This window comes from Lemur catta, chromosome 1 (genome assembly GCF_020740605.2).
Source record: "Lemur catta isolate mLemCat1 chromosome 1, mLemCat1.pri, whole genome shotgun sequence".
Lineage (NCBI taxonomy): Eukaryota > Metazoa > Chordata > Mammalia > Primates > Lemuridae > Lemur > Lemur catta.
The window spans coordinates 167,083,738-167,227,156 of NC_059128.1; the positions used below are offsets into that span (position 1 = coordinate 167,083,738).

Below are 143,419 nucleotides of genomic sequence, written 5' to 3' on the forward strand. Positions count from 1 at the left end.
CTGGAAGGAGTAGTATTGATTGTGACCAAGTGATCAATTATGATATTAATTCTGTTTTGTATCACAGACTTAGCTATTTCTGTCCAACCCCATTTCTGGATACAAACTCAAGGGCAGTGATTAGGCTCCTGAGAGCCCATCACCAAGAGCCTTTGCCTTCAATGAAGGAACAAGAAGCGCCCAGTGCCTGCTTGGTACCAGGCTGATGGTGGAGAGTTGCATTACCTCTAGTCCCCATGGTCATGGGCCCCTGGGGGCTGTGTCATGGTCACCACCTCTGTAGAGAAGGTGCAAGTTCTGTCTGCTCTCTGACATATGTACGTAACAGCACAAATTCATGACCAAGTTGCATTAATAGTAAAATTATAATATATTAATAGCAATATTATAATAGAATAAAAGTTTGAGAAGGCAACCAATCTTCCAGAATCTGAAGGTTGGCATTCATTGTTTGTGAACTCAGTTGAAGGCAGTGCCTTCAGAATGTGGTTAAATTGCAGCGAGAAAGACCAGCATTAGTTGCAGGGAATCATTTTCCAAGCAGAACCATTGCAAATGCTGAAACTGGCCCCTGAGGTTGCACGGAGCCTCCTTTCCTGAGTGAGATCTTTGGAAATGAGGCTGTCTGTAACAGTGGTTTCCACAAAGACTTCAGTCTCACAGCAGTTTGGCCATTGAAATATACTTTTTGCTGATCACCATACGAGGCCTTTCCAGAGGTGGCTTCTAGTGTGCTCTGGAGGAGGTCTTCCAACAGGAGTGGCAGTCAGGGGTCACATATGGCGATGACCAATGCCCAGATGCTCCAAAGGACATGTTGAGCCAGGTATCTGTCTGGCAAAGGGCCAGGTATAGAGTCAGCCTGGTGGGGCCAGGGACAGCATGGATGGTCAGGTCAGGATTCTTCTTGACAATCTCTGGGTTTTTGCTGTGCCTGTCCCTGCCCCCACCCCAGTCCCACACTGTCCACCAAGCCTACTCTGGGAGAAGGCCCAGTGGAAATGGAGGGAGGTGAGGTAAGAGGTAAGAGAAGCTCAGTGGAGAACCATGCCCTAGCACTGGCACTGCCTTGCACAAAGTCGGTCTGCAATAAATATCATATTTGTGGATGAAAGGCCTCCTTTGATGACTTCTGTCTCTCAACCTCTGTCACATAGCAGCGATATCTCTCAACCCAGGTGCCCACTCCTCTGGGGGAGTGAGAAGAGGCTGAGGAAATGGTGATGAATACAAGTGGGTTTGAAATCAGGAAAGTCAACCTCACTGGCTCTGTTTTGTGGGCTGCAGATTTCATCTGCTACATGACAGTTGACATCCACTCTGCTTCCTCACTTGCTTTGCTGATATCTCAGACAGCGTCTCTTTACTCCTTGGGATACAGACTGAAGTCCAGGTAGTGATATCCATGTGAAGCCCAATCATCTGCTCCCAGGGAAATGTGAGGAGGGTCTTTCCATTACTCTGAGATGAGGGGGTCTTGTCCCGCATTGTGGGTGTGGGAGGCTGGGCATTGAGACCATTTTGCAGGGCCTCCTTCGGGTCTTCACTGTGCTGTGACTTTCTTGAAACATGGCCCCAGAAAGACAGAGATAGACATGTGCAGATCCAAGGAGAGACAGGTCCAGGGTTCACATGAACAGCGTTTGGATGACCCATCCTTAGGGTTAGTCTTTAGTCCTTGCATGTAGGTGACGGACAGAGACCACACTTCCCTCTAGGGGCCTCTATGGGCAGGATCTGAGGGGGGTGGGAGCCAGCCCCTCCCATGGTCCATGCTGATGCCAAGCCCAGATGCAAAGGGGGCTGTAGCCAGGCTCCTACTTCCGGAGTGGCTCTGGCTGTTGATAACTCAGCCACTCCCTTCCTCTCACCCACTTCTCTGAGGCATGTGGGCAGTCAGAGAGAGACCTGGGCCGCCTGGGAAGGAGGGCAGATACCCTGTTTCTCTGTCCACTTAGGATTCCCCCCCACAGCGCTGGTGAGGGGCAGAGGCTGCCTCAGTGGGCATGCTCATTGGAGGACCCACCACCGAGGAGAGCCTGGGCACGTGGGAAGGCCTGGTCCCCAGATGAGGCCCACCCAGGAGCCACAGGAGGGACCTTGGGAGGAGGAGGCAGGGAAGGCAAATAAATGGTGAGTGGGGTTTTCTTTCTTATTTAAAAAATAAAAAGGAAATGATACGCTAACATTGGTGAACACAGGCAGGTGTGGAGACAGGGTCCATTCTCTGGAGCAGGGCGTGGCCTGGGCCCAGGTCAGATGAGGCCTGCGGCCTTCTCCTGCACGTCGTATTCCTTGTTCTTCTTCACCCTCCAGCTGATGAAGACAAGCAGCAGCATGCCCAGGGCCTTGTAGCCCATCTGCAGGCCCAGGTACCTGTGGGGCAGAAGGACGCAGGGCCGGTGAGGGCCGGGGCTCTGGAGCCCAGGACCACCAGAAAGCACAGCCTCATTCTCACAGTGGCCCAGGGCACATGTGGGCACCATGCAGATAAGGATCTGTCACCACCCAGGTGGGATCACCTTCCTCATTCCTTTCACCCAAACACAGGCCGGGAGTAAGGCACAGGACTCCTAATCCAGTGCTTGTCATCCCTCCGCTGGCTCCCCCAGAGGGCCAAAGATGAAACAGCTGCCCCAGCCAGTCCCAGGGGGCCCCATCCTCTGAGCAGAGCCAGCAGGAGAGGGACATCTGCTTGCTGTCCTCTCAGTCCATCCCTCTCCTGGCCTTCTTTGCCACTCCCACACCGTCCCCAGCCCCCCAGCCTCTCAAGCCCACTTTCCCATGGCTTCTGGGCCATGTGATGATGGCAGCAGGGGAGGTGGCTGGAAGGGGTACAGAAATCAATGGTACTGCAGCTGGGCTTGGCCCACTGAGACAAGTTGGGCCCCCTGCCCACAGAGCCCTGCCGGACGGGGGCCCCTCTCACTGTGCAGTGGGAGGCTGGCCTGGGGTCGTCCCACAGCCACGGCCTCTCCCTCAGACTCCAGCCATCTCCGTCCCTTCTTTCTGCTGCTGCCTGTCCCAGTAGCCACTGGGCAGATGACTGCCCTTTGCCCAGGCCTGGGGCCTGGCCTCCTTGACTCGTGGTTGTGCTGGGCCCCCACCTGTCCCGGAGGGCGTCGTTGTCGTAGTAGGCGCAGGCCCCTCGCCTCCCAGAGCACTGCGAGCTCCACCGGATGCAGGAGTAGTCGATGGTGAGGCCGTAGAGGGCTGGAGCCGGCAGCCAGGCTGGCAGTGGGGAAGAGTGGAGAGAGCCCGGGTCACACGGAGCTGAAGGCTGAGGTGCAGGCAGGGTGGGGAGTGGAGGCCCTCCCCCAGCGCCCTGGCACGGTTCACATGTATGCGAATGGCTCTGCCCCACCCTTGGGTATCACAGTGACTTTGGAAAGCAGAATAGCTTTCAGTGAAGCCTGAATTTCTCTTTCACCAGAAGGCTTAGAAGAGAAAAGGGACCTGGGCCATTCTTTCAAGGCAACATGAGTCACAGGGTCACCCTAATGCCAGCGCAGACATATAACACAATTCTCACGCCTGAGACTGTCCGTGAGTGGAGATACACCGACCTCCACCCTGTGGCAGGAGGCTCTCGAGAGCATCGACTTCTCAAGTTCTCACACTGGCCCAGAGGTGAGGGTGCCGTCACTTTAGTGAGGAGGATGGGGAGCTTGGCTAGCTCACTGTTACACAGCCAAGAGGGGTCAGGGCTGGACTTGAACCCTGGCCTACCAAGATTCAAATCTCATGTGCTTCCACTACACCAAGCTGCCCTTTGGGTCAGGCGACACCCCTGAAGACCTCTCAACATCCTGGCTGCTCAGAGTTTCTGCCCCCAGCCCCCTGAACTTCCCAGAAGCTGAGTGGTAAGACCTGGTCCAGCAGGGGCTATGCTTTCCTGGTATTAAATATTCTGGACATCCCCTGCCCTGTATCATTAGCCACAGTTCTAGGCAGTTCTAGACAGTCACTGGACTGGGAAAGGCCTTGTCCAGGATTTATACCCAGGCTGGGCCATAACATTCTCAGAACCACAGTGTTGAGAACAGCCTCCCAGACTTTGTTTAGAGCCCTGTGAGATGCTGCTTCCAGAGGAAAGAGACGATATGCTGCATGCGTCCCTACCCATAAGCAGGAAACTTCCAGAAGCAGCCTCTCTACTCAGACCCTGCTCACTCCCAAGTCTCCAAGTGAACCGGAAACTGGCCAGATGGCCTGACTTCCCAGGATACCTTCCTAAGTAGAAACGAAGGCCAGAAAAGTTTTCAACCAAATCCTGATGGATAATTTTAAACCTGTTGGAGTTTATGAGTAGGAAGTCCTTCTTTCTACCCGAGGGTGGAGTCGCATTCTTGGTTGATAAATGGAATCCCTCCTGGCCTGGGTTTTCTAACTGTGGCCCCACATTGAGTTATCTGAGCTCAAATGGAAAAACAAAAGCAACAAGTGCTTTGAAGAGTGGGAGAGTTGTTTTCAAGGTCATATTCAAGGTTGCTGGAGGAAGCAGGGCGGGGCTCTTCAGAGCATATCCCACCTGCTGGTTGGGCCAGGAGGAATGCAAGGTTTCCTTCCCAGGGGAGGTTTTCGAGCAAGTTATGAATAAGTTATACATGAAAACGAGGAGCTATGATGACAACGGTCTTTCCTAGCCTCAGCCAGGAGGACAGGTAGAGCCCACTGCCCTGAGTCCTTGGTATTCATAATGCAGGCCAGAGGAGCAGGTCTGAAGGGGCTCGAAGGGGTTCAGCAGCCATAGAGGAGCAAGTGGCCTGAGGCCAAGAAATCCGGTTGAAAAAGCTGGTTCATTCCTCATGATACAGACACCTCACCCAACCTGGGGTTGGATTGGGCCCTGCAAGGGTTCCCATTCAGCCAGCCTCAGGGGGGACATCACCCACACACCCTAGAATGAAATGGCAGCCACTGCAGGCAGAGGTGTGGACCCGGCCTCCTGGGTAATGACGCACAGTGGGCTCTACGGGATTTCAGAGGTAACGTTGGAACGTGCACCTTCTGGGAACTGGAGTCCCTCTCTCTGGGATCTCCACATTCCCCTCTGCAGTTTGTACCTACTAGATCCTTAATAAATACATCCTCAGTTGCACTCAGTCCCTTTACTTCTGTTTGCCTGTCACTGCAAGGCTCTCCATATTAATGCCTGGTGTTAAATCTAGTACATGGGTGTGTCCAGAAGGGACAGCCCAGCATGAGCAGTCCTGGAAAGGGCCTGCAATGGCCCCACCCAGGGAGAGCCAGTGTCCCCGTGGGGCACTGTTGATCCGGTCACTTGTGCACAGCTCCATTCCCCTGGTGGGCTCTGGGCTGCTTGAGAGCAGGCAAGGTTGGCCGTAGAGGGCTCCGCACAGAAGAAACTTTTGTTGAACAGCAGTAGGAGGAGTGAATTTTGTAAAATGGGAAGGAAGCCAAGGCTGGGCTCAGCTTCTATTCTGGCTAGGGTAGGAATGCAAGGTTTTGTTCCTACCACAAGTTCTTGGAGAAAGATCTTAAAATACCTGCTTTTAACTCTGTATTAGCTATTTTCAGTTGTGTCCATTTTTCATTTTTCTTATATAAACTAGTTTGGAATTAATGCCATAGAGGGAGCCTTTGCTAACCTCAAGCAGTTGGGGAACCCATCCCCATGGGGTTTTGGCACCTGCCATTGATTTTGCACAGCTTCTCCTTACCATGCAGATGCGATCCTCCCCCTTCCCTGCCCTGCACCCCACAGCCTGGGGCCACTTCTTGGGAAGGAGGTCGCAGACACTTACCCAGCAAGCGCATCAGCAAGAACTGTACCCCGATGGCAAATGACTTTTCTTCCTGGTTCACCACACTGAAAAGGAAGACAGAGAATCAGCGGTGGGAGGATTCAGGGCTGCACTATCCCTCAGTCAGGGGCGGCAAGCCTCAGGGCGGGTCAGAACCTGCCCTACATGGCCTGATTCACCTGGGCTGAAGGCCCCGTTGTTTGTGTCGGTGGTTCTCACAGTATGTTCCCTGGATCATCAGTGTGCTCCGGAACTTGTTAGAAATGCAGATTCTCAGACCCCAGCCCAGACCTACTGAGTCAGAAACCCTGGGGATGGGCCCAGAGACCTATCTTAACAAGCCCTGCAGGAGAGTCTGATGCACACTCACACTTGAGAACCCCTGGTCTATGTGGTTTTCAGGGCTGCCCAGTGCCCCCTTCAAGAGCCAGAGGGCGGAAGAGGCTGGGAGCAGAGTGAAGGATGCTGGTGGGTGTGTTGACGGCAGCAGGTCTGAACAACTCCCGCAGGGTGTCTGAGCCCAGTCAAAGGCAGCCTTGGTGCAGAGTGTACCTAGGGCCCCTGGGCTGCAGGCTTCTGTGCACAGCTAAAAGAATTTCCTACTCCGGGCCAGCTCTGTGGGTGTGTGAACTGTGCAGCTGCACAGAACTCTATCCTCAGAAAGGCCCCACATTTGGCTTAGTGCTCTGCTGTGGCTGTCTTGAAATTCTTAATTTTTGAGCCAGGGGCTTTACATTTTCATTTGCACCAGATCCTGCAAATACATAGCCATTCCTGCCTCTGCTCTTCCTCCTTCAAGAGGGGAAAATGAGTTTGGCTGAGGACGCAGGCTCAGAGAGGGCATCTGGCCCGCAGAGGCACTCGACGAGTGACCTGACCCTGGGTGTCTCTGTGCTCTGAGCATACACACTCTCAGTGGTGCTTGGGAAAAGCCTTCAGGGCCGAGGGGACGGCGACGAAGGGAGCCCAGAGGTAATCCCCCGACCTCCACACGGTTTGTTTCAGCCCCATCACCGCAGTTCTGTTAGCAAATGGAAAGGGACCTTCTTCCAGCCCCGCTGAGGGATGGCCCAGTGGGGGAAACACTCACTGGAGTGTAGGCAGGGAAAGGGGCACCCACTGGGATCCCCCCCGGGGAAAGTGCCTTGAATCCCGATCTGACGGCTGCTGCCTCTATGCCTACAGACCCCTCCATCATAGACGCCTGCCTTGTCTTGGCCCTTACCCTGGGCACACTTCCCTAGATTCTCAACTAAATAGGACTTGGACACCCCAATTTGGCTCTTCATTGAGATCTTGGGCCCCTTCTGGTCTCTGCCCCGTGTGGCCCTGAATCAATACTGGCTTTCTTATTTTTTTATTTCAAAATATTACGGGGTACAAACGTTGAGGTGACATATATTGCCCTTGCACTGTCCAAGTCACGGCTTTCTGACCTCTCTCCTTCCACATTTCAGTGGAGCTTCACTCCCAGCCTGCATTCCCACGGCTGCTCGGGGGCCAGCACTGATAGAAATAATGCTTGGGTCACCCACAAAGTCATCTCTAAGCCTCTCCTTCACACTTCCATTCTGTCTTCTTCTCCATTGGGATTTATTTTTAAGTCATTTTGGAATCCTGGGGCCTCCTCTCCAGTTTCACCCCTGTCCCTGACCAGACCTGAAGAGATTGTCCAGAGAAGCCTGCCCTGTGGCTGGAATGATGCTCTGTTCTCCACGACTTCCCCATCCGTGGGGTGTGACAGAAGTCCTCTGGGAGGAGATTTGACAAAGATCACCCTCTCCCCTGCTGCTTAGGGACTTCCCTGAGAGACTTCCTTACCCTGTCCCCTCTTCTCTTTATGGCCTCACACAGATTTGTCTCAGGGCTAGAGGGTCCAGCGTGGGCCACCTAACCAGGGGTATAAGAAGGGAAGCCCACTGTGGTGCCTTAGGCGACAGCGTCAGTGCTCAGACTATACAGGATTCGGGGGGCAGTAGAGAAGAGGGCGACAGTGGCGTTGGGGAAAGCAATATGCCATGGGCTCTGAGCACCCCTGCACCTTCTTATGAGTATGCTAAGAATGCAAGGTCCTAACTGCTTTTTTCCTGCCCCATTTCTCAGGGTTGTGGTTGTAGTGAGCAACCTTGAGGCATGAGTTAAAGTTTCTCCTAGAGCAAGAACGGTCTTTCTCACTGCTCACTGTATAGGCAGTGGCTCTCTCACACTCAGTGTTCCTGCAAAGCATGCACCTGGGCCTCTCTGTGTCACCCCTATAGGATATGGGGGGCAAGGATAACTGACAGAGCATGAGGTTCATGCTGCTTTTTATGCTGTTATAAAATCCTTTGTCTTTGACCCAGGAGTCTCATATCTTCTACCAGCATCCTTGAAACAGTAGCTTGAAAGCTCGCTAGCTAACTTGATAGCTAAATTGTAAATAGGGTAAAATCCCAGACCCCAAACAAGTGGCTGCTCTGTTCCTTCCTCATCTCCTAGCCTTCTGGGGAAAGTAAGTCATGGGTACCTAGCTAGCTGTTAATAATTATTATTATAATTTGGTTAATAGTGATAATTAACCAATATGCAGAACACCTTATATTTATAAAGCAATTTATTATATAGTCCTGACACCAACCCTTTGTGGTTGATATCATTATCCACATTTCATAAATGAGGAAACTGAGGCTCAGTGAGGTTAAGCAACACCCAAGACACTAATTCAGTGTGCGGCAGTACAGCAGTACAGGGACTGACTCTGGCACCGGAAGGCCAAATCCTGTGTTTTTCCCTCTCTGCTTGTAAAGCGGGTGAGGACAGGAGGGAGGGGAGGGGGTGGGTTAAGTGAACTTGGTTGAAATGTTGTTTTCTCCTTTGCAGCCAGTGAGGTGAAGGAAGGGTCATTCCCTGTAAAAACCTCAGAGGCACTTCAGCTCCAGCTGTAATGGGACACCTCTCCCCTCCCCTTCCCCCCCGGCCTCTCCCTTCCTGACCTGAGGATTTGGTCCTCGATCCAAGCATACTGGAATTTTCTCATTTTCATCCTTTTCCATAGCCCCCACTCTGTCTCTGGAATGTTCCTTAATGCTTAAGCCAGCATTAAGTCAGGGCTTCATGGAGCAGAGACCAGAAGGGGCCCAAGATCTCAATCAAAATTTCTGCCTTGGTTTTGTACACCCAGTTGAATTCTCTTCCCTCCTCTCAGTTCCTTTAGGATTTAAAAATAAGCAAATCTACAGGCATTTCCACAGCACGGCTCAGCCGTTCGCCAGGTCTGCCATCCTAGGCTGGAGATCTAACCTCCCACGTGCAGAGCGGAGGTGCTCACGGGGGCGTGTGAAGCCGAGCAGCCAGGGCCGCAGCACAGAGCCTGCAGGGGCAGGGTCCCCGGCACTGTTCCTGCTAGCATTATGTTCCTGTGTTACCAAGAGGAGCTTGCGTGTAGTTGTTCAAAGGACTCTGAGGGCCAGAAAATGGAGGAGAGACGGGAAGGGAGCAACGGGCGCAGCGTCAAAGGGAGATGCGTGAAAGGCAGGCCCCGCCCTGGGCGCCACTCACCGCAGGACCATCATGTAGAGCGGGTTGTGGGACACGCAGGCTATCAGGGACACAAAGGAGATGAGGAAGATGGCCGGGAGCAGGAAGTTGGCACAGGGGACGGGGCACGATCCTGACTTGGCTGAGGCGGATCCCCCGGTCACACAGCTGCAGTTCAGATAGGTCTTGGAGAGGAAAGGGAGGGAAAAAGAGGAAAGTTTGCTGTTACGATCTCACCTCCACACTCGTCAGACGTCTGAGCCAGTCCTTTCCTGAGACTCCCACGGGTTTAACCCCCTGGCTCCTCCAGGTGCCCAGGAGGCTGGATGAGGCTGAGGAGGAGACCAGGTGAGGGCTTCAGGCTGCCCCAGGGGTCCCGCCTCTGTCACTGTTTGGGCAGCAGAGACTGTCTTCCAGCCCCCCAGCAGTCACTCGTGTCTGGGTGTCCCGGCTGTCACTGCCAGGCAGGCCCAGCCTGGCTTGGAGCCAGGGGCCGGGGAGGGCTCCCCTCTGGGCCAGGTCACCCTGTGCCCAGCAGTGGTGGTTTTGTAGGTTGTTGTTTTTGCCGTTCTGTTTGTTGCAGGGGAAGGTATAAATAGGAGGAAAGCAGTGGGGATACAATAAAATCCCCTGAGCTTTGCATCTGTCAAGTCTTTGCGGGAGCTCCCTGCCTGAGAGGAATTCTGTCTGTCTGTAAAGGGCCCTTGTCCCAAGTCTGCAAGTCTGTATGGCTCAATACTGTTGTACTTTGGTGGCCACTGCCCTTGTCTGGTGGTCTTTACTTTTCTTCCTGTAGTGTCTGATGGCCCACCCAATGATCCTGTAAGCATTGTAACAGTTCTGGGGCCAATACTGGAACTAATGAGCCAGTGTGTTTCCTTCTACCAGACAGTGGGAACTATGCACCTTGGTTACATTGACTCCTAGGAAGCTCAGAAGTCAGTTAAATATAAAATTTCTGTTACCATCCTCAGTCTGGGTTTTATAAATACAGATTTTTTTCCTTATAATTGACCATTTTTTTCTAGATATTATGCTAATGGATTTTTATCTTGACGTACTTATGCTGTTCTTGGAAACTTGCCAAGATTATTTCTGGAAGTAGGTGAGTCAGAAGTAAGTAAATAAAGATAAGAAAACCACAGAAGCCACCACAGACTCCTCCAATTGGAAGGCAACCTAGAGAGCATCCTGTCCAAGCTCCTCATCCTCCCTCTGCGTGAGGGGCACCCTCCTTTGCCCGCAGAGTGACTGTGGAGGCAGCCGTGCCCTGTCCTCTCAGAAGGGCTTGGGAAGTGGGGCTAGCCTTGCCCATGTCCTCCGCAGACTTATGGGAATAAGGCACATTCCTCTCCTTAGGGCATCCTTATGGTAACTGCATAGACTTCCCAATTGCTCAGAGGTTCCCGAGCCTGACCTACCTGGTCCTGGCCCCTGCCTGCTCCCTGGCCTGGCTGGGTGTGACACTCCTCACTCAGTGCCAACCCTGGCCTTTTCTCTCTTCTCCTACGGCACACCAGTACATGCATGCCTTTGGGACTTGCACTTGCTGTTCCCTTTACCTGGAATGCTTGCTCCCAGGTCTTCGTTGGGTTTTCTTCTCTTGGTTGTTCAGTTCTAATGTCACCTCTTTAGGGAGGGCCCAGGCAATCTCTGTCCCATTAAATATCTACAGGACATGGGTTACTTTCTTTGAAACTCTCTTGTGCATTTATTTGATAGAATGCAAACTCCAGGAGAGCAGGGACTTTTACTTCCATACCCTCAGCACCCGTGGATGTGCCTAATGTTCACTATTTGTTGAATAACTAAACAAGTGAGTCAAGTCAGTTTGCTGCTGGCTGATCCTAAAAGGTCTGGAGCCAGACCAGAGAGAGATGGATAGGCCCTCGCCAAGTGAACACACAATGTAGGCTGCCCAAGTGGAAGGCTGGTGGCCAGGAGTAACATGGCTGTGAACAGATTGGGGCAGGGCCCTGGGTGTAGTCCCAGTTCAGCCCCTAAATATTAATAGCTGCATGACTTGAGGCCAGTCATGTGGCCACACTGGGGAGCTGAGGGGTTGAACAAAATGCTCTCAACTACTGCTTCTGGCTCTAACCTTCCACGTTCATGTCACAGAGGCCCTCTGCCTCTGCCTTTATCTGGGCCAGCCCACATGGCTTTGCAACATGGCCAGGATGCAGGACCCAGAGATATCCCATCAGGACCCATCAGGATGAGGCACGAAGACCTCGGCTGATGGAGTGCTCTGCCTTGTTTCTGCTCTGAGCATTGGCAGGCCTTAAGAATGTGAATTTGTTGGACATTGGCCAATTTTTAATTGACTTTGGACTGTCTGCATCTGGTCAAGTCCCTAGGGAAGGGGAGGTAGAAAGAGGATGGGCGTGGCCCAGAGGAGGCCAGGATGCTGGCAATGAGAGTGTGTGAAGCCCTGCCCATCCCGGAGCCGGGGAGCAGTCCCAGACCCCACGGGGCTCCCCCTGCCCTTGGGACCCCAGCTGCACTTACCAGCTGTCTGGAGGCTACGGAGCTCATGTTGATGTCACTGCAGCCAGCATGGCAAGGGGAGAGGTACTCTACTCCATTGTCCCCGCAGACTGGGTGGAAGATAGAATCTGTGCACGAGCAGTCCCTGCGGCACGCAGGAGGCTGCGGATGTATAGAACTTGATGTGCTGCCAGCAAAAAAGGAAACGGGGAATCAAACAAAGCAAGACCAAAGAAAAAGCTCTACACTCCAGCCAGTGTGAGTTCCTGGCCAGTTAATGTGTCTGTGCATCTCTATTTGTCTTGGGCCAGCGCCACCGTGGGATCTGAATTATGCCTAGCGGAGCCAACGATAAATTTGCCACTGTTCAGTGGTTACGGCACCTGTCTGTTTCTTCTGCTACTTGGAGCCCAAACCCACCAATCAGTCAGTTGAGAAGGCCTAGTTGGCAAAGCCCCTGCCACAGCAGGAGTCAGGACAACCAACCAACCAACCAGGACTCTGACGAGAGAATGGTAGTTGCAATGGAAAAGTCACAGGCAATGTGTGCCCTCTCTCTTCTTCCAGCTGGGCTCAGGCTGAAGACAGTGCTGAGTCCCCTTGAGGCAATCCGGGCTCTAGCTTGCTGCCTGTCTCCTGGGTCAGCACAGACATTGCCCAGGTCACTCTGTCCCCTGAGCTTCCCCCAAAGGGGATTTCACTGCTTGGTCTTACTGTTTCCACTGTCCCCCATATCCGACATTCATGACCTTCTTTGGGGAGGGCTGGGAGACGGGCTGACAAACCACAGTCCAGATCTTCCACTAATATAATTATGCTAATGATAGTTAACATTTATGGGCCATCTTTGATGTGCCAGGCACTGTGCCCAGGGGCTTTTCATGCACAATCATCACAATGAGTCTACAATTAATTATTCGCCTTTTGTGGATGAGAAAACTGAAGCTTAGATAAGTAACTTCCCCCAACTAGTAAAGAGCACCAAGACTAGAACCCAGGTCTGTCTGATGACGAAGCCGTGTGCTAAACGCCCAGGGAAAGCCATCAAAAGACCCGAAAGGGTTCTCAGCTTCTCTCAATCCACGGTCAGCCTGCAGAAGGGCGGCACACCCCAGGGGTCAGTCCCTACCCTGAGTCACCCTCCCTTCCCTCCCTTCTCTCCTTCACCAGCCAAAGACAGGAGGAGGTTGTCTCGAAGAGAAAGAGAAAACACTGAGGCTGTCTCCAATGTTGCAACCTCATTAGGCAAAGTCTAAAAGTAAAGCTTGTTGAAAGGTGGTACCCAGGAAAGAAATGAAAATGCTCCTTGTCCCCTCATCCTGAACATAAAGCCAGACTTAAGCCCATGACCCATGTTGCTTTATGCAAACTGATAGCTAGACTTTAGCTGTCCTCCTCCTTACCTGCCCTAATTTTTCAAGTCTACCATCACTTTCATTATTCCTCTCCATATCTTTTCAAATCTCCTCTCATCTTTCTTCAGCAGCTCAGTGAGAGTGTAATTCCAGCCAGCACAGAGCTGATGCTAAACATAGCTTATCTCCTGGTGCCTGTGGCTCACAGCCCTACAGATTCATCCTGAAACCAAATGAATTAGTTTTTGATGCTTCTTAACAAACAGAACCCTAACCCTGAATGCTGGTGGTCCACTAGGACCCTGTAATCTCTTCTAATAATGGAGCATACTATTCAAGACCTGATTTTCTAAGTTGCCACTTGAAAGATCAGATCAGAGTCCAGAGTACTCACCATTATGCTATGGCAACTAGATATCAGAGCAAAAGTGAATCGCAGAGAAGAGAGTCAAGGAGGCACGAAGGGAAGCTATATGGCAGCCAGATCAAGGCTCTGGCCTTAGCAGAAAGTATCTCCATACCCTTTATTCTCCATTACCTGGGGGGGTAGACCTCGGCCACAGCTGGGGTAGAGCATCCCATGAAGAAGAGAGGGGTACAGAGGATCATGGAGATGGTGATGATGGTGGTAGCTACTCGGGGAATGGTTTGTAGAGAGAAAACAAAACGCTTCATGAGGATTCCTCCGAACAGCATCCCCAGGGCTGCAGCGGGGAGGTTCACAGCACCTGCAGATGGAGAGAAGGAGCTGGTGTGGCTGCACAGGCCTGGGAGTGCATGCCGGCTACAGACCCTGAGCAGGACCACCGAGAAGGAGCATGGCTTCAGGAAGGACCATCTGATACATTATTAATAAATTATAATTGTAATAGCTGACATCAATTGAGCACTTACTGTTTGCCAGGCATATCTAGAGAGTTATCTGAACATAGAGGATTGCCCTCTCTGTTGCAAAGAATAAAGAAGTGGGGCCCTTGTAGCCTGAGGGATGTGGGTTGGATGTGCATTTATTAAGCACCTTTCATTACTTGGGCCCTCACTGCATCCTCACTATGACCAGATGGGGTTACCTACACAAGACTGATGACCCCTGATGTACCAGAGACTGAAGGCCAGAGGGGCGAAGTCACACCCAAGGGCCACACAGAGAGTGCAGGGGAGTCACCCTCAAAATCCCACACACTAACCACCTTGCCAGTCCATATGGTTAAGCTCACCTGGGAGTTGGGCCCAATAACTCCCTTGGGTACTTGGAACCACATCGGTGGTTCTCACCCTCAGCTGTAAAGTATACTGATGCTCGGCCCCATGCCAGGGCTCCGGGCTGCATTGACCTGGGCGTCTCTATTTTGTAAAGCTCTCCAGAGGAGCCTGAAGTACAGCCTGGGTTGACAATCTCTGGGCCACATACTCTCTTACTGAAGCAAATGTATTCAAGCCCCTGGACAAGAAGGAAAAACCCAGGAGGCATTTTGTCTCACCCCAAACCCGATCCTCCCTCTCTCCTCTGCTACCCCTGCTGATGTCAGGGCCTTTGGGAGGCTGTCAGACGTCCGGCCCCTCAACGGGGAGGAAGGCAGCCCCCAGCCTCCACCCACTTCTGACTGGAAGGAGTCCCAGAAATCTGCCAGGAACATTCTAGATTGTCAACCAGGAAAAATGTCCTTAAAATTCTTTCTCTTGGGCAGCCCTCGTCCGGCTCCTGTCTGCGTCCGGTCTGGCCTGCACCCGACCCCGGATGGGCGGCTGGAGCGCCTAGCCCCCGCCCAGCTCCCGCAGCGGCCTCCGGACTCACCGATGAGGAAGTTGGCATAGGCCGCTGAGGTGCCATACTGCTTCTCCAGGAACTTGTTGAGGAATGTGGAGAGGCCGGCGATGACGGAGGAGAAGGTGCACTGGGCCAGCACCACCAGCACGAACAGAGGGTTCATCAGGAGCCTCAGGAAGATGCGGGGAAACCCTGCGAACAGCCCACCATTGGGGGCCAGGCCTCTGCGGCAGCACCCCGGGGTGCCCCTGCCCCGCCCCCTCTCTTCTTCAGGGCAGAATCAGAGGCACCGAGATGTTCAGTGGCCAATCTAGGGGCACACAGCCACTCAGACTCCCACGACACATGCCCACGGGCTAAATAAAATGAGGATGTGCCAAAAGAAATCAGGTGGCGGGCATTCAGAAACAGGACTGGCACTGGAAACAGCCTCCTCGCGTGACCACCACTTCACATGAAGGGAGGAGGGGAAAAACATGGGGGCCAGACCACGGGGCAGGGGTAGGGGACTGACCCTGCCTGAATTTGTGTCTCCTGGTACCTGCAAAGCGGTAGTCACCGGGGTCCCTGAGCTGCAGGCGCACCTTGGAGATGGGCCAGCTACATACCACCTGCTCCTACTGCCCCTTACCACACGGCACTACGTGGGCTGGGGTCCCTGCCCACCCCGCCCTGGGCCAGTCAGTTACGTTTAATGAAATCCACCAGGGAGCCTCTCGAGCTGTCGCCCTCCATCGACCTTGCTTCGTCCACTACGGCAGGAGACCTCTGAAGGCAGCAAAAGGGGCTGAGTGTCAATAGCCCAGGCTCGCAGCAGCCACCCTCCCCAGGCCCTCCACCCTCTGGTATCGGAGGCTCAGGGCCAGGCAGAGGTGAGCCGCCCCAGGCCCGGGTGTCTGGAGGGCATCCAGAGAACACTGTCTTGAAGCAAACACCGCCTGCATTTCAGTGAGCCTGGGGCTTTGGCTGACAACCAGAACACATCCGTGCCAATGCCTCCCACGACACCTGTGGGCATATTATTTCATATCTAACTTTCCCATGACTGATGCCAACAGTATCTTCCTGAATCCTACCCCTTGTCTATCTGTCTTGGCTATACTTCCCCCTACCCTCAGATTCCAGGGGCCACTGGCTTCTGGGACATACTACCTCAGTGAACTTGCCTATGTCTTCCGACCTCGCCAGCTGCAGCCTGAGGCCCCCATCTGAACTATTCCCAGAGGCAAGGCCCCTGAGCCCCGACACCGTTAGATGCTCCAGGGAACTCATGGCCAGGAACAGACGCTCCCATTCATTGAGCGCTTACTCCACGCCGGGCACCATGCCCGGTGTTCCACAGGCATTGTCTCATTCCTCACAATTTCCTTCCCAGATAGGTACTCTAATTATCTAGAGTATTTTAAAGAGGAAGCTTAGGAACAAAGGAGCTTGACTAAGATCACTCAGCTAGTTTATAAGTAGCAGAGCTGCATGCAAACCGAGGTCTGCTGACCCCAAACCCCCACAATGTGCTTGCCAGCTCTGAAATTCTCCCCCAAGATGAGCTGAGATCCTCCTGCCCCTGCCCCTCTTCCCACAGCTGGGCCTAGATTTCATACACCCCATTGCCAAACATTAAGCTCCATTTCTGGCTCAAAACCTAGACACAAACTCTATCTCTTTCTCATCCTCCGATCCAGCTCCCTGTGCAGTCCTCCAGGAGCCTTCTCCAGGAATGGCCATCCTTGTCCTTGTCCCAGCCCTCTGACAGCCATGGCTACATTCCCCATCTCTCGCTCAGGCCTCTGCACTGGCCTCTTTGGATCTCCAGCCTTCATTCCTTCGAGACCCCGCAACCCCATTCACTACCATGTTGCCACTCACGTAGCCCCCCTCGTCACTGCAGAGCCCAGAACTCCATGGGATTAGAACAGGCCTTAGGCCCTCAGCCTACCGTCAAGGCCCCTCCCAGGCTTATCTTCCTTGCTTTCTGTTCTCACCCTTCCCTGATTCCTTTCCCCTGCAGATCTTACCGGAAGATGCTTGGAACGTCACCCTGCTCAAGATACGCTCCAATCTCAGCCACCCTCACACTCTCCAGTGCTGGGAATCCCCTCCCTACCCCGTCCTTCAGGTTCAGACACGATGGGCCTATTAAGTGCAAAACTCAAGTGCGCCTGGTCATACACGTGGCTTTTATTGGCTCTTAACTCTTCAGCCCAATTTAGATGAAGTCAGTGTTTCCCAAACTGTGTTTCCTGGAGCCCGCCTGATGCTTGGGATGCCAGTGTGGCAAGGGGACACGAGGATATATCGCCTTTTGGACATTCAGCAGCACTCTCACCTCTCAACACCTCTGAGAAGTCCTGCACCCTGAAACTTGCTTTGATTTCACCCAGAATTTGCTTAACTTGCTGTACCATCTCAGCTCTGCTTATTTGCTACCTCCCTTTCTTAAACTCGTATAGGTAGGGTTTTGGGCTCTCAGAACCTTACCTCCACTCCTCTGGGCATTGTCCGAGGAAAGAAAAAAAAAGGGAAAGAAGTGAGAACCAAGAGGCCTGAAGAAATGAGCAGGCCAAGCCACCAGGCTCCAATCCAGCGAGGGTCACCCGGGCTCAGGTTAACTGCAGCTGAAGAGAAACCAAAGGATGCAAGTGTTTGTTGAGTGAATGCATGATCTCCCCTGACTGGAAAGAGACTCTCTGATCTTCCCACAATGGAGAAGAAACAAGCCATGAGCTAGAACCTTGGTGGAGACAACATTCCCTCTCCAGGCCATTCTGGTCTCCCCAGAGAACTGAGGCCACTGCACAGGGAGCCGAGCATCAGAACGTCCCCTGCTGAAGGGAGCCCGGCCTTCGCCTGACCTTATTAATTCCCAGCCCTTGCAGGAATGCTGGTGAAGAGAGTGGACTCTCCTGAGGCCTTCCGTGGAACAGACCCTAAGCCACATGCATTGGCTATCCCACTGAGCTGTCCCGGCAAGTCTGTGGGGTAGGAGTTACCTCTGTCCACCTATAGCCAATCAGAAAACTCAGGATCTGAGAGGTGAAGTCCCTTGTCCCAGGTTAAGGCTAGTAAGTGCCATTTCATTGGTCAGTTTCAAGTCTTTGTCTTCCTGGTACCCAAACCTGCACCCTTAGCTGTTGAACTCTACCGCTCCCCTCCCCACTTTATTGGTCCCTAAAAGGAGGCCCCACGATCCTTAGAAGTCTGAAGAATCAGCAGCATGGCCGCCTGGCCTCCAAGGGGAAGCTTTCCCCTGGAAACTCTCCTGTGCACGTCTGCCAGTCTGCCACTGCCTTTGTCTGTGTAAAGAAACCACCCGGGGAAGGAGGGACAAGGTGGCAGAGGGGTTCAGTCAAACAATGACAGGCATCCCCGGGCACTGTCTGGCTGGGCTGGGGGCTCAGTTGCTGGTCTCTTTGGGCAACCAAAAGCCAGGGACCAACTCAGTAGGTGCCAGCACAAGAGCGAAGATGGCTTGATCCTGAGGCATAAAACTCCCCCTGACTTTCCAACTCTCATTTGAAATACAGGCAGATGACATGGTGGTCTGACAGCCCTGGGGACAGGGGTCTGGGCTCTGGCAGCATGGTCAGATTTCACGCTTGCCAATTCTTTGTGAGAGGGGCAGGCCGACCGGTGTGCCGGGCAGTGGTGGGTATGTTCTTGCCGAGGGCCTGGCTCAGTCCTGCCTTCCAGCCACATCTTCAGTTGAGCAGGAACGTCACATACAACCCTCCACGCTCCCCATACTCCCCACCCTCCACACCCTCTTGGTTGTGCTTAGCTGGTTTTCTCCAGCTGGGAAGGCCTTCCCTCCTGTCACTGCCTGTGGAAATCCCTCCCATCTGGCATGGCTCCAAGCAGGTGTCACCTCCCTAGGAAGCCCTCCCAGATTGCCTCTGCAGGAGTGCTCTCTTTTGCCTTTGAACTTCCAAAACACTTTGCCTGTCTCTCTGATACGGTGCTGACCTTCCCTGTCCCGTGGGAGGCTGGGTGGTGTGGGACATGGTCACAAAGGCAATAAGCCCTTACCAGGGTCTGACTCCCTGCCTGAATGGTTAACCCAGTACTTTCACCTATGTTTGTATCTTCTCATTCTCAGATACACGGTGACTTGGTCCATCCAGTTTTTAAAGATTACAAGCTCACACCTATTAACCTCTTAATATATTGGGCTTATTCTAATCTGTACCAACTCTATTTTACTCCCATTGGCACCATTTTACAGACTAGGAAACTGAGAGACAAAAAGATGAAGTCACTTGCCTATCACTCAGCTAGTAAGAAGCGGGACTGGCAGGAGACACAGGCAGTCCCATACAAGTGCCCACACAGTTAAACACGACATTAAGCCCTTCTGGATGTGAAGCACAATCCATGTGTATATTTTTCAGAGTGTTTCTTTTTTTCTTCAAACAGTTCTTATTAAATCTCTCTTTTTAAAAACTACTAGTAACATCTTAGATTCAAAGAACCATACAAATATTTTTAATGCAACCACCAAGATGGGCAGGTGTGTGGTGACATTAGAGGCTCTGCTCTAGGTCTCAAGGTTTCCTCCCGCAAAACTCTTGAGGGCAGAAAGTGTGTTGGCTGCAGCAGCTCCTTCCCACAGTGGCCGGCGTGGGCCCTGCGGGGGGAGGCACATTGCTCCAGCTGCCTGCGCCTTGCAGGGATGAGCCAGTGCCTGAGGAGGCGGCAGTGGGCACGTGGAGCTGAAGCTCCATTCTCTGCCCCGATTGGATGGGGGCGGGGGACTGGCTGGTGGAACTGGGGAGGGGAATGCGTGTCCCTGCACACACTCACCTGTGTTCACCCTGCCGTAGTCCACGAAGATCTGCAGCATGACAGAGCCCAGCAGGTACCCGAAAGCCGGTCCAAACACAGAGATGGCAAATAAGATGGCTGGGAATAGAAGCGAGGGAAAGGAGGCTGAGGGAAATTGGAGGGGTTGGCAGCCCCAGGCTCCCAAACTGAAGGGGATTCCTGAGATGTCACGCTATCTGTCCCCTGGCCCTGACAAGCCCACACCTATGGCATCTCCCACAAACAAAGCCAGAACCACGCAAGATCCCAAGGCATGCAGTGCCAGCCTGCTGGTGTGCTGATGGGTGAAGCTCCCTGTGGATACGATGCTGGTGGCCCCAGCAGGAGCTGACAGCAGCAGTAGCTGCTTCGGTTTAGGATCTATGCAGTGCCTGACACATCGTCTCATCATCTCTCAGCCGCCGGGCTCACAGATGATATTAGCCCCGTTCTGCAGGTGAGGAACCTGGGGCTCTGGGGTTCCGCCATCTGCCCGTGATCTCACAGCTGGGAGGTAACAGAGCTGGCATTCAACTAGAGTCTGTCTGACCCCAAACTTCCACACTCATTTGCTGGGATGTGGGCAAAGACTGTCAGACCTCAGTTCAACCCCCCAGGGCCTCCGCAAGTGCCATGTCAGGACCTGACCCCTCCCCACAGCCCTCTTGAAGCCCAGGACTCACAGATGTACAGGGGTGAGTTGTTGGGCTCTGAGAAGTCGTCCACGTAGGAGATCCCAAATGGCTGAATGGGCACTGTCCCGATGCCAGCCAGCAGCTGGGCGACCACCATCAGGCCCCACATGCTGCTGGTCTCCTTCCGGGGGTTCTGGGTGGTGCTGTGGCACTTACTGGGGCGCGGGTCCCGCCAATGCTTCTGACAGAGTTCAGCCTGCAAGAGGCTGCTGTTCCCTGCAACGAGAGCGCACGTTGACCTCCACCACCCTGGCCTCCTCGTTCCAAACCGGCCTCCAAACCTGGCCTTGCTCCTGGCCACTTGGGGGAGGGCCAACCCGGGTCAAGGCTGTGCTGGCAGACAGGACACGGTTCCTGAGGACCACCTCCCTCTGTTTGGCCGGCAGGAGAGACTCTAGAAACAAAGGTGAGACAAAGGTAGAGTGTGGGCTCTAGGGACAGCCCTTCTCGGCTAGGACAGGAAGCTTCCTCTTATGGGCGTCCGTTCTTTCTCCTTTGTGGGCCCCCGCGGATGGAGAGCCGGGCATGGAGGGAACGGTACCTTCATCGCTGGAGGTTACCCAACCAGAAAAAGAGGATCCAGGATCAAAACCCAGGCGCGTCAGCCCCAGGGCTCTGGGCCCCCAGGTTCCCTTCAGCGAGACAGAGGTCACCCTATCCCACGGGGAAGGGGGCACTTCCAGCCTGGGTTGCATCTCTCCTGGGTCGTGACTCTCAGAGCCTTCACTCCTTAATGAGCACAGCGCCGAGTCACACTGGAGGACCTACTGCCAAGGACATTTCACGGCCTAACCATACCTGGGCAGCTGCCAACAATCATGGAACTTCTGAAGCTAGAGGGACTTTGAGACCCTCTAGTTCAACCTCTCATATGACAGACTGGGAGCTGAGGCTGCACCCAAAGGAGCCAGGCTGCACCTCAAGGGCCTTCTGAGAGAGTCCCAGACATCCCCAATGTGGCCTGTGGGCACTGTGGCTCCGTGGACCTTGCCAGGCTGGGCTGCCGCTTCCATGCCTCTGTTTTTAATTTGGCTCATACTGAACAACCAGCGCTGTCAGTCCTCCAAGGCCTTGGGGGTTCTCGAGGGCTCCTTTCCATGAGATACTTTTTTTTTCCTGCCTCATTCAGGTCAATGGAAACCATTGACATCACCAATCTCACTCTGTGGGGTTATCCACTTAACACTAATGGGATTCAGTTTAATTCTCATTTGTGGTGCTCTCAGAGAGGGTATGGCCCCGAGCGAGGTGGGCCTAAGTCCCACGGAGAGGAAAACCGATCGCCATAGTCTAGATCTGTTCCTCACCCTGGACGCTGCCCAGTGCTGTTGGGCTCAGAGCTACCCTGCATGGTGGGGCCTGTGGGGGTGGGGGGTGTTCCGCCCTCCTCACTGTCCTTTCCCCTCCCCAGACACACGCCTCGTCCAGTCTTGCCCCACTGTTGTGTGCCCGCTACACTGGTGTCTGTGCAGGACACATTTGACAACTGCTGCATAGCAGGCTCCCCCATCAGTCAGGGAGGCCTGTCCCAGGAAAAGCAAAGGGAGCCAAGGCGTCTCTCTGGGTCAAGGTCATCCAGACCCGGCCCCAGCTGTGTGCAGGGAATGGAGCACCCAGGCAAGCAGCCAGGGACTTTGGTCAGTGTCCCTTTGGACCTTCCTCCTGCTATTCCATGCTCATTATCCTGCTTTTCAATGCACAATTCAGATGGAGTGGCCCAAACACATAGTGCAATAATATGCAGTTTCTTAGAATTAGGGTGAGAATATAACCTTATTTACAGGGAAAGACAGCTGTAACATCGTGTGAGGTTCAAAACATAACTAGTAGCTTGGACAAGAACATCATCCCTAATTTACAAAACTTATGTGGACTAACTGAACACGCAGAGGAAACCTCTGGGAGACGGCGGCTCTCTCGGGGATTGATGGGATCGTGCTGATCTTTTTTTGTTTGCCTCATTGTATTTCCTAATTTTTCTATTATATTATGAACACAGGATACTTTTGAAATACAGCAACAAAGTTTTTAAATTTAAAAAGTGTTCGTAAATAAATATATCCAAAATTTAACAACATCTCTCCCATTTTGTGCTTCTCCATCCCATCCCCATTGCCCTTCTTTCTGGTCCAGCCTCCAGGCATGCAAGGCGTGGGCTGCGTTCCTCGGCCCACCCCGCCCACCCGCCATCCCCTCGCCACTGTGCCATGGTAGCCTTCTATGACTTACAGCTCCCCTGCAGGGACCCAAGTTCCAACACCAGAATTTTTAAACTTCCATTTACTGGCGGGGCCAGGCCCTGTGCCAGGCTGTGATGTATGTGGAACCTGCTCACAGAGGAGACTGGCCTTCCTAAGCAGCTGGTTAGGGGCAGAGCTGGAACTCAAATCTGCATGTGTCTGACTCAAAGTCCAGACTGAAGTCCAGACTGATGGCAACTTCCAAAAGACAGGATACACATTTTGCAGGGACGGAGGAACAAGGCTTGGGGGAAAATTCCTCCACACCTAGCCACATTCGAACATATGAGCTCTCTGACCCTTGGAGGTGGCCTGGACCTACACCTACTTCCTCCCAGGAAGCCTCCTGGAAAGGGGCTGGTTGCCTGGAGTTTTGCTAAAATCTGAGACAATAAGATGAAATAAACACAGTATAGGGAGTCAAGAAATTGGTTTTATCCCTAGGTAGCTGTGTGATCTTAAGCAAGTTTATAAATCTCTCTAAGCTTCAGTTTCCCTTGGGGCAGAGACTATGAGGTGACTGGGTAGGGAGATTCCCTATGGGTCATTAATGATCTGGAAGGCATGGTTCCAATAAGAGGCCCAGGCATGAGAAGTTGGATCCTGCCAGGCTGCCGGCAGGCCTGGTGGCTGTGCATGCCCTCTTAAAGGAAGTTGTTGTGGCTCAGTAATGCTGCCTGGGTCCCATTCTCAGGACAGTCTGGAAGCAAAGAACTGTGAAATGTTCCTGCTGAGAGAGAGACCACCAGGGCTGTCTGGCCCTCCCACTACCCCACTCAGGAATCCTTATATCAGCACTGACCCATGTTCAACACCCAGAAATGGGTGTGGTGCTGGCAGACTCATGCAGATCCCCGGGGGAGGTCTGGGTGGCCGTGAGCAGGCAAGGCCAACGGATGTTGGCTGGGCTGGGACCGGATTCTCGTCCTGAATCCATGGCTCCCTGTGTTGGTAACGTTGACTTTGAAAGATTTCAGAGGATTCTAGGGAGGGGCCAAGCCCAGCAGCAGGTGAGAGGCAGTAGTTGGGCCAGGCGGGCAGAGTGCTGGGCTCACTGATCACTGGCTGCCCTCAGCACCTGCTGCCCCAGGTGGATGAGCGTTTCCACAGCACAGGCCACGCTGGTCTTTAGAATGAGTGATCGGCAGGTCCCACGGCCCTGTTCTCTTCTCAAGACCAAACGGGGATGTTCAGGAATGAGGGTTGAGCTGGCTGCCTGGCCCGGGAAGTGCGCAGGCACTTAAACAAACCCACCTGACCCAGCGTGGCCGGCTGACCCAACGCAGCTGTGTCACCTGAACAAATCTGCACGTGTGTTTCTCCGACAGCTTCCCTGTGCCAACTTTGACCAAATGGATGCGTTTCTAAAGGGCCAACATATACTCTGTGTCCATAAATTGAAGGGCTGCTGCTAAGTTTTCAAATGAATATTTCTTTCCAAACATTCAGATACATTTCAGGTACATTTTGTACAAAGAAATGAAGCACAAATGAAGTCTGAGTTCCCTAAGACTGGGTGCAGTCACTGGCCAGGGTGCCTGGCTGAGCCACGCCTCTCGCTGTGACAGAGGCTCTCAGTGGTGTGCCGTCTCACAGGCCATGGAGTGGGAGGGCCAGGACACAGTTCACGCAAGCATGAAAGCAAATGACAATACTAGGAAAGAGGTGAAAAAAAAAATCGGCTCTGTTCAACCACTGAAGGACAGTGCCCAGGCCTGAGTGGTTGTCCATTCACAGATCACCGAAAAAGCAACAATATTGCTCACTGAAATCAAAACCACAAGGAGATACCACTTTGTATCCATCAAAATGGCTACTGTCAAAAAAATGGAAAACAACAAGTGTTGGCAAAGGTGTGGAGAAACTGGGTCCCCTGTGCACTGCTGGTGGGAATGCTAACTAGAGCGGCCACTGTGGAAACAGAATGGTGGTTCCTCAAAAAATTAAAAATAGAACTGACATATGATCCAGTAATTCACTTCTGAATATTTACCCAAAATAAGTGAGAACAAAGACTTGAACCGATATTTGTGCTCTCATATTCACAGCAAGATTACTCATGATAGTCAAAAGGTTGAAACAAACCAAATATCCATCAACAGATGAGCAAATAAGCAAAATGTGGCATATACAATAGAATATCATTCAGCCTTAAAAAGGAAGGGAATTCTGACACGTGCTACAACATGGATGAGCTTTGAGGACATTATGCTAAGTGGAATAAGCCAGACACAAATGACAAACACTGTGTGATTTCATTGATACAAGTTATCTAAAGTAGTCAAATTCACAGAAACAAAAAGTAGAATGGTGGTTGCCAGGGGCTGGGGGAAGGGAATGAAGTCAGTGTTTAATGGGTGCGGACTTTCAGTTTGGGAAGATGAAAACATTCTGGAGATGGATGACAGTGACGGTTGCACAGCAATGCGGATGTGCTTAATGCCACTGATCTACACACTTAAAAATGGTTAAATAGTAAATTTTATGTCATGTATGTTTTACAACAATTTAAAAAAATATTGCCTGGTACATGCTGAGCTAGGACAGGGTGCCAGGGAGCACATGGCAGAGGCACCAAACCCAGTGTTGTAGGGAGACGGTTCTGGAAATGATTTCTGGAGAAAGTGGCCTGAACTGAGAAGAACCGACAGGCGGAGACAGAAGATGAGGGTGGGGAGGGGGCGGCTGGGGAAGAGAGAAGCAGCAAGTGGAGGGGCTGGGTGGTGGGGGTGGCACACCCCACAGCACGAAATGAAGTTCAGTGAGCACAAATACAGCCCGGGTGAGGACTGGCTGCTCCTGGAGGGCTTGTGTGTCCTGGGAGGGGACCTGGAGTGTATCCTAGGGGAAACCCCAGAAGGATGACGGTCCTGAGGGGCAGTGCGGCGACACACTGGAGAGGTTAAGAGCAGTTTTCCAGGCCCACAGGTCAGGCGGGGAGCGGAGCCCATCCGAGCTGCCGAGGTGGTTGAACAGATGCGGCTGCTGGCGTGCGGCTGGCGGGGCAGGGCGTGCGGCTGGCGGGGCAGGGCGTGCGGGCAGCGCAGTGCTGGCCTGGCCGGCGAACGCACAGCCGGAGGGCACGTGTGTAGGATGCGCGGGCCAGGCTGCTGGAGGAGGGCAGGGGCATGGGAAACACCCCTGGGGAAACAAAGGGCCAGAGAATATGTGTTTCTTTCACGAGTGCTAGTTCTTGATTTTGCTGATTCTCATTTTACTAAATTCACATTTATTAGAATACTGATGCCGACTTGGCTGGCAAAATCCTTTTTTGTGGGACATTTAATGGTTATCAAAGACTGCAAAAGTGTTGACTGGCTTGTCAAGTGTTCACGGGGCCCCTTGCGTTGGTATACACCAATGCCACAGAAATCCTCGTGCAGTCTCACCTCGTAAAGTGTCCCTGAGGCAAAACTTTCTGGGGATTGTTTATTACCACCCATGTTAAGAATGTCCGGGTTGCATGTCAGAAACTGCCTTTATTAAAAATATGTATTTAAACAATAATCAATTGGCCCCAATTACGTCCACATCTACTGAGTTCCTATTCTGCCTTCCAAATTGATTCAAGGTCTCCCAACAAACTCTCTTTTCCTTATGCCAAACCCATTCCAGATCAAGCTCTAACACGTGTAAAAAGGGAACAACAGTTAAAGGCAACCCCAGAGGGCGCTGCCCTCAGAGAAGTTCCCGAAGGCGGCCAGGAAGCGCAGGGCAAGGCGGAGGGCAGGGGCGTGAACAGGACCTGCTACCCCCTGGCATTGCATGGGGACAGGTGTTTATGTCAGAGTCAGACGTGGTGCAGGCTTCCCCAAAACTCAAGCCTGGGGCCCCCTGGCAGTAGGTGGCCCTGGCAAGCTCACTCTGGTGAGCGTGGAGTCTTCTAGAATTTAGAACATCAGGCTCTTCTCTTGACATTAAGAGCACAGGGATAGGTGAACCCAAGGGGCAGGAGGAATGGGAAGAAAAGACCTTGCCTCCGGCCCATCCCATGGGCAGCCTGTGATCTAGGGACACACATTAGACAGCCCCTGGCAGACAGAACTGGGGGCTTGGCTTTCTTTACTCCCCTCCACCACCCTCCTCCTGGAGCAGGGGCCCCAGCTTTTGTCAGGCGCTGGGGTCCACGTGATGGAAGAAGCAGCAACTTCTCACCATTTCTCGGCACTCTAGCAAAGGCCCCGGACCCGGCTACGCGCCCTTGAACTTATGGAAGTTCACCCCCTTCCTCCGCAGAGGCTGCTGGCTCGGCCTCCCCACCGTGTAACCCTGTGGTAAGGTCAGAGAAACGCCTGCCTTTTCTCACCACAGCCTCTGGGGCCGCCTGCCCACCCGCGGCCGCCTGCCTCCATCTTGAGGGGTCCGGGGGAAGGAGGGGCGCCCATGCGTTAGCCGGATGTCAGTCTGTTTCTCATCTTCCCCGAGGCAGACTTCTGGAAGGCTCAAGTTCATCAGAGTACATTCTTTTTCCCACAGGACACCAGAGGCCTGGCTCTGCCAGTTTTCACAGGGCTGTGAAACGCTAACTAGAAACAGGCCGGGACCTCTCCCCTCCTTCTGCTGCCCCAGCCCCACCCCACTGGCACGTGAGTCAACCCTCTGACTCATCCCACGATTTAAATACGCAGCATTTCATTTCTAATTCCTGGGCCCCCCAGCTGGTTTGGAAACGTAAGCGGCTCTGTCAGGAAGGTCTGCCTCCCTAGAGTGGCCCACACAGAGGTGGTGCAGACCTGGGGCAGACCAAGGTCTGGCCGTTCGGTTGCTCAAGGCCACGCATTCCAGGCTCCTTCCCACCCCTCGGGGTGGCCAGGCTGAGGCTGGCTGGAGGGCTGGCGAGAGTGTAATAAGAGGTCTCTGCACAAAGATCTGGAGCTGGGGCAGAAAGAGGACCCTAGAAGGATCGAGCAACATGAGAAGGGGACTTCCTTTGGCTAGTCGTGCTGTAGAGCAAAGAGAGGAGAATTCTGCCAGGAAAGAGGATGGCAGCAAGTTTTCTCTCCTTCAAATCATGACTCTTGAGAGCCACCCACTCCTTCCCAGCTCAGAAGAGGACAGGGCTGTCATCTGGGAGCTTGTGGGTGAGTAGGGTCCAACGGGGAAGAGGTTAGTAAGCCTCAAACCTCAGAAGCGATCCACAAAAGAACAACAGGGAAAGGTGAGGGTGCTTCCAGAGAACTTTCTGGAACATCCAAGGTGCCAAGCCCTCAAGCTATCAGCACAAGTTCTGGAACCTGATTCAGAATGTTCCACTATGAAGGACTTATTTCCTCATCCTCCTAAATTCGGCTGCTCTACAGTTCTTCCCAAAACTCCGGCTACACCCACTGGCAGGCCTGGAACAGGCTGTCCCAAATTCACTTGTGACTTGAGATCTCAAAGTCATTTGTAAATTGAGTTGTTTGCAAATCAGAAATGATTGGGTTCTCAGTGGAATCCACAAAGCCCAGTTAATCCATAATGCTCCTATAATAATATGTGCTCTATTCCAATTAAACTAAGCCTCCATTTATAAAATGATTTCTATGGGCAAATGCATTCTGAGTTTCATCTTGGGAAACAAGAAAACATAATTATTTTGCCCCGGCAGAAAGAACCAGAGTTGGGGCTGACAACCTGGGGTACATCATGGAGCAATGGAAGAAATTCACACCTTGAAGCCAGACAGATTCAATCTTGGCTCCGTTCACTAGTCAGGGGCCTCTCTGAACCTCGCTGCCCTCATCTCCAAAATAGGGCATTCTTATGAGAATTAAAAATAATGAGGATATTGTGACCTGGGGTGTAGTGATGATACAATAAGATCAATGTTCATCCAAAGACACGAGTAACTGTGAGAAACTGACATGGATAGGGGAAATGGCAGAAGCCTGGAGATAGACAATGTTGCTCATTTGGGGACTTGGTCCAGAAACTAGAGACCAGTGAGACCATTGCTGATCACCAGCAACAGATGGATTATGATAGAGTTGTCAAGGGGCAAGTGGGTGTGCTCCTGGGGAAAACGCCTACCTGTATGGAGGAGGCTGAGTTGCGAGTGAGCGGGGCGTGAGAGGGCAGGCTCACCAAGTGTGCCCAGCAAGGCTGGCTGTAACACTGCTGGCCAGGGCCTTTCTTCCCCACTGCCCACACCCACTCCCCCCCTCACATGTCCCAGCACTCCAAGCAGCACCTGGCTTGGCTCATCATCAAAGCTGGTTCTTCAGTGGAAGGAAGAACGGAAGACATACCCGAGGGAGTAGGATGCAGCTCAGAGCCATTTAATTTTAATATTCAAAGAGACATGAGCTTAATTAGCACACCCCCATTGGATGTGAGGCAGAATGTTTTGTTCATATACTTACTCAGTAGGCTGATGAGGAGCTCTTTGAAGAAAAAAAAAAAGCTGTTAGCTGAGCCAACATGAGTTCATCAAAAGCCAGTCATGCCAAACCAACCTCACTGTTAATGGGGCTCCTAAACCAGCAGGAAGCCGTAACGTGGTGTTAATTGGTTAGAAAGGCCTTTTGACAAACCTGCCATCATATCCTGCTGCACAAGATGGGGACACAAGGCTGGAGAGTCCTCAAGGGGAGAACTGGCTCAAAGCATGTCCCGCTCGGGTGCTGATGGGCCGGCGTCACCCGAAAGCAGGCTGCCCTAAGTGCACCACTCAATACTGTTATCATGGACTCAGGTGAAAGCAGGGAAACTGCTCACAAATTTGTGAATGACACGAATGACACGAATGTGGAAGGAATGGCTGACTAGATAGTCCAAAGGCTGAAAATTCGAAATCAGATCTAAGGTTATAAGGAGAGGCTCCAACCAAGGAGAATGATTCCTATGGGGATAAAACATGAAACTTTACTATAATTTCAAAGAATTCAGCTAGCCGGCACTTGGAAGGATGAGACCTAGCTTTAAAAAATTTACGAGGACAAGAATCTGGTGTTTTGACCACAAGTTCACAATTCAGGCTGCATTGACGAGGACCCTCAGATCCAGAGAGGAGCCTCCCTCTGTCTTCTTCCCAGGGAGACCACCCTGAGGGCATCATGCTCGGCCAGGCAGCTGGGGCCCCCAAAGGGCCTGAAGCCTCATTTCAGGAGACAGAGTACAGGAAGTGAAGCGAAGACTCTGGGGTCCTATGGTGGCATTTCTGTAGCATGGCCCGATGGGCTGGTTCTGGGTAGTTCTAGAAGGCAGACCTGGGACCCACAGAGTAGAGTATAGGAAGGCAGTATTCAGGGAAATCTAAGAAAAGAGAGAGAAGAGTGGGAGAAAAGGAGGGGCCAGTGGGCCTGGCAGAGGTCTTGAGCACTGTCTAGTTCAGGGGTTGGCAAACCACAATCTGTGGGCTAAATTCAGCTCCCAGCCTGTTGCTATCAATAAATTTTATGGGAACACAGTCACATGCACTTGCTTATCTATTGGTAATGGGGACTTTTGTGCTACTACAGCAGAGTGGAATAGTTTCCACAGAGACCTTATGGTCTGAAAGCCTGAAACATTTACTACCTAGCCCTTCATGGAACATGTCTGTTGAACACTGGTCTAGTCCTATGGTTTTCAAACACTTCAGCCTTCAAATCTTACTGCAATCAGTGGTTCTAGAAAAGCACAAAGCATGAAACAGACACACGCAGAGCTCTTGTCATCAGGTGGGGGCGGGGGTGGGGTGCGGAGCTGTGCCGCTCAGACCTCTCCTCACTCCAGCCCTGGGCCAGAAAGGGGCCAGGAAGGGGCTCTCCAGAACATTCTAGAGCACCAGCCAGCCCCCTTAGGTGACTGCTGAGGTCCTGGTTTGTGGGTTAGTCCTCTGTCGAGCTGACTTTTCTCTGCTCTTTCCTCCCTTTAGATTTCTGAGCCTCACATCCTCTCTGACTACAGCCAATCCAAGCTCTGGATTCTGAAAAGTCCTTTTGTTCCCGAGACAAAGAAGCTGCCCTGTCAGTCTCCCTCCTCCTGGTGGGAGCACGCTGCCCAGATGTGCCAGTGGTTCCCCTTTCAAGCCTTTGTGCCACAGGAGGTGTCTGGGCACACAGTCAGCAGCCTTGGGGAGCCCACGGCCTCTCTCACAGGGAAGATCAGTGGTTTCTCCAAACCACATCCCCAGCGGGACGGGGGCTGGCACCCTGTTTCCGTGGGGCTATCCCTCACTCCTCAACAGTGTTTCCGGGGTGCCCAAAGCCACTGGAATAGCGACCAGCTTTCCTTTCCTCCCTGGATGCCAACTCCCAAGCAGAGCTCCCCTGCCATAGGTGGGCCCTGACACGTGGCCTGCAGCCTTCCTGGAGACGCACTGTCCCGGGAGGAGCAGGACGCAGCCTGCCTCCCAGATCTCCCGGCCCAAGCAGGCCGCCACGCCAGCCTCATTCCCAAGCAAGGGGGATCACTAGACACGCCTGAAGGGCCGACGTGGGACGGGGAGCCACACTCAGGTCCCACCAGGCCTGGGCTGGAGACCCAGGAGAACAAGGGGTCCAGGCCGGCCAAACGGGGGTGTGACCTGCCCACAGAACAGATCTCAAAAGGGCCTGACGGAGTCAACTTCTTTCATATCGTTGCTCAGGCCTTCGGAGAGGCTGCCACGCCATCGCCACGGAGTTCTGCCAGCGTCCAGCCCTCGCCCTTTCCCCGGCCTTCCCCTGGAGCTCAGCACAGAGGCTTAGTGTTTTCTACCATGTCTCCATGTTTGCTTCTGTTCTTTCCTACACTGCACATTGAAAAAATGTTCCACATCAAATCTCATTAAGTTTTGTTCTGCTCATCTGTTCAGGGCTATTTTTCTCCCAGTTAAATTAATAACACACATATTATTTGTTTGTTTTCTCTTCCTTGTCAGGTTAAATAGACCCATCGGCCAGGCTGTGCAACTCCCACCTGGACTGGCCACCCAGTCGCTCCCCCCCAACACACACACTCTTTTTCCCTGCCCCCTCATACACCCACCCACCCTCCAACCACCCCCCCACCCCCGCTCTCCACACCCTCCACCCACACACTCTCCCCCTCACATGCACCCACCCCCAGCCCCACCCACACACCCACACACACTTTCCTCTCACACACCTCCCACGCCAGGGCTTCACATCCCGCCACATCCCCACATGTCCACCTCCCTCCACATCCACACACATCCTCACACGCTCAACTTCCCACACATGGAAGCACCTCCCTCACACGCACCCACACGCAAGTACCCCCGCAAACACACTCCGCCATCCTTCACAGGCTGCACCTTCACTCCCCTGCAGGGCTCTTTTGCACACGCATTTCACACCCATTTCACACCACAGCTGGGTGCTCACCACGGAGCTGCCCGGAGTTCACGGCTCTGAGTGGTTCCCCGGGTTGAAAGACCCTGTGTGGCTGGTGGGGTTCAGGGATTCTGCTCTGGGAATTGGGGTGCTGCATGTTCCCCACTGAGTCCACGGAGGAAGGGACGCAGCCACTGAGGACCCTGAGGCTTCTCCACCTGTGCCTTCCCACCACCCTCTTTCCAGGGCGGGGGCCTTTGGATGAGTGAGCGTGGGTGGGGGCTGGCAACTTCATGAATAAAGGGCTGGAAAGTGGCTCTTCCCTTTCTTTTCTGGACTGCTCCAAAAATACACTCCCCATTCCTCCTCCCCTTAACCTCCAGGAAGCGTCCTGCCTGCGGCACCCATTGTCTGTATGTGGGCAGACTTCCCCTGGACTTGGCAGGATCTTTCCAGGTTACACCTAGTCCTGCCAGACGCTGGTTTCCGAAGCCCCTTCTCTTATCTCCCAGGAGAACTGGTCTCAGGGTGGCCTGTTTCCCATCTCAGAAAACCTCTGCGCCTACCAGAAGTGGTCTTGGAGGCTTTGGCTAGGTAGCTCGTCTTTTCTCTAGAGGCGCCAGGGCACATTTCTGGACCCCACTGACATTTAGAAAATCTAAACATCCATAAATGTCTGCATGGCCTTTTCAAAATTAGCAATTAGTCGTTAAAGGTCTCCATGACTCCCACAATGTTCAGCCCTTCCTTAATTTTTTTTCCTAAAACACATAGTTACTCTTCATTTCCCATGTTCATTTCTGGAGCAGCTTCACTCCACAAGGAAGAAATCAGCAACAAAAACGTGCTAATAGTACTGGGGCCATTCCTTACGAGTAACAGATCTCAAATACTATGACAAGGGCAAGCAAATAGAAATTTGCTAAATAGCTAACATGAGCCAAGCACTTTACTCATAATATTTTATTTTAATTTTATTCTCCGCACATGCTGAAAGTGAAAGTAGTAGTGCTCCCATTTTATAGGCAAGGAAACTGAGGTTCAGAAAGGTGAAGTGGCTTGCCTAAGGAGACTTGGCAAGTCTTGGCTGAACTGGGATTCGAATGCTAAAGTCCATTCCCTACCCATCACACCAGGTTGCACCAACATGAAGATCAGAGCACAACAACCTAAGCTTCCACCGAGAGAAATCCCATAGACTCACATGGGAGGATGCAGCAGGGACCATGGCACAGGAGGGGCCCTCCTTGGGGCCAGAGCAGAGGCCAGTGGTAAGGACCAGAGAGAATCTACCTTCAGATTCCCGCAGGCTGCCCAACCCATAGCCAAGAGCTGCTGAACTCTGGCTCTTTACAGGAAGTAAGAAGCTTTGTCATTTGGGATCTGGAGGATTTACTACTTTACTCAACATCATGAGTATTGTCCCCACCACCATGGGGAAAAAGAGCTACCACTTAATGATTACTGAATATGCCAGCGCTGCACTAAATTCTGAACATGCATCTTCTCAGCCCTGGTCTGTTATAGACCTTCAGGGATGAACCCAGACTCAGGGCAGAGAGGAAGTGGCCCAAGTCCAGGCCATTAGGAAGCCTCAGTGCCCAGGTTCAGACTGAGGACTGCCTGGTTCCTGAAGATGATTCAGATTCACATCACCATTGACGGTGGTGCAGTTGATGAACTGCATTTGTTCTTGCGACCTAGCATATTTCAAAATTAAAGTTTCCAAAGGAATACATTCGAATTAGGAGTCACATTTCAAGCTTTTCCCATGAAGTGAGACTTTATGAATATTTTTATTTGCACATATTAGCATAGCACAGTCCCGCCCTGCACTGGTACCCAGTGTGCAGCCCCAGCAAGATCCCGTGGACGAGGCTCCTGGGCCAAAGTCCTCCCCATCCCACCCCTGGCACCGGGAAGATGCCCCAAAGGTAGCTGAGCCCTGAGCACTTCCAAGCATTGCTCCGATTCGGGTCAGACCAAGGGAGACTGCTATCCCCTGTTGCTGCAATTAAAATTTGCACAAATAAATTGAGCAGCAACTATAAAGCAGTCTGCTCTGTTGGCCTACAACTCTCCCACTGCAGCCCTAAGAGGCAAGCTGTGGTCCTTCCACAGCCCCTTTGGTCCTCTCTCAGGGGATTTTGGCTAAGAGCACTGGGGGCAAGGCTGAAACAGCAGAGTATTTCCCTCTGGGCTGGGAGGATCGTGGTGGGCTGAATCCAATCTGACCATCCCTAACAAGGAGCAGAGTGAGGCCTGCCTGTAACCACCCTCCCGTGGCCACTGTGTGTGAAGCAAATGTCACTGGGATGTGGGCCCAGGCTGTGGGGAGCTGACTCGCCAGGCTCAGCAGGCCACAGTGTGTGCCTGGCAGGGCGCCCTCCCCTTGGCCTGCCCCCGTGCCCCAGGCTCTCTTGCTGATTCCAGGAGCCCAGTCTTCACTGGGCAGGGACCGTGCATCTGGAGAGATGACAGTGCAGCTGGCCTGGCCTCTGAGAGGGTGGCCAGCAACTCCTGACCCTCCTTCCAAGCTGGCCTCAAACTCCTTGTCTACACCAAGGGGGAGAAAGCACATGGTAGGGCCCCTGGGCTCAGGTCTGTCCTCACCCCTGCCCACCTGAAGCCGGGCTCAGCCTCACACAGTCCAAATGGATCTAAGGCCACGACACATTTACAAGAAGTGACTGGCCAGTGACTGGCTATTTATAAGGAGATGGGGAAAAGATTTCCATGAGCAGAGCCCAGCAGATGTTTTATCATTAGACATCCCCGTTCCTGCTCCATTCTTTTCCCATTCCAGCCACTTCTGTCTGTGTACCATAGGTCTTACAACCTATAAAGTAATCCCCTGCCTCTGTCATTCATGAATTGATTCATCTCTTGAACCTTTCTACACATCTGACTGAGAAAAAGAGCCCGGTATTTCAGCAAACCAGAATCAATTATTTCCTCAGCACCTTCCTGGGTGGCTCATTTATCCTTGGACACTTTCAACTCCGAGACAGTGGACCAAGGATGAACATCTACGGGCTGGGCTTCTCACAGCTGCTCATCACAAAACCACAGTCACTTCCTACAGCTCTTAAAACAAGTGCAAATTCATCCCAAGCCAATACATTAACATAAAATTAGTTCCAAAGCAGTGATGTTGCCAGGGTGCTGAGTAAATACAAATGCAAAACCACTCTGTAAGGCTATTTCCCAACCCAGACCACATAAAATTTCTACAGGGGAAAAAATCCCACTGCAAATGGCCCATGATCAAACATTATAGAACATACAAGGAAATAATCCACCAGGAATAAGAGCAAGCAGACTGAAAACATTGGGGGTACTAACATTCTCAAAATCTGAAAAAGATTATAAAATAAATGTATTTAAAATAGTGGAAGACATCAAAGAAAAAATAGAAACCATAAGGAAACACCAAGAAACCATGAAAATTGGACAGACAAATTTGAAAACTATCATAAGAATTTTTAGAAATTAGCAAAATATATAGTGCCAATAAAATTTTCAATATAAAGGATGGGTCTGACACCAATTAACAAGGCTGGAGAGAGACTAAGTGACTAGAAAGACATATTTTAAGGAAATTGTCCAGGATGCAGCACAGATGAACAAAGCACTAAAAACTATGAAAGAGAGTTTAAGAGACAAGGAGGCCAGAAATGGAAATGTTGAGCACATATATAAAAAGAGTTCTAGGGGAAAGAATAAAGAAAACAGGGATGTGCAATATCTGGAGTATGTTTGGCTGAGAATTTTTCAGAATTAAAGAAAAATCTTAATTTCCAAAAGATTTAGCACATTGAATTCCAAAAAATTAACCCATAGTCAGATACCTTATGGTAGGCATGTAAAACGATAAATAAAAGAGAAAATATTAAATACAACTTGAGGCAAAAAAGTAGGATACCGAAAAACAGATGACAATTAGACTGATGGAAAAGTCCCAACACTATCAAGAAATGCCAGAAGACAGAGGCATGGTAACTTCAAAGTGCTGAAAAGAAATAATTATTAATTTAAAATCCTGTTTATAGCTAAGCTATAATTCAAGAACAAGGGTAAAACCGAGGCATTTTCAGACAAAAACTTGGAGATTTTCTCACTCATGCTCCCATCTGAATGTAACACTAAAGGATATCCTTCAGGAAAAAGAAAATTGAATCAACAGGGTGGGTGACATGCAGGGAGCAATGGTGAACAAAGAAACCAATAAACTTGTGGTTACATACTTAAATAAGCACTGACTTAAGTATAAATAACAGTTTAATAATAATTTGTAGTAATGACCACTGTGGAGAGGTTAAAGACAGGTAGAACTAAAATACTGATCAACAATAAAATGGAAGATGGAAGAGGATGATAAGCATTAAAATACCTTACGATTCTTATTTTGTTCTAGGGAATAGAGACATTCATGAACTTCAGAGTTTGTTAAGTCATAGGTCAATGCTAAATGTAAGAGCAATGGTGAGGCATGCTCTTGCCATGCTCATGGACTGGCAGAGTCCACGAACATAGTGAACATGATCAAATGAGGTCATAGCACAAGTACATTATAACCTAAAGAATTATGGAAGAATGTACGAATGTCACCAAGTGCGATAATTAAGCAATGAGAAGATCCACAGATCTCATCATGATGGATGCTCTGACCCTCCTCCCGCCAAGCCCCATCGTGGGCACTGCTCACGAGTGTCCCCAGGCAGGTGGAGCTTGGGTCATTCCTGGCATGAAGCACAGGGGATTGCGGCAGCAGGTGAGCCACGATTGCATACTCTTTCCTCCACAAGCCAGAGCTCAGACAGCTGCTTCATAGTTCTCTGTACTTCAGTACATTCTGAGCTTCAGATGTGCTTTGGGGAGAAACAAAGCAATAAAAGCCAAGGAAACTTTGTTGTGGAAGAGGGCGGCACAGCCCAGGGGAGTGTCCACTGCCCCAGGAGCCTCCCCGCTAACTTTGTGAGGTGCCGGCCCATTCCTTATCCCCCTGAGGCGGGGTTTGGAGGCCACTCACCGCTGCTGGCCAAGGTGTACTGGTAGGGCTCCGAGAGGAAGTGTGGGAGGGTGAGGATGAAGGCTCCTGCAGCCAGCAGCAGACCCCCGATGCCGATCAGCCGTGGACGGTGCACCCGGCTGCCAAAGTAGCTGACAAAGATGATGAGGATGGCATTGCTGATCTGCGGAGAGAGCAGAGGGGCCGAGTGAGACCATAGACCCTGGCCTCACCCACCCACAGCGGAGGTCTGACCACACCTCATCCAGGAAGACTGGAGAGGGAAGACACTGCCCAGTGTCAGCTCACAGAGTCAGCCTTGCCCAGAGAGCCTCGCAGCGGGCCAAGCACAGGCAGTTTCAGTTCTCCTTCTGTTGTCAGAAACACTTCCAGACCAAGGGAAGTATGCGGAGACCACATAAAGCTCATAGCCTAAAATCCATCCATCTTAAGATCTAACCTTTTGGGGCAAAATCCAAGGAAGCCTCCAGTCCTGGCTGGCTCCTAGGAACAAAATATGTTCCCTAATTAAACCCCCAAGTTTAATTAGGCACTAATTAAAGGACCCAAAGACTCTAGATTCAGAGTCAGAATAACAACCAAGCAATATGCTTATCTCATTTATTCATGCAACAACCTTCATTGTACAGGTGACAAAACTGGGGCTCAGAATATTAAGTAATATGCCCAAGACCAATGAGGTTGGGGGGTGGCTTGAACCAGGTTTGCCTGACTCTACAGTACCAAGGCGTAACTAGAGTGGTCTACTGCCTCTTGAGAAGCGGGTTTCTGCCCCAGTAGCTCTGGTACTGCCCTCCCCCTCCCCCTCCCTGGCCCTGTTTCCACTCGTGTAGAATGAGGGATGAGGACTATAGCACCCCTACATCCCTTCCCAGCTGGAAACATCACTAACCCCACTTTCTTGGTGCTCCCTGGCAGGTGTGCCCTCTGAGCTCCACCCAGAGCCAGGGAAGGGAACTGAAGGCTCCAGCTTGGGGGCAGGGTCTTCAATGGTAAAGGCGGTGTTGGCATGTTCTGACCATGTCTCCATCCAGGAGCAGCGTCCTCTCCTCAGAACACAGTTCACCTGGACTGGAGGAGCCCTGTAAGTCCACAGCATCACCCTGCCTGTCCACACCCCAGTCTCCTTCTGGCTGGACAAGCGGGTGCTCCTGGCTCAGGAAACAGGGGCTAAAGCCTCAGTACATGGCTCTCACCAACGTCACCAGTGGCCTCCTCATTGCCAAATCCACAGCCAAGGCTCAGTTCTCTTCTTGCCTCTCAGCACCACTGATCCAGCTGACCACTTCTTTCTTCCTGAAACACTCCTTCCACTGAGTTCCCAGGACACCACCCTGCCCCGCTTCCTTCCCCTGGCTGCTCCTTCTCCGTCTCCTTGGCTGGTTCCTCCTCATCTCCCTGAACTCTCAGTGTTGGGCCCAGGGCTCTGTCCCTGCACCTCGCCTCCTATCAGGGTGAGCTGGCCCAGTCCCTCCTGTGGCTTTGCATGCTCTGTGTGTGTTCCTAATTCCCAGGCTCAGCACATCCGAACTCTCACTCCTCTTCCTCCCCACAAAACCCAGGCCACCCTCCCTGTCCTCCTCATTTCAATAAATGGCACCTCCATCCTCTCAGTGGCTCAAGCAGAACCCCGGAGCATCATCCTTGACTTCCCCACCTCACATCCACTCCATCAGCAAATCCCACTGGCTGGACTTCAGTAGCCACCCAGAAGCCAGCGACTCCTCACCTCCTGTCCTGCCTGGATTCCTGCCGTGGCCTCCTAACTGGGCCTCTGCCTCTACCCTTGCCCTGCTGCTCCCTCGCTCAAACCCTCCCTTGGTAAAAGGCAGAGTCTGTCCCAGAGCCTTGGGGGCCTGCCTCGCCTGCCCTCCCTGGTCCACTCTGCTCCTCCCTCCCCGTCCCTCCAGCCAGCTGCCCCAGCTGTTCTGCAAACATACCCCAGCCATTCCCTCCTCTGGCCTTTGTACCTGCTGCTCCTGTCCTACTGTCCTCAGGGCTCCCTTCTTATCTAACTGATTTCAGGGCTCAGATGAAAACGGTTCATTAAAGCCTTTCTCTTATCTCCTCTGGCCCCAGCTCACCGGCCTGCATACCCTTTCCCCTCCACCACTTTATCTTTCTTCATAGCACTCATAATCTGACCTACCTTATGTTTATTTCTGTAAGTAAATATTATATTTATCCTTAGAATGATATGTGAGCAGAGATGTTTGTCTGTTCATTCCTGTCTCCCCAGCACCTGGAACAGTGCCTGACACACACTTGGTGCACATTAGTATCTGCTGGAAAAATGAGTGAATGAAAGTGTAAACAGCTGGCTTTTCTAGGACGAGGACACAGTTGCCAGGAGACCCCTCCAGCATGGCCAGGAGTAAGACGGCTCATGATGCCCGGAGAAAGGGGGAGTGAAGGGGTGTGAGGACAGCCCTGGCTGGGCAGGGAGTTGCTCCAGCCCCTGCCAGACATAGTTCTAGAACATTCTGAAACCTGTATCTGGAAAGAGAGCTTTATTCTCATGCTTCATAGATTCATTTATTTCCTTCTGTTTCCCCATCGTTTCTCATCAGATGACTGTAAATGTCAGATGCTATCAGCTATGCTGACCGAGGCTGCCTTTAAAAGGTCTGGGTGAGGGATGGTGGAGGGCCCAGAGGGGCTCGGGGAGGAGGGACAGGGGTGCCCAGGCCCCGCCCATCTGGAGAGACCCTTCTTCTCTCCTGGGGCCCGGGCTGTTTCTCCGTGGGAAGCTGGACCTCCATAGGTGTTACGGCTGATGCCGGCTTAAGACCTTGTTCTCAAACTTTTCTTTAGCCATAGAGTCCCTCTATTTTTTCCTAGTATAAAACAAACCCCCAAAATGCAGCTGTTCTGGCTGAGGAGAAGAGGGCCTCAGGCCTCAGCCCCTAAGCGGCCTCTAAAACAGCTCTGTGGCCGTGCTGTGAGATCCTTTGGAAGCGGTTACAAAGCATATCGGTAACACGTCCCTGCCCTTCAACGTCCCAGCCGGGGGGGCCGGGGAACTTGAGTGGGAGGCACTGAGGACAGGAAGCCTCGAGGCCCTCCTGACTCTGCGTGCTGGCCCTGGCCTTTTGCAGTGGACAGCAGAAGCTGTGGTCCCACAGGGCCAAGATGCCTTCTCTCGATAACCGAGTTCCCCTCCTGCCGCTGGCCTTTTACCCCAGCCTGTGTCTCCACCTCTCCTCGCCTGCTGGCCCCTGGGGGACTCTGTGATGTGGTGACGCTCACGTCCCCTGGAGGCCCGCTACACACACAGGTTGTGAGGTCAGAGGAGTGAACGATCTGATGGTATTTGCCTCAAATCACGCCCACAGGCATGATCTAAAGTCAGATTCTTGAGAAGTTCATCTGAGATTGGAAAAGAGAAGATTCAGCATGTGAGTTATCTTTACTTTTGATTGAACTCTAGCTCTGGGGAAATATTACTCCCTTTCATTGCCTAATCAACGTCCAGTCTTAAATAAACCCTGCTACCTGTCCCAGCTAGCTACCCCGTCCATTATTCCTGGGCCCACATTTTTGTTTCAAACATAGGGACATTATGAATGAAAACTTAACCATGGAGATCATGGATTTGGCTACCACCGGGCTGAGGTGGAAGAGAGCATTCACCCCGCACGCCAGGTCTGGTTTGATCAGCAGAGGAGCCTAGAACATTGTGCTGAGGATTCAGAGGCTGCGTGTGGACTCAGCAGGAAAGGACTGTAGGTGATTAGTGACACCTGGCAGGACCATGGAACAGGACTGTGGGGACACAAATGTCAGAGGTTGGTTTTCCCTGATGTCCATTATGAGTGAGGACAACACATGCCAGGGGTGTTATCAAAGTCACAGGCCAATATTTAGGAGGGTGCATTCTGTGTGACTGCAGGACAGGGACTCCAGGTCCCACAGCCTACATGGTGAGGTAGACGCCAGCACCAGGTATCATCAGGAAGCTCAGGACAGACACACAACCAGACAGGCAGGTACGCAGACATTAAACACACAGACACACACGCATGCACAGAAAACAGTGAAGCACACACACGGGCCTGGGAGTGCGGGGGCCCTTCAGCCCAGCAGGGACAACTCAGGCCGCAGGACTGTGTGTGTAAATGTGCATGCGTGTCGCATGTGTGTGGGAACAGCCCGTGGTGGGGAGCGCATGCAGAGAGGGGCACCAAAGGAGATTTCGGCGATGAGTGTGTAGGACGCGAGGCTGGGTGGACAAGGGACTGGAGGTGCGGCAGGGAGGTCAGCTGTGGATTCACAGACAAGGCCTCAGCAGGCGGCCATGAGACAGACCCAGGCTCAGACGCTGGCTGTGCTGAGCACATGACATGTGGCTGACCTGGGACAAAGTACTCAGGCTTTCTGATGCAGGTTTCCTCTTCTGGAAAAGCGACTACAAAAAGAGCCTCTCACCTAAGACTGCCGAGGGGCTGGCACAGGGCAGGGCACCGGGGGCGCTGCTGTGAGGCCCATCGAGGGTGGGGGAGGAGAGAAGGGCAAAGGCATGTTCCCTCCGGAGCAGACTGGGCAGGGGGGACTGAAGGGTGAAGGCTGGGGTAAGAGATACCCGCCTTCTTTCACAGCCAAGTCTTAGCCAGAAGCGGCACGGGGGGTGGGTGGGTGGTGGGCTGGGGAGGGCAGTCTCTGAGTTACTGCACGACCTGAATTTCACTAAGTGCAGGGAAGAGCCCATCATGCTCCAGAGGAGCGACCGGGCTCAGGGGAAGGGAAGCTACTGCCTCCATCCAAGAGGAGCGGGCGGGAGAGAGAGGAGAGAAGCCAGGCCGGGTGCCCACCTCCATCCTGGGCGTGACGGAGGGGACTTGCTGCCACCCTCACTCTCTCCCAGCTTCCCGAGGCTCCTAGCAGGCCCTGACCTCTGACCTCCTGCCTCAGGCTTCTCGGTCCACCCTATCTTCTTTGAACTCTGATAGGTGGTCACCAAGGGATAGGGAAATGCTAGGAGGTCACAGGTTAGAGAGTCAAGGCCATTGAGAACTCTGGCTCCTGTGACCCTCATAAGACAGGGCATGGCTGGCCCGGGGCTGCTTCCCCACCCACGTGCCTGGGGTTCATCCTCCCCAGACTAGGGATGGGACAGAGGCCACACAAGCTCTCGGGTGCCACAGAACTCATTCAGGGCACAGAGCTTGGAGGCAGATGGCACTGCACACCTGGGGCAAGCCACTTGTACTGCCGAGCTGGGATCCCCATCTGTGACGTGGGCATGAGCAGAGAACCCTCACAGGCTGCCATGAGGATCCCTGAGGTCAGGCGTGGGTGGCTGTCAGCTCAGCACCTGGTGCAAGTCAGGCCTCAGGAAATGTGGCTGCTCTCACTGTGCCCGTGGGATCTTTGCTGGCTCCCTGGCCCCCTGCACCCCAGTGCACACCCAGCCCCTTGTGCCTCTGCGTCTCCTGGATCCCATGGTCAGAGTGATGCACAATCGGGGTCTGATAGACCGGTACCTCCTGCTCACCTCGTTCAAGCTGGAAATGAGACCCGAGGAAGAACTGGAGAGTCCGAAGCGCTTCTCGATGGTGGTGAGGCTGCTCTTGAAGTAGGAGCTGTACAGGAGCTGGCAGAGCTGCAGGAGGCCTTGGCAGAGCACGAACGCCTGCGGGGACAGCGACAGCCCATGAGGCCTCTGGACAACGAGCTCTGGAGCCCCTAGCCTTCCTGCTGCCGGGCCTGTTTCCTCACCTGTCACCTGGAGCACTTACTTCATAGTCCTGAGGGTGAGATGTCATCACTGCTACACTGTTCCACCCCTTCGGGAAGGAAAGTGTTAGCGGTTCCTCTGTCGCTGCATTGTTTTCACCGGTACCATAAATGGCCCTGTAAAACCACCGGTCATTTTCTGGCAGGGCTGGAAAGTCACCCTGAGGGAAAGGCCTCACTTAGGCCAAGCACCTTGGATCTTCCCTAGTGGCACACAGTGTACAAGCCCCAGGTCACATCTCCCCACTCTCAACGTGTCCTCTGTTCCCGACACACCCTCCAAGGCCCACCTCTAATGCCTCCCATAAGGCACCATGATGTGGCCCCCAAAACACCCGGTTTGAATGGATGTCCCCATTCACATCCTAACCAAGCTTGTTGTCACAGGGGTGTCTGTGACTGTGCTGGATGGGTGATCATGAACTCGAGGAAGGGACCCAGGCCATTTGTCTCTGTCTCTGCATGCCTTGTCCTGTGGGTACTGAGTAAATGTGAGTTCCAGGTTGATGGGGACATACACATCAGCGAGGGCGGGAGAAGGGTTTGATGGTGTCCTTAGTTAGCTCCAGGCTGAGCTCTGGGCCTTCCCAGGTCCTCAGTTGTTGGGCCAGGCCCAAAGAGGCTCCTGGCCAGGAGCCCCACCCCCTCAAACATCCCCTGGAGGGTGCCCTCGTGGGTCATGCTTTTCCTCCAGGGAAGGGTGGGGTGCCGTTACATTCATAGTCTGCCAAAGTTCTTCCCTTAATTGAAGGGCTGGCATCTCAGGAGAGCAACGGGGGCTCCACCTCCATTTCCATTTCCTTCCAAAGCTAAGCCTACCTGCTCCGCAGGGGCCCTTGCTCCAGACCGTGGGGTCTCCCACCTGCAGGGCAGAGCCTTTGCAAGGCCAGCCTGGGGCTTCCAACAGAGCCCAGAACTCCCTGCCTGTCCACATGTCCCTGCTCACAGCCTCCAGATCTGAGGAGGTCACGGCACCCATGAAACCAGACACCTCTTCAAACTGCCAGCTGCGCCTGAGCCCGTGTGGCCACCTCACTCCTCACTGGTGGCAGAAGGAAGCCTGACTGCCCGGAGGCAGAGGCAGCGTTCACCCCTGCCTGCCCAGAGAGCCTCCACTGGGCTTTGTTTCATAAATTGGAATTCTTCTTAATATTTTGTGATAAAGGTATTTTTGAACATGATCTTGTCCCATTCTTTCACAAATGGGGAAACTGAGGTCCAGACTGGGCAGGGGGGACTGAAGGGTGAAGGCTGGGGTAAGAGATACCCGCCTTCTTTCACAGCCGAGTCTTAGCCAGAAGCGGCACGGGGGGTGGGTGGGTGGTGGGCTGGGGAGGGCGGTCTCTGAGTTACTGCACGACCTGAATTTCACTAAGTGCAGGGAAGAGCCCATCATGCTCCAGAGGAGCGACCGGATGGGCACTGCAGCACAGTGCCCTGCATGTATAGGCATTTTGGGGCTTAGGTGCCAGTCACTTGCCATCCTAGAGTGGACCAGGCCTGGGCCGCTCACTCGGTGGGGCAACCTCAGCCAGTCATGCCCCTCGACCCTGGCTTTCCTTGGCTGTGAGACACCTGGGCTACATCGGTGGGTCTTCACTCAGCCTTGATTCAAAACCACATGGATGGAGGTGTCTGAAATACAGAGGTGAGGCCAAGCCCAGATATACTCAGTCAGTCAGTGGGGTGAGGCCCCAAATGTGTTATTTGGGAAAGTCCCACCAGCAGAATCTGGTGGGTGACATGGGTTACAATTACTGGACTAGAGGACATATCCTGGGTCTGGCCCTCTGTGAAGGATTTGAAAAAGAAAAGAAAAGCAATCACATAAATCCCTTAATCTGAAGGAGCTGCCACCATGAGGTGGAAGGACCGGCAAGAGCCATAGCACAGGCTGTGGGGAGCAGCACAGATGGTGATGGGATTTGTCAAAGTTCACTCTCCTTCCACGAACACAGGCCATCAAAGCACCCTGGAGCCCAGATGATTCACTGGTCCAGGCCCAACTCAGGGAAGGGGCAATGTGATTTCAGATGCATTACCAGATTCTACTCCTCTGGCCATTCCCTAGAGACTAATACCCCAAACTCTCTAGACACTTTCTCTGGACACGTACCGGTTCTGCACGTGGGCACAGGCAATCCCATTGGCAGGATGGAGGCACCCAAATCTCAGCTCCTCATCCAGAATTTTCCCCAGAGCTTTGCACTCAGGTCCATCCCACTATCTGCTGGGTGTGTCTACATGGACACTTTCAGAACCCTCAGACTCACTTCCCAGATAGGACTCACCATGTTCCCCCATGAGCCTCTCTTCTTTTTCCTTCATTCCCTATTGCCTCCACTCTGTTTCTGAAGCCAGAAACCGAGAATCCTCCCCTCCTCCTCAACCCCTGGCATTCGCCCCACCACTGGGCCTTGTGGTCTCTTCTTGGCGTCTCCCACCTTTGATCCCTGCCCTCCTCCCCAGAGGTGTGCCCTGGCTCAGGCCCGTACTGTCTCTCCCTGGATTACTGCACCAGCCTCTCCCAGGCCTGCCATCTCCCTCTTCAAGTCTTCTGCCACACCACCCCAGGGAGAGCCTTCTCAGGCACAAGTGTGAGCAGCTCATGCCCGAACTGACATCTCCTATAAGGTAAAAACCAATACCCTAGTGTGATACCAAGGATGCTACAGGTCCTGGAGCCTGCCTGCCTCTGTTCCGTACCCTGCTGGGGCTAATCATGTTTTACAAAGATGGCCATACAAATCTCTCTCGTCCATGTACATCTCTTACATGTGACAATGACACTCCATCGAGAGGTGAGGTGGGGTCTGCGTTCTCTTCCCCCGAATATGGGCCCATATTAGTTTCTTGTTAGTAATGAGGAGAATGAAGCAGAAGTGATGTGATGTGACTGCTGAGGCCAGCTCCTAAAAGCAGATGGAGAATCTTCCTGGCTGTTCCTTTCTTGAGACCCTTAGAACCCCGACATCATACTGTAAGGAAGCCCAGTCTTCTTTTTCATGAGTAGGCCCAGTGTTGGTGTTCAGCCGACCAGCCCAGCTAATGTTTCAGCCCTCAGCCAGCGTCAGCTGCCAGACATGTCACTGAGCAAGTCTTCAGATGATTCTAGTCTCAGGCTGCGATGCCAGGCAGAGCAGAAACACGTTATCTCCAACGAGCCCTACACAGATGACAGATTTGTCAGCAAACTAAATGTGGTCATTGTTTTAAGCACTGAGTTTTGCGTTGCTTTGGTTTGTAGCATTAGATAGCTGCAACACCTGCTGCCACACACCTTGTCATTCAAACACCATCAAGGTCATACCCTGAGAGTCCCCCAGTGCACACGTCTCTGCCTTTGTTCGTAATCTTCCCCTTCTTTGTCCGGATAACTCCTCCTGCCCTTCAGGAGCCCCCTTGCCCAGCACAAGGCTTAGGTGTGTGTCTAGTTCAAGGTCACTTCCAAAACTCCCAGCACCCTGTGCTGGCTTCTGCACAGAGGCCTCTCAAAGGCTGACACACAGCTGGGGGCAAAAGTAGCATCCAGCCGAGGAGTGAAGGCTGGACCAAGGCCAGGCTGGGGCAGTGAGCGTGTGGGAGGGACAGGACCAGGGGCTCCTGCACAGGCTGAGTTGACAGGGCTGTCACTGATGCAGAGTGGAAGAAGAGAGGGACTGTGTTCGCAGCCCGAGGGCTGGGAAGGGGGCAAAGCCATGGGTGGAGATAGAGGCTCAGGGGAGGGAGGACAGTGAGCTCAGTTTTGGAGCAATTAAGTTTCTGAGCATTAAGCTCAGGAAAGACCAGTCTATCTCCATCCAAATTAGTAATGAATTAACAGGAGTGACTAATCACTGTCTCATGAGAGGAAGATGGGGAGGGTGGGAGAGAAAATCTGTCTCAGATCTTTTCCTGAAAGACATGCCTTTAAATATGAAGTCCCCCATTTTCTCCCCCCAGCTACTAGGTAGGAGACTCCAGCCCCTCCTGGCTGGCTCCTTCCACATCCCCACCCCCTCAGAGAGCCACCCTCACTGCCAGCCATTGGCCCCAGCAACACTGTCAGGTCTGGGTGCCTCATGGGGGCCCTGGCAGAAGTGCTGGTATGTATCTGGGCCACTGGTTTCCAGCGGGTATGACAGATGGAGAAGAATCAGATCTGTGGATGCAGAGGAGGAAAGGGCAGGGAGAAAATGCCAGGAAAGGAGAAAGAAATCCATGGGTGGTTCTGGCAAGGCCACTCAGGGTCATAGCCATCTGGCCCCATGTACTGTACTTATGTGGATGGGACCATGGGACCATGGGACCATGACCCAGGCTGCTTGAACTTACCAAGTACCACTACATGGCCAGCATCAGACAAGCAAGAAACACTCGACATGGTGCACATGGAACAGAAACCCACCCTTGAGGAGGACACAGGTTTCAGAGTATATTTGGATGGATTAGTAGGATTAGGAAAGAGTTTGGTAGTTGGATTGCAACCCACCCTCCCTCATCATTTAAGCATTGTAGTGTTATGGTGTTTGACGACTTGGGTTTTGGAGTCAAACAGCCTAGATTCAGATCCTGTCTCTATAAGGAATGGTGTGACCTTTGGCTACCAATTTGATCTCTCTGAGTGGTAGTTTCCCCCAGTAGTAAATGGGAGCTATGAGGCCACCTGAGATGTGAGGATTGCACCAGAGACGTATTTGTAGATATTGGCACCCTCCTGGCCCACAGTGAGAGCCCCTCATAACACAGGGCCATTCAATAGGTTGAAGCTTCCTCCACTTCCTCCTCTTGCCCCTCAAGTAATTTAACTTCTCTATGGCTTTCAATTCTCCGTGGCATGAGAACTCTAGGACAGTTTTCCACAATGTGTTACACAGAACACCACTTGCTTAAGATGCTCCAAGCCAGAAGGATTCCCTGGAGAAAGAAGTTTGGAAAATATTATGTACTACAATCCTCCTTCATGAATATCTGCAGTCATATTAGCATAGTAAAAGTTCTGAGAAGTCTTTCAGTAAAGACCCCCTTAACTTTGCTTAACCCAACTTTCCCCACATTTCTTTTTCTTGAGACAGAGTCTTGCTCTGTCACCCAGGCTAGAGTGCAATGGCATCAGCCTAGATCACAGCAACCTCAAACTCCTGGGCTCAAGCAATTCTTCTGCCTCAGCCTTCCGAGTAGCTGGGATTAAAGTGTGTGCCATGTTGCCCAGATAATTTTTCTATTTTTAGTATAGATGGGATCTTGCTCTTGCTCAGGCTAGTCTTGAACTCCTGGCTTCAAGCAATCCTCCCTCCTTGGCCTCCCAGAGTATTAGGATTACAGGTGTGAGCCACCGTGCCCAGCCTCCCCATACTTTTCTAACTATGGAACCTTAGCACCACTGCCACCATTTTTTTTCATATAACAAATACTAGCATTTTGTACAATGTACTGTAGGGAATGATAATGTGTCTCTTTTAGAAAGCAGCTTATGGTAGAATTTGAATCTTGTGATCTCTTCACAGAAAGGAAAGAAAAGAAAGATGTATTACCTGGGCTGTATTATATTCTTTAAAATAGTATGCCATCATTTTCCATCTCCTCACCTTTTTTTCTTTTTTCTTTTTTCTTTTTTCTTTTTTTTTGGCATTTATTGTTTCCTAAAATTACATCATCCATTTGATTTCTCATTCATTGACATTTCCTCTCACTGGAATATAGACTTCATAGTGGAAAGATGATGTGTGTTTTTTTAGGACAACAAATCTCCAGCACGTGGGTCATAATTGAGGCTCAATCACTGTCAGGTGAACAATGTGTCTTTAAAGTACTCTTTTAAAAAAAAAAAAACTTTAAGAGATAGGGTCTGACTCTGTTGCCCAGGCTAGAGTGCAGAGGCTTGATCAAAGCTTATTGCAATCTCCAACTCCTGGGCCCAAGCCATTCTCCTGTCTCAACCTCCCAAGTAGCTGGGACTTACAGGCATGCACCACCATGCCTGGCTAATTTTTTTATTTTTTGTAGAAATGTGGTATCACAATGTTGCTCAGGTTGGTCTCAAACTCCTAGGCTTAAGCAATTCTCCTGCCTTGGCCTCCCAAGGTGCTGAGATTACAGGTGTGAGCCTCCACGCCTGGCCTCTTTAAAGTACTCTAACTGATAAATCCATGCTCCAGAATATACATCCATCAGAGTAGCCACTCTTCAATGCTGCAGATTCGTTCCAATGATCTGTCCTCAATTATTTATAAATTTCCCCTTCAGCATTGCCTTTAATCAGTCTATGAGCCACACAATTTACAAGGCACAAAACAGCATTCATCACTTCAGCAGACATGGCTTGACTCTAAACCACTTTTAGATATTTCTAAACCCAAACTAAAAAGTTAAAGATTTGCAGCTATGTATGAAGGGACTTTCTAGTGTGGTAGAAATATTCTACATTTTTATTGTGGTGGTATTTATACAGGCATATATGTTTGTCAAAACTCATCAGACATTTAAAGTCTGCATTTTATTATGTGTAAACTAAACCTCAATAAAATTGCCGAAAGAAAAAATTCACTTGAAAGACAATTTGCAACCATGAAGGTATTCAAAATAATGTTCTGAGGCTTTGAAGGGAATTCCACAAACAACTTCCTTTTTTTTTTTTTAATTATGAGCATTGGCAATGTCATTGGAACACATTTGTTTATTCAAGGGGCCTACTTTGAAAGGTTCAAAACCCATATAAATATCTAGGTTAGTGTGTGTGTGCTAATCTAAACATCTAGGTTTACAAGGGGTGTGTGTGTGTATGTGCTACAGTTAATGTGTCACCTGAGGCACATCTTATAGAAGGAAGCTGGCAGAGGAACCCCATGGAGTGGGGGCAACATTCTTGCAGGCGGGGTGGGTGGGAGGCACTCAAACTTCTAAATGTGAAAGCCATGCTCACAGCGAAAGCCATGCTCCCATCTTTCTCCAATCCTAACAAACACAGAGAGGAAGGAAGCAGAGAAACCGGAGTGGCCATGAAGATCTTTCTTCTGACAAAGAGGAAACTTTTAACCACCTGTGCCAAGAGCTAAGCAAGGCTGACAAGCTGTTGAGATGCCAACTGAAGGCACAGAGGGAAGCCCCAGGCCCAAGCCACACTTGAGTGCCGTGAGCAAGACGGCCACAAAGGGGAAGCCATAAGGACAAGGAGGGAAACCCCAGCTCAGGGTGAAGTAGAAGGGGTCAAAGGATAGCCTAGACATGGTTTCTTTTGACCCACATGTTCATGACTGCCTTTTCCAAACTCAACATCAGAACTATGATCTAAGCATTGTTGGATCATAGTGGCATCTAACCACAGTTACAGGGACACTGGGCAGAAGTCCTGAAATGCGATCCCCAGACGGTTACTACCTGTCTGATGTCTAACTCTGCCGTCAACCAGCTCTGACTTTGTCCACAGAAATCCTGGGGAAGGCAATACTCTAGAAGATCCACCTGATCCTTTATGTCTGCTAGAATGTACGTTCTCTGAGGTGATTCAACACACTGAAGGAGCCCAGGAGTGGGGAGAAAAGCACTCGGGAGCAAGAGAAGGGGCTCGACTGAGACACACAGCTGGAGACCCCCCAGTTTGGAACAACTGCTTCTATCCCTGGATAGCAGCCGTCTGCTTTCCCAAACAGAGCTCTGACAGGGCAATCCAAATGGAACAATTCTTCCAAAGGAAGGAAGGAGGCAGAGAGGGTGGGAGGGAGGAAAAGGGAGAAGGAGAAAGGAACAGCACCGGGAAACCTTACTCTCACCCTCACAGGACGTGGGGAGAGCTGAGGGGTGTTCTGAGGGCCACGCTTCCATTCTCTGAAGGAGGGAGGTATTGCTTGTGCCTCCCATCCTCTGATGGTCAAATCTGGCCTCAGAGGACATTCTGTCCCTCCTGTCTTCTCTAGGCTGAGCTGACTGCACCCCAGACAGGTGGGAACACCTCTGAGACTGACACGTCTCTCGGGAAGACCCAGAACTGCACAACCACACTGACAACCCAACTGGACGTGAGCAACACTGGGCTCTGCTTCACAGTCAGCTGGAATTCCACCTATGTAAGTAGAATCTATTTACATTTCTTTTCACTTTTTAATTTTTTCCTTTACTTTCAATCAATGCAATACATGCATATGTTTTTTAAAAAAATCAAGTAGTCTGAAAGGGCTTAGAATGACAAAGTCCAGCCCTGAAGTCAGCTCCAGCCCACTACCGTCCTGCAGGTCAGGGACGACTACCTCCGTCTTTAGTTTTTAGGTTTTCTGTTGATTATACCCACACATCTCAAAATAATATGCTTGATCTGCAATTTCTTGACTCATCACTTCAGGGTGCATGCTATTATGGAAGGGGATTCAGCGCACTTACACTTGCACCTCCCCTTCTCTCTACTCTGCCCAACTTTTAATAGTTCTATTAGTATTTTTATTATTATTAGATCACTTCGCTTTGTGGCAAGTGAGCTGGCAGCCAGAGAAGCAGGGCTTCCTTCCTGGGCACAAATGCTCACACTAGTTATTAGTTCTCTCAATTCATGGAGACAAGGCTGCTTGTGTTTTCCCTGGGGTAAGGGGCTGTTCTGCATTCACCCCTCGGATTCAGCTCCACTTCTCCTTCTGCAGACCATGATTCTAAATCTGTGGCCTCTCCAGGGCTGTGCCAAGCCTGAGGGCGCTCTGCTACTTACTGTAGGCCGCGTGCACGCACTTGAGGGCCTGTCTTCCTACATTCTATTTCATCCATTGACGCTTCCCAGCCATTGTCCATCTGCTGAAATTACTGAAATGCTTCATCCACTCATAGTCTCTCTTCTTTTTTTTCCTGTTATTGGTTTTCATCATTTTTCACTCATTACTTTCATTACAATGGAGGTGTGAGAGAGGAGGGCAGGCAAACGTCTGCTCAGGCTGCCATCCTGAGTTATAAACCCCGACCATTTCGGGTTGCTGGGCCTCACAGACAAATCGTGCTGTCCCCAACTTTCAATGGGAAAAAGCAAGGCTCCAAGGAGTGTATACCTGTCAGTGGACTAAGTTGTCAAGCCTAAAAGTGTAACCAGGTCCTTCCTCTCCCCACTGCGTTCATGTGTCCTGACACCTCATGTATTTGACTAGAGTCTTCCAAAGTGGTCGTGTGTCTCCGACAGAAGCACGTGGCCAGAGAGTGGCGCCGGCTCTGGGTATCTGCCCATCTCCACCTACACGTCTCTTTCTCAGAGTGTCTATTCGCACAGCTCATGCTCAGTCCTGGCTGGCAGTGCACCAGTGGGTAAGATCCGGGAGGTAAGGCTTGGGGTTCAAGAGCCCTAATGCAATGGGGACAAAGATGTGAACTGAACTCAGAAGGGTGAGTCCTGGCTGCTTCCCGATGTCAGAGCCACAGGCATTTAAAGAGGGAGGAGGAGATCTGGGTTGGCTCCTCAGAGGCCCACCTGAGGGCCCTCAGAGCTGGAGGAGAGAGTGGGCTCCTTCCCTCTGTCCCCTCAGAAGAAGGAGGAAGCTAAGCCAAGAAGCAGATGCCTCCTGCCATGGAAGGCTTCCTCCAGCCCTTGGCCTGCCTACCCCTCCTATACCTTCTGCAGGGTGCGGCTTTGGATCCAAACCATGGCCCCGTGCCCCAAAGGGGAATGTCTCTTTCAAGAACTGATTCAGGAAATCAAATATGTCCCCATGCAGGAAGAATGCCTGCACAAGATAAAGCACAGAGATCCAAAATAGCCAGACTAGGGTCAGAGTTGGTGGTATTCACAGCAGCAATGATAAAAGGTACCTTTAGTATTATTAGTATTATTATGAACTAGAAGAAGCCTTTGAAGTCCAAGGTGGACTCTTTTCCCACCTTTCACACCGCCTGGGGGACCCCAGTCAAGGCATCTCTCTGAGCCAAGTCCTGACTGAATCAGACTTGACCAGGGTTTTTCAACCACTTTTCAGCTTAGTACGTGCAGCTTAGATAAAAATCTCACTTGAAGGCCACCATACAATTAAAATGCATACTGGAAGTCCCATGCTGCATGATTTTGTGGTGTTTGTTGTTATTTTGTATAGTATTATTATGAGCCAAAAAAAAAAAAAAAAGGCCTTTGATATGACAGGATCCTACGGGCCCTTGAATGTACAAAGATCAGAACCATCCAGAAAAAAACGTGCAGACTTCCATTGCAACGCCCTTGTTTGAAGGAAGATAGGGCACAAAAAAAGGAGGTGGACAAACTTTCTAGCTCCTAATAACACCAGCAGCGCTAACCTGCCTTGTGTTGTCCTTGTTCTGTGTTGTTCATTTCCTTCCCAGCGGCACCCTGTCAGAAGCTCCGCAGTGGGGTGGAGAGGGCCTGGGCTGGCTGCATGGAAGACCCTGCAAGAGCGAAGGGTGAGGGATTGCCCAAGGGCAGGGGGGATGGAACCTAAGCATGTGAGACCAGGGGAACTTGCCAGATCAGCGAGAGGCGAGAGGCGTGGTGCTCAAGGTTTCCCAGAAAATAAACACTTCGAAATTATCACTGACATTTCTACAAATAAGTATCCAAATTCTTCAGAAATTCCAAAATTATCTCTTGTGTTAAGGCAGAAATGTTTTCCTTCATGAAGAACAAGTGCTACCCTGTCTTTTGGGGAAGTTGGCAAGAGAATAATTTGTTAGGTTGAAATAAGGCACCATTGGAGAATCTGCTTTGAATCCCTTTATGGCAAGAAAATGATATTTGGACATGCACCATATTAACATGGAAACTTCGCTGTTTGATATTTTTCCTATTCTTTGTTCTAATAATAAGATGGATGTCAATATTTTTTCTCACATCCTGGAAGGGTTTGAAGATTAAGCCCTTCCCTTCCTGACTTCAAGGAAAGGGAAGCTAGTTTTTCCAAGCAAGAAAGTAGGGATTGGGGACATGGTATCAGAAGAGCCTAGGACCTTAGGAGCTGACCCCAGGGAAATCGGCCAGGAAGGGAGGGACCCCACGGTGCAAGAGGGCTAGGTGGTGGCCGCAGGGAAGCACGGAGTGGGAAGCATTTTTTTCCTTCACATCTTCTTGGTTATTTATTTACTTACTTGACCCCTCACTTGTCAGTCTTGGTTGCTTTGGACCTTCTGCATCTGGCTATCTGGCACATGATAAATGTTCAATACATACTTGCTGAGCAAAGTCAATCCTCATACAAGCCCTGAGAGGTACATGTGATTCCTTTTGTTTATAGATGAGGAAACTGAGGCTCAAGGGAGCTTACAAAATTGTCTCATGTCACACAGTTGGTAAAAAGTGGCAGCCAGCGGATGCTGAGTCACACCATCCTTTGCCCCACTACGCTGCCCAGTCCTGTGTGAGTCCAGGGGAGGGAAGGACCAGCGAAACTGTTCTCACCAGGACGGCCAGTTTCCTAACTGCTGAGTGCAGTGGGCTCTCCAGCACTCGCTTCCCCAAGGGCTTCGGGGTTCCCCCTTGCCATTTGTGATGTCACGTGCCATCTCCGTGTTCTCCCTCTGACTGGTCCTTCTCAGAAATCCTCATGGGAGGCCTCTTCCGTCTCCCCATCTGACATTGACGGTGTCTGGGCTCTGTCCTTTTTCTCTCTACGCGCTCCCCTGGGTGTCCCACTCATCCACCCTCAGGGGCTGTAGACCGAAGTCTCCCCACTTGACCCCAGGACTTATATCAAACTGACTCCCACACACTTCAACTCCAACTCCCGGCCTGTCCCCCAAATCCACGCCGCAGCATTACTGTTACCCCACACCACTTCCCCTCCACTCCAGCCCTTGCCTCCAGACCAGTCTTGCATCTACTCTGTGTTTTCCACCTCCTCTGCCACCCTCCAGTCTGGGTCACCCATTGGCTCCCGCCCGGTTCACTATCACAAGTTCCTACCTGGCTCCTACGCTCACTTGTGTCTTCTTCGATGTGTTCTTTAACTAAGAACCAGAGTAATCTTTTAAGAAACTTTATTGACATAAAACATTCATGTAGAAAATATACAAATCATGACTATAGCTTAAAAAAAAATGTGCCAAGCTGGGTACTCCTGAGGGGCCAGTCTCCAGATCAAGAGGTAGATCATTACCAGCTTCCCAGAAGCCTCCCCCCAGCACCTCTCAGTCACCCCCCAACTCCACCTCCAGAGCAATGAGTCCTCCTGGCTTCTAACAGCACAGATTAGTGGGCCTGTTTTTGTATTTTATAGAAATAGAGTCATTCAGCATATATCAGCATGATCTTCCAAAAATGGAGATGAGAGCCTGTTGAGATCCTATAAAAAACCCTCCAATGCATCCCCACCACCTCAGATTAAAATGCAAGCAAAGTGTCCCAGCCTAGAGGGCTCTCCTTACACCAGCCCCATCCACCCTCCACTCTTGCTGAGCTTTCCACCGCAATGGTGGCTTGGGTACCAAGCTAACTACATTATTGTTGGGTAGTAGGCAGCTGAAATTTGTAGCTGAAATCACTTCAGGTGATGAGCTTTGGGGGGTGGGGGCCATTTTCTGCCTGGGGGCTCTTCATTCCCACCCCCCCCATTAGCTTCTACTCCTCTCTTTCTGGTGGCAAAGAATGTCCCTCCTGTTACACATTCTCTTTTGTTCCTTGGAAGCATTGAGCCCAGGTTGTAATTACAACCACCACGAGTGTTTTGGGCCCTGAAGCAATCCTGGCACTCAGCGCACACCTGTCACCAGCAAGACAGAAGAGGGAAATGACCAGAGAGAGAGCAGGGTGTTTGTTTGTATAAGGAAGAAGCACTCTTCTCTGTAAATAATCACGGATGAACAAATCAAAGGGAAAGAACAAATGTCAGTGAATGACCCCACTGATAACCTAGGCATTCCTAAGCAATAAGTACGAGGTATAGAGTTATCAAACTGGGCTGTAAATTTGTTGTAGAAACAGATATTTTCCTTCTATTGTATGTGTTTACCTCTCACAAAGGTTCTGGAGCCATGGTAAGTTACTTAGCAAACCCCACAGATTCTTTCACTTTCTTCAGAATCATGTGCAGGGCTAGCTCCATATCAGAACTCCCAACAAAATCATCTCCGTTTGGAGAATTGAAATCTTGGACCCACTTTTGGCTCTTGGTCCTGCCAGGTATTTCTGTAGTGGACAAGAGACTGGAGAATGACTCCTGAGCAGTGGGGAAGGGAGGGCGTTGGGCTGTTGTCCCTGGGCCAGCTCCGTGAGGAGCCCTAGGAGGTTTCACCAAGAACAGGTCAGTGTGCTGGGAGGACAGGGAAGGAGCCCTTACCCAGGGAAACTGCTGTCCCAGGGCAGCCTGGGCCCACCCGCCACCTGCAGCAGCTCCAAGACGAATGCCTGACAAGCCACAACACACCTAGCCTGCTCAAAGCCATAGTGGAGGTCTCAGAACAAAGCTTCAAGAGTCTATGAGGGAACCCAAAACAGCAGATACTTAAAGCAGGTGAGCAGGCTGCCCACCCCGCAAGAACAGAAGTGCACGGGCACCTGCTGGCCCTCCCCAGCCAGGGTGCTGGGCCCTGCTCCGGGTCAGCAGGTCCCTCTCACTCTCCTGAGGCTACAGCATTCCAGTTTCCCACACAAATGCAGGATGGGCTGGCTCTGCCTCCACCTGCACTGTGCAGATGTGGGGCCTCCCCTGCAACAACCTGCTGCTGGCAGACACACTTTCCCGAATGGGACCATTCCCACACCCTGTCCTGGTCACCCTGGCATTCCCCTGCCTGCCAAGAGACCCAGGATTCACGAGCATGGGCTGTCTTCCAAGACCCCTTGACTCCAAAAGTGATAAGCAGACCCCTAAAAACTGGGCCCCTAGAGAGCAGGTCCTTGGCAGCCAGGATGAGATGTTAAGGGGAAAGGAAAGACCCAGTGTTCAACCGAACAGATTGCCCCTGCATAAGAACATCGCCCCACTTCTGCAGTCATTCCTCCCCCTGTTATCCAATGGCAGGTAGAAGATGACAGTGGAAAAGGCTCTTTGCCCAACATTCAAATCTCTATCCCATCAGAACCTCAAGAGAAAGAAACGTCCTCCCTAATCGCCAAGCTATGAGCATGATTCCAGATTCCACCGCTTGCCCTCCTGCAGATCACAGGAGGGTCATGTAACCTGGTGGTCTTGGTTGCCCACTGATCAACAAAAAAGTGCCAAAGACGAGGTGGGCAGGACCACATCGCCTGGGGATGACTCTGGGCAGGGAAGCGGGGATGTCTGTGCCCCCACATGCCAAGGGCCTCCACCTCCCTCCCTACAGTGCCCGCTGGCCTCCAGCCCCACAGGTGGCCCCCCACCACTCTGCTGTGACCCCAGGGCTGGTCTCACACCTCTCTCCACCCTGTTGTCTCTGCCTATGGAACTCACAGCAAGATGCCGAGGATATTCTCTGCGCCCAGCCTCCTTGCTGTGTACCAAGGGGTGAATGAAGTCTCCAAAAAAGAGAAGAGGGAGTTCTAACCCCTGGTACATGTGAATGTGATATTGTTTGGAAATAGGGTCTTTGCAGATGTAATCAAGTTGAGACCATACTGAAACAGGGTGGACTCTAATTCATTGACTGGCATCCTTATAAAAAGAGGAAATTTGGACACAGGGACAACCAAGGTCAATGGAAGAACACCATTTGACAATGGAGGCAGAAATGCAGTGATGCATCTACAAGCCAAGGAAAGCCAGTGATTTTCGACAACCGCTAGAAAGGAGAGAGGCATGGAAGGGGTTCTCCCTCAGAGCCCTCAGAAGGAACCAACACTGCCAACTCCTGATTTTGGACTGCTCATTCCCAGGCTCTCCTGTCCACGCTGGCCTTTCACCTGCACCCGGAGGGTCCTGACTGCTCATACTTCACGAGCACTTCCCTCGGAGACACAGACTCCCCTCCGTGGGCGGCACAGCCACAGGAAGCCCACGTACACCGGACGGGCCTTCCTTTCCCCCCATTAAGTCAAGCCTCTGCCTCTCCTTCCTTTCAAAGCTGCCACACGGAATGGCGCCCTGCCTTCCCACTCATGGCAAATCCTCACGAGCCTTGGGGTCAGTCCACAAGGCACTTCTCCACAGGCCAGAGAATGTCCACCCACCAATTTGCCTAGACCTTATAAAGGACAAGGCTCCAGACTGAGATGCTTTTCCAGACTTTTCCTCCTCCGGACTTACTCTAAACCTGTGCCCCCAGTGTACATCCCAGTAAGAGCCCTCCTCCCCCTGCAGGCAGGCTTGGGGAGGCAGCCCCAGCCCCTGCCACACTGATGCTGTGCCCACCCCTTCAGTGCATCCCTCTGTGTCTGTATTGCTGCACCTCGCTCCTCCTGCCTGCTGTCCCTCTGCCCAGAGCTCCCTCTGGCCCCTCCCCGGCCTCCCCGCCTGCCTGACTCTGCATATCACCCCCCCTCCCCGAGGAAGCCTTTCCTTTCCCTTCCCTCGTCACTCCCCTGCTCCCACAGGCAGCTGCAGGCCTCTCTGTCTAATGCCATCACACCTGCGATTCCAGGGCAGGCAAGGCTTATATGGGGACACACCCCTGAAGATCTTGCTTAGTTCAAAAGACGCTGCCTGAGACTTGCCCTGAACTGGATGCTGGGTCTCCCTCTGACAGCTGAGATGGCGCCTGTCTCTGGCAACAGTACAGACACAGTGCACAACCCCCTTGGCCTGCCAGCCTGGACAGACTTCATCAGATTTATCAGTGTGTATGGGGGTGGGGTGGGGTGGGGGTATTATTGCTAATTTTGTCCAGAAAGAACATTTGAAATAATATGATAAGTGAATATTTATTGAATATCATTCTGGACCAAACACATTCAGGGGAGACCAAGGGCCAAGCAGGGCTCGACCCCCGGTGGGCGCATTTGTGGATAAGGTGAGGCACATGCACACAATAGAGCAGCTGCTCTCAAGGTGACACTACCCAGAGCAGCCACAGAGTGACGGTGCCAGAAGGGTTCAGAATGCGGGAGGGGGAAGAAGAGGGAGAGGTCCTTGCACAAGTGAGGCTGGAGCTGGGGTTTTGAGAATGGGGGAAGAGGAGAAGAGAGGTCCTCCCAGGCCTAGGGGACGATCCACTTAGTCTGAGAGAGCTCTGGGCAGGAGAGAGGAGGAAACTAAGTCAAGAGACGACTGGTGCCCAAGAGGAGCCACAGAAGTTTACTGTCATCTGGCCATCACTGAAGACTTCTGAGCAGGACAACACAGTCAAACACTTTAAAAGGTTAACCTGTACCAGGCTAGAGGTGAGGAGGCCATGTAAGGTCTTGGGACAAGGCAGAATAGACGCCAGTCGGGTGGCGGCAGAGACCAGGGACCTCAACGGGAGAGATGCTCGGGGGAGGCAATGGGCTGGTGACTAAGGGGACTCGGGGGATGGCAAGTGGGCACCTGCAGACCAGGGGACGGGAAAGGTGACAATCAGGGAAGCAAGGAGCTCAAAAGGCAAGGGGAGCCGGGCAAGTGTGGGCAGGTGGATTGAGTCGGTGGGCAGATGGATTGGGCTGGGGAGACCCATGGAGACGTCCAGGGAGGCACGGGGCCTGGGGGGGCAAAGGCAGGGGTGCGGTAGGGGACACAGGGCTGACGTCCATCCAGAGAGAGGAGCCCCCTGCGGAGAGAGGGCAGGAGGTGGGAGCTGGGTGGGGGGGTGACAGCAATGGAGACAAGGTCAGTGGGAGGCATGGGGGGTGAAGCTGGCACCTCCTGGGCATGGAGGGCAAAAAGGCCAGTTCTCTTCAGCCTTGTAAATAGCTGGTGACAACTTGAGTCACATACCTGGGGAAGGAGGTGCAGGGGGCTGACTGGTGATGGCATTAGGAATGGATCCCTGGGTCTTAGCCTACTCAGCAGGTGGCTCTAGGGAAAGACAGTCTCACTTCTGCCAATAGTCAACCTCACACTCTGAAAAAAAGATAAGGACCCCTTTGGGTCATATGGGATCCAAGGACCAATCCCCAAATTAGCATAGCAATCCAGTAGCTACATTTGGGGCTCTGACATGAATCCCCTTGGGCTTTATGCAATGTTGGAGCTCCCTGAGCAGACTGCAGCTGGTGAGATACGTCTTGTCCCGTTATCTCTGCCACCTTGCGCCCCTTCTCCCTGAGGCCAGAGCCCCAGGCCCGGTTAGACTCCACACAGCTGCACGTTCCAGTAGTGAGATGGAGGGTGTAGCTCAAATCGGGCCCCACGGATACCTCCTAACAGAGCTGCACTGCTAAATTAGCAAGAGAATCAGGAGGACAGAGTCTCCATGGCTTGACCTATGCTGGAGCACACCTGAACTCTGACGACTGAGAGATCAAGGATCTGGAGCCTGACAGGGCTGTTTGGTTTCTAACAACATGTATGATTTGGTTGCATCTTTTGTCTAGTCATTACATGGGGAGGAGTCTGCCCACCTGGCCCCCACCCTGCCCCTCTCCTGGGGTGGGCAGCTTTATCACTGGAGGCTGCATCAGGAGGGCAGGGGGATGGGCTGGCTGCTTGGTCTTCTGTGGTCACCTCTGGCCAGCACACGGCCTGGCCACCTGTTTGCCCCAGGAGCCTCTGTTCCTGCTCTTCTCTCTCCATCCTTTCAACTGACTCTCAGATTTTTCCAGACAGAGGGCTGCCTACTCCGTGGCCTCACCACCCTGACTTTCCTAGGTGTCTCCCAAGGGTCTCCTTCCTCCCTGCCCCCTTGGCCTGCCTCGCTCTTCCCCCACGCTGCAGGTCAGCAAGGAGGGGGGGAGGGAAAGAGCCGCAGGGTCTGGGTAAGGAAAGCAGGGAGACAAGACAGGGGCTTCAGTCAATACCACAGAAAAGCTTCCTCAGGTCCCAGGCTGACGTGAGAGGAAGAGAAACATGCAGAGGTCAAGGCAGGAGGTCAGGAAAGGCATGCTTGCTTCCTTCCCATCAGAAAGCCACGTTTAGATGATAGCGACCAGAACATCCTTCCTGGCTCCCACGCCCTCCTGCCCTCCTGCCCCTCCACCGCCATGACCCCAGGGGGCAACAATGGGGTGGACCACACTGATCACCACCCCTGCTGGGAGGGCTCATCGGAGCATCCAGGTCTTCTCTGCACTGTGAAATGTCCGGCTAAGGTGTGGGAAATATAGGCAAGAAAGAAACACAAGCCGATTTCTCAAATTCCCTGTTTACCTACAGTATTTAACTTGAAGCTATAAATATAATTAATTAGAACACTCCTGACCTCAGCCTCCCAGAACACTTGCAATTTCCAAACTATTGGGGGGAAAAAGAGACTGAAATGGAACTCAGCCTGGCACAGAAAACCTGTGTGCCCGGCACCCCTGGAGATTCTCTGAATTCCCGTGTGTGGCGGCCCAGAAGGCTCTGCCCTCAGCACCCTCCTGGCTCTCCTGTCTCCTGGCCCAGAGGCAGGTCTCAGGGCCTGAGGTTCACAGTCCTAGGCTTTTGCCCCAGGTCATAGCAGGAAGCTCTGGGAGGTCTCCCCTGGCCAATCTAGGGTTCCCCCAAAGTCCCTTCCATCAATTATGGTACCTATATTAGAAGCTCACGCTCCCCACAACCATTTGAGTTGAATGCCAGTTACTTCTTGCCAGACACTTGCACAAATGCCTTGGCCATAAAGATATCACAGCTGCCTCAGTGGCCTCTGCATGTGAATCGGTGCCCCAAGCTGTGCTCGCTTCAGGGCAGAAGTTCTCCAACTTTAGGGGACGCCAGAATTGCCTGGAGGGCTTGTTGAAACAGCTGGCTGGGCCTCACCTCCAGTTTTCCCTTCAGCAGGTCTGGGATGGGGCACAAGAATTTGCATCTATCACAAGCCCCCGTGGGATGCCAATATTGCTGGTCCAGGGACCACACTTTTACTTCAAGAACCACGGCCTTAGCCTCAAGTAGGCCTTCCTGAACACTACCTAAATTCTTTTTTCTTAACATCTCTTTCTGAGAAATAAGGCTAAACCCTAAACCTCTTGTGCAAATCCATTCTATGAAACAGGGCAGCTTAAAAAAACTCTTTGGGGTAAAACTGAGTCAATCCCTTTATTTTTCTGTATTCCCCTTGGCCATCTGGCCATCTGGGCCTGGGGACTCCTCACGCAGTGAGGGTCTGGCTGCAGTGTTGGTGTGGGCCAGTGTTGGTGTGGCCCACTGGTCCACTTCCCAACTGCTTTGAACACTCCGCACTGCCTCACCTAGAGTTCTTAAAGGCAAATGCCAGGGAATGTGGTTTCATCATCCGCACCTGGTTTGTTTTGGCTGGGATGTCTACCTGCAGGTTTCCAGACTCCCGAATGAAATCATCAACAAGCATCTTTAGATGGGGAAAGATTAGCTAAGCAAATATTTGACGCCTACAAGCTGCAGTCGTGAGCTCACCCGCCTTTCCAACACTGCCGGTGGATTCACGTCTGCAGCCCAGGGGCCTGTGACCTTAGTAGTGGGTCACAGAGGACACATCGGTAAGCAACATAAGGAAGGGGCATCTATACACTGGGTGTCTGATCTGTGTGTGTGGTTCTGCAATCTGTGTGGAGGACGGAAGCAGACCACAGTCATGGGATTCCCAACTGTGAGAAGGAGCAGACAGATTGCCCCATTCCAGGCCTCCTTGCAGAAGCTCACCCCAAGCACACCTTCCTCCCATCAGTGACTCTGAAAAACTACCTCTGGCCCCCTGCCTCCCTCCTCCTGGGGTTTCCTATTGCCTGGTGATGCTCACCACTCCTGGAGCCTTCGGTCTGCTGCTGCCACATTCTGTCCTGCACATGTCTTGATGTCACTGCCCTTGGACCCTGAGACAGTGTTTTTGATTTGGCAGCTTGGCCAGGCTGTGGTCCCCAATTATTCAGCCAAACACTGATCTGGGTGTTGCAGTGAAGGGAGTCTGCAGATGTAATTAAAATACATAATCAGTCGTCATTAAGTAAGGGAGATTATCCTAGATAATCAGGGTGGGCCTGTTTCAATCAGTTGGAAGGCTTTGCAAGCAGGGCTGCGGATTGAGAAAGGTGAGGAGGCAGAAAGAGGGGGAAAAAAAAGAAAAGAAAGAAATTCCCCTGTGGCCAGCAGCTTTGGCCATACCTGTGACTTCCAGCCTGCCTGTGGTCATCCCTTCCTGACAGCCTGTCCTGTGAATTCTCGATTTGCTTAACTAGCCTCCCAAATTGAGTAAGCTGACTCTTTGTAATAAATCTCTTAATACATAGACATACATGTGTGTCTCTGTGTGTATCTTTTACTATTTCTGGTTTGGTTGAACCCTGTGTTAGACAAAAAATAATGGCCTCCCAAATGCCTACATCCTAATCCTCAGAACCTGTGAATAAGTTGCATTACATGGCAAAAGGGTTTTTGCAGATGTGATTAAGTTATAGATTTTAACATATTGACTGCTACACTAGAAAAAAAAAATTTTCCCCTGGGGTCACAGTGTTTTATTACAAAAATAGAATAAAAACCTCAAAAATGAAATGATCCTTTCTTATTTAATGAAAATGTTATTTTTTATTGTTTTTTGTGCGTGAGTTACATGCAACTCACATGGTGCTAGAATCAATGTTTACACTGCACAGCAATTGAGTTGTATGCAACTCACGACTTTCTTACTTAATTTGTTTTGGAGAATTGAGTCTTCACATGCTTCACAAGGTCCTGGACTCAAAACTAGTGTGAGTTAAGTACAACTCCCATGGCAGTTAAAGTGTTAAATTAGGAGACTGTCTGGGTGGGCCCAATGTACTCACAAGCGTCTTACGAGAGGGAGGCAAGAGTCAGACAAAAAGAGAAGAGGGGAGATTTCAAGGTGCTAAACTGCTAGCTTTGAGGACAGAGGAAGGGGCCTTGAGCCAAGGGACGTAGGTGACTCTAGAAGCTAGAAAACAGAAGCTGGAAAGGGCAGGGAGACAGATTCCCCATTAATGCCTCCAGAGAAATCAAGGACTTCTGACCTCTAGAACTGCTAGACAGTAAACGTGCTGTTTTAAGTCGCAAGTTTGTGATAATAGGAGACTGATAAAAACCCTGACTCATAAGGTCCCTTCCCTCATTCCCACTGCCCTCTCCCTCCGGTGGGACCACACCTCTTCCGTGGTGTCTCCTTCAGTCTGTCCTTTTCCTGCCCATGAGAAGTCTCATTGTGGGTCTGCTCAGCCCTCCTTCTGAGAGCCACTCTCCCCTCATTTTGGAGAGGGGACCTATTCAACCACATGGCTCAAGGAGATGCCACCAGCCAGAGTGGCTCAGGGAGGGGCACGTGACCCTGCTGAACCAATCAAAATCAATTTGATTTTCTCAAATTGGGGACTTTCCACAAAAGGGCAACAGGTGCTCTCTGGTTGCTGACAGCGACTCAGCATGAAGACAGAGGTTTACAAAAGATGACAGTGACTGTGACGTTCACAGAAAAGTAGAGGGTGAAGTGAGCCCAGCTGGCCTCCAGTGCACCTGCCCAAGTCCTCAGCACACGGCTGATGAAGTTCAGCTTGATTATTAGGATTCCCTTATGAATTCCAGATATTAGTCCCTGGTCAGTTTTAGGCATTACAAACAACTCAGTCTGCCATGTCTCTTGCTTTAGATATTCTTGTCTGTTGTTAAAGTAGATAAACCATCTTTTTTTAGATGGCATTCTTCTGATATATCTTCTATCCCTTGATTTTCAACCTTCTTGTGTCCTATTGTTTTAGACGGTTTTAAAGAGCATTTATCTAGATTTTATCTCTATTTTTTATCCAATCTGAGATTCTGTAGCTCTGAAATGGTGAGAGTAGGCCATTTTCATGTACTATAATTTCTGATAAATCTAGATTTCTATCTGCCTCATTGTATTGTGCTCTTATTTACTATGGAGTTTATTTTTGGTTGTTTTATTTTTTTCCTTTTTTCCCCCCTCTCCTTTCTAACCTTGTATTATTTAATTAGGTTTCTTTATTCTCCCTTTTACTCTCTTCTGCTTTAGAAGTTATACATTCAATGTTGTTTGTCTTAATGATTACCCATATATTTTTAAATTGTGGCAAAATACACACAAAATTGGCCATCTTAACCATTTTTAAGTGTACAGTTCAGTGGCATTAGGTACATTCCTGTGTTGTGTAATCATCACCATCATCCATCTCTAAAACTCTTTACATCTTGAAAAACTGAAACTCAAACCCATTGAACAATAACTCCTCAAACTCCCCTCCCCCAGCCCCTGGCAACCACCATTCTACTTTCTGTCTCTGAATTTGACTACTCTAAGTACCTCACATAAATGGAATCATACAGTATTTTGTCTTTTTGTGACTGGCTTATTTTGCTTAGCATAACGTCCTCAAGTTTTATCCATATTGTTGCATGTGTCAGAATTTCCTTCCTTTTTAAGGCTGAATAGTATTCCATGGTATATATTGATATATATCTGGGTTGCTTCCACCTTTTGGCTATTGTGAATGTGCTGCTATAAACATGGGTGTACAAATATCTGAGATTCTGCTTTCAATTCCTTTGGATATGTACTCAGAATTGCTAGATCACATGGTAATTCTACTTTTAATTTTTTGATAAAGTGCCATACTGTTTTCTGTAATGGCTGTACCATTTTACATTCCCACCAACAGTGCACAAGGGTTCCAATTTCTCCACATCCTTGCTAACATTTGTTATTTTCTTGGTTTTTGTTTTGTTTTTGTAGTAGCCATCCTACTCGGTGTGAAGTGATATCTCACTGTGGTTTTGATTTTTATTTCCATAATGATTAGTGATGTTGAGCATCTTTTCATATGTTTTTTGGCCACTTGTTTATCATTTTGGAGAAATATCTGTTCAAGTCCTTTGCTAATTTTTTAATTAGGTGTTTTGTTGTTGAGTTGTAGGAGCTCTTTATATATTCTGGATATTAAGCCCTTATCAGATATATGACTTGCAAATATTTTTGTAATATTTTTCCATTCTGTAGATTGTCTTTTCATCCTTTTGACTGTGTTATTTGATGTACAGAAGTTTTAAATTTAGATGTAATACAATGTATCTATTTTAACTTTTGTTGCCTGTAATTTTGGTGTCATATCCAAGAAATCCTTGCCAAACTCAATGTCATAAAGTTTTTCCCCTATGTTTTATTCCAAAGAGTTTTATAGTTTTAGGTCTTACATTTAGGTTTTTGATACATTTTGAGTTAATTTGTGTATATGGTATATAAGGTAAGCATCACCACACCATGTAGATGATATAAATTCTGTTTTCCAATCCTATGTGGTACAGCTTTGGAGTTGTAATTTCTCAGAGGAATTTTTTCACCCAGAAGTCCTGCCAGGTACAAACCCCTTTGCTGTCCCTGGGCTGGTGGGTGGAGTTTTATTAGTTCCCCTTTCACGAAGGGTCCCAGCTTTATGAATGGGTCTGAGTTTCAACTCCCAAAATCATCTTTGGTACTTGTGTGATTACTAAAACCCAATCACCATTAGGAGTTCCTTTAGGGTATCTTTACTGTTCTAATCATACCATGCACATTTCCCCCTTTTCCTCCTCGCAGGGTCAACTGATTGATGCCTTTGTTGTTCTGGTGTTCAATTCATTCTTCATTTCCTTCTTGCAAGCTCAGCGATGTATTTAACTCTCCAGTGTTATTCTATTTTATGCAGCATCTCTAGGCATTTGTAGCAGGAGGGGTTCCCCGTTATGTGAACCTTCCATGCTGATGGAAACCATAATTCACTATAGCTCTTTATGGTCCATCTTAACCCATCTAACCACACCCCTGGGAAGACAGGGACCTTGTTTGATTCACAGTTGAGTGCTCCATGCAGAAGTTCTATGTGAGAACCATGAAGATGACTTGTTAAAATTCAGAGTCCATGACATCAGATGTATAAAGCAGAATCCAATTATCTCTACCCTGTTCTTTCTCATAAAACCCAGTTCTTTCCCCTCTTATGTGATGTGTTTTGTAACTTTGCATTTATTTGTATATCTGTTCACTGTGGATCTCACTCATGAGGGCACAGCAAACTCTGCTTTGTTCATCCCTGGATCTCCAGTGGCTGATGGTAGACGATCAATAAGAATAAATGAATGAATAAATGAGTCTCAGGCAGCAGTCCCAACACCACTCGGCCTCAGAGTTCAGAAACCCCTGTGGTTTACAATACTAGCAGAGTGCTGCCTTGCAAACAGTGGATGGTCAGTCAAGGCTCACTGAATGACTAGGTGACAGCCCACCCAAGGATGCTGCCCACATCCTCTCAGGCATAAAACCCCAGGCTCAGGACCAGACCCCCAGTCAGCACCTAGCAGATCCCACCCCAGCCTCTGTCCTCATCACTTCACCCTCGGGCCCACTCTTCCTGTCTGGTGAGGAGACGATCAGATACCCTTCTTTCTCTAAGATGTTTGGCCAACCCACTAGCTTAGGGCTAGATTCCTAAGCTCTGAGCCAGCCCCTGGGAGTGGGGACCAGAAGAACAGAGAGGGCCTCCTGGACAGAACTGCCTCTCAGTCACCCCAGAAAAGAAAAGGTTGCACATTCTTGTCTCTCTTTAAGATGTCAAGTATTGTTATCTGATTTTGCTTCCATTTCTGGAAAGCAGTAAGACTCAAGTGTGATAATAGATGTAAAAATGCATGGGGAGCAGTGACAGCACTGCAGAAAATGGTCCTTCTAGACAACCCCATCCTCCGGGCTGCAATCCCAGCCACGTTCTTGGTCCATCCTCAGCGACCTGGAGTACCCACTTCTGCCTTACAGTGCATTCCATGCACCACAGTGAGATGTTTTGCTGCACCGGGCAAAGGAGTGTGATGGCACTACAGACTTGGGGCTTTTTAATGGGTAGTTTTTTGTAAGTATAAATATAGGACATGTTATTATAGAAAAATGGAAAATATCAAAATTCACAAAGAAGAAAACAGAACCATGTATAGGCTTCCACACAGACAGAACTATCGCTGTCTAGGGATACCCCATTGCAGTCTCTTGCTCTGCATGTTGTGGCTTTTAAAACTTCGCGTCATCTCTACATATGGTTACCCATCCTGCCTCCTTTACATCACATTAGAGAAGAAACTCTTCCCCAAAGTTTAAACTATTCTCCGTAAAGCTTTTAAAAATGATTTGTAAATATTCTACAGATGGCTGTCCCATGATTTATTGTCTTTCTGATTGCCAGATATACAAGTCACGTCCTCATTGTAAGTTTCTGAGCAGATTAGTTAAATGACAAAAGGTTGTGCAGCCAACTGGGTTTCCATTTATTCTTTCATTTAGAAATCGAGTGTTGCTAGGCCACCCAATTGCCCCGCACCCGCGGCGGGTCTAAACGCGCATGTGCCGTACAGCTGGAGTGTGAGTCTAGGCTCACACTGTGAGAAAATGTGAAGCAAGAAAGGAAAACGAGGAATGAAGACTTTCAGGGCCGCCATTGCCAAATTTGATTTGGGAAAATACAGCAATAAATAGAAATAGGCAGCTCTGTTGTGTCTATCGCTATAAAGCAATGAGGTAGCACTGTTCTGGCCCAACAATTTGTGGTTTATGGTAAAGTGCAGGAACAGCTATGGAGGAAAAAAATATTAAGACAGAATCTGCCAGAAAGCCCCAACTCCAGCTCTGTCGTTGTGTAACGTGGCAGTTCCCACGGGCTGCCTCCCAATTTCCATCACTATGAAATGTGGACAATACGTACCTCACAGTACAGTGGGGAGGGTTGGGCAGATAGTGTTTCTGAAAGGAAACTTGTTCACATTATCTCACTAAATTTGGCACATAATGGGTCCTCCCAAGCAGGGGGAATAAAATATATTTTCATTCACAACTACATACCCATACACCCCCTGTGTTTTACCGTACTTATGTGCCCTAATGAAATGTGCTCCTCTTTGTGATGGTATCTCAGGAAACCATAATTGCTGCTAAAAATGTGTTGTTGCTGAGGGTGGGGGCTCCAAATATTTGTAATTTTAAGACGATGAAAACAGGCTTGACTAATATCTGTCTCTAGTTTTTGTATAATAAATTTTATACATTCGCACAAGGATTCAGTGGGCCCATACTCTCCAGGACACTGACGACTAAAGGAGGCAGCCTGAGCTGCCACGAGGGGGACCTTCGCTGCGCGAGAGCACAGCCCCCAGACAGCAAGGGCAACTTGAAAATGCAGCGGGCAGCCACAGAGCCCTGTGGGCTCACGCTCCAAGTCAGAGACAAGGTCCAGAGGTGGAGTGGGCCTGGCAGACAAGGCCGGCTCTTCATTAACTTGGCCCTGCCGGTCTGGGCTGGGTGGGGCATGGGGGGTGCAGCCCTGGAGCAAAGACTGGGACCCACAAGGCATGTTCCCGCCAGCCTTGGGCCAGGTGTCCTCTGGGGGGGGCGGTGTCTCTGTTGGGCCTTCTGGCAGCAAAGCCAGGGAACATGGCCCTCAATAAGCTCCTCTCTCCTTCCTCCAGAGACATGTCATCCAGCTGGGGGTTGCAGGGTGGGCCCTGCACACTGGCCAGGACACTCTGTGAAAGCTCCCAAGGCCCAGGTGCAGTGAGAGCTGGGCTGTGAGGACAGAGGGAGGCGGGGTGAGAAGGAAGAGTGTGAGAGATGGGGTGGGCACAGGTTGGGGCCTGTGAGGGCATCCCAGACTTTCCAGCAGCCTCCACAAAGCCAGAGGCATCCACGTGAGTGGTGACCAGACTCCTTGCAGTGTCCAGAGCAGCAAGGACACCTTTGGGATCTGGGATGACAGGAGCGGGGGGTCACACGTGCCCCCAGCAATGCCCACCCTCAGAGCCCAGTTTGGCTTTCGGGGAAGAGTGGCCTGACCATCTGGCTTTCTCTTTCAACCCTGCTGAGCAGTCCCCAGTGAGAGGGGTTTCTGGGAGAGGGGAGACAGCATTACTAGAAACTGTGAGGCAAGTGACCAGGAGGCAGGGGTCCCGTTAGGGGAGGTGTGCATGGAAGGGCAGGCAGGGCTCTCAGCCCTGCACAGGAGGAACTGGCTAAGAGCCTGTGGTGCCCGCATTTGCCGGGTCTGCCTGGTGATGCGAGAGCTCCCCCACCACTGGAGCTGCGCAGGCAGGGGTAGGGACACCAAGAGGACGCCTGCGTTGTTGAGCAGATGAGCTTTCTCAGCACCGTCTCATCTGAAATTCAATGATTCCGTAAACCAGGAAGCTCCATTTTTCTACAGCTCAGTTTTGTCACTGTCTGTACAGATTTTGTACAATGATTCGCTGTAAGTATCATGAAGGCAGGAAGCTGGGCGCGAGGACTTCCGTGTGGAAACGAGGAGAAACGAGGAAAAGCGAGCCCTACTACTGTGCAAGGGCCCAGCCGCAGCGTCCTGGCTCACACACGCCTGCTCTCGGGAAGCCCCCATTCCTCCCCCATGGGTCCTTGAAGTTCATTTCCATTCCAGGACACCATCCCTGACCCTCCTCAGTGCTGTCCCTGCCCCGCAGTCAGAGCGTGGGTTTGTTCCTGTAAAATGTCATAGCGAGGGAGGTAGGAGGGTGACAAATTCATTCCAATTTTTCTACAATGTTTCCAGTTTCAAAACTGAAAGTCCTGTGTCCTAGGAACCCCCTATGTCCTGGGCAAATGGAGACAGCTGGTCACTCCGGGAGGCAGCGAACTTAGGCAATTGTTTCTTGGAAACCTGGGAGCCTCTGAGGAAGACAGGTGTAAACAGCAGCACCCAGCAGAGGGTGGCAAGGGAGATACCCAATAAATGCTTGTGGAATGTGCGAGGCCCCAGCTCTGACTCCAGTGATCAGCTCCCAGCTGCTTCCCCCCAAGCACCGTGAATCACAGGGAAAGCGGGAAGTTTTCAAAAGAGCCTGAGGCACAAGCAAGGAATGACTTGTACAACAGCCAGAGAAAGTGATCAGTTTAATCACATCCTGCCACCTCCTTGGCAGCCAAGCGGGCAGGAGGAGTGTGGCTCTGGAGGCCTGCTCTCCCCACCCCTGCCTTCCACCACTGCTCCGCGCCCCAGGCCCCGTGGCCCCACGACGTCCCCCAGCTGGCTCTCTCCTGCAGGGTCCCACAGGGCCCAGCCCGGGAATGTTCTCACATCCACACCCCACACACCTGGACCACTTAAACTGTCTAGGTACCATTCCCTCTGCACCCACCAAGCTGGCTGGGTGAACTAACCAGATAAACTAGTTCCAACTTGAGGCTTGCCTGTGTTGTGTTTCCCAAACTCAATTCGCGCTGCCTGGAAGTCCACACCCAGGCAGACACGAGCTAGACACACAGGGTTTCCTGGAGCATCAACGTCACTCCAAGATTGGGGCAGGGGCGGAATATAACACTATTTGCAAACACACAGAATGTGGAGAACAATATAAAATTCACTTGATTTTAAGCTAGAACATATCAAAGAGATGTAATACTCTGGGTTAGTCAGGCCACATCCCAGACACCTCCCCTCTCTACCTTGTCCCACCCCTGTGTGGAGACTTCTGTGTACCCACTAGAATTCAAAGCCTCTTGGTGGGGCAGTTTGACAAACACTAGCTCAATGCAGCCCTCTCTGATGATACCTATGTTTTAACTGAGGCCCTCTGTGTTCTAGGCCAGCATCCCCCAACGGTGTCGGATGGGGCAGTCTTCAGAACATAAATAAGAATTACTGAAAATCTGACAAACAACTGTTCAGTCAAATTTACAGCAATACACAGGGCCTAATGAAGGTTTATTTAAAAAAAACGAATTACTGATGTTAGGGTAAACAAAATGAAACTTGTCATTAGGTCCCTGAGGTTCCTACAGGACTCAGGTGCACAGTCAATCTCTAGAAAGTTCTGAAGGCAGGGAGGCAGCCCTGGTTGGAGGAGAGCATTGCCGAGTGCTGACCAGGCTGAGCGTCCCAAAGGTCCAGGGGTTATCGCTCCTGGCTGTGCCCTCAGGCTGTGCCAGAGCCTGCAGTGTTTCCCATGTGTCTCTAGGGTTTCCATTCGGCAGGGCAAAGAGGTGGGAAAGACAGGCTCAGGGAGAGGGCTACTCGCTGGGGAGGATCATCTCATCCTTCAACCCTTCAGTGCAGTCAGACTTCCTGCCTTGGTTTCATTCTCCACCCCTGGGCAAATTTAATCCATCCCAAACAGTGAGACACACCCCGGGAATCAGGTCCTCTAGACTGAGAGAGCTGCGGATTGATCGAGACAACCCGACTGCCTTTGTCAGGTTTCATGTCAGGTCTCCTAGTGAATTTCAGACCCACTGGCCTTGCTCCTAGTCTCATCTCAATCAGCAACTTAACATTGGGAGATAAGAATCTGAGAATCTGGAAGACCTGAGAGATCACTGAGCCCAGGCCCAAATATTCATGGATGAGAGAGTCCAGAACTGAAAGGTGTTCTCTGGTCATGGAAAGAAGGGGGGTAGGGAGTGAGACGACCAGGGGAGGAATCCCTGCTTTGCTGGTTACTGGATATGTGGCCTTGGATGAGCCTAGGTTTCCTCGACTGTGACATGGAGGTGCAGATAGCTCTCTGGCAGGGCTGCCATTAAGATTAGAAAATATTTAGGAACAAATGATTTAAAAAAACAAGTTCAAGGGAAAAGACATACCAATCAGCTAAGGCCAGAAGAAAAGCTGGAGCACATAAATACAGAAGATCCCACCCAGTTACCAAGAGCAAACTTTAACTCTGTCCTTAAATCTTCCTAAAAGCCAAAGTAGTAGAAGTGAAACTGGATGGGTTATAAAATTTGGTATCCATAAGATAAACACATACCATTGTGGGATAAAGCCAAGCATTTATCTGACTTCAAGACTTGCTCTACATTATTCACAATAGCCAACACATGGAAACAACCTAAGTGTCCATCAACAGATGAATGAATAAGGAAAACGTGGTATATATACACAATGGAATATTATTCAGCCTTTAAAAAGAGGGAAATCCTGCTGTGTGCATGGATGGATCTAGAGGACATTATGTTAAGTGAAATAAGCCAGGCACAGAAAGACAAATACCTCATGATCTCACTTACATACGGAATCTAATAAAGTTGAACTCATAGAAGTAGAAAGTAGAAAGATGGTTAACAGAGGCTGGAGGTGTGGGGAGGGAGGGAATGGAGAGTTGTTAATAAAAGGGCACGAAGTTTCAGATGAACGGGAGGAACAGGTTTTGAGATCCGTTGCACAGCAGGATGACTATAGTCAATAACATGTATTATATATTTCAAATAACTGAGTGAGTAAATTTCAAACATCTCACCTTAAAAAATGATAGGTAAGGCCAGGTGCGGTGGCTCACACCTGTAATCCTAGAACTCTGGGAAGCCGAGGCAGAAGGATTGCTTGGGCTCAGGAGTTTGAGACCAGCCTGAGCAAAAGTGAGACCCCATCTCTACAAAAAACAGAAAAAATTAGCTGGGAATGGTGGTACGTGCCTGTAGTCCCAGCTACTCAGGAGGCTGAGGCAGGAGGATGGCTTCAGCCCAGGAGTTTGAGGTTGCAGTGAGCTGAGCTGTGATAACACCACTGCACTCTAGCCCCAGGCAACAGAGCAAGACTCTGTCTCAAAAAGAAAAAAAATGAAGTGATAGATATGTTAGTAGCTTAGTTAGCTTGGTTTAATCATGTTTTATTGTATACATACATGAAAACATCACATTGTCCCATAAAATATATCCAATCATGCCAATCAAAAAATATTTATCAATAAAAGTAATACTAATAATAAATTTTGAAAAAAGGAAATATTTTGAAATTTTGAAAAAATTTTGAAACAAAAAATTGCTCTATAGCTGCAGTAATCAAGACACAGTGGTACTGGCAGAGAGATATACACATAGATCAATGAAACAGAATAGAAAACCCAGAATAGACCCACACAAGTACGGCCAACTGAGTTACAACAAGGGTGCAAAGGTAATTCAATAGAGGAAGGGTAGTCTTTTCAACAAATGGTGCAGGAACAATTGTATAGCCATTGACAAAAAACGGAACGTTGTCCTAAACCTTACACCTATACAAAAATTAACTCAAAATGGAACATAAATTTAAATATAAAATTAAAAGTTTTTAGAAGAAAATGTAGAAGAAAACATTCAGGAACTAAGATTTCATGAAGAATTCTTAGACATGACACCAAAAGCAGGATCCAGAAAACTAAAAGTTAATAAATTAGAATTCATCAAAATTAAGCTTTTTCTCTGTGAAACACCTTGTTAAGAAGACGAAAACAAATAAGCTAGAGACTAGAAAAAAATATTTTCAGACCACATACCCAGCAAAGGACTTGTATCTAACATATATAAAGAACTCTAAAAACTCAAAAGTAAAAAAAGAAAAAAGTTCACCAGCCTGAGCAAGAGCAAGACCCCGTCTCTACTAAAAATAGAAATTATCTGGCCAACTAAAAATATATATAGAAAAAATTAGCCGGGCATGGTGGCGCATGCCTGTAGTCTCAGCTACTCGGGAGGCTGAGGCAGTAGGATCGCTTAAGCCCAGGAGTTTGAGGTTGCTGTGAGCAAGGCTGATGCCACGGCACTCACTCTAGCCCGGGCAACAAAGTGAGACTCTGTCTCATAAAAAAAAAAAGAAAAAAAAAAAAGTTCAATTAGCAAATGAAGAAAATATATGAGCAAACATTTCAAAGAAGTGGAGATACAACTGGCAAATGAGCACATGAAAAGATGTTCACTATCACTGGCCATTAGGGACCTGCAAAGCCAGACCATGTCACTACATTTCTATTAGAATAGTTGAAATAAAAAACAGTGACAATACAAATACTGACAAGGCATCAGAACAACTGGGTCTCCCACATATTGCTAATGCAAATATAAACTGGTATGATCACTCTGGATAACAGTTTAGCAGTTTCTTTAAAAAACTCAACATGCAAATACTGCGTGACCCAGCAAAGACATTCCTGGGTTAAACACAATCAATACAGAGAAACGAAAATTTATGTCCATGCAAAAACCTGTACATAATTGTTCATAGAAGATTTACTTGTAATAGTCCAGAACTGGGGAAAAAAATCCCAAACGTCCTTCAGTAAGTGAACATTTAAACAAATTGTAATATATTCATACCGTGGAACACTACTCAGCAAGAAAGAAGAACAAACTACTGATACATTAAAAACAACTTGGATGGATCTCAAGGGCATTATGCAGAATGAAAAGAGCCAGTCTCAAAGGCCACATATTGTATGATTCCATTTGTATAACATTCTTGAAATGACAAAATAGTAGGGACGGAGAAGAGATTAGTGGTTGACAGGGGTTAGGGGATGATAGTCAGGAAGGGAGGGATGTGACTATAAATGGGTTAGCACAAGAGAAATCTTCGTGGTGACAGAAAAGTTCTGCACCTGGAAGTGGTGGGGTGGTGGCTACACAAAGCTGCACCTGTGATAAGATAGCACAGAACTATACACACACTCGATAGCAATGTCAGTTTCCTACTTTTGACATTATGCTGTTATGCACCATGGAACCACTGGCAGAAACTGGGTGAAGGCTACACAGGACCTCTAAGTACTAGTTTTCCGATGAATATATAACTGCTTCAAAATAAAAAAAGGTTTTAAAGACTCAAAATAAACATTTTGTCTAGTACTAGGAATTCAGCTGACTTTCTCCCCAAGTACCTTAGTGACAACCATCTGTGTTGATCCTGTGGGATGCAAATTCACACAGCTATTTCTTCATGTCATTCCTCAACAGAAACTGAGACTGGAATGGCCAAGTGCTTGTTAGTGAACTTCACAACTTCAGAACGGGGGCCAAACCAGCCCAGGCCGGTACCCCGGGCTTCTGCTCAGTCAGTCCCACCACAGTGGGCACACAGATGGGGTTCTCCGCAGGCCAGTGCCTCCACTGGCAGGTTGAAGGAAGTGTTGCGGGTGGTTAAAGCCATGGGATGGGATGAAAAAGATCAAGCAGGAGGTGTGAAGAGGGAGAATGAGGAGGGGGCGAGGCCAGGGGACCACCTACATTCCTCTGCATACACCCTGACCCATCACACAAGCAAACAAAAGAAGGTGAGAGGAAGCCAGGCTCCCATCCCAACATCCCGATGCCACTTCTGGGTCTTCCAGAACAGAAAAAAAAGGGTAGTCATTGCCACAAAAAGAAAGAGTTGAAATGAGCTATCTATATTATGAAACATAAGCCATTCTTCCATTTGCTATGTCGGCATCACCAGGAGAGAAAATGAAAGCTAAGAGGGCTTTGCACATCATCCAGGAGAAGGTCTAAGTGACCCACCCGACCCCACCCCTCTACTTCCTACAAGCAGGCCAGAGGGGCCTCTCAGGAGGCAGACACCCAAGAACAGAATGGTGCTATCCTACATGGTGGGGGAACACTGCCCCCGGGGAGGAGTGGGCATATCTTCATTCACTGGGTCGGTGAAGGAATTCTTTGGCCCAGCGGGTTCTACTGAGCATGTTTTCCTCAGCATGAATCAGGTTGCTGGGATATAGCACTTTGTTCTGGAAACTGAGAAATTAAGCCCAAGATGCCTCCCCACGGTTGGGGCTCAGAAGCCTCAGGAAGTTATGGGCACAGGCCAAGACATAGAACTTCTCCTTCATTTTTGGTCCTCCTCAGGCAGAGTTACCAGGGCCACTCCAGCTGAGCTGTGAGGTTTGCCTTTCCTTCCTTCCCAGGGTTCTTCCCCAGCCCAGTCCCACTGGGATGCTCCCCACTGGTGGGATACACATTACCTCACTGTGCTGGGGCCCTGCGTGTGTCACTTCCTGAAATCTGGGCAGCAGTTGCCAATCAACCACTTCTTCTGTAAGATAACCTCAGCTTGGCCCCAAAAGAAAGTTTCGTTTTAAGGAGAAACAGATCTCTTTGAGGCTGCCAGGATAAGTTGTTCAAAGGCTCCCTCCTGTCAATACTTCCCACCCCCATAATCACTAAAGGAACCTGTTTTTAATTTAGCATTTTGATTGTTGGGCTGGTCTCTGCTTCTTACTAATCCTGTCAGCCAGAGACAACAGAGACTGTGTCCTGATTAAATACGATTGTATTTACTTCTGTGGGAGAAGGTAGAAAAACTTCACCCTAAGAGCGGCCAGACTCTGTAGGTAAGAGTTATGAAGAGTGAAAAGTTATGAGCCTGTTAGCATTAGGATCACCCATCCTGCAGCCACCCCAGGTCCCCTTTGTCACAGCTGGGATGTGCATGTCACCAGTGCCCAGAGGAAGCACTGACCACTGGGAACAAGCACAAGAACATGTGCTGGTACCCCCACCTGCTAAAGCAGAGCTCAGCACAGTGCTGATGGTGAGGGCGAGGTTGCACAGTGGTTAGGGTCTCCAATGCTGGCGTCTCACATACCTGGTTCCTCTACACTCCACCTTTCTGGTTGTGGGTCCACACACAAGGGGCCAGCCTCACGAAGCCTTGTTCTCCTCATCATTAATGGGGACAATAATAGTATCCATTTGACAGAGAGTTGTGATGAGGATTAAATATAGATAAAATATTTCCATAGTTCCTGGTACATGCATACGGCTCAATTACTGTTAGCAACTATTACTATTATTTTGGACATTATTATTATTAACTGTAGTTTTTCTTAACTAATAACTATGCCTCATGGAATTGGTAGAACAACAGTTCCTAAATGATGTTTGAATGTGTAGTCCTCTTTGTTGAAGAAAGAATTGATTTCAAATTGGTACCAGTCCCTGAGAGCACAGAATGGTTGACAGCACCCTTTTCCTACACCTCATTCCTCATAATCCCAGAGCCCCATGACGTGGGACTTGGTAATATTACCTACTTTTTTGAGTAAGGACACTGAGACCCAGGAAAGGTGAGAAATGCTTCCCTGTGTCAGTTATTAAGTGACTAGGATGGGACACGGATCTGAGTCCTCTAGCCTTACCTCCTTCCCCTAAACCACATGCTATGTGGGTTTTTGCAGGAATGTCCACAAAGCCAATTGGTTTGTCTGTCCCAACAACAAGGAACCTAGAAAAATGGCAGATCCTCAGGTTGGGTGTCCCCTGTTCCCACTCATGTCACAAATGTCCCAAGACATGTGCAGCCCATCCCCCACTGGGAAAGGGCAGGGCAGTTCCCCACCCTCTCATTGGCAGGATGAAATCTCCCTTCAAATGGCAAAGTCCCCAGTTACTGCCCCAGGAGGGAAAGGCTTAAGTGAATTTAACTAATGAAATTTCAGATTCCAGATTTGCTTAAGACATCCAACTTTGCACCTGGTTTCAGGCTGGTAAGTGAAGCTAAGTAGCGGTATCTCCAAACTCTAATCTTAGAATTACTATGAATCAAATGAGGCAATGATTAAGAGAATCTGATTTTTAGACTTAAGAAAGATTCTTAACTGCTATGAGTACTTAACTCCTTTAGGAGGCCAACTGGCCTGAGCCCAGGCTTCAGGTGCGTGTGGCTAAATCACAGGCATATGAGAAATTATCTTATTTTTATGGATTTTCAAAGAAACTGCAGCCATACACATTTATTTTAGAGACTCAGGGAAGGTCTAAATAGATAAATGTCATTTGGCATTACTCTCATTGTCAGGAATCTGGTCTGGGACAACTGACTCTCCTGCCATTCTTGGTGAAAATGGAGGGAGATTGCCTCCACTCTAGCTCCTGCCGAGGCCCCTTTCCTTAGACCACCCAACCCTTGCCCCCCTCCTTTGCCTCCCAATTCCTAATTTAAAAATATCAAAATTTCCTCAATTCTCTGCTGAAACTTCTCCAAAACGCTTTTAAATGGTGGAACCAAAACTGCACGCAGTGTTCTCATCCAGGTCTGGCCAAAGATGAGCAGATTTGAGGATTATTTTAAACTATTCCAAAATTTCTGTTTCTTATTCATATTCAACTGTGAAATCGATTCAGCTTTTATTCATTATGGTGTGGAGAGAGAGCAGAAGCAGAAGTGGAGATCCCATCTCCACTGGTAACAAAATGAGTAAGTACGTAGATGAGATCCACTCTGACCTCTAGATCCCTTTCTGTTGGGCACATATTACTAGTCCACAGAGACTCACATCCTCCCTTTGTGTGATCTGGCTACCTTTTAATTGCACCACGGGAGGCTTTACCCAGTCCCATTAGATAGTATGATTGTGGGAAAGCAGCTCTCTGCACCATAATCCCCACCCTGTCCTGAAGGGGCCCTGATGCTGTCTCTGCAGCCACCCACATCCTTGCCACAGTAGCTTTGCCCTCTCAGGAGGTATCCTCCGTAGTTCCTTTTGTCTGGCCAGAATGGGCAGAAGAACATGAGTGTGGATTCAACCATTTCAGGTCCTCCTGGACCTGTGAGGGAGTGAACGAATGTCTGACCCCTGGGGAAGAAGGTGTTCTCACTGCAACCACTGCCAACACTCTATATTCTCTTCACCTACTCCCTGTAACTTGCCAGGCAAGAGGCACCTGCTTAGCCTTTCCTGAACAAACTGCGAGGTCCTGCTGCTTTCCTGGGGCCATTTCCAGCCGCGAAACTGAGGCAGGAGCGTGCAGGTGGGTCGTCAACTTCGGAAAGCTGCCCTCTGAAGGGGGTTCTCTGCGCTGCCAGCAGCCGCGCGGCCAGGTAGCACAGTCCCCCGTGCCGGCGGGAGAAGAAGGCCTGGAGAAGACCATCCCTTCTGCCACCCACCCCAGGAGGGGATGGCCTCTGACTTCCTCCATCTCTGAGGGACCACAGCCTGTCCCCCCGAGGCGCCAGGGCCCGGCACCTCCAAGCCGATCCCATTAATGAAATAACTGCCCGCAGGAGACCGAAAAGGTGTTCCTCCGGGTGCTCTTTTTCAATCAAAGAATGGGACAATTCCCTCACCTAGTATGCCAGAACTCTCTGCCTTGGGTTGCCCCAATAAGCAGGTACTTCCAGGGTCCTGTTTCTTACCCGGACGAGGGCATGTGAGCGCGCGCGCACACACGCCTAGCACGCGCCCGCCGTCCCGGCGCCCCCTCGCCAGCCGTGCGGGGACTGGGGACTGGGGACGGGACCGGAGCGCGGCACGGGAGGGAGCGCGGCGCGCCCGGCGCCTCCCGGCTTGGGCGGACGGACGCAGGCGCCCCGCCGAAGGTGCGCTCGGCGCGGCTCGGGCCCAGACGGCCTCGCGGACTCTGCTCACCTTAATGTTGCCGAAGACGGAGCGGGGACAGCTGCTGGCTCGGCCCGAAGGGGCGTTGCTGCCCTGGGGCGCGCCGGGCTTGGGCAGGAGCCCCATGGTGGCGGGCGCGGCGGCGGCGGCGGGGCCCCGGGCTGGGGGCCGGCGAGCAGGGTCCCGGGCGCCTCGGGCTGATGCGGCCGCCGGGCGGGCGGCGAGCGCGGCGGCGGTGGCCGGAGGAGGCGCGCGGCGCGGAGACTGAGAGAGAGAGTGCGCGCCCAGAAGTTTTATAAGTGGCCGCAGCCGTCGCCGATGATGAAACGCGCTCTCCCTCCTCCCTCTTTTCCTCCAGTGTCAAACGCGCTGCGAACCCCCGCCCCCCGCCGCCGCTGCCACCCCCTCAGACAGGTGTGACGCCGTGGGGACCCGCAAGGCTTGACTGCCCCGGGAGAAGGTCGGGGGGGAGGGGGGAGGAGGGAGGTGTCGGCCCGGGGAGGGCAGGTGATGGCTGGAGGGGGCAGGAGGCTGCAGGGGTTGGGGGAACCCGGGGGCTGCCGAAGCGAGGGTGGGCGCAACGGAGGCCGGTGTGTGAGTGACTAGAGGGGACCGGGGAAGGAGCCGGCAGGGCTAGAGGGCAGGAGGGCTGGGATAGGGGGAGGTGACGGGGTCCGAGGGGGCGCTGGAGGGGCCGACGGGACCCAGGGGGTGGAAGGGAGCTGGGGGTTTCTGCAGCGGAGGTGAGCCCGGCACCCCTCCCGACGCACTCGGGAGATTTACAGAGCCAGTCTCTGCTTGTTTGCACTCGCCGCGCAAACCTGGGCCCTCAGTTCCGGTGATGGCTCTGAGACTCTCTGAGGCTCTGTTTGTGCTGAGGACTGATTTATATTTAAACTGCTCTTTGCGCTGGAGAGGGGGAGGGTAACAAGGTGGAGAGGTGGGGGCCGCCCCAGGCTGGGCCCGAACTCTCTGGACCTGAGCCAAGGTAAACTGCAGGCGCTGTCAAGTGTCAGCTGGGTCTGGCCGGGAGTGCTGCGGCGGAGAGGGGGGGCCGTGGACAAACGGGATGCAGCCCACTGACCTCCTTCTCAGGGCTGGAATGAACAGAGGGTTTACTTTTTCCCCCAAGACATTTTACCACCAGGATTCCCAGTGCAGAGAAGAGTAAGAAGGTGAGATTTTTTGAAGGGAAGGATAAAAAGGTTCTGCCAAAAGCAGCTGCAATAAGGAATTCAGTACTGGAGGCATTTTTCCAGCTCCCTACTTCCTGTAGTCCCCTGCAGAGTCAACCTCTCCCAGCCCACCCCACTCCCAGGAAAAGATGCCCTCATTACCCAGGAAGCTTTGGCTAAGACAAGGGCCACAGGATGGATGGGCCACATAGGCTTCTTATTTCCACCCAGGGCCCGATGCCTTTCTGGACTTGGTCTGGCCTGGCCCATGTCCAGGGGCTTCTTCTATCCACCTGTGGCCCAGGGACCCTGGACATAGCAGCATTCCAAAGCTGTTGAACAGTGGGCAGCCTCTAGCCACTTCACTCACCCACAGAGTGAGATGCATCCAGACAGACTTTCCACTGCCCTGCAGCAGCCCCAGACCCAGAGCAGGCATGAACTCCAGGTCACCACCTGTTCTCTTGGAGAACACAAAACGCAAGGACAGCTACCAGCACAGAGCACTCAATGTGCACTGGGCACTGACTAACATGCATGGTGAATTGTGCCAGGCACTCTCCGGAGCACCCACATGCATGGTTCCATGTAACCCCAACATTAGCCCTGCAGTTATAGGTGCTATGACAGCCTGGACTTTACAGATGAGGACGCCAGAGCAGTCAACTAAAAAAGTTGTCTGACAGCCACACAGTTAGTCAGTGGTGGAGCTGGACCCCGGACTCAGCTTTGCCTGACTCCAAAGCCCAGACTTGAAGCATGCTATGCCTTTGGGAGATTAGTTGAGTAACCCCATTCATAAGTCGAACCAGGCAGGGACCCGAGAATATCCAAGCCAAGGTCACAGAAACATGAGGGCCACCATGGCTGGAGCTTCTTCCTCAAACTCCGAGGACTTACTATGATCCCCAGGTAGTATCCCAGGGAGGATCAGCCTCTCCAGCCCTCACCTCATCCTGCTCCATTACCCTGGCCCTCTGCCTGCTGTCAGCACCAGCATCCTCTCCCAAGGAAAGGCCTGTTCAGAAATGCTCACAGATGCTTATCTGCTTTCATTGACCTTTACTAGGTGGAGTTCTGCTAAATGTATTGGAGAGCCAACCAAAATGACTTAAATGAGATTTATTTGTTTCTCATAATAAGAGGTCTGCTAGTGGGTAGTCTAGGGGTCATGGCCTAGACCACTCCAGAATCCCTTAGTGTGTGGCTCTCATCCCAATGGCTGGCTCATTGTCACAAGGTGGCTGCTCCACCTCCAGCCCCCTAGCCTAATTCCAGGAAAGAAGTGGAAAACAGGAAACAGGAAGGGGCCATGCTCACACCAGGGAAGCAAATCCCCCTTGCATGCACAGCTGCTTTTCCTTAAGTCTTTTTGGCCAGTACTGGGTGACATAGCTGCCTTCTGCAAAGGACACTAAGACACACGGTTAATACCATTGCTGCCCCCTGATCAAAACTGGAGTTTTATTATGGAAAAGGAGAGAAATGATATCGTGTCTTCAGCTTCCAGTGTCTACACAAAGAATAGCCTGTTTCCTTAAAAGAGCACCCCCAAGGTCTGCCTCCCAGCCTTTGCATCCTTCAACTTCAGCTAGTATTTCCTAGCACTGAAAAAAACCAAAAAACAAAGTACAAGAACATCTTCCGATGGTCTCAGGGCGGGGAGTGAGAAGGGAAAGCATCAGTGTGCTGTGGGAAGGATAAGAAGGTTCTGCCAAAAGCAGCTGCAGTAAGGCATGCAGTGCTGGAGGCACTTTTCCAGCTGTCGTGCGCAGCTGCCATAGAAGTACAGAAGAGGGGCCCTAACTCACCCGGAGCGCAGGAAGGTTTCATTTGTCAGGCTGAGCCCTAAGGATTGGGTGGATTGAAAGGATTAGGGTGAGGAGGGTAAACCTGCTCTAGGGGTTCATCCTGGCTGGAGCACACCACCAAGAGCAGTGCGCATGTGTGACACAAAGAGGCTAGAACTTAGGGCTGTATCCTCAGCACAGTGGAGAGGCAATAAGGCTTCTGGACGGGGCTGATATGCATCTCACGTGGACCTCTGTGGCGGCCAGGTGACAGGGGAATGGGGCAGTCTGAGGAAGGAGTCCCAGAAGCCACGACAAAGGCCTGCACTGCAGCAGTGGGATGGTGGTGGGAGGAGAGAACGGCTCTAGAAATGTCAAGGGAGATGGCATCCACATGTCAGAGAGAGAGAGACATTAGTGACGACTCCCAGGATCTGGCCTGGGCAGCCCGCGTTGGTGATGCCCACTCCTGGCAGAGGGGACCCAGGAGGAGCAGCAGCTAGTAGGCAAAGCCCCTGGGCTCATCTTGAATTCACAGTGTGCAGACTACACCCAGGTAGAGATGTTCAGGAGGCAGAGGGGTGTGCGGGTCCAGCGCTCAGGGTGGATGCTGGGTAGGGGTATGGCTTGGGGATGCCCCGTGGAGGCGGTGGTGAACCTCAAGAAGGGACGAATCTCCCAGTGAGAAGCGCTGATGAGAAGTAGGTCTGGGATGGGTCACAGCAATAACAGGGTGGCCCAGGGAATGGAGCCAGAGTGGAGGGAAGTAAACCAGGGGAGGGGTGTTGATAGAGCCCTGGGGTCATGTTTCCAAGAGGAGGGTGGGAGCACTGGCCTCACTGCTGAGGAGGGGAGAGAAGACCCGATGAGCCGCCGCTGGGCTGGCGACGTTGCCACTGAGGAACGTGGCAAGTGTTTGCAGTGGGAGATGTGGACAGAGGCCAGATTGTGGGGGTTGAGGAGGGACGGGAAGGGAGAAAGAGCAAACAAACCATCAACAACTTTCCTGAGGTTGCAGAGGGAAGGACAAAGACAGGGAGGCACTGAGCAGCTCTCCTCTCGCCTGAGTGTCCCCCAGCTTTCCCAGGTCCCTGGCTGGGGCAGTTGCACATTCGTCCCTACCTCTGGGCTTTTGCTCACACCGCCCCTGCCAGCACTGCCCCATGATGCTCGGCTTCTGTCCTTCAAGAGGCGGCTCATGTCATTACCTGTTCTGGGCCCCGTGACAACAGTGGAATCATGTCTGGCAGTGGTACAGTCCCATCACACGGATTACCCCTCGTCACTCAGGAAACTAGAGGTCATTACTCTCACTTTAAGATGCATAAATTGAGGCTCAGGGCTCCTCCCTAGCACACACAGTGTGTTCCTGCCTTTATTGTCACAGGTCACAGTGTAGACAGTGTGTGTGGTGGCTAAGGGCGCAGACCTGGCAGTCAGCAAAGATGCGGACTACCCTTCACCTCAGCTGCACTGCCTCAGAGCCTCAGAGCACTGCCCCACTGGCTCCCCGGTGCCTTCTCTTTGAGGTGAGATGTTCTAAAGTGCATAGGAGACCACGCTCGGAGAGCCTGGCGCACAGGGACGCCTCGATCCTGGGCAGCTGCCGCAGCTGCAGTGCTTGGTGGTGTTGATGTTCGTACACTGCACTCTCAGCCTTTTCCTCCAGCCCAGCAGGAAGCTCCGCGAGGACAAAGGTTCTGTGTTGAGTCTCTTTGTATCCCCTATTCGGCCCAGCATATCCTGTTGCTTACATATGTTTATTAAATGGGATTAAGCTGAAATGAATTCTGAAAAGACCCCGGTGACTGGGGAAGACCTTGTTGCTCTCTCTGTCAAAATCCCACTCCTGCTACCCCTGGAGGCCTGGTTGTCTTCGGGTCTCAGCCTTTTCTGTTCTCACTGGTGGGTGGCCATGCACTTGCTGGGCCACACTGCCTGCTCTTGCAGCAGCTGATGAAGGTCCCTCGGCAATTTAGATATCCAACTGTGATCACAGATTCACTCTGGCCGTCTGGGTCCTGGTATGTCATCTGCCAGCAGGTGCGGGGGCTGCGGGTTTCTCCGTGACTGCCTCTCCCCAAGTCGGAGGGCATGTTCACAGCCAAGAGCTCCCTCACTTTGTCACTGTCACTAGTGGGACAGTCTGTGGGCCGCTCTGACCACTATTTTATATTTTTATTTAAGAAACGTTGCTGACAGTCTGTGCCTGGTACTGGTACAACATTGATTGATTTAATCCTCAAAACAACTCAATGATAGAGGTTATTTTTATTAGTGGCATTTTATGCTTGGCACGTAAACATAAACTGAGGCACAGAGAGGTAAAATAACTTGATTAGGCCACATAGCTAATAAGTGGCAGAGCCAGGATTCAAACCCACAAAGCCCGAGCACAGAATTTAAGCTCCCAGGGTACTTAGCTCAAAGGGACTTAGCCACAGCATGTGGGCAGGCCACGTCCAACACCCACCCACAGGATGACCCTTCAAGGGTCCGAAGCCCCCGTTTGTGCCTCACCCATCCCTGCCCTCTTGGAAAGCCCTCCCTTCCTCCTCCCAGAGATGCAACCCCTGTTGCCCACACCCCACCTGGCCTGGTGAGTTCTCCCTGATGAAGGTCTGAGCACAGGCTGGAGGCCCTCGCTAGATTCACCTCCAAGAACCCCCCATTCTGCTCTTGCCTGCATGCATGGAACCCCTGCTGTGTGCCACTGTCCCTTCCACCTGCTCCTCCCTCTCAGTACCTGAGGCAGACCTTGCCGTCTGGCCCCCACCCAAGGAAATGCAGTGTGGCAAGGGAGGGACACAGCAGCATCAGGGTGAGCCACCTCCCAGGACGCCGGCTGCTCTGCATTTTACCTGGGGTCCCCCAACGCTGGGCATAAGGCCTGGCACACAGTGATGGGGCTTCCGTTGTCGTCCATGAGTGACTTCCTCAAGGCCTGGCTTTCCTGTTCCAGCTCCCAGTGTTACCCAGTGGAGGTCACTCGCTGCTAGGGCAGGAAAAGAGAAAACCCCAACAGGCCTCACCCCAACCCCTCCGCTGTCCACTCCCCCAGCAGCCTCCTCCCTGGGGGTGGGTGCTCCAGCCAGGCTCTATCTCACTCCACCCACCTGGGCTCAGGTCATACCCTCCACCCGTAGGGGTGCTTATCACATCCGTCCTCATCCTCAGCTGTGCCAGCTCATCACCACTCCTGCATGACAGTCAGCCACTCCTGGGCAGCAGGATTCCCAGCCCCACCTCTGGATCCTGCCAGCGTCACTCAACACACAGTCAGCCAGCACCTGTAATGACCTCAGTCCTGTGCTGGGCTGGGCACCCAGTGGGTCCTGCCATCTCGACATTGCCAATCAAACAGAGAACCAGACCTTGTCTTTCTGCCATGATGCTTGTTTTGAAATTGCTTGTTAATCTTTATATTATATTCTCTCAAAAATAATTTACTGTGTTTTAACTCTACTGGGAGAAATAAAATATTTGTTTAATTTGGCTTTCATTCCATACCACTATTTAAATTTAAATTTTTCTGAATTTTCTACTTTTTCTGATTTTTTTCCCATGAGCATGTTTTTACTTAGAAAAATCACAGTGTACCCTCAATATCCCAACTTTCATAATAAGCAGTGTTCTATGTCTAGAGAGGTTCTTCTTCACTATCTCTTGAATGGCTATGTGGGCAACCAGGAGTGATTTAAACCCTCTGCTGGTGTTGAATGTAGAGGATGTCTCCAAATTTCATCTTTTTCAAATAGTGACTTGATGGATAACACTTTGCAGAAAGTTCTTTGCCTTAGGACTGACTGCCAGTGGTATAATTACTAAGTTCAGTGGATTTGAACACTTCTAGATATTTTTCTCTATGACATTCAAACTCATTCCTCATTCTGCATTTCCATCACTTAGGTCCCCCCTTCCTCACCGTGACACCCTCCTGGCCTCTATAAAGGAAGGCCAGTACTCCAGGGAGAACGGTATGACAACACCAGCTGTAGAGCCCCCTAAGTCCTGGCCCCCAGGTGGTCATTCTCTTGTTCTATCCCAGCACTGTCAACTTACTGTCTGTGTGACTTTAGGCAAGTCACTAACCTCTCTGTGCAATGCTTACTTCACAGAGCTGTTGTGAGGTGTGAATTGGACTCACAGCACTCAATAATGGTCACCATTATTACTGTTCTTTTCTTCTGAATTCAGCAGTGCTTCCCTCATGGTCCCCTCTTCCCTCCTAAGCTATTCCCCACTTTTCTCTGTAGGAAATACTGCTTTCTCTGGGGCCTGGGTCGCTCTACAGCTGATACAGCATACATAGTTCCTGGGAGGCGTCCCAGGCCTCTACCTGCCTCCCCCTGACACTTCCCCTCTATGTGCACATGAGAGAGGCTGGAATCCTAGTCTCAGCCCTTAAATTCCATCTCTCTTCCCTGGCAGCCCAAGCCCTGGTGCTTGGCTGCAGCACAGACGTGCACACACACACACACACACACACACACACACACACAAACAACACACACACACACACACACACAACCTCGAAGGTAGGCTTCCTTAAAGCTCTCTTGGCACTCCCTGATCTCTGTGCTGTCCCTCTGTCCTCTTCTTGAATCTTTGCACCTTGTTCACAGCAGGGTCAGCCCATGGACGCTCTAACAAGGAAGTGCCCTGGCATCGTTTCTAGATTTCCCACAATGTCTGGGGCTCGTGTACCCTGCCCAGTGTCCTATGCCCTGGTCTAAACTTATGCTCTCACCTGACCCGCCCTCACCTCTGGGAGGGATCCCCTTTTTCCTCAGTCTTGCATCTCGGGCCCCCTTTTCTCCTCCGTCTTTATTTGTCTGTGGCCTCCTTGTTTACCAGAAAGGCCCCAGGCTCCCTGGCTCCTGCCCTCCTGGCCGCTCAGCACCTCCTCCACTGCTCCCAAGGGTAGTGAACCCTATTTCTCTCTTACTTGCGGAAGGGAACAGGCGCCTGCCTTGCCACACACACGCCCTGGCTGCACTGTTTGGACTGACCCCATATCAGATGGATTGTGAGCCTTCAGGGCAGGGACCAAGTACAAACACAAGTACAGATAGCAGGATGCCACCCGCAGGAGACATGGCAGGACTGATCTGTCAGAAGAGCCTGCCTCTGCCCACCACTCGGTGTGGGGGCTGGTGGGGGGCGCACTTCCCTAACACCTTATTTCCCAAGTGAACGAAGCTGGGGCTGAGAGCGCCGGTTATGGACAGTGGCTTCCAGGCTCCTCCTGGACCACAGCCTGCCTGTGCCCGGCCCAGCCCACCCCAGCCTGCTTCTCCCAGGCAGCATCAACTCTGCTTTCTCAGCTGTAAACATCGGGGCCTATAAAAGCTCGGTGGGGCCCTTCACCTGGGCCCTGGTTCTAACACACCCTGGGCCCAGTGCGGTGCGCTGAGTCACCTAATGAGGTCACTGGAAGTCAGGCCTCCTCCCCTGTTCATGGTCACAGGGAGGGAGCTCTTGGGGGTGTGGCCCCATTGCAGGGGATTTAGGAAGAGAATTCTCACTGCTTCCCTGGGCAGGCGGCAGGAGAGGAGGCTGAGGAGAGTGACTAGGGAGGGTCCTGACTGGAGGACAGTGAGCCCATGGCTCTCTCACGCCGGGGTGTGGAGACTGTATGCAGGGGCGCCCGGCCTCACCAGCTCTGAGCACCCTGCTCCAGCTACCGCAGTAGGAGCAGCGGTCAACGAGGTGGGCATCTGCTGTTTGCCCCTCCTCAAATCTGTCCCTCTTCTGGTGAAAGCACCCGACCTTCCTTTGGGGTACCAGCTCTCGCCACTCTCAGGTTATGAGCCCAGCAGGGCAGGAGGGCGCGGGCCCGGGGCTGGCCACTCAGGCCCTCTGCTGGAGGGACAGGACGGTTTGCTCCCTCAGTGTCTGCGTCTGCGGAGTCCTGGAGAGAATCTGGCCCAGGATGTGGACACCAGAGGTGTGGGAGTGTGGGACAGAGGTCCCGAGGTCTGTGGCCACATTCTTCAGGCTCTGGGTCCCACTGGGCCATTGCATCTGGACTTTGCAGTTCTTGAGCAATAAATTCCCTTTATGGTTTAAGTTTTGTTGAGCTGGATTTCCTGTTGCTGGCATCTGAAGGGTTCTGATAAATTCAATAAACCAAGGTTTGGACAACACTGGGCAGTTTACACAGCAGCCTCGGAGCCAGCACCTCACTTAAACTCGTAGCTGCCACGTGAGGCGAGTCTGGTTGTTGTTATCCATGTTTCAAAGAAGAGGAACAAAAGCCTGGAGGCTGAGGGCTCCCTGTCCCTGTGAGAGGTTAGTGTAACCTGGCACCCAAGTCTTCTGGAACACAGACCTTGTCTTCCTGCTGGGTCTCAAGGTGCCACTATCCCCTGCTGGGATCAGCCCCTGGTGGCTAAAAAGGCGGCAAGAGTGGAGGCAGCACTGCCCCACACCCTGGTGGCTGAGGTGCAAAGGGCTCCAAAATGTGTAGAGAAACAGCTCTATGGGGTGTGCACCGCCACTAAAAATTATGCTCATGAAGAATTTGTAGCAACAAGGAAAACATTTATGTCCTAAGGTGAAATAAAAATGGGACACTTACTCTCTACGCTTATAGGAGAGCTCAGGTACTTGGAGCAATCAGAGCAGCCAGCCAGAAAGCACTGCTGCTGCTGCTTCGTGGTTGCTCCCCTCCCTGCCTCCTGCACACTGCGTGCTCACAACAGCCTGGGCGGGGCCGTCCTCATGCCTCTTCCACAGCGGAGGAAACTGAGGTTCAGGGAGGTTAAGCACTGGTCCTTGGTCACAGGGCTGGCGAAGGACAGAGCTCACTAGCTGCAACCCATCTGATTCCAGAGTCATTGGCCACACTCTTTGACATCACCTCTGTGAACAAATATGAACATGAAAGAGCCAATCCTTCAAAATGGATCCCAAGTGGCTAACTGAGCCTAAATTTTAAATAGAGCCAAGTGGCATTTGCTGACTACAGCTCACATACCTCCTGTGAGTTCCCCCCAAATCCACACCTCTGTCTAATTTGGGGACTCTCAGAGCTCAGCAATATCAACCAACCAGGGTTCAGCTGTATTAACCATTCAGAGCTCAGCTGAATTAACAAAGCAGAACTAAGCAAGTTTGAAGCCTCCATTTGCATAAATCGACCTGACTGGAAACCTGGGTGGGAATATTATAAAAGCCAAATCCTCATCGTGCTCTCTGGAACACAGCTTTCTTTTACACTGGAGGCTGTGTCTTCCCTGTTCACAAACTGTTCACTGGAATAAAATCTCTTTCCTCCAAATTCCTCTTCGGAGAACTTTTCTTCACACTCTTGGTGTCAGAAGCAGGATTTGAAGTGACCCCTCACTCTCCTCCCAGTCCTGTATTGAGCCGACACGTTGGTGCTTGCAAGAGCCCCTTGAGTTCAGTTGTCTTTTGGGGGACAGCGGGGCCAGTGGTTAACGCAAGTCTTCTCAAATTCAGACCTCCATGTTTTGGTTAAGGTCTTGGAGACTTATTCCTTTCCCATAGGTTCCCTCCATCGGGACCCCAGAGGGGACCTTCCTTTTAGCCTTGGACTTTGGGAGGAGGTGAAGGGGCTTCCTTGCCTGTTCCCTCCTTCTGGGCCCCAGAGGGGACCTTCCCTGTTGGCCTTGGATTTATGGGGGCCTTTCCAGTCAGCCTGGGCAGGGGGAGGCCTTCCTAGTTGGATTCGGCCAGTCTATAAGGTTTTGTGGGGATGCTTGTGCTAAAGGGACTAGAATGGTCAGGACAGTGCAATGGGTAACCCATGTTTTAAGTTTTTCCTGCAGATCGGCCACCTTCTGGCACTGTGGCTGGCTTTATGAACAGAAATTATGGTCCAGGGAATTACAATTGGCTAGATCTTTGGACAAAAATTACCCAGGATAATCTTAAACTCTGTTAGCAAACTGGGGCTCCTTTGAAATTTCAAACTTGCCTATCTGCACCCACAATTAGAACAAAGAAAAGACCAAACTTTCCAGAGACAATGGGAAACCTTTTTTTCAATTGGCACTTTGAAAGTTCTAAATGGAATCAAGAGGCCTGTCTTAGAGAAAATAATTCCAAACTGGGTGAACACCTTCATGAAACAGAAAGAGAGGTTAGCACTTGTGGGACTGAAATCAAAGCTGTTAAAACACCTTTGAAAGACATCTTTTCCACTAGCCTCCCTTGTCTGCCACTCTGCCTGTCTTCTGCAACTGTTTTGCCACCTCTGCTTTATCCTTCACTTTCTCTTTCCTCTTTCACTCTTTCAGCTGGTTACCTTGAAAAGGTTCTTAAATTTTTCCTAGGCTCATCTGTAGGTTTCTTTGTAAAATCCTGTGATAAATTTCATGATTCATGTTACCTTGGCATGCATTTTAATCCCCCTCTAGCACACTCAAATTCCTTCTTAGGAGAGTTTAAGTTCTCTCTGTGCTTGAGAGGTAAATTTGCTAGCCTCTTTTCTCTAAAATTCAGTAAAGGCTTCAGCCATATGGGACAGATCAATTTCTGACTGTTTCATCTAGAGAGACCGTTTGAATCCAACTATCCTTTTAAACTAGTGAACTTTACCTGACTCACGACTAAAGTTTTAAAATTAAAGCTATAAGATCTTTATTTGTGTCTGCCTGTATTTTTGTGTATACATACGTATACATGTCTCTTTGTATATTGTCTACAGTACCAAATTGGCTTATAAATAAATGAGAACTCATAAATTAAGCAAATAAGCCCAAATGCTTTTCAAGTTCATGTGACTTAGTAATGTTTTGGTGGATGGGGCTACTCTCATATTGTTGGCTTGATGGGAATGGCTATGTCTTGTGAATTATCAAAAACATCTTATGTGTGTATTTGACTTTAGGGTTGTTGCTTTTGTGATACTTGCCTGGCATGCAGTCATGTAAAATTTGTTGATAGAAAATTTAGCTTGGAATGGCGGCTAGATTTATCTAGTGTCTCATGAAGTTTTCCAAATGTGATTGTTAAAAGGATGAATTGTACATGGGATAAAAGTTTGTAAATAAACTTTTGATAATGGTTGTGTCTTGTAATATGCTTACTTGGGAAGGCTTCTCAAATGTCCTTAGGAACTATACCCTTAGAGTTTTACTAAGCTGAATTAAATGATGAATGTTCAATGAATGTCTAGAACATGTAGTGCTGAGACTTTGGCTACTGAATACGAGAATAGGCTCATATACTTTTGGCTTCTTACTTCAGAGAAATAAAATTTATTTGGTTGTATTAGTAAAAATATCCTGTTCCATATTAAAGAGTTGTTCTGTTAGAAAGTCAACGTCTCTGCAAATTGTAAAATGTGTATCATGGATTGTTGGTATGTGATTGATGGTTAACAATTGCTTACTTCCTAGGTTTTTACTGAAAATTAGAGTTGCTAAGAGTTCACATTGTAACATTGTGTGATTAAACTACTAGAGAAGAGAAAGACAATTCTATATGCAAGCATATGAGGAGGGTGGGATGTATTTTTGGTAAGGAAGATTGAAAACAAAAGAGAATAATTTTGTATGAGAAAGAATCTTGTATGGTAAATTTTTGTCCTAGAGTAAAATGATCGGTTATTTAAGAAAAAGGAAGTATATGACAAAGCTGAAAGTCCAAGCATGTCATAAATGGTCTAAGTCAGTTCATGAGAAGGTTTATGAAAAGAAAATTTATAAAATCAATTTTCCTGTGTGATCAGTTTGGCTACAATTGGAAGGAAATTATGTGTGGGTCTTTCTAGGGATTGAATTTTGATGTTAAAAACACACTGCTACAGAACTTAAAATTTTGGTCCCCTATGTTAGAACAGCAAGGTTTTCTTAAAATAGTGATTTGCTAGAGTTTTGATGTTTGGTTCTGAAATCTGTACAGTTTCTACTTCTGCCACATTTCTTCCTGAGATCTATCTAATTTTCCTAGTTTCAGTTTTCAGCTCTCCTTTCTACCCTTTCTACCCATGCACTTTTGCATGGCTGGGGTGACAACATTCTCCTTCAACCTCGTCTTCAACTCCTGTAATGTTTTTCTCTGCTTCTAGCACTGCTGTGATGGCCTGACACTAAAGTATTTATCTTGAAGGTCTAGAAAAGCAGTATATCCTCCAGTATAACTTGATTATGTACTTTTGACTTTTCTTGATATGTCTGAATTTTTCCTTGTAACCAGGAAATTTCTTATGTTATTACTAAGAAGCATATATTCCCCTGCTCAAGGTACCAGTTCTCTTGTTTACATTCTTCTATAATATAGTGTACACTCACAACCCTGGACACACTCTTCCTGTGTCTGATTAAATCCTAGTACTCTCTTTTTCTTTTTTTTAAATCAGATTTAACTCCTAGGTCATCTAAATTGGCTTTCCATGGGGAAAAGCCATTGCACTGCAGGAGGTTTTCTTTTCTTTGCCCTTTAGGTAACTGGCCTAGGAAACAAAGATTCTGTATTTTACCAGGATAATTTCCTGTGCTTCATGTTGTCTTTATTGAGCTTTTGATTACTTAGGGAAACTGAGCTTTAAAAGCATTAATACATCCATGTATTCTGTATTGGTTTTGAAGTATTTTGATTATCACTTTGGTTAAATGAATAACTATTATTTAGCAGAGACCTATGAATCTGTTTAATCAAGTACTTTGGACCTTTCGCCAGCTTTGGCAGGTTTCACCAGGATCAAAATCCCAAATTAAGTCTTTTGTACCTAAAATTAACTTTGGGATTTTCCATTTGGGCGTCTGGAGAGCCTCAAAGAGTGTATGCCTTATCTTGTGAGATACTGACTGATTATACTTACTGGTAAATCATACAGGAAGCATTGTCAAATAAGAAATAGTATTTAACTTCCTTTAAGTTATATTTTGGTAAGTGTGTTATTAAAATATGTTCCAAAATTGTAAGAGATTCCTAAAATTATGTCAGATATGTGTTATCAGTCATGATTATTATTATATACTACAGAAATAACTACATCTCCTTGTCCATTGTGAACTTATATCAGATTTTTTACCATGGCTGTTCTGGGTTTTTGCCATCCACAGTTATTTTTTTAAATTCTTCTCTGGAAGCATTTGCAATCAGCTATAGTCCAAAATTTCTTTTACTGGAACTGTTAATCAAGATTGAACAAAAAAAATTTAATTATATGAAATTAAGTAACTGATAAGGATAATGTTTTATGACTTTTTTAAAATTGTTGGTTCTTTACTGAAAAATTTTATTTTCCAGACTCAAGGAAATTTTCTTTCATAAGCTACCTATAGTTTGCAATCATTTGGTAAAGAATCCTTTCCCAAGGTGGAAGCATTTCTTTTTCTTCCTACTTGATTCCTCCAAAATTCAGAAACTATTCATGAGTATTCTTACTTTTATTTATGTAAGTTCAATAACAATCTGTTCTCTCTTTATAAGCAGGACATAATTGGAAACATTGGTTATATTATCAAGATTTTGACGAAAATGTCATACTTAAGAATGTGCATAAAATGCCTGGCTTCAAGAGTTCCTAGCCTTACAATGAATAATCGAAGGCCTCCCTTGGTTTGGCTTCCTAGTCTCAAGAGGTTTTTAAATCTGAGATTCCTATATGATCAATGAAGAGAAAAAATTATGTTTCCAAAAAAAAAAAAAAAAACCAAACACCAAAACCTAAGGTACACCTGTTACTAGAGTGTAGCCCTGGGCATTGTTTTCAGGTTCTTGTTACCAATCTGTAGACTGGACTAGATTCTGAATTCTCCTATTTTCCTCCAATATTTGGCTACAACTCAATCCTGATGAAGTCCCCCAGCCCTCTTCCCCTAAGCGAAACTGGGGATGTTTTGGGGACATTCAGGAGACATTTCCCCTACTCAAAATTAACCAACTAGGGGGATTAGATATTAAAATTGGAGACTAACTAGTCAGAGCTGTGGTTGACACTGGGGCTACAATGCCCATCCTTAACCCAGACACACTTTCAATGTTCCCTCCACAGAGTTCTGAATTCATCCAGATGGCCAGGGTAGCCAAGCAACCTATGATTGTCCCTAAATCTCTACTTATGCCCTTCCAACTGGGACCCCTCATTAGCAGTCATTGCCTTTTGCTTGTCCTGTCTGCCCCCATACACCTCCTGGGAAGGACCTTCTTAGAAACCTACCAGGACCATATTTCCTTCTCCCAAAAAGGGGAAATAATGTTTAAGTTATCCTTACCAGAATATTTTGCCACAGAAACGGCTTTTACCCAAATTCCCATCTTTTCATTTAGCCTCACCAAGGCTATCCACCCTGTGCTCCAAGAGCTACCTGATAGTCCTTGGGGACCATTGAGCACTGATGTTAAGTCTTCAGGTAGTGAAGATAATTGTTGTGGACCCTGTAGAGGATGTGATTTATCGAGGGTGGGGGTAACCCTAGTGAAGAAGCTAGATAGGGAAAGACTCTGAGGTCTTGGCTTGGAATAGGCCCTGCTTGGAATGAGTAGATATAATCAGAAAACCATTCCTGCACTGTTAACAGAATTGCCCGCTCCATCACCCTAGCCACCAGGGCACAATACACATTCCTAGATTCCCTTGCTCTTGTGGTCCTAGACAGCTGCATTGCTTGAGACAGTCATCTTGCTGCACAGGGGGTGTGTGCTGTCACTAACACTTCCTCCTATACCTGAGTAAATACTTCCAGATAGGTTGAATTAGAAACATCTAAGATCCTAAGGCTGGCCAAGTCTCTGAAAGGGACATCTTTAGAAAGCCTCCTGGCTGGACTTACTGGACTAAATTTCCAATTTCCAGATATTTTCAGCTGGCTTCTCCTGGTATAGAATCCCTTCTGCATTCCACCCTGCAAGTCTTAATAATCCTCTCTTCAGAGTTGGGCTAAGCATTTGGCTCCCCTTTAAAATTGTTCTAGCTTGTTTTAACAGATGTCTGCGAGAGACCCCCACCAGGATTGTGCTGACCCAACACCTTAAGACTTTAAAGTTGCTCCAGCTGGAAAATGGAACCAACTTAACCCAAGGGACTGTAATTAAAATTTAACAGGTACCCGAGTGTGTAAATAAATGGCTCTAGTTGCTCAATTGGTCACTGCCCTGACACTAGGATCCCTGTGAGGGACTAGATGAACCCACAGAAGGCAGCTAACTGGCCCTGCACTGTGAATGGAACACAGCCAACCTGTTCGATCATCAGCACTGTCTGCTAACAGGTTTCAGTCGAGAGGCGGGAATGTGAACAAACGTGAACCAGAAAGAGCCAGTCCTTCAAGATGGATCCCAAGTTGCTACCTGGGCCCAAATTTTATATGGAGCCAAGTGGCCATTTGCTAACTAGAGGTCACACACATATTCTGAGTTCCCCGAAAACCCACGCCTCTGTCTAACTTTGGGACTTCGGAGCTCAGCAGTATCAACCAATCACAGCTCAGCTGTATTAATCAATCAGGGATCAGCTGCATTGACCAATCAGAACTAAGCAAGTTTGAATCCTTCATTTGCATAAATAGACCTGATTAGGAACCTGGGTGGAAACTTTCTCTGTAAAAGCCAAACCCTCCCTTTGTTCTCTGGAACACACCTTTGTTTTACACCAAAGGCTGTGTCTCTCGGTTTGCAAACTGCACTGGAATAAAGTGTCCTCCAAATTCCTTCTCAGAGGACATTTGTTCACACCTCTATTCCAAAACATTCCTGGCTGACTTGTGTATTTTTCTCTTTCGCAAATATTACCGAGCACTTGCTATATGCACAACCCAACTCTTGTTCACAAAGGAAAGGTGGAGGAAATGTGAGACTCCACCAGCACACCCCAGGGACTCCTAACACACTCACCAGTGTTAAAGGGGAGTGTGTGCACCCGGTGGGGACACAGGACCGTCCCTCAGGCAGTGGGCAGGATATAGCACAACTTCTATTTAGAGCTATTTGCTGCCTCATAATTTTTAGGTTCTACTTTTTATACGTTTTATAATATACATAATATATTGCTATAGTAATATCCACATAAAACATGTGGTAAATCTTTGGTGTGTAATCAAAAAGGTTAGGAGACCCATCAATTTTATTTATGAGTCTATATACATGAAACTGTAAAGTGAAATTTCAAGTTTATTCGGGGATTAAAATGAGAAAACAAAGACTATAGTAAGAGAGTCCAGAGGCCAGGAATGCTCGAGAAAGGCCTGTAGAGAAGGTGGGACCTGAGTTAGGGTGGGTGGGCTTTGTCCAGGCAGAGAGAGAGAAGAGGGCATCAAAGGCAACAAGAGACTGTCATCAACACAGACTTGACGCTGGTGAGGCACCAGGCATAAGCCAGGGACTGTGATCACAGCCCGACTGGAACATGGCCCCAAACTCAAGGCAGTTGGTTTTGGCTTCTCTGCTTCCTCTGCCCCAGGACTCCTCTAATCTTCCTCCCAGGCCTAGCCTCCCACTGCCCTGCCCCTTCCAGCCCCTTCCCAGCCCCCTGGAGCCCAGAGTCTGTAGTCCACCCCACCTCCTTGGCCTCTGCCCTCTCTGCTCCCTCCACCTCTGCCTCTGCTGGAGCCCCGCTGCCCTCAGGGGCCCCACTCCCTGCACCCTCCTGAGTAGCAGCTGCCTTTCTCCAGCACCCAGGGCCAGGGTAGGGGGCGGCTTTCCCTTGGGTCTCTGAGGCCCCCTTCAAGCCTGTTTCTTGAGCCCGGGCTCCTGTGAGGCTCCCACACCCCCATGTCCCCCTGCCTGCCACACGGCCCTTCCAGGTCCCGCTCCCCCACTGCTCCAGGCCGGGCTCTAACCCAGAATGTTCCCTCTCAGCCTTCACGCACACTGCTACCGCCCTGGGCAATGTCCACGTCCACCGGGACCACCCTCCCCTGCCCACACCCTCAGTTCTTGACCTCCTCCCCTTCAGAGGCCTTCACCTCCAGGCCACATCGTTCACCTGCGCCCACGCCCAGGCACCCCCACCCCCGCCGCCCCACCTCTGCAATGCTCACGCTCCTCCGCTCTCTGGCCGCATTCCACCTGCAGCTGACCTCGCACTCCACGGAGACACGCAGGCTTTGACGCTTTCAGTTGTGCCATCTGTCTGTCCCCTCCTATTTTCACTTCCTGTCCAGCCTACAGAGGGCTCTGTCTGCAGAAGGGCTGTCCCCTTCTGGACTAAGGGTAGCCCCCTGAGCTGTGCTGTGTCTGTCCCTTCTGCTTTCTCAGGCAGAGATTCCCTCTTCAAATTCCCTCCCTCTCCCCTGCATCTTTAGCTCTCTCTCCCCCCAGCTTCCTTCAGCAGAGCTGTGTATGTTTCCCTGCTTCCCCACACTAGGAACACCGCACCACCACCCAGTCTTGGCCTCCTGTCACCACTGTCCTGCTTTTTGTCTCCTTATCATCAGGCTTCCGACATCATCTCTATTTTTCTCACTTACTAGTCTCTGCTCAATGCACGGCAGCCTGGCCTGGAGACTCCCCATGCCAGTGGAATTGCTCCTGACACGAGGAATTATCAGTAGATCCCTGGCCCCCTGGCCCTGCTCCAGCCGGCCCAGCAGCCCTGGCAGTTCCCGTGGGAGCCTTCTCCCCTCTCGGCCGCCCGCACCCTCTCCTGCGCCTCCGCCTCGCTCAGCCTGCTTCTCAGGCTCCTCCCAGCGCCCTCGTCCCAGGCACACCCCGACCAGTGCTGGCCTGGGCTCTGATCCTGTCCTCTTCCTCTCCACACCCCACGGCCTCATCAGCTGCCACCTGCTGCTGGAGACGCAGAGCCACCTTTCCCTTGCCCAGACACTCTGACCTTCAAGCCTTACGCCCGGGGGCCTCTGGTCCTGGCCCTCTCACCTGGCCAGCCCAGATGCCTGGAACTCAGCTGAGCACCTCTATCTTCCTCCTCCAAACCTCCTCATCCTCCTGCTCACATGTTTCCGACCAGCAGCGCTAAGGCAGAGATCTTGGAGTGTCGCTCGACATCTCTGCCACCCCTCCCAGCCCAGCAGTTGCAATAGCAGCAACAGTAACGATAGTAACGATGGCATTGTTCGTCCCAGGCTGGGAGAACTCATTCTCTGGAACTGAGCTAGGATAGCAGGAGTGTGGGTCTCACCGCCCAGACTGTGACAATGTCCCTCAGTGGGTATTCTGTGACTCAAAGCAGGGTGGCCCCTATGTGCCCCCTCTGTACCTCATGCCACCCCAATCATTCCCCTCTTCTTTTTAAAACTCATTCTACCCAAGTCCCCACTTCCCCCAGAAGTTAGCAAGTCCGCATTCTCCAGCTCCTTGTAAACGTCCAGAGCCTCTGCCGTGAGGTTTGAGTCTTGGCCATTCTCTGCACAGAAGCTTCTTGAGGGTGAAGAGGAGGAGGCATTTAGACCTCTGGTGATGGAAGAGGGTGGAAAGCTGTCAGAATATTCCACTCCAGCTGCAATTTGCTTCTCCCCCTTTTGGTGCACCCGAAGGCCTACACTGTATTAGATGCTGCTCATGTGCCAAAGGTCATGTCTTCCCAATCACAGGAGATCAGCACCTGCGGGAAGCTCAGCCCTCCTGGTCTCTGCAGGAGCAGGTCTTGGGTTCCACTCGCCCTGCTGCTCTGCCTTCCCTGCTGCTGTGGGACTTCAGTAAAAGTTGGTGACGAGAAAGGCCCATGGGCAGCGGCAGAGCCCTGGGGAGTCAGAGCCCGGCCACTGGCTGAAGCTGGGGATCTGGATGCTCCGAGCCATAAGTCTGTGTGGCGACACTTGCCTGGCCCGGTGTGGGCTGTGGGGCAGATGGGAGGAGGCGGCCCATGGAGAGCGGTGGTTCTCACACCTGAGTGTGCAGCAGAAGCACCTAGAACTTGTTCAAACACACAGTGCCAGGCGCTGCCCCGAGATTCTGTGTTTGTGCCAAAGTTCCCAGGCACTGCAGCTTGGAGAACCACTGTTTTAGAGGAAACACCTCGTCTTGAAGCCCCTCAGTGAATACAGTAGCCTCATGTAAAAGAAGGCCACTCCCGCCCAGGCTGGAGGGATGGTTTCAGCCCTCCACCCTGGCTCAGCTGGCAGCCGTGAGTCTCGGTCATTGTTGCTGTGGCAGGAGAGCAGAAAATAGGTGTTAATGGTCAATGACAGTGTGTGAGTCGCAGCGACAGCCATTAGAGGGGTGGTCTGCCTGCACCCCAAAACCCCCAGCATCAGACAGTCCTTTCATGACTTCCATTCTCTCTAGGCCCCTCCATGTGTGTTTGAGGAGGACATAAAGCCACACTTCTGCAAAGGCCTAAAAATGTTATAAATTGCAGTCAGAACATTTTCTCGGTTTCCTCTGAGCTTCCCTGGCACCCAGATTCTGGGCTGAGAGTCAGAAGGACTTTCCACACAGGGAAGATGCCAGCCCCGCAGAGAAGGCAGAATACACGCATGTGCCGGTGCAGGGGCAGAGGGCGGCTTCCAGCCTGAGGTCAACGTCGCTCCCCAGGGGCACAGCCCCGGAGCCACCCCGGCTCCTTCCTCTCTGCCCTGTCTGCCTGTGGGACTAAATAAATGGCTTTTCCCTCCAGCTGCTTGCCAAATGTCTGCCCTGTTTTCCACAGTCGCAAGGGCTGATCATATCTGCACAGGAAGAAGGGGGCTTGTTCCCGGAGGGCTGAAGCGCATGCACTCACAAACCCGTGAGGCTACGGGGGCAGGGGTTGAATTTCTGTGGACAAAGCCTAAAAATATTTGATATTTTCTTTGGTAAATACTGTAATAAAATGGTACTCACTTCCTTACCAAAACCCAGAGCTGATTTAATCATTCCAAACAGCCACACTTAATAAAGTCCTTGGCGCAGGGCCTGGATCATTGCCTGGCCCTCTGAAGGTGCTTAATAAATATTTGCTGAATGAATGAGTGTGTTCCTTCCAGGATAATCTGTCCATTTCAGAAGATCTGACTCGATCCTGGCTACTCTCATCTAAACTGAGTTTTTCCTGTTTCTTTTAGTCCTTAATTTTTTTTTAACTTCTCAGATGAGGCATAAAAGAAACCCTCTTTCATCCTGCAGCCAGCTGCCAGGGGACAATGGAGCCGTCGTCACTCAGCAATGCAAGAACTGAAATCCCCAAGGCACAGGCCCCCTGTCTACTTGGAGCCCAACAGCCCTCCCCTCCACTGCCCCCAGTCCCACCCCAGAAGGAGCCCCTGCCTGCCTTCCGATGGCCCCGCAACTGGATGCCAGCGCCCAGGGCCACCTGGCCTGGTCTGGATGTTCATATGTCCAGGACCCTCCAAGTGGAAGTGCCCTCGGGCTGCTCCAAAGGTGGCCTCCTTATGGGTTCCTCAGCTGGTGGTGCCCCTCAACACCCAGGCTTTAGGAGATTGGGGCCTTCAAGAGGACTAAAGAGGGCCAAGGATGGGGCTGGGGGTCGATAGAAGCAGATGAAAGGTGTTATTAAAGGATTGATTTAGGCATCAATATGTAAAAGTGAACCTGCCTTGCCCGGGCCAAGAGTTGGGAAGATGCACTCCCAGCTGTGGTTCGTTTTGTGCCTGGTTCACCTTGTTTCTCGGGTTCTCTATGCCAGATCCAAGGGGATGCCACACAAGTTTAGGCACAGGCCCTCGCCTTAAGGAAGTCGCAGTCTCCCTGGGAAGATAAAGCCATCGTACTTAAAATGGCTAGATAACATGATGGGGTGGCAAAGGCTGAACAAGTCACTCTGCATCGTACCATGATATAACAAATGATTATTGTAGAGTTTGATGTCACATTTTTCTAGTTTCTGTTAAAGTAAACTCACAACCACTTACAAAAATGCTAGTTTGTTTGTGTGCCTAGAACCATGTCATATGTCATGTATCCCCACCCCCTGTGGAATGTGCCCTTTCTTTGGGAGATGCGGTCCTAGGTCCCTGGCAGTGGAAGGATTCCCCACGTGCTGCTCCAGCGGTGACTGTCATCTCCCAGCAGGCCGGGCAGGGTCAGGGCTCAGCTCATGCTGCATGGGGTGGGGCCATGCTGCTCGTCTGGGCAGTGTGGCTCAAAGCCACAGCCCCAGGTTTTCCTCTCTGGCTCAGATGCCAAAGTGACTTCTCAGAGCAGAGCCCCTGAGGGCAGAGTAGACAGAGGGTCTGTTCGCTGAGTCTACCAAGGCCATGCTGATCCTTTGCCTGCACGAATAAAAGGCAGTGCAAACCCTTTGTTTTCCACTAGATCTTTCAACATCTGGCCTAGTTCATGACCCGGATTCTTTGGGGAAATCATGATGAGAAGAAATATGAAGTTCCCAGCAGGTTTCTGAGTCAATCTGCCAGTGATTGTCGCTGAGACTGCTATTGAGGGACACGTGGCTGCTGATCCAGTGTGGCTGTTGCTGTTGCTGGAGGTGCTCTGGAGAAGGCAGGGTCCCTAGCAACTGTCCATCAGGCCCCAGGGCCTGGGTAGCAACCGGTGAGGCATGGTCAGACTCGAGGGGGGCCAGGCTGGGCCTGCTGCCCATGGCCTGTCACATAAGAGGGACCCTCCTGGGAGAGGGTGGGACATACCTGAAGGGTTGAGAAGCCCCGGGTTTATTACCCTGGGAGAGCCCTGTCAGATAAATGGGGCCTAAGTGAGAGTGGCCAGGGCCTGCCTGACAACTGTCCAAGCATGAAGGGACAGTAAGGGCAGGAATGAAGTGGCCAGAGAGGGCCAGGGAGGCAACTCTGTGTGGACAGAGGTGCCGGGAGCCGTGCTGTCTATGCTGTCTGGCATAGACTCTTGGGACGTGGGACAGGGTCCAGCTCCTACCTTCACCTGCTCTGTGCTAGGCCTGACAGCTGTGTTATCTGAACAAATCATGCCTCTTGCAAGCTGCTTTCTCATTAGCACAAATGAGAAGACCAGAGAGCTGGGGAGTCACAGCCTCTCTCCTGGGCGGGCTGGCTGGTCACAGCAATTGGTGTGGACCATCAGCCCGTCCCCGAGCCTGGGATGGCTCCATGCGGATCTCCCGCCTTGGCCCAGGGCCTTCATGACACTGCCTGAGGTGGGGACACACACCGCCACACTGCTGCCTCTCCTTCTCAGGGCTCACTGAGGAAGGCTGAAAGTGAAAATAGCTGGGAGGAAAAGTGAAACCGGCCTCTCCTCTTTCTCTAGGGGAAGAGACAAGGAACCCACAGCAAGCCCAAGGGGCAGAGCAAAGGTCACTTTGTGTTCCTTGAAATGAAAACCCAGAGAAACTTTTGGGACTTCCTCATTCCTGGTGTTCGTTCCTGAATGGCCCTGGTGCCAGGGACACAACAGGCCACAAAGGCTGTCACAACAGCCCTGTCAGCCAGGTGACCCAGGTGGCCTGCCCCACCCCAGCCTGCACCAGGGCCAGCCCAGCTGCTGAAGGGAGTGCAGAGTCACCTCACGTCAGCCACATGCAGAGCGCATGCCTGCGTGGGCACGCAGAGCCACACACAGGTTCACACTCACGCCTGTGCACGTGCATCATCCTCAGGGGCACACACCCGATACGACACCCCCACCCACCGCTCTCCCAGGTACAAGCCCACACAGACACACACAAGCGTGCTCTCCTGCAGCCCCTGCCCATGTGTGCTTGCATGCTGGCACAAACACACAGGCGGCCGTGGCCACGGGACACGCCACTCTTGCATTCGCCCCCATTCCTGTGCATGCACACCCCAGCTCACAGACATACAGCCGGCCTCACAGCCTCGCTGCTGTTGTCAAGCCACGGGGGGTGCTGCTGCTCCTTGTCTGGGTGGGTCCAGGACACCAGCTTCCTCCCTCCACTCCAGTCTTGAAATGGCCTCCACCACCTGCCCCTTGGCCGGCAGGGCAGTGCCCCATAACTGCATTTCATTCTGTGTGCACTGACCCAAGGGGCACTAACGACCCCGTCCCTTCAAAGGACAAGCCATCGTTCACCGGCCACTTTTCCCACGTGTGTTTAATGTAGAATGGCTACTTGGGCTCCCTGGCACTGAAAAAGTTCTTATTTCTATGAGCAAGAGCCTCTTCCAAGCTACAAGAAACACTGACACGCTCAACTTACTTTGAGTCATGGCTGTTTGTTGCACAGGAGGAAAGGAAGGACAGACAGATGGAAAGATGGACAGAGCACCAGCAATGCCCTGCAGTCAGGACTTGGGGCCTAGGATTCTTACTAAGGTGGCCTTAACAAGCATGATAGGGAGCATCTTCTGGGCACTGTCTCTTCCTGGGTGCAGGCGCGGCACCAGCTGCTCTGTGCACATTACCCTGGGCGCTCACCACAGCCTCCTGGGCTAGGTCGTCACCATCACCCCCAGCTGAGGAGGGGGATGCTGAGGCTTAGAGGGGTTTGTAACTTGCCCAAAGTCCTACAGCAAGTAAGTCAAGGCTGGGATGCCAACCTGAGCTGTCAGGGGCCCAGCGATGTGGCCCAGGAGAGCCACTCTGCTGAGGTTACCCCCACCTTGTTGCTCCCCGGAAGCTCGTGCCTGTGGCTGCCACCCTGGTGGGTCTGCCATTCTCATGAGACACCTCTGCGTCTCTCTCCGCCTCTCACTCTGTGTGTCCCTGATTCAAACCTCCCCAGAGAGGACCTGCAGGGTCAGTCGGATTTCAGCTGATGCGGAATCGCTCTGAAGCAAAGAAGGAAAATGCTCGCCCAACTGCACCCACTGCCTGTCTCGGCGGCCGGCAGCTGCCTTGGGGTGGGACGGTCAGCTGCGGTCAGGGCAGCAGGAGCCCCTGTGAGTGGGACAGACATGCAGCTCACCACAGAATGTCCCTGCGCTTTCAAATACCGTTATTGGAAATCTTTACTGAACATATCTCTCATTCTCTTGACTTTCTAAGATTGAGTAAGCATAATTGCACTTTTAAAAATCAGTCTGGATTTTATGACTCCGAGGACATCATTCTGAATTCCAACTGGAGCAGGCTGCAAAAGTAGGAGGTATGGAAAGCTGTTGTGTGATTACATCCAGGAAACTCCCTAAACATCTTTTTAAAAACGCATTCCTGCTTGGTTATTTGCCCTCATTTTAATGTGGAGGCAACAATGAGAAGGAAAAGTCCCTGGCAGTGGGTTCCAGTGAACCAAGCCATGGTGTAAGCTGCAAATGCAGGCAGGCCCCAGGCAGACGCGGCTCCTTCTCCTTGGAGCTTGCAGCGGGGCTGCCAGAGCCATCTGCCCCGAGGGGCCTCCAGGGACTCCACAGCCACATGGGGCCAGGCCAGCTCCTGCATTATCTCCCTTTCCAGGAGCCGCCTCTGCTTACAGTGGACAGCAGACAGATGTCTCAGGTCACTCCAGCCCCATAACACCCCCCCCACACACACAGGCTGCTAATCCACCCTTGGAACTGTCAGGAAAAGCCCATTTTAGTTTGATTCTTTGCACAAATAGATGAGAGGCCACAGACCTTGACGTCTGCGCGTCGTTCAGCTTCTGTTAGAAACATCCATATTTAGGGCGGTCGGGAGAGGCATGAAGGAAGCAGCAAAGGTCTAAAACACTTCACTGAAAAGACTTGATCAGGACTGAATATTCACCCCCAAAGCTAAAGTCTGAATTTCGAACACCATCCAGCGCCACGCAGGATTCCCTGTGGATCTGGAACACCCAGGCCAACAGCTGCCGGGAGCCAGTGCTTTTACAGGGTAATCAATTCCCTCTGGGCTTGTCCCCCCCACACTGACTGAGGGTGGCAGACCTTTAGTTTCCTTAAGCTCAGGAGGCGGCTGAGAGCAAGGGTTCGGGGCTGGAATTCAAAGCCCTCTCCCCGTGGGCCCAGGGTGGTCCCGGGCAGCTGCCACGTGGGGAAGGGGAGGGGAGCTGGGGGCGTTGGCTGTGGATTTGAGGCAGCGGGTCCTGGCAGCTCCTGTTTTCCTAAGTCAGGAGCGAGTCAAATAAGGAGACTGCCTCAGACCACGTGCTGCAGTGTGACAGTTACATGATAATAGACCAAAACGCATTGTTACACCAGGCAAGACTAGATTTTTACGGACAGTGTATGTGGGTGGCCTTATTTTGTGGGAAAAAACCTTGTTTTATTTATATTTTCCCCTTACTTTGCAGAAGACATAAGCTGCCTTCTACCAAGGTTGCACATAATTTCTACCCCATCATCTGGAAACTCTTCCAAGAGGGTTAATCTGCACAGTATTGGTATTTTGGTCTTGCTCCCCTGACCTTTAGCCTGCATTGTTGACCGAAGCTTTTTAAAGGAATCTGCGTGGCCTGAAAGGGGGCTGGGGCTGGGTGGTTCCGGGGGAGGCAAGAGGATGCCATAACGTCTCATGGCTAAATAAAACCCAGCTCAGGACGGGAGGGTCTAAAGACAAGCTGTCCCAGGGGAGTGATCCCTGAGTGGAGTGAGGCCAGCCCTGGCCACAGCCTCCCGGAGCCCTGTGCTCTCCCGTGGGTACCTGAGACTCTACAGCTGGGGGCCATCACTTGACAGCAGCAGGTCTCCCAGCCCTCCCAGCCCAGCGTGCCCATACAGGACCGTCAGAGCACAGGGAGGAACACGGGGTGTGGGCACAGGGCCCTGGGTGTCTGCCAGCTCTTCTCAGAGAATACAGCCTTCTTCTCTCTCTGACAGCGGAATAAAGGGGGAAAGAGGCTGCACATTCCCTCTCAGTCACTGTGACCAAGGACCTTCTAGGAACCCCCTCCTCCGGGAAGTGCAACAGGGTGTGTTCCTGAGGGTCTCTGCTCAGGGATGGCCTCCAAGGTACCACCGGGACTCCTCCCGAGCTACCAGGTCCTTCAGGCGGAGACACCCAGCTGGACATCTCCAGGACCAGGGAGGCAGGGGTGGGCACAGGGACCGGATGTTTGAGGCATGTGTGTGCAGAGGGTCTGCGGGGGAGGGGCCCGAGCAGCACAGTTCTCTGGGCTGCTAACTTCTGCCGAATCCCACCCAGACCTGCCGTGCTTGTTCCCTGGGGCCACTGTAACAAAGGATCACAGACTGCGTGGCTTCAAACACACACATGTAGTGTCTCACTGTTCTGGAGCTGGAAGTCTGAGATTAAGGTGTTGGCAGGGGTGGTTTCTCCTAAATCCGTTCTCTTTGACTGGTAGACGGTCGGTCACCTTCTTCCAGTGTCTCCATATCATCTTCCTTTTGTATGTGTCTGTATCCAAAATTCCTCTTCTTATACGGACACCTGTCATATTGGATTAAAGCCCACCCTAAAGACCTATTTTAACTTAATGACCTCTTTAAAGACCCTATCTCCAAATATGGGTTCTGAGGTGTACTGGGGGTTAGGACTTCAACACATGAATTTTAGAGGGACATAATTCAGCCCAAACCACTGACCCAAAGCAGCAAGGATCTTATCCGAAGTGGGCAGCTTTGCAGCCCTGATGCCAGCTCAAGCCGCCTCACCTGCAAAGGCACAACCCACACTGCTTACACGGCATTTCACTTGCGATTTCTCCTTCAATCTCCTCAATCCCCCAAAGTGAGCAGAAAAAGCATTCCTGTCCCATTTCACAGATGAGAAGACAGAGGTCCTGAGAGATAAGGTATTTGGCCCTGAACCCCACTGCCAGGAAGCATGAGAGCTGGGCTGAGACCCTGTGTCTTCATTTGTTTTCTGTTGCTATAACAGAAAACCACAGGCTGGGTAATTTATAAAGAAAAGAAGTTTATTTCTCACAGCGCTGGAGGCTGGGAAGTCCAGGAGAACAGCGTCGGCATCGGGCAAGGGTCAGTCCGTGGCAGAAGGGCAGGAGGTGGAAGCAGGCACGTGAGACAGAGAGGACCGCAGCTGAATCCATCCTTTTCCTCGGAGCCCGCTCCCTTGGTAACCGACACGAAGCCACTCGTAAGGGTGGCGCCCTCGTGACCTACGCACCTCTGAAAGGTCCTGCCTCTCAACACTGTCGCCTTGGGGCTTAAGTTTCCAAACATGAACTTTGGGGGATGCATTCGGATCAGAGCGCCTGGCCTCCTCACTCTTTCAAACTCACCAGGTTTCAGAAAAGAACATTTCCTTCCAAGGAGGGAATAAAATACTTCATGTGAGAGCTTCACACCCAAATCAAGTTTGCCAACACTCTGCTGGTTATTTAATTTGCCAGAGCTTCACTGCATAACATTTGTCATTAAATAAAGTTACTGCTCTCTGCAGGTGGCTGCTGTCTGCTGCCATGGGCCAGGCACCGTGCTAGGCACTGTGTCTGTATTATATCTCATAATAGCTCAGTGAAATCATATTTTGTAGATGAGAAAGTGGAGGCGTAAGGAGGTAAAATACAGCAGCTAGTCATTGCTGGAGTGGAGGGTGAGCTGAACTCAAGCAAGAGTAAGTTAGACGCCCTTGTTCTTGGCAGGGTAGTAGCCTTCAACAAATTCACTAATTCCACAGGTATTTTGGTAAGGACCCACTTTATGCTAAGCACTGTTGAAGGTCTGTTCTAGATGCTTGGAATTCCTCAGTTTATAAAACTGACACCAGTCCCTGGCCTCAGGAAGATAAACAATAATATAATAAAAAAGTAAATTATGTCACATGCTGGAAAGTGAAAAGTGCTATGGAAAAAAGAAACAGTTCTGGGTGGGTGATCAGGAATGCTTGGGTGGGGCAAGCTGCAATATGAAACAGGGTGATCAGGGAGTCCTCAGGGGAGGGTGACAGTTAAGGAGTGGATTAGGAGTTCAGCAATCGGTACTCCTGTATCCACTCTGCCAGTTTCCAGCTCAACTTCCCAGTGTACATGCAAAAGACCTCTCTCGGGGCCTCATTCCCCCACCTGTCTGATACAGGGGCTGATCAAAATCTCTGTGCCTCCCTCCAGCTCTCTGGAGGGTTTTCTGGGCCTGAAGAGAAGCCTCTGTAGCATGGAGCCAGGGATGTCTCCCCTCCTTATTTCTCCCGCAGGATTTGGCTCTATTTCCTGGCATCCTCCCTCTCTCCAACTAATCCCTTAACTTGGTCTGAACCACTTCTGCAGGAAGGGCTGGTGGGTTGAGCTGGGCTCAGAAACGTGCTGGGACAAACCCGGGTCTCACAGCCTCCTGCCCCCGATGTGCGCTGTCTCTGAGCTGGGGTGGTCATGGGCACAGTCCCGCTGCAAGGGCCCTCAGAGACACCCATTCTACAGAGGGGGAAGCTGAGGCTAAGGGACGGGAAGGGGCTTGTCTGGGGTCTCACACAGGTCACTGGAAATATCAATTTTTTAAAAAAAATAAACAGTTTTATGGAGGTATAATTAGCATACATTAAACCATACATAAAATGCACAATCTGATGAGTTTTGACATACATGTACACCCATTAAATCATCTCCACAATCAAGATTCTTAACATTTCTATCATCTCCGAAGTTTTCTCCTGTCCTTTTGTCCCCACACCCCTCCCTCCCACACACATGTGCTCTGGGCCCCTCAGACCTGCCTTCCGTCACGGTACATGTTTCTGCACGTATTTTAGGTAGCATGGACAGGACTGGGTGACCGGGTGGGTGCGGGCTGTGAGGGAAAGAGAAGGGTCCGGAAGACTCCAGGATTTTGGCCTGAGCAGCTGAAGGCTGGAGTTGTTGTCCTTTAAGATAAGGGAGGAGCGAAGCTGGGCAGTTTCCAGAGCTCAGTTTCAGAGACGTATAGGAGCTGTTGAGCAGCTGCCAGCCGCAAGCCAGGCCTGGGCCAGCTCTCCAGGACCGAGCGTAGTGGAGACGGAGCCTGGGCCTCCCACCTGCGGGGACAGCTCTCTGGAAAAGGCACACTCGCCCACAACGCCACTCTGCCTCAGGAGACACAGCCTCCCTGAGCCCGGATAGGAGCCGGTCCAGGACAAAGCAGGGTCATTCCCTCAGTGTTTCTGCTGCCCACACGGTGCCTGGGCCCTGGGAAGAGCCTAGAACATGCCTGTTGAACAACAGGGAAGGACCAAGAACAACTCCCCTCCCAAACCCGTTTCTGCTTTCTTTCCAGAACCAACCCACAGCAGAGGCCAAGACTCACACGAGCAGGATTTTTCGATCCTTTACCACAGGCTGGAGGACAATTCCCAGACTGCAGTGGCCACTCCCAGGGGCGGAGGGCTCCCCTTCCCCGGACCTCACCTCTGGCCTGGGATTCTGCAGAGAAGGAAAAAGCAACATGAGGTGTGATTCAGTAACACCCTTCAAGAACATTCCCTCAGCTGACCTCCCAATAATCTTGCCAGATACGTCTTCTGACGCCCGCTCTACAGATGGGGAAAGGGGGGACCAGAGAGAAGGTGGGAGCAGGTCTGAGCCCACGGCCTCTCACTCCACTGCCGCCTCCCGCAAGGGAGGAGCTCTGTTGAACAGGGAGTGGGTCCCCTGGTGGCTTTGTACTGAGGTGTGAGGGAATCTGCCTTTAGCTGTCCCCCTGCCGGGCACCACCCCCTCCACAGGTCTCCCTTCTCCCCTGCAGACCTTCCATAAGACATTTGTCCCATCTGGACCAGGTGCCCCTCTACCCACCTGCCAGCACCCTGTCCTGGCCTGCTTCTCAGTGTGGGCCCACACTGCCCCTGCCCTACCCTGTCCTAACCTGCCTGCTCTGGACCACACGGCCTCCTCCCAGCCCAGGTGTGTGCAGGACCTCTTAGTCGTACCTTCTGGAGACCCCCGTCCCCCGGCACATTCACTGTCTGCTTGCCATTAAGCCCAGGGGCACCTCCCCCCGTGTCTGGCTGGCACACCAGCAACAGGCACTGTCCCAGCCCTCCTGTGACTGGCGAGAGTGACGGATTGCCCTCAGGTGACTCACAGGGGCCCTGGGGAGTGCCATGGACAAGCCCAGGGCAGGGGGTAGAGGGCCCAGCCCTTCTGGGGTCCGGGTGGGCATCTGCGGTCAGCAAGAGGAAGAGGCAAGGAGAGAGTGTCCCGGGCAGAGGAGAGAGCAGGGCAGAGGCGTGAGGAGCAGAGAAGGCCCGTGTGCCTGAGGGGAGACCAGGGAGACGAGGACATCTGGAAGGAAAGCAGGACAGAGTCGGTGAGTCCGGGACAGCAGCAGAGAAGCAGGCCCAGGCAGGGGAGTGAGTGAGCAGAGGTCCGGGCAGCGCGGCCTTGCCCGTGTGTGTTTGTACTGGGGGAGTCCCAGGCCCGGTTCCCGCTCAGCAGAGGCCAAGCGGCTCCGAGAGCTCTGCCCGTCAGAGAGGTGGCTGCCGGTCCCTCTTACGTCCACCGCCGGGGACAGGAGGAGACCAGGCTTTCCGTCCGCTGAGAGTTTCTGGCCCAGGCGGAAAGGCCACCCTGGGCTGTGCTGACCTCTGTCTCCTGCGGGGCCCGGGGGCCGCAGCTCATTCTTTCCAGCGTCGCAGCCCTGCCGGAGCTGCGGGCGGGCGAGGCCCAGAGCAGGTCAGGGCTGCTCAGGAGTGTCCACTTCCCTTCGCTGGTTCCCAGAAGGGCGGTGGCTCCCGCAGCCCTGATGAGGAGAGGAAGGGCCCTGAGGCCAGGGTCAGCCGCGGCTCACCGCTTCCCAGGCCCGCCCTGCCCGGCGCCTTGAAGCCACTGCCTTTCAGGAAACCTCACGGTTGGTTTTGGAAACCACTGGCCCAGTCGCGCAGGAGCACAAGTGGCCTGAGCTGGGGCCGTGAGGAAGCCGCAAGGCAGGCCTGGGCACCACGCTCGCCCTCGCCAGGCCGCCATGGCCTCGCCTGTGAGAGGGAAGCCACAGCTGCTGAGCCGCAGGACAGTCTGAGATGGTAGGAGGCAGGAAGGGGATTTCCAAGTGTGAGGTGAGACTCCTCAGTCCCTGGTGTCCTGGGGAGAGACACTGAGGTCAGCCAGTGATCACGGCCTTCAGTGTGGGCAGAGAAGGTGGGAAGCTGGGGTCTCCCTGCCTGGGCAGCAGAGGGGCCCGCAGCTGGGGAGCCAGGCAAGGGCTGGTGGAGACGCCCCCGGATCAGTGCCCTGGTTTCCTTTCCCCAGATGAACCGTGAGCACCCAACTGCCCTGTCTCCCCAGCTTGGCACTCGGCTGGTGGTTCTTGGCTGGAGTCCTCTGAGACTCTTCCACGGGGCAGGGGATACACACATACATATTCTGGGAGTTCAGACGCTCCCCAGGGTGGGGGATGCACAGGGCTCCGGGCTTCGGAACTCGCAGAGGTCAGTGTGTGGGAGTGAGGGTTCGGCTGGGAATTGAGCACCATTCCCAGGGAGCCCCTCCCAGGCAGCCCCGCAGCCCTGTGCACTCTGCTCTAGATCTACCTCTGTGGAGCCTCCCCTGTGGTCGTGAGTTCTCAAGGGTGTGGGCCATGCTTCACTCCTCTCAGAACCGCAGCGCGGCCCCGGAGCCCGGACTCTGCAAGTCTGCTGGAAAAATGAACAGAACGAACTCAATGAACTCGCAACGCCAGTGCCTTCCACCTTTGTCTCTAGCACCTAGCGCCGCACCTGACACACAGCAAATGCTCAGCCAGTGTCTGCTAGCTGCTTATTCGCTCCCCACACAAGCCCTGTCCCACAGCCAGCAAGGACCATGGGACATTTCCCAAACACTCCTCTTGCTTTCCAGCTTCTCCGCCCTTGTTCTGTCTGTCTGGGGAGACTTCCCAAAGCCCTCTTCACCAGCCGACATTCCGAGTGTCATTCATGGGCCTCCTTTTCTGGGATGACTTCTCTGAGCAGCTGGACCCAAACCCAACACCATCCCCAGTCAGAGACCCCCAAGGACAGTCCTCGGTCTCACTGAGGACCACCTGAATCTCAGCACTCACTCACACACCCAACCCTCAGCCCTTTCCCAGCCCCTACCCTAATCTCAGCACCTAAATAGTGCACATATATCGTCAGATGCTGGTCAGCGCTTCACAGAGACATGTAGACGCGCACACACCCTTTCTCTGTCATGCCAGAGCACACGCTGCCTAAGTGCACGCACGCACACGCTCATTGCTGCTCAGGAGACACCAAATCGGCTGACAATTTTGAGAGGCTCTGGACAAGTCACCTTCCCCCATCGGAAAGCAAGTGGTGGTTTTAGAAGAGCCCAGACCTGGTGGTCAGGAAGCCTGGGCAGGTGCCCTTGGAAACTCACCCCAGTGAGCCTCCATCTCCCCATCTATAAAATGAAGGAGTTGGACCAGATTATCTCTCAGGTCTCTCTCAGTACCAAGAGTCTGACACTTGGGAACTCGTCAACCGTATCACAAGAATGGGGTTCCCCAAAGCCACTGTGTGGTGAAGGAGGAGAGAAAGGTGCTTGGCACACCCTGTGAACCGTGGGGGCAGCGTCTCTGCAGTCCGGGCTCCCGAGGCCCGCCTGAGACCTTCCCTCAGCCGGGGAGGTCGCTGGAGCTCCCCCTTGTCAGCCCTTTGCCTTGTTTTGCTGCGCCTGTCACAAATTCTCACAGGTGTGATGAGTAGGTGGCCTGCAGTCAGCTGTCCCACCGCCATTCAGGCAGATTTCCCAAGGAGCAAGCCCTGAAATCGGCTCCCAATTTCAGAGAAAGGAGAACAAATTGATTCCAGTGAAGGATGACTCTTTCAAGAATATTAAAGCCAGCTGTTGTTTCTGCAGCCCGCAGGCCCCCCTGCTCCCCCGGTGGCGGCTCCCCTGGGGGGCCGGCACCCCCGCAATCTCCTTGGAAGCTGGGTCCCACCAACACCCTCTCAGTTCCAACCAGCAGCACTTCCGGCTGGGATTCTCCACCTTGGACTTACTCCCGGGAATTTCTGGAAGAATCAAATGGTTCAAACAGATTGTTTTCATTATGATTATTCTGAGTTTAACCTACTTGCCCTACATCATCAAGATTATGGGCTCTTTCTTAGTGTTGCATGGGGCCAGAGGCCAGCCTTCCCTTCTGTGCACCCCTGAATCAGTCTTGCCTTTTTCCTCTCCCTAATTCCAGAGCGATCCTCTCTTCAGCAAGGCCTTCCTGCCTCCTCTAGGCTGTGTCTGATGAAGCTGAGGGTCTCGGGGACGACAGACAGGCCCCCAAGACCTTGCCATCCCACAACCTGTGACCCTGATCAAATCCTCCCTCTCTTCATTCGAAACCAGCGTGCTGACTCCAAGCTGCCTCCCAAAGGGCTTCGGGGGATCTGCCAACATTTGGTTTGAATGTTTTTAACGTGAAGATTTTCCTATCCTTCAAAATTGTAATAAAAACAACACGCCCACACAAATGTGTTATGTACAAATTTTAGTACATTGAAAACTACCAACACATTAACTTGGGCTGCCACGTTAACTTGTTTTTTTGTGCAGACATTAGTAAAACTTAAAGGTAGCCCTGGGAGTATTAGGAGAGCTGATTTTAAAAAAAACAAAAAACACCCATTGCAAGTATTTCTCAACGTGAAACAGGATTTGACATTATACCATCAAAATGTTATAAATGGCAGTGGTTCTCAACTGGGGCGATTTGCCCCCCAAGGGACATTGGACAATGTCTAGAGACATTTTGGGTTTTCACAACTGAGGGGGGTGTTACTACTGGCAAAGTGGGTAGAGACCAAAGATGCTGGTCTACATCCTTCAGCCCCCCACGACAAAGAATTATCTGGTGCCAAATGTTAATGGTGCCAGGACTGAGACCCCTGCTGTATGGGACGGCACTGGGTGCCCGGGCTGGCACGAGACCCAGACTGATTCCACAGCCCTGGCTTCCGGTGGTTATGCTGTTCGAAACTTCCCTATGGTTCTCACCAATTGGCTTAATAAGTAAACACTGCAAATAGGAAGCCATCAAATAAAGTTTTGCTAATAAAATACTGTTTACGTGGGATTCCAAGTAAGATTCTTTAAAAAACAAAATCTGTAGTTAAGAAAGTCTGTGACCAGCTGAACAGGTTGCTATTCAAGGTGCTCCTGGAGCCTGACAGTCCAGCTTGGGTGTGTCCCCTCAGTCACCCCCTTAGCTGCAGGGGAGACTTAGCCCCCTCAGGGTGGGCGTGCTGGATGGATGGACAAGTGAGTTTGTCATACCACTAGAGTGTGGGCTCCCCAGGGGCAGAGATTTTGGTCCGTTTTGTGCCTGGTACCAAGTAGGTGCTCATTAAATATTCTTTGAATGAAAGTGCAACTTATTCCCACCGTCTTCCAGGGCCTGAAGGTGCTCCACGACCTCTTCTAAGGGTGGGAAGGTGGGTTGGGCTGTCCTGGGAACTCTCCTGCTTCTGGGGCCCTGCTCTCTTGGCCCCGCCGGGCACATCAACCTTGCATAGGAGATGGGCTCCTTCAAAGGGGGCACCACAGGCACACCTGACTTCTCCCAGTCCTCTGGTCGGGGACTGTCAGCCCGGACACCCCTAGGAGGGGCCTCGTGTCTTCCCATTCATCCTTGAGGGCTCCTCCCAGCATCCCACACACTGTGGGGGTCCAGTCTACACCTCAAGAGCTTCACTCTTGCGGGCTTTGGGTGGGTGTTCAGAGGAACATTCATCCACAGTGTCTGAAGCTAAACAATAAAAATTTCCAAAGTGCTGTCCCTTCCCAGGCCACAGGACACAGTGAGTCACGAACAGAATCTACCTGGGCCTTCCAGAGCCTTCCCAGAGACCCATCTTGCACCATGACAACCGTGCAGTGGTCCCTCCTTTTCCATGATCCGGGCACCTACGGTCAATGGCACTCACAGTTCACGCCCACTGAAGTTCAAGATTAACCATTGTAGGGAAGAATCTTAGAGTCCAGAGCCCCCAAAGGCACGTGTCTCGGCCCAGTAATGTCAGCATCCCAGCAGAATTGGCTTATTTACTCTTGCTCATCCAGGGAAACTTCCTGATCAATGACTGGCGCAGTGAGCAGTCAGGGGGTGGGCTCAGCACCTGACCTTTGCTCTGCTGGGCCATGAGCTCCCCGAGAGCAGAGACTGTCCAATTCATCCCTGAACTCTGATGGGCGCTTGTGGTTGGGTGTGGAAGGCCCCTGTGTCGTGGTGCAGGCTGGCCACTTCCCCACCGGGCACCGGCACCCCCTGCCCTGGCCAAGGGCAGCCGACACCTGAGGGTGCTCACGTTGGGCCCCTCAGCCTTCCACCCTGGCCCCACCCTCCCACACTGTGTGCCTCAGACACGTTGCTAATCTCTCCGAGCCTAGGTTTCCTCGACTGTAAGGTGGCAATAATATCACCCACCTCCCTTGTCGGCCAGGAGGACAATTCATGTGAAGTGCTTAGAGCAGTGCCAGGCACACAGTAAGCTGGACACCATCACCACATATTCCTGCAGGCCCAGCAGCCTGCACATCAGAGCTGGCTAAAGGAGGACACCTGCTCATCCCCAGTTGGTGGGTCCTTTTCTTCCTTCAGAGTTGGAGCCCTGACACAGGTTCTTAACGGAGGAGCGTGGAAGCGCCCTCACCAGGGGTGGACAGCTGGTGCTGCCAAGTGGCCAGAACAAAGCCTCAGGCAACAACATCGGGTGACTTAGGACACTTGAGGGTCTGCCCCGTCCCCCAGCTTCCAGGCCCGCCCACTTCCTCGCGGCCACGCCAGGGAGCGTGGGGTGCTGGAGGCTCAGCCCTGACCTCCGACTCCAGGAGAGGAGCTGCTCCCCAGCTGCCGCAGAAGCCATGCCATGTGCAATGCCCCAGCCAGGACATGCGAGGGGAAAGGGGCCGTTTGCGTTTCAGCAGGCTCTGGGATTTCAAAGGACACAGTGCTTTCCCTCCATGGAAACGTGGACATTTCCCACCACAACGGCAGGATTGGGTCAGAATTGCCCACGTCTGTAGCTGAAGCAGGCCTAGCTGGGCAGTTTGTTTGTAATAAAAGTCCTCACTCAGCGAAGCAGCCACCTAAGCAGAGCCTAAGAACTATCTTTGGCATCAAATTTGAGCATTGTGGCCTAGGATGACTGGGCTTACTTGCTTCAGATGGTGCCCCTGCACGGACAAGAGTGGCTTCCTCGGACCGCTCACGTCACAGGGCAGCCGGGGGCTCCTCCCCGTCGGGAGGCCCTGAGAGCAGCTCTGCTGCACAGCAGCCCCGGGAGGAGATCATGGCTTTGGGTTTTCTTCAAGCTGTGTCTTTCACCGCCACCGAGTTACCGGTGTGAAGAAGAAACTGAAGCCCATTTTGGAGGTTTGTTTTGCTGCAGCCAGCAGTGAGGTTGAGAGGAATTACTGAAGAGCTTGTCCCAGGGTCTGTCCTTGGCATCGCAGTGCCTGCCCCTCCTAGAGTAACGGCCCCACCTCAGCCTGCTCCCCCGCCACTCTCCCCGTCACCATCTGCCGGCACTCAGGACACCCTGGGGTTACACCGACGCCCGTCTCACGCTCACACCCCCATCTCGTCCATCAACAGTTCCCGGGACATCTTCTCAGGCCCAGCCCGCCCCTCACCACTTCCCGGGTGGCCACCCCCGCTGAGGCCCCACCTTCGCCTACCTGGGTCACTGCCGTGGCCTCCCCCCTGGTATCCCTGCTTCTGCCTCTGCCCCTCTGCAGTCTGCCCCCCAACAGCTGCAGGAGGATCATTCTGACATGTAAGGCCGATGCTGTCACTCCCAGAATGCCCCTGTCCAGAGGACCCTTCCCATCTCACACAGGGTAAAACCCAAAGTCCTTTCTATGGCCTGTACAACCTGTGCCCCCATCCAACCCCATCACCCTGACCTTGGACCTCACCTCGTCCCTCTAGCCCCTCGCTCCCCTGACCTCCCAGCACACTCCAGCCCCAGACCCCTGCCCCGCCGCCGCCGCCCCCAGGCTCTGCTCACAGGGGAGGCCCAGTGCACTTCCTCACGTCCTTCAAGCCCATGCGCAGCTGCCCCTCATCCGAGAGGCCTTCCCTGGCCATCCTGACAGAACTGCTGGCTTCCACCCCACCGCGCACCCTAGTCTCTTCACTGTTTTCTTCCTAGTGCTGCCGATCATCAGCTGTTTGCTGCTTGCTTGTTTATTGTCTATCTTCCTCCCAGGAACATCAGCTCCTCAGGGCTGGACATAGTGTTGTTCAAGGCTGTGTCCCCAAGAGTCCAGCAGTTCACGGAAGGAGTCCTGTTAATGCTTGTTGAATATGTAATGATTAAATGAACAAATGCCAAGAGGGCAGCTCCAGACAGCCGCGGCTGAGTGGGGAAGCTCAGCCCACATGGGTGGCAGGGATGTGCTGGCCAGTCCCACATCCATCTGTAGCTCCCCCCTCTCTTAGGAGTTTAGAGTGGATGGGCCAGGCCATGGCATAAGGAAAATGCATCCTCTGAAGGTTCCCAGTTGCAGACAGGGCTCACCACTGAGAGACCAGACTTCCAGAACACCTGCTGTGTGTCAGGCCCCGTGCTAGGTGCTGATGACTAAGGCTGATTTTCCCACCCCATCACACTCGGCACAGGGCAGTGGGTGTGGGAAGACACACTTGGATGATACAGTTGCATGGCCTTTGTCAAGTCTTTGCAACTGTTTCTGCCAACAGAACACAGGCAGTGGAGCTAGAAGACCCACAGGGCAACTACAGGCTGCCCTCCCCTGGGGCCGCCACCCACACCGAGACCATCCCCTCAGGTGGGTCCCTGCTCCTCCCAGCAGAAGCACTCAACTACTTCCTCTCACCAGAAACTTAGACTTAGGCTTCCAGATGGCTGTTAGCGGGGAAAGCGGGGTGTGGGAGAGGGTGTAAGCAGCCTGGTACCATTTACAACGCTAAACACCTTACAATGAAAGTGTGGGCTAGCTCTGGAAGGAAAAAAGACACAAGGCAGGGGTGGGAGACGGGAGTGGGGACCAGAGTGGGGTAGAGATTGGATTCTAATGTGATTTACTACATACATTTTAAATTTTGTAGCAGGTTTATGTTTTAGTTAATCAAAATAAGTAATTAATGTTAAAGAGTTGTGGGTTTTTAATTCCAATTCCCAGGCTCTGAAAAGCCAGACTGTTTCATGAGCAAGTCCCTAGGGTGGCACCCCCAGGCCTTCCTTACCGCTGGGTGTCCACCCAGTGCAGGGGACACGGAGCCGATGTGCACAAGCGCAGGGGCTGGAGGGCACATGCGGCCCTCAGAGACCGGAGCCCGGAGGGCCGGGCCACGGCCGGAGTGGGCTGAAGTCCAGGCGTCTGTTCAGCGCTCCTACCACTCTCCTGAAGAAGCAAGGAATCCAGGTCCCGGGAGAGGAAGCCCCATCAACTGAGCTCAGCCTGGTGCCCGCCTCGGCTGGGTCACTGTGACAACAGGAAGGGGCTGACAGTGGCGTCCTGTCCACACCTAGGGTCACTCTCCCAGGGCTGCCCAGAGCAGGGAGGCTTCATTCACTAGAGGACATTGGGTGCGGGAGGGTACCAGGAGGGGTGCCAGGCCACCAGAATTGGTAGGACATCCCCCATAGGGATGACAGAACACAGTGCACTTGAAACTGCGGGGGCCGGGGGGGCGGGAAGGAACGCAGTGGTGGACGGTCGCATCAAAGGATGCATGGGGCGAGTAACTGGCCGCAGGACACCACACTCATTTCCCGTTGACACAGTGCCCGGTGAGGGAGAGGGATCCCTGGCTTTAAAGGATCATTAAGCTATTTTGAACATGAAGTTGCAATTTCAGAGGCAATCGATGGGATTTGGGATGTGTGACTTAAGTTCTAAATCCACTGGGGCTAAAACCTCAGGGACCCTGAAAAGCCACACCTGAGACTGTGCCTTGGCTTCTGGAAGGGACCAAAGAGCAGAAGGCAGAGGGTGCCTGGAAGCTCAGCAGCCGGCGAGTGTTGGGGGGAGTTGGTGGATGCCAGCACAATCCCTGACTTCCCGGCTGAGTGGCCCATTCTTGGCAATCATGGGGTGCCCTGCAATCTCTGGAAGGACATTTTTCTATCACGGAAAATGTTAAAATGACTGGATCTGAGATGCCCATCAGTGACACAAATCTGGCATGAAAACTCCTGCCATGGGTCCTGAAGCTCAGGCTGCCAAATACCAGTGTTCTCACTCGCTTGGTCAATATTAAACAGTGACTAACCCCAGTGAATAGGGATGCTTAAATACAGTTTCAGAGGGTTGGCTTTTATTATGCAAGACCCATATTCCAGAGTGGCTAATAGGCTAACTACATACTTCACTATTGCCATCAATAAAATATTAACCACAACCCATGTGGGACAGGGAAGAGGGTTTTCAATTACAGTTCATACCCAAAGGCCAAAGGCCTAGTCAAAACCTGTTCCCAGCCATAGACGGGGAAAAGGGAGCCAAGGATTCCGGTTTTCTTCTTTCAAGAAGACAGACCTATTTGAACTTCAAGACATTTCTGGTCCCTTCTGTGACAGTAGCTATGCTTGTTTTGTTGTGCCATGTGACCTTTGGAGAGCAGTGGGGTGGAGCTGTCTCCAGCCTCTGCAGGGGGCTCAGGGGACCCTTGACCCAGTCCTGTCTCACAATTGCCCCAGTTTACCCAGGGCAGAGGAGGTTCCCAGGGTGTGGGACTTTCAGAGCTAAAACCAGAAAAGTTCGGGGCAAACTAGGACAAGTTACTCAGCCTACTCCATGATCACTCAGTCCTACCGTAGCTGCCTCCTCCACTTGGATCCACGAGGACTGAGGAGGGGCAGTGTGGTCTCCACAAGAATGAGTCAAATCATAGTCATTTCTCCCATGTGATGGTCCACTCGCCCCAGACTCTGTGCCAAGGACTTTTCATGCATTATTTCATCTCACACTTCCCAAAAATGCTTTCCCCATGAGTACCAGGGAGGTTAAGTGACTTGTCCAGGGTCATTCAGCCAACAGGTGAGAGGCAGGAATGAGGACATGGGTCTACCAGACGTCAAAGCTTCACACGTCACCGAGGAGCAATGCGAATATAAACCAAACAATCATTCTAATCATTCTACATTCTCTTATGCCACTTATCTTTAAAAATGTTTGGAGAAACACTAATTTTTTTTTTTTTTTGAGACAGAGTCTTGCTCTGTCGCCAAGGATAGAGTGCAGTGGTGTCATAGTTCACTGCAACCTCAAACTCCTGGTCTCAGAGGATCCTCCTGCCTCAGCCTCCCGAGTAGCTGAGGCTACAGGCCACCATGCCCAGGTAATTTTTTTCTATTTTTTTTGTAGAGACAGGCTCTTTCTCTTGCTCAGGCTGGTCTTGAACTCCTAACCTCAAGTGATTCCCCCACCTCGGCCTCCCAGAGTGCTAGGATTACAGGCCTGAGCCACTATGCCCAGCCCCTGAAATATTTTTTTGAAAAGCTTTGTACTCTCTCAAAATTAAATGCTAAAGTATTTTATCATAAGTACAAATTGCTCCAAATATGTAATTTCTGATATATTGTAAATATTAAAGGAAACTGTCACATCACTCCTTAAAGTATACCCAATGCTGGGAGTGCAAACCAGTACAAACTCCATGGAGGCAAATTTGTTAATATGTATCGAAATCCACTTAAGCATTTACCCATTAACCCAGCAATTCCAGCTTCTAGGAATCTATTGCAAAGATACACTGGCAAATAACACAAAGTGACATACCATAAGGCTACTCACTGGAGCACTGTTCATAATAGCAAAAGACTGGAAATACTCATTTTGAGCAATAGAGACTGCCTTAGCAAACCACAGCATGTTCATACAACGGAGTGCTCTGCATCTATAAAAAGGAATAAGGAGCTTCTCTGTGCGTGTTTTTGGTATAATCCACAGGACACATATCATTAAATGAAAAAAGCAAGGTATAGAATCATATGTATAATATGGTGCCTTATATGTAAGGGCTGGGGGAATATAAATATTCATATTTGCCTATATTTTAAAATGAAAGTAACAACTGTTGAAGAGTAAATGAAAATGGTTTCCTATGTGGGAAAGGAGTGCAAAGGAATTAGGAGAAGAGAATGGAAGCTCAATTTCTCTGAATGTACCTTGCTTTATAGCTTTGACTTTGGAATCATATAAATGTTATATGATAACAGAATAATTAAACAAAATTAAATCAAAAGAAAATACCTCTAGAAATCGAATACAAAACAAAACAAATAAACCTGACTGGATATCAAGTTAGTGGTTTAACCATACAGAGAACTATTAAAGTGATTTTAAAATACAATAATTGGGCTGAATATTCCAAATAGGCCATATACTAAATAAGCTGCACAGAAATCTTAAATTGATTACCTCATCATATTGTGGTACTAAAATTAGTAATATTATTTTGAAACTATTGTATATTAGGATAAAACAAATACATAATTATGTTAGTGAAGTAAAAATCAAAATTTTCAGCATGAGAAGAGATTTGAGTATAAAATTTTAAAAAATTAAATCAAATCCTGTAATCTGAAGTTTTAATTTGAAATATTAATATTTATTTATTTATTTCAGAGACAAACTCTTGCTCTGTTGCCCAGGCTAGAGTGCAGTGTTGAGATCATAGCTCATTGCAGCCTTGAACTCCTGGGGCTCAAGTGATCCTTCTGCCTCAGCCTCCCAAATAGCTGGGACTATAGGCATATGCACCATGCCTCACTAATTTTTTTTAAAATGTAGAGTCAGGGTCTCACTATGTTGCCCAGTCTGGTCTCAAACTCCTGGTCCCAAGCATCCTCCCAGCTTGGCCTCCCAAAGTGGTAGGATTACAGGTGTGAGCCACAGTACCCAGCCTTATAATATATTTTTACATTTCAAATCAAATACCAATTTCCTGGCTCTGTTCTCTGAAAAGACCTGGAATCAATCACCAACCCATTAGCAAAAAGCATTCCTAATACTCAGATTGTGGTCTTTAAATACCATCTTGCAATGAAGGAATCCTTAGAGAAATGTCTGAAGGCCTGAAGCAGGAAACATATAAGCTGAGCCTACAACACCTTGTCAAACTAGAAGACAAGGACACAAGACTACTGGCGTCATGTCAAAAGATCATAGGAGCCAAGTCAAAGTGGCTCCTACTGGCCAGAGATGGGACAATTTGAGCATCAAAAAGAATAATGACTGCAATGGAATGAAATACAGCAAATATATTAAAAATAATTTAGTCCATACATAATAGTACAAAACCCAAAACACTGTTAGGCTCAAGCCATGGTCCCTGAGCATACCTGCATGCATTCTTGGTTTGCAAAGAATGTGAGACCTGGTCCACTCCTTCACCCAGGCCATCTATCAGGGTTGCGTTTGTACAGAGCAACCTCAGGGCATGAGTAATGTCTCCCTGCAGGACAAAGGTGAATCTTCCCCATCCCCCAAGTTCAGTGTTTCTCAGCTGCTATGCACCCCACCGCATGTACAACATTCACCTGGGCCACGCTGTGTTTCTTTGTGGGACTTGGGAGACGGAATTGATGCAAACATGAGGATCATGCTGTTTGCTGTGCTTTGAGTAATAAAGCCCTTTGTCTCTGACCCAGGAGTTACATGTCTTCTGCTGACATCCATGAAACTGGAAGGCTAACTTGGTGGCTTTTAGTAAGATAAGATCCCAGATACTGACATCCATCTCACGATCACCTTTGACAGTTATTAACACCACCTTATTATTTTGAACATTGGTAAAAGGCAAGCATTTGTCTGTAATTCCTGCACAAACTGTATTTCAGAGTAACCAAATAATTGATATAGAAAAGTTCCTTATAGAAGGATCTAACTAATACGTTCAGGAGTGGATAGACTTTGAAAATCACCATTTTGCACACCCTGAATAATGGATTTAGACAATGTTCGTTGATGGCTGCCTTTTAAAACTACTGTAATGTTGATGAAAAATTCTACAAGGAATGTCTCACTAAAACAGAAACAACAGAACATTTTGTGACTCCTACTGTAATAAAATAAGAACTAGATCACACTATGAGATATTCTTATAGAAAAATTTACTATGAATCTGATCAAGCCTCCATATCTAACTAACACTGACAGAAAAGACAGAGAACAGAGAAACATGTTAAAGATACCAAGAGGGTGCAATCAACAAAACCCAGAATATAGAAAATTCTGCAGGACAGATGACTTGGTTTCAACAAACAAATGAGCAGAAAAAAATCAAAAAGTGAGAGTCTGAAGGAGACTTAAGAGAAATGCCAACAAAATGCAATCAATGTGTGAACTTTGTTTGAATCCTAATTTAAACAAACCCTCTATAAATATTCTTTAATGAGACAACTGGGGAATTTAAACATGATGAACTATTTGATGATATGAAGGAATGAGTATTAACTTTCAGGTGTCGTAATAGCATGTGGTTATGCTTTTGAAGAGTTCTTACTTCTCAGAGATACTGAAGTATTCTCAGATGAAATGATATGTGTCTGGAATTTGCTTTAAATAATCCAGTGGCCAGAGGCAAGGAAGAGTGGGGAAAGGAGATGAAATGAGATTGGCCCTATCCTAACAATTATTAAAGCTGGTCATGAGCACATGGAAGATTTGACCATTTTCTCTACTTTTGGGACTGTTCGAAAATTTCCACAGTAAAAAGGTATTTTTAAGCAAAATGGTACTATTCTTGAGCTTCTTAAATAATGCAGGTAATGAAATCCAAATACATAGTAATCATGTAGTTGGCAGAATTAAAACAATGTATCAAATCTGAGAAGGAAATAATCCTATTGAAGCAAAGCTGATTTTCTAAAGGTTGTGGGCATTCCATTCCTAAACAGCATTTGGGAACATTTTGGGTCACGCCCATACCTAAGCAGATGGTCTGCTCCTAATTTACTTTCTGGAAATTATTAGCATCAAGAGAATGTAAAAATAGTATTACTGTTAATCACGTGATTAACAGTACTACCAGATTTTTTGATGTTTGATCTCAAAGGAGTTGATACACTTGGAAAGACCGGAACCCACCAGATGGGAGTAAGCAGGAGTGTGACCTCTCGGGTGCTGTCTCGGCTCCCTCTGCCCCATCTCTGAAGCCACGGCCCCCTCCCTCTGCCCCCCAGCCTGCATGGCAAGCCTGCCACCGGCCCCACGGCACCCGGCTTGCTCACATTGGTCCTTCTCTTCTCTTTCGGGATGCCCCTCTCTCCCCAGCTCCTGTCTCAGCCCTGCAGCCGTGGGTAAGTGGCACAGCATGGGATGGGGCAGACTCCTGGCCCTGCTGTAAATCTGCCCATGAGGAGGGTCCTGAGTCCTCCCAGACCATACAAGGGCAGGGATCTCTGCCCCTCTCCTCCCCATGGGTCTGCCCCTCCATCCTCACTTTTCCTTTTCTGCGTCTCCAGGTAGTACTTCCTTTACCACCAACCCCCACCCCATCTGGGACGGCAGGCAGCCTCCTGTGTGCTCCTGCAACCTGCCAACCTCCCGGGGAAGCCGGTCAGGCTGGACCCCAGTGCCTAGGCCCTCTCTGCCCTTTGCAGGCTGCTGCCCTGGATGGAAGGAACGAGGAGGTACGCACGGATGGGAGGGGGCAGAGTGGAAGGTCAGCACAGGACAGCATGTGGTAGAACCACAGGAACGGCCTTGCAAGCCCCAAAGTGGGCTCAGTCTGCAGGACTGAAGAAGTGAAAGTGAGTCCAGAAGATGGTCCGCAGAGGGTAGGCGGCACTCACTCAGAGACCCTCAGTGTGCAGGGCAGGGGGTTGGGGAATCCTGGCCTGATGAGGAGTGGGGACAGCCCGGGAAGGGAGTCACCCCTTGCTGATTCCATCACCCAGACAACAGAGACTGAGTCAGACAGTGGCCGAGCAGCTGGGACCTGCAGTGCCTGCACGTGGCCCTGCAGCGGAAGGCTCCCTGTGTAGATGTCACCACTTGATACCTGAAGGACCACCATCAGGGCAGAGGCCTGGGAAATCTAATCAGGGCGCAGGGCCTGGGGGGCCCTCATCAGAGCTCAGGGCCTGGGCACCCTCATCAGTACTTAGAGCCTGAGGGACCCTCATCTGAGCTCAGGGCCTGAGAGAGCAGGTGCTGGAGCTCAGGGCTCCTGCGGGCTGGCCCTGGGAGTGCCACAGCTAGAAGCAAGCCACCTGTCAGTGTTGTCAGCGTCCCCAACCCTTCCCATTAGCAGGACCAGAGACCCCTCTTCCAGGACTCGAGTTCCTGCCCAGGAAAGTGTGGCTGGCAGTGCAGTGGGATCAGGCCGGGGGAGAGAAATGAAGAGCCTCCCCAGGACTCTTGCCCGTGACAAGCAGCCGGGCCAGCCTGCCCTTGCAGGGAGGAGAAGTCATCAAACAGGAATCCCCCACCCCGAGACGAGGGACTGTGTGTGTAAAAGTTGGCAGAGCACTGTCCCAAGAGGCTCCGATGTCCCTGCTCCCTGACCTCCGTTGTCTGAGCGCTCCGCTGCTGTGGCAGCCTGGGCAGGGACGAGGGCCAGAGGAGCACCGGGTCCCCGTGAAGAGCCCCGTGAGTGCAGCCACCCCAAGGCACCTCACTCAGAGGCACTTGGAACCTGATGGGAACTCCTCATGTGTCTCTGGCCTCACCCTGCTTCTGGCTTCTCCGGGGCAGAGTGGGGACATTGCCCAGGAGTCAGATCTGAGAACAGACCAGCCAAGAGCACGAACGTTTTAATCAGACTGGCAAATGTGCACACTGCGCCCTGTGCTGGCCCCGCGGATCTGCTCCTCCTGCCCCACTGGATCCTGCACACCCTCTGTCACGGCCACTCAGCTCTCTGTCATGCATGAGGGTGTGCCGCATGTGTCTGCCCATGGGGTCCTTGACTCAGCGGCAGCACAGGGCCTGCCACAGAGGCATGAGGGACAGAAGTTGAATCAACAGAGGAACAAAGGAGAGGATGATGCTTGTGGCCTTGGGAGGTCTCCAGGAAATGCCCTTGGCGCCACAGCTGCAAAGGAAGATGGCACTTGGCCAAGCCCAGAGGGCTGCACAGCCAGACTTCCAAGGAAAAAATTTCAAAGCACTGAATTCCTCAGTCCTAGAGGGAGAGGCGACATGGGGACTGGAGTCAGCTCCCTGAGAGACACACTCAGCTTCCATTCAGATGTGTAAAGAGCAAGGGCCTCAGACACTCCCCGGTTCTCCAGATGGCCCGGCCAGCCAGGGTGGGCATCGGGAGGTCACTGGGCAGCGGCCCCAGAGGCTCAGGGCCCGAAACCTGCACCTGCCCTGGGGAGTCCAGTTCAGAACCTCCTGCAGGTCAGCAAGCCTGTGCCAGAGGGCAGGATGGGGCAGCAGGAAATCGGCACCATCCAAACCAGAGGTCCTCAACCTGTGTGGCACATCAGAGTCACCTGGGGCAGGGGATACTACTAAATACTACTGAAAAATAGTAATATTCTCCCAGCCCGGACCAACTGAATCAGGATCTCTGGGGTGGAGCCCAGGTGTTGATAAGGTTTAAAAGTTTGCGGTGGCTCACACCTGTAATCCTAGCACTCTGGGAGGCTGAGGCGGGAGGATCGTTTGAGCTCAGGAGTTCGAGACCAGCCTGAGCAAGAGCGAGACCCCGTCTCTACTAAAAATAGAAAGAAATTATCTGGCCAACTAAAAATATATAGAAAAAATTAGCTGGGCATGGTGGCGCATGCCTATAGTCCCAGCTACTCGGGAGGCTGAGGCAGTAGGATTGCTTGAGCCCAGGAGTTTGAGGTTGCTGTGAGCTAGGCTGACGCCACGGCACTCACTCTAGCCCAGTCAGAGCAAGACTCTGCCACAAAAAAAAAAAAAAAAAAAATTTCGTCAGGGGATTACGATGTGCAGCCAGGACAGAGGATCCCTGGCTTAGCTCCAACTGGCCCCGACTTCTCCTGACATAAAATGTGAAAAAGTAGCATGAAGAGGGGCTGTGAGGTGAGTCTCTAGCCACGACACCCACGGCGACCTGCTTAAGCTTCACCGCCATCTCTCCTGGACCGTGCATTACAGGCCCTGCCGACTGGTCCTTATCCCCAAGATACAATGCACACTCCTGAGCCTGGCACATCACAGAATGCCCACTGTCCAGAAAACCACTTCAATCGTGCAGTGTTTGCTGCAGGAACTCTGCTGGGTCTCCAGCTCCGATGGTGTCGGAGGAACGGGGAGAGAGTGGGTGGGGGGCACAGACTGCAGGGACAAGAACATGGGCTTTGGGGTCAGTCTGGTTTCAAATCAGACACTATGACCTTGAAAAAATAACGTAACTTCTCTGAGCCTCCTTTTCTTCTACAAAATGAGAGCAGTAATTCTGGCTGCCCCAGAGATTGAGGTAAAAGATTTAATGGAGAGCCCTCAATTTTGTCTGGCACCAGGAAGGGCTTAGTGAAAGAAAAGTGTCATTAGCATTATTAATCTGGGCCCAATCATGCCACCTGTGGCAGTGGGGAGCTATCCCGGTGGAAGGGGGTATGGGTCATGCAGTCTGTCTCCCCTGTGGCCACCAGAGTTGCGATTCCTAGCAGGCTGACAGTGAGGGCAGCATGGCTCGCACCCAGAGTTCTTGCCGAAAGACTGCCCCACCTCACTCCACTGAAGGCTGAGTAAGACGTCTGCCTGAGGCAGGTGAAGTCTGGGGGCAGGTATGGAACCCACTGAGTCACAGCCCGGGCTTTTGCAATACCTAGACCCCAGAGGCTGCAAGGGTGACACCACAAATGTCGCCCTCCCCATTCTCAGGAGTGTCAGAAGACTTGAAGGCAGACCGTGCAGTTCTGGGGGAAGTGCTCAGGTTTCGAAGGCTGAGAGATCTGTGTGCAGCTCCAGACTTGGTTTCCTCCTAAGCTGTGTGGCCTAGGACAAAACTGAACCCCTCTGAGCTCGTTTCTAGAATGAGGTAATAACAGTGACCTCACGGAGCAGCACTGGGGATCACACGTGTAACGCACCCAGCGCGGCGCAGGGTGCACGACGGACCTCAGCTCCCTCGGACTCCCTCCTTCCACCGGGCTGGGGAGGAGAGAACCACACTCTCGGCCAGGCTGCCAGCCGAGGATGCTGACTCACCCAGGACGGTCAGGTGACGTCGGTGTAGGTGTGGTACGAAGTGGGTGACAGTGCTCAGCTTATCACAACTGTTGCAAAGGAAATCCTCTGAGTTTCCCACTTCCACCCCTACAGAAATCAATGAAGTCTGGTGCAATGTTTATTCTTGAGAAACTGGGTTATGGCCTTCCCTGGAAGACTTCCCCGATTGCCTGCCACGGCCCCAGAGTCAGGTGGGCACCCTCTTTCAGGTGCCCGCTGCTCGAATGTTTGTGCCCCTGGCCACTCGCATGCCCGTCTCTCCACTGGACGATGAGTGCCGTGAGGGCAGGAACGCATCCTGTGTCTCACGGTGCGCCTGGCACCCAGCACAGAGGTCCTGCCAGCTGCTGTAAGATCTTTGGCCCAAAAGACCTTGGCTGTTACTCTGAAGGAAGTGGGAGACCACTTACGGGACTACTTGGTACTGACACTTAGTATGTACTTCACATGAGCCAAGGTTTAATCCTCACTCCCCAAATCTATGAGGTAGATATAATTATTATCAATCTCTTTATACAAATCAGAAACCTGAGTCAAAGATTTAGATAACTGCCCGAGTGTAAACAGTCGGGAACTGGTAGAGTCAGGATTTAGACCCAGGCACTCTGGCTCTAGATCCATGCATTTGATCAGATCACTATACAGCATGCCTAAGTGGTCATCAGCAGAGAAATATTTTTAAATGACAGCAATGGTGGTCTGTGCATAGTAGGAATATAGGTATTTTTTTTTTTTTTGACACAGGGTCTTACTCTGTCATCCAGGTTGGAGTGCAGTGGGGCACAATCATAGCTCACTGTGACCTGGAACTCCTGGGCCCAAGTGACCCTTCTGCCTCAGCCTTCTGAGTAGCTAAGACTTACAGGCACCATCACACTGGGCTAATTTTTTTTTTTTTTTGGTAGAGACTAGTTCTCACTATGTTGCCAAAATGCTGGTCTCAAACTCCTGGCCTCAAGTGTTCCTCCCGCCTTGGCCTCCCAAAGTGCTAGGATTATAGGTGTGAACCATCATGCCCAATAAAGATTTCTTAGACAGAAAGATCTAACCATAAAAGAAAAAATGATCACTTAGATTAAACCAAAATTAAACACTTCTCTTCAAAAGACACAATTGAAAAAAAGAAAAGACAAGCCACAGATCAAGAGAAAATATTCATGATACACAAAGCAGACAAAGGATTTGTATCCAAAATACATAAAGAACCTTGTCAACTCAATAATAAGATGATAACCCAACTTTTAAAAATGTGCAAAAGATTTAAACAGAAACTTTACAAAAGAATATATACAAGTGACCAGTAAGCACATGAAAGTATGTTCAACATCATTAGTAATCAAAGAAATATGGGTAAAAGCACAATAAGATAGTACAACAAATCCAATGGAATAGTTAAAATTTAAAAACCGACAACATCAAAGATTGGCAAGAATGTGGAACAACTGGAACTCTCATGCATTGCTCTCACACGGTGAGAGTGTGAAATGATAAAACAGTCTACTAGTTTCTTGTAAAGTGAAATACATTCGGGCCATCTGACTCAGCAATTAGACTCCTAGGTTTTGAGAGAAATGAAAACATATGTCCACAAAAAGACTTGCACACAAATATTCCTAACAGCTTTATTCACAATAGCTCCAAAACCAGAAAAAACCCAGATGTCCATCAGTAGATAAATTGACAAAGTGTAGTAAATACCTACCATGGAATATTACTTAGCAATCAAAATGAACCAACTACCAATTCTATACAACATTTTGCTGAGCAAAAGAAGCCAGACACAAAAGGATACATACTGTCCTATTCCATGTATATGGAAGCCTAGAAAAGAAAAACTAATCTACAGTGACAGCAAGCAGATCAGCAGTTGCCTGGGGCTGGTGTTGGGGAAGGCGTGGCTGCAAAGGGATCTGAGGGAACTTTCTGGGGTGATGGCCTATGTTCTGTATGTTGATTTGGGTTGTGGTTATCTAAGAGTATACATTTTTTTAAATCCATCCAACTGTACACTTAAAATGGGTACATTTTGATTACATATCTGGTATATAAAAATACAATCATGTATTGCTTAACAAAAGGGATATGTTCTGAGAAATGCATCACTAGGTGATTTCATCATTGTGCCAATGTCACAGGGTGCACTCACATAAACCTAGATGGCAGAGCAGATACACACCTACTACACCTGTCTGGCATAGCCTACTGCTCCTAGGCTACAGACCTGTACAGCATGTTACTGTACTGAATGCTACAGGCAGCTGTAAAACAGCGGTAAGTATTTGCATATCTAAACATATATAAACATAAAACATGACGAAGGTACAGTAAAAGTACAGTGTAAAAGGTAAAAACACGGTACACCTGTACAGGGCACTTACCATGAATGCAGCTTGCGGGACTGGAAGTTGTTCTGGGTGAGTCAGTGAGTGGTGAGTGAGTGTGGAGGCCTAGGACATTACTGTACACTACTGCAGACTTTATAAACACTGTACACTTCGGCTACACTAAATTTATTTTAAAAATTTTCTTTCTTCAATAATAAAATTAACTTTACCTTACTTAACTAGTTTACTTAATAAACATTTAAATTTCTTTAACCTTTTTACTCTTTTGTAGGAGCACAAATATATCATACAACAGTACAAAAATATTTTCTTTCTTTATACCTTTATTCTGTAAGCCTTTTTCTGTTTTTAAAATTTTTTATTTTTTTACTTTTTAAACTGTATTGTTTAAAACTGAGACACAAACACATTAGCCCAGGCCTACACAAATGTTATTATACATTCGATGTTACTATATTAGCAACAAAGCAGCCCCACGTAGCTCCACTCTGCCCCCTCCTCTACTCTGGACGTGACCTAATGAGCGGACACATGTCCCTGGCTTCTGCCTTCCTGTCCTCTGTTCCTGACATTCTCTGGCTGCGGAAGCCGCCCACCCTGGGTGAGGGTATGCCGTTTGTTTCTCTGCGGCCCCCACGGGGTAGGGATGGGGGAGCCTGCCTGGAGTGTTTGGTGGGGCCTAGGAGGCCTGGCTGACAGGCTCCCGATGTAATCTCGTTGCTATTCTTTTCAAGGAATGTCTGAGATTCTTCAGCGGGGCCTGGATAACAAGCAGGACTTCCTCTCTGCATACTGTTTGTCCCAGCATCAGAGGCCTCTCTGGAAGCAGGAGCTCCAGACCTTTGTCCTTTGCCCTATAAAACCTCAAGGATGATTTTTTGGTCCACAGAGAAAACAGCAAGCAGTGAATAATGACCCCAGGGGTACTCTCCAAGTCTAGGCCACATTCTCCTGGGAAGCGGGAGAAGATCGGGGAGAAGCCATGGGGTCACCTGGCCCTGCATTTTCCAAGTGTGACACATGACATCAGTGTAGATAGTACAGGATACACACTTGCTATTCCAAGTATGTGTGTATTTCTTCTTATGGACACTTTCTATTTATGTCAGGTTTTTCATTTACCATAGGCATACCTGAAGTTTTCTTTTTAACAGACCTTTTTTTTATCTTTTGTTTTGTTTTGGGTTTTTTTGTTATTTTTTTAAATTTATTTTATTTTTTTATTTCAGCATATTATGGGGGTACAAAAGTTTAGGTTACGTATATTGCCCTTGCCTGCCCCCCGCCCCCGATTCGGCAGAATCAGAGCTTCAAACGTGTCCATCCCCTAGATGGTGCACATTGCACTCATTATGTATGTGTACACCCATCCCCTCCCCCACCCACATCTGCCCAACACCCGATTACTGTTATTCCTAAATGTGCTCTTAGGTGATGATCAGTGAAACCAGTTTGACGGTGAGTACATGTGGTGCTTATTTTTCCATTCTTGGGATACTTCACTTAGTAGAATGGGTTCCAGCTCTATCCAGGAAAATACAAGAGGTGCTATATCACCATTGTTTCTTATAGCTGAGTAGTACTCCATGGTATACATATACCCCATTTGATTAATCCACTCATGTATTGTTGGGCGCTTGGGTTGTTTCCACATCTTTGCAATCGTGAATTGTGCTGCTATAAACATTCGGGTGCAGGTGTCTTTGTTATAGAATGTCTTTTGGTCTTTGGGGTAAATGCCCAATAATGGGATTGCTGGATCGAATGGTAGGTCTACTTGAATCTGTTTAAGGTATCTCCATAATGCTTTCCACAGGGGTTGCACTAGTTTGCACTCCCACCAGCAGTGTATGAGTGTTCCTGTCTCTTGGCATCCACGCCAACATTTATTGTTTTGGGACTTTTTGATAAAGGCCATTCTCACTGGAGTTAAGTGAAATCTCATGGTGGTTTTGATTTGCATTTCCCTGATGATTAGAGATGTTGAGCATTTTTTCACATGTTTGTTGGCCATTCTTCTCTCTTCCTTTGAGAAATTTCTATTCATGTCCTTTGCCCACTTTTTGATAGGGTTGTTTGATTTTTTCTTGCTGATCTTCCTGAGTTCTAAATAGATTCTAGTTATCAGTCCTTTATCAGATGTGTAGCATGCAAAATTTTTTTCCTATTCTGTAGGTTGTCTGTTTGCTCTCATGACAGTTTCTTTGGCTGTGCAGAAGCTTTTTAATGTAATCAGGTCCCATTTATTTATTTTTGTTGTTGCTGTGATTGCCTTTGGGGTCTTCTTCATAAGTTCTTTGCCTAGGCCAATGTCTATAAGAGTTTTTCCCACATTTTCTTCTAGAATTCTAATAGTTTCACACCTTACGTTTAAGTCTGTTATCCACCGTGGTCTGATTTTTGTGAGAGGTGAAAGCTGTGGGTCCTGTTTCAGTCTTCTACATGTGGATATCCAGTTTTCCCAGCACCATTTATTGAATAAGGATTCTTTTCCCCAGAGTATGTTTTTGTCTGTTTTGTCAAAGATTTGGTGGCTATATGAGGATGGTTTTATATCTAACAGGCCTTTTTAAAGAAGAGTATTAAGCAACTAATGGAACCACTTCTATGCAAATATAGCAAAAATCACAGATAGTACGCAAACAACTGAAATTTAGAGAACATTGATAGACCAACTCCCCATTTGTCAGATTAGGGAAAAGGGGACCTCTGAAGATCACACACAAGTCTTTTTCTTTCTTTCTTTTTTTTTTTTTTAGCTTCTCCCAGTTCTAGAGGCTGGGAAGTTCAAGATCAAGGTGCCAGCAGATCCAGTGTCTGGTGAGTGCTCTCTTCCTGGCATGCAGTCAGCCACCATTTTGTTGTCCGCGGCAAACACAAAGGCACCGTGCAGCCCTGATCTGGGGAGGCAGTAGGCAAAGAGCACCCATGAGGTGGTGCTGAGCTGGTCAACGGTGTAAGAGGAGAGGCCCAGACCTAGCTGGGCACTGTCAATCTCAAGGCTCCTTCCAAGACCCCCAGAGCATTTCCCAGGGTTACCTCACCCTGACCCTCAGCACCTCAGCTGTTCTTTAGCCACAGAAGAAAAAGGCACTTGTCCTCAAGCATCTCTCCTTTGTCCCCAACCCTGGCATTGCTGAGCCAAACCCTAAGCTGGCAGGAGCAAGGAGAGCTTCTTGCCCTGCACACCAGGAACCCACCTCTCGCCTTGCATCCAGACCCTTGTGTGAGTGTGCAGTACCAACTGGAGAGCCCTGTGTCCCCAGCTCAAGCCTAGGCCCCAAAAGACACCTGTTCATCGAGTCCATGTGACACAGCTTTGAGGTAGGCACCATGACCATGCTCCTTCAGAGTTGAGGAAACTGAGTCTTAGCAATGTTACAAACCTGTGCAAAGTGCAAGTTAAGCCGGTAGGTGACAGAGGAGGCATCTGAACCCTGCTGCCTGAGGTTAAAGGCTTCTCCCTCTAGCCTCTGCCTACTGCATCTTGAAGCCCTGAGTTCAGTGCAACCAGGGCCATTCCCTGCGCCTCTCACTGGCTTCTCCTAGGGCCAGTCTAGCCTGGCGGGGTGTTAGTTGCACCTGCTCATCCCAAAGGCTAGGAGCAAAATCCCCCTTTGACACACAAGGAAACTGAGGCTCAGAATGATGAAGGGATCAGTCCAGGGCCACACACCTGTAAGTGAGACCAGGCACTCAAAACTAGTGCAGAAAGCTTTCCCCCCATCTCAGCAGTCCTAGAGGGGAGGGGGACCCTTGCTCAGAGGAGTTGTCACAGGCTGCAGAGAGAAGCTGTGTTGTCTTTGAGGTGCTCACTCTCTGCTTCCTGAGTGTCTGAGACCCTTGGAGACCACCCCAGGTCAACCCTACTTTTCTGGGCTTATCTTCTACAGTATCCCAAGTCCTAAACACATTAGTAGCCCATATAGGGGATCTCTGAAGACAGTAGTAAGACCTCCCCAACCACTGGCCCACCCAGGGAGAAGCTTGAGACAGCAAAGAGGCCGGCTTGGGGGTCACCCTGGCCTGTGTTTGGGTTCCAGCTGAGACTCATCCATTGTGTGTCTATAGCCACGCATTGTAGAGTTAAGTGACCTCTCTTTAGCAATCTACCTATAATATTAGAATAATAATACCAAACTCAGAGGATAGTTACAAAATACATAATCCCTCTAGTATAACTCCTGGGAACAAGGTCTGTGCTCAATAAATCAACAGCAATAGCAATCATTGCAGAAATTGTAATAGGGTTAGACTTTCAATATTTTTGCTTCTACAGCTTCCAGCCCCTATACCCTCACTCTGTCCTAACTGTTATCCTGGCTGTCTCTGAACAAACTTTTGTTGGGGGGACTCAATAGTAGTCCACCTTTTATCTGCAGGGGATATGTTCCAAGACAGTGGATGCCTAAAACCTCAAATCATACTGAACCCTACACACTATGTTTTTTCATATATATATATACATACACTTATGATAAAGGTAATTTTTAACTTTGGCACAATAAGAGATTAACCACAATAACTAATCATAAAATAGGACAGTTATACTGTAATGAAAGTTACATGAATGTGGTCTTTCTTTCCTTCTCTCTCTGCTTCTCTCTTTCAAAATACCTTATCGTTCTGCACTCACCCCTCTTCCTGTGATGATGTGAGATGATAAAATGCCTATGTGATGAGATGAAGTGAGATAAATGACGTAGGCATTGCGATATAAATGGAAAATTCCAGAAATAAACTCCTAAGTTTTACAATGTGCACCGTTCTGAGTAGTGTGATGGAATCTCACGCGAACCCACTCCGTTTCTTTAGTATTGCTGTTAGTCACTGCAGTAGCCCTCTCGGTTATCAGATTGGCTGCCTCGTGCGCAAATAACCCTTATTTTACTTAATAATGTCCTCAAAGTGCAGGCGTAGTGACGTAGTATTTCAGACCACGGTGGACTGAGTTATAATTGAGGGAGAGCATGAGACGTGGGGATGAGGGTGCCTCCTCCACCACCCACGTACGCATCACCCATCCGCCTGCCTACTGGTCCAGCGGTGTGTATTTGGGAGAGGCTACCTGCTCTAACAACCAGTGCCAAAATCTCGCCTGCCCTTTCTTCTCTTTTCCCTCTATTTTGTGTGCCTTCTTTTGGAGCAGTTTAGAATTTTTCATCTTCTCCTTTGTCAGTTTATGAGCAATAAGCTCTATGCTATTTTAGTTGCTGCTTTCAAGTTTATCACATACATACAAGATTCATCACGGTCTATTTTCAAAGTGATACCATACCACTTCATGTATAGGTTAAGACCTTGCAATAATATATTTACATCTTTTCCCTTCCAGGCCTTTGTGCTATTTTTGTCATAACATTTTATTTCCCCGTATGTTGTAAACCCCATAATACATTGCTTTTATTTTTGTTTTAAAAAATTCTTTTTTAAAAGATTAATTAATTTAAAAGTAGTTTTTATGTTTACTCTTATGGTGTCATTTTTATTCTGCTTGAAGGACTGTTTTTAGTATTTCTTGTAATGCAGGTCTATTGGTGATTAATTCTTTTTGGACTTTTACATCTGAAAAAGTCTTAAATACACCATTTTTGAAAGATATTTTCATGAGGTAAAAGATTCTAGGTTGACAATTCTTATCTCTCAACAGATAAGATGATTTAAAGTAGATTTAAAGATGTTTAGACTGTTTCTGGTTTACATTTATTCCAACAAAAAATCTACTGTCTTTTTTTGTTCTGGCTACTTTTAAGATTTTTCTCTTTATCTCTTGTTTAGGACAATGTGATTAAGAAGTACTTCAGTGTAGTTTCTTCATGTTTCTTGTGCATAGGGTTTGTTGAATTTCTTGAATGTCTAAGTTTATAGTTTTTATCTAATTTAGAAAATATGTAGCCATTATTTAAAAAAAATTTTTTATCCCCTCCCCTCTCTCTTCTTCAGGGGCTACAGTTACATATATATTAAAGTGCTTGAAGTTGTCCCACAGTTCACTGATTCTCTATTTTATTATTACTTTTTGGAATATTTTTCCTCTTTGTGTTTCATTCTGGATAGCTTTCATTGTTCTGTCTTCAAGTTTACTAATCTTCTCTTCTGCAGTATCTAATCTGCCATTTTGTAACATCCTATGTATTTTTTATCTCAGACATTATAGTTTTCATGTCTGTAAATTTGAGTCTTCCTATATTTTCTATGTCTCTACATAAGATGTTCAATTGTTCAGCTACCTTTCTGAACATATGGATTATAGTTCTAATACCTGTGTTAAGGTCCTGGCCTACTGATTCTATCACCTATTCGATCATTTGGGTCAGTTTCCTTTGATTGATTTTTCTCTTCACTATGGAGCATATCTTTTTGCTTCTTTTCACATCTAATAATTTTAAGTATATGCCAGACATTTAAATTTAACCTTTTTGGGGACTGCATGTTTTTGTGTTCCTATAAATATTCTTAACCTTTGTTATGGGATATGACAAGTAACTTAGAGCCAGTTTAATTCTTTCAGGACTTGTTTTTAAGCTTTTGTTGTTATAGGACCAGAGTAGTATTTAGTCTGGGGCTAAATTTTTCTCCATTACTGAGACAAACTTTTCTGTGTATTCTACCTGGTGCTGTGTGAAATATGAAGTTTTCCACCCTGGATGGTGAGAAGAGACATTATTTTTTCCCTGTGGGAGCTACAGGGATTTTCTCTCTGATTCTTTTTAGGGGATACTTTTCCTTGCCTTGTGAAATTTCTTAATACATATGTACTGGTCAGTACTCAGCTGAATACTACAGGGACCTTCTGCAGATTTCTGCAGTTTTCTATCTGTACAGCTCCTCTCTGATGATCTCATTGCAAAATCAAGCTACCTTGGCCTCCCAGCTCCATCTTCTCAACTTGGAGAGACATCTAAGCTCTCCCTAGGTTCCCCTCTAGGCACTAAGTTGGGGCATGATAGGGATCTCAGTTCTTTATTGCCTAATGTCCAATGTCTTAAGAACCATTGTTTCATATATTTGTCCAGTTTTTAAATTATTTTGGGTAGAAGCAAATATGATCCATTAATCCATCTTGTTCAGAATTGGAAGTCTCAAATGTTTCCCTTTTGATATGGTAAAGTTGAAATGTCTATTACTCATTCAAGCGGAGATATACATCCCAAAATTTTATGAGTCAAAGACTTTGTGTGGAGTCAACATGTTCAGTCCATTGTGAGTTACCTGCTTCCTTGGAACTCTCTGCAGACACCTTGGCTGCTGACAGATAAGAGGAGATCCCAGGATGTTCTGTGCTTGGAGGAATGTGGGGTCCAGGCTTGCTTCCCACTTCACCACCACCACCACGCTGATGACTGTTTTGTCTTGAACAGTCAAAGCCGGTTTTTTGTCCAGGCTTGTGGTAGCTTACAAAATGTAATTCCCTCAAACACCTTCTGGGTTGCTAATCTCTTTGCTTTCAGTTCCATGTATTAATCATAACCAGAGTTCTTTCCTGGTCACAGCTCTCAGATCTCAGTTTGCTTTCTCACCCTCCTCCTTTGCCTCTCTCTCAGCGTAAAGCTGCAGGGAGAGGAGAAAGGGCATTGGCAGAAAGGAGGCATACTTCATGCCCATCCAAGATGAGGTTGGTGTGGGCTGATGGATAACCCCAGGAAAAGAGGAAAGCTATTTGGCAACATAGTCTAGATGCCAAGTGTGTACTGGATCATCCCAAAGCAAAACCTTATAGAAATGGATTCCCCAATCTGGTTTTCCAATGTTACGGGCTTAGCCAAGGAGTCACCAGAGTAATTTTGCTAGTATTAGATCTGGTGATGCTGGACTCAGATAAGAGCCCAAGCAAGTCCCTTAGAGCCACAGTTAGATCTATTTGGAAACCTTTACTGCTTGGGTGGCATCACAAGATGCAAAGAACTCCCAAGAACCACCCGAGGGCAAATTTCTCCAACCAGGGGGCCACTGTCACAGGAAGAATTGATGCCTCCCATCTCTCCTGTGGCACTTGGCATAACACTACATGTGTGCCTGACCAAACAGAATTCCCCAGTAACACTCACGGAATGTGGATGGCTGGCTTAGTCTGCTTGGGCGGCTATATCAAAATACCACAGGCTATATAATTTATAAATGATAGAAATTTATTTCTCACAATTCTGGAGGCTGGGAAGTCCAAGATCAAGGTGCCAGCAAAACTGGTGTCTGGTCAGGGCCATTCTTTGCTTCCAAGATGGTGCTTTGTTGCTGCTGCATCCTCCATGGTGGATAAATGCCATGTCCTCACGTGGCAGAAGGGACAGAAGGCAGAAAGGGCCTAGCTGGTTGCCTCCAGTCCTTTTACAAGGTCACTAATCCCATTCACGAGGACTCTGCTCTCATGACTTAATCCCCTCTAAAGGCCCCACCTTTTAATACTATCACATTGGTGATGAAATTTTAACACATGAACTCAGATCGCAGCAGCGGCTATAGCAGGGGTGTGGCTAGTTTTAACACATTGCAGTGGGAGAAAGCTTTTATAATACAGACAAACCTTTGCACTCTGTGTATTCCTGAGAGGAAAAGGAGACACCCACAGCTTTACTCCTGTGATGTGATGGGAGTGAGGATATCAGTTAAAAAAAATCTCTGAAGTTCCATAAGCTGGAATGACCTCTGTCTTCCTCATATGGCACCAAACCCTGACTGAGGTCTTGATTATGAGCAAGCGGTAAGATATAAGCTGCCTGTGTGAAAGAGGTGTCTTGACAAAGCCCCTCTGGGGCAGGGTGGGACTGACTTCAGACTGAGACCCAGGAGACTCCCCACCTGGGGAATGGGTGGTCCCTGGGAAGTTGCCCCATTCCTCTAGTTCCTGGGACTATGGCCCTTTCCCCCTAGCCACTGCCTCCCTGCCCCCACCCCCTGGCCCCTCTCTCAGCCCCAGCCTCATTCTGGTGCAAGTATCTGTTGCTTTTCCCCTCAAAGGTCTGTCACAATGCCCTGGTGCCTACAGAGAACACACATCCTCCTGCACACACAGGTGAGACTGGGTGGCTCTACTTCAGCCTGCTGAGAAGTTTCCCACAGGGAGCTAATGAGCTAAAAATTAAAATGAAACACACAAACAACCAGGGCAGTATATAGCAAAACCCAAAGATACTCCAAGGCAGTGCAGACAAATCACCCAAGGATCTTGTTAAAATGAAAATCTGGATTCAAAAGGAACACCCAGGTTATGCTGATGCTGCCAGACTACATACCACGTGTTGAGTAATGAGCCTAAGGGAAAGCAAAGCAGGCAGCTGGGAGCATAGTAGGGCCTCCCTCCAAAGCACATGACTGGACAGAGCCCTTCCCTGAGCTTAGCAGATGCCACCAGGTGAGCAGCGGCCCTGGCAGAGGAGCCACTGGCCCCATCTGGAGGCAGTTGGCCCTGATGCTCACATAACTCAGCACTTTACTGATACCCACTCCTCAGCTGTTTCTAGTCCAAACTCCCTTCCCTTAAAACAAATTCTGGTTGGGTAACTTTTTTGTCCCTGTTTTTCTACCCTCTGCCTCCCCTCCCTAATTATTAGGTCCTCAAAAAGAGATAGACTTGCCAATCTGATTGGTCAGAATTCAGACTATTTATTAGCCTTCAAGATCAGCTTTGGCTGCACTCTGTTTCCTCCATGTCCCTGTGCAACCCTGGTACCACTTCTCTGCTCGGGGTGGGTCTGGCCATAACTTTCTTTCTGTTTCACCTCCTCCACACCTGCAGTGGGGCTGGGGAGAGATCTGGGCCTGCTCTGCATGACTAGATAGCTTAGATTCACTTGGACCTTGAGGCCTAAACCACCTCCTCCAACATTTTTTTCTCAAAGGCCTTGCACTGAGGTGTATCAGGTACTTGTCCTATGGTTCCTCAGGATTCTTTTGGTTGCAAATGACAAAATAAAACAAAACAGAAAAAGCCTGACTCATCTGGCTTAAACAATCCAAAGGACTTTATTGGATAACAAAGCAAAATGTCTAGAGGTAGGACTGGACCCAGAACCAGGGAAGCGTACCAGGACTGGGGGAGGAACACAGAAAATGGAAATGGAGGGCTGCTGAGTGAGTGAGGAGCACACTGGGCATCTTTGTGAACATACTCAATGATAGAGATGAGCAGATGGCACAGCATGTAGAAGGTGCACCAGCCAGGGGCATGGGGACAGATGTCCAGAGCCCCAGCACCAGTTGTTGCTCACCAGCTGCATGGCCTCAGCCGCTCTGCCTTGCCTCCCGCTGCTGCCTGTAAGCACCTGGATCCAGCTCTGCTCTGCGCCACTCCACATTTGCTGTACCCTCGGCCTAAAATGCCCTCCTACCCCATCCTCCGTTTGTCCTGTACCACCACCTCACCCTTTAAGGCCTCACACACAGTCTTCCCTGATCCCCCAGGGAATACCTGGGACTTGGTTACCTGCCCACCATCCTATCCCCACCACCATGCCCTACTTCCAACGTCATCTGTCCTGTGAATTATGCTTGTATCACCTGGTGGATCATCAACAGTCTGCCTCCCTCACCACAGCTGGCTCCTCCAGACAGCACGTTTAATTCACCCCAATCCTCAAGGCTTGGTGTGTAACCAGACACACATCCATGCAGCAGTGAATGAACAAGGCATGCATCCAATCACAACTCTAATTACCTAATCAATAAAGTGGATACACTGATGTTTGCCCTGTCTACCTCACAGGGTCATTTCAATAAGCAAAAGTGATAGTACCCATGAGCGTACAGTGTAGGTGGAAGGCATTTTTTATGATTGGACTATGCGCGGTGGAGTTTAATAAAGCCATCCAATGCTGGTTTCTGATCTAAGGACCCAGTCTCATCTTGCCCCAGTCTCCACCCACTCCTTTCCAAACCAACTGTCTGATTAGCTAACATGCAAATGTTGTTCCAAAGACCAGAAGTGAAGGTGTTGGTTCTGTGGCACACAGGTCCTTTGTTGTAAAAGGAAATGGAGATAGAAAAGAAAGTACAAACTGTACTATTTTGATCCTAACTATACAGATTAATCAAATCTAAGCAGTAAGAGTATGATTAAGCCCATATTATCACAGGGTCATCAACTGTCAATTATAATCAGGACAACTTAGGAAAACGCTTGAAACAGCTTTGCTCAGCCAAGGCCCTATCTACCATTCCTCCTTCCCAGCCCCCATTCCCAGGCTCACAGGGCCGCAGACATTGTTCTGGTCAGTAAATCTGGCTTAACTAAATGTGGGAGAGTCAAGGTAAGGGTGGGTGGGTGGGTGTGTGTGTGTGTGTGTGTGTGTGTGTCTGTGTAACAGAGACATGGAGACATAGACAGAAACAGTTATGAGGGTAGAGAAAAAGAAATGAAAACAAAGGCCCAAGATAGCTAGGTAGCAAGACACATTGGAGAGACAGCATGTATTTAGGAAAGAGCTAGAGCTAGAAAGAGACAGAGAGAAAGAGAAAAAGAGTGAGAGAGGGCCAGCTTGCTTTATTGTGTTGATGTCCACAAGTCAAAGTCTACCAGGAACACAGCTTTAGTTGAACAAAAACTGTTGGTCTTTGTTGCAACACACCCTGGGGCACTTTGGGATGTCGCCTGCCGTTGTTGCAACAAGTATAATGAACCAATTTTTGTTTGATCACAGGTATGTTTCTGATCGTCTTTGGCTGGTAGGCATCAGCAACTGTGATGAGGTATCAATAATCATGATAAATGTAACTGGGATAAATTTACCTATTGTCAAAAGGCTGTCAGGTTATATTTTTAAAAATGAAAATTACATTGTTTTTAGCATACTAAAGCAGTGCAGGAAGTTTCAAACTAAAAGGATGGGTAAAGATCTAGCACACAAATGCTAGTAAGAAGAAAGCAGGTATAGCAGAATTAGTACCAGTCAAAACAGAATTCAAAGCAAAAATCATAAACTGAGACAGAGAAGGAAATTTGATGAATAAAAAGATTACAGTGCTTATTAATAAGAAAACATGGCAGTCACAAACCTTTATGCGCCAAACATGTTTTGGAATACATGAAATAAAAACTGGCAGATAGAAAAGGCTAAATTTGCATATCTATTATCCTGGAAACATCTGACTTCCAGAAATATTCATCAGTTTCTCTCACATTTCTCTCAGAAATTGGCAGATCATGTGATTTAAAATAAGAAGTAATAATATAGAGAATTTAAAAAGCAAAATTAAGAAGCTCAATACAAAAGATAAAGTTAGGACTTTTTGTATTCCAAAAAACAGAACGCACATAGAACCTTCACAAAAACGTACCATGTAATAGGCCACAAAGGAAATCTCCAAAAGTCTCTAGAACAAGAAACATATACGCCGTATTCACTAATCAATTAAACAAGAAAAAGAAATAAAAGGCATCCAAATTGGAAAGGAAGAAGTTAAATTGTCTCTGTTTGCAGATGACATGATTTTATATATAGAAAACCTTAAAGAATCCACAAAAAAATCTTCTAGAACTAATAAAATAATCCAGCAAAGTTGCAGGATACAAAGTCAGCATACAAAAATCAGTTGTATTTCTGTACACTAATAATGAACAATCCAAAAAGGAGATTAAGAAAACAATTCCATTTATAATGGCATCAAAAAGAATAAAATACTTAAAAATAAACCTACCAAGGAGGTGAAAGACTGGTACGCTGAAAACTACAAAACGTCCCTGAAAGAGAGCCGGGTGCGATGACTTACGTCTGCAAGCTCAGCACTTTGGGAGGCTGAGGTGGGACCATCACTTGAGGCTAGCAGTTTAAGACCCACCTGGGCAACACAGTGAGACCCTTTCTCTATTAAAGCGATGGCCAGCAATTTGGATTTG

At 50.2% G+C, this 143,419-nt stretch overlaps 1 protein-coding gene across 3 annotated transcripts; it reads right to left on the bottom strand.

Annotated features, from left to right (window-relative positions):
* Positions 1–351: 351 nt before the first annotated feature.
* Positions 352–79,978, bottom strand: SLCO2A1 (solute carrier organic anion transporter family member 2A1). Of its 3 annotated transcripts, none has more exons than XM_045538986.1 (14): positions 79,632–79,978; positions 42,401–42,538; positions 36,907–37,069; positions 20,381–20,608; positions 19,698–19,796; positions 17,376–17,512; positions 15,587–15,665; positions 14,925–15,089; positions 13,668–13,857; positions 11,796–11,961; positions 9,306–9,469; positions 5,769–5,833; positions 3,108–3,231; positions 352–2,376 (listed from the first exon to the last, which is right to left on the bottom strand). In XM_045538986.1, the coding sequence occupies exons 1-14, from the start codon at positions 79,725–79,727 to the stop codon at positions 2,256–2,258; spliced, it is 1,935 nt and encodes a 644-aa protein (XP_045394942.1). In that variant the 5' UTR covers positions 79,728–79,978; the 3' UTR covers positions 352–2,255. The 3 variants fall into 3 exon arrangements, with proteins under 3 accessions (XP_045394942.1, XP_045394950.1, XP_045394949.1); XM_045538994.1 differs by lacking the exon at positions 79,632–79,978 and adding an exon at positions 62,275–62,357; XM_045538993.1 differs by lacking the exons at positions 42,401–42,538; positions 79,632–79,978 and adding an exon at positions 37,799–38,694.
* Between the last annotated feature and the right edge of the window lie 63,441 nt (positions 79,979–143,419).

Bases quoted from the DNA above. Each gene is read 5' to 3' on its own strand.
- SLCO2A1 (XM_045538986.1), bottom strand. From the start codon at position 79,727: ATGGGGCTCCTGCCCAAGCCCGGCGCGCCCCAGGGCAGCAACGCCCCT. The intron at 37,070-42,400 runs GTGAGCAGGAGG...CTCTCTCCGCAG, and splicing joins TCATTTCCAGCTTGAACGAG to ATCAGCAATGCCATCCTCAT. The intron at 5,834-9,305 runs GTGAGTGGCGCC...CTTCCTTTTCAG, and splicing joins CTCTACATGATGGTCCTGCG to TGTGGTGAACCAGGAAGAAA.